This window comes from Carettochelys insculpta, chromosome 4 (genome assembly GCF_033958435.1).
Source record: "Carettochelys insculpta isolate YL-2023 chromosome 4, ASM3395843v1, whole genome shotgun sequence".
In the NCBI taxonomy this organism is placed as follows: domain Eukaryota; kingdom Metazoa; phylum Chordata; order Testudines; family Carettochelyidae; genus Carettochelys; species Carettochelys insculpta.
The window spans coordinates 2365311-2482453 of record NC_134140.1 but is presented as its reverse complement, the minus strand read 5'-3'; the positions used below and the strand labels follow the sequence as shown (position 1 = coordinate 2482453).

General features: G+C 52.2%; 3 protein-coding genes across 3 annotated transcripts; 2 read left to right on the top strand and 1 right to left on the bottom strand.

The window, feature by feature from the left end:
* Positions 1-5211: 5211 nt before the first annotated feature.
* Positions 5212-18165, top strand: LOC142012231 (C-type lectin domain family 4 member K-like). The gene is made up of 7 exons (XM_074992082.1): positions 5212-5363; positions 10414-10530; positions 13836-13943; positions 14787-14927; positions 16121-16272; positions 17419-17537; positions 18138-18165. The coding sequence occupies exons 1-7, from the start codon at positions 5303-5305 to the stop codon at positions 18163-18165; spliced, it is 726 nt and encodes a 241-aa protein (XP_074848183.1). The 5' UTR covers positions 5212-5302.
* Positions 18166-50267: 32102 nt separating this feature from the next.
* Positions 50268-56523, bottom strand: LOC142012230 (uncharacterized). The gene is made up of 5 exons (XM_074992081.1): positions 56336-56523; positions 55782-55849; positions 55085-55189; positions 52742-52908; positions 50268-50348 (listed from the first exon to the last, which is right to left on the bottom strand). Exons 1-5 carry the CDS (start codon positions 56521-56523, stop codon positions 50268-50270), a joined length of 609 nt encoding a protein of 202 aa, XP_074848182.1.
* A 20135-nt stretch (positions 56524-76658) lies between these two features.
* LOC142012229 (C-type lectin domain family 4 member K-like) lies at positions 76659-92943 on the top strand. The gene is made up of 7 exons (XM_074992080.1): positions 76659-76719; positions 78832-78948; positions 84532-84639; positions 85562-85702; positions 86629-86780; positions 89791-89909; positions 90790-92943. Exons 1-7 carry the CDS (start codon positions 76659-76661, stop codon positions 90950-90952), a joined length of 861 nt encoding a protein of 286 aa, XP_074848181.1. The 3' UTR covers positions 90953-92943.
* Positions 92944-117143: the final 24200 nt, after the last annotated feature.

The window sequence follows — 117143 nt, the reverse complement described above, 5'->3', positions numbered from 1 at the left end:
CTCTCGGCTCAGGCTGTGACAAGAGCCAAACAGGCCAGCTGTGGTGCTGCCTTTGTGCTATTGACATTGTCCCCTGGCTTGGAACCCACCCCCCCCAACCCACATCACAGAGCTGCTGGGTGCTCATGATATCTGGGGCACCTGCGATGGGCTGGTGTTGGACGACAGGACGCTGAGTTAGACGGATCTTTACTTAGACCAGGTGTGTCTGTTCATATGTTCGTCTGCTCTTACGGTGACTTCAGAGGGCGAGAGAGGAGTGTTTGAATGGTCCCTGGTTTTTCATCTCCGCAGATCACCTCGTCCCAGTCCTGTTAGAATAGGAGGCGATTCTGTAGTACACAATGGTGATGACACTTCCAGGGTGATTGGAAACAGGAGGGAGATTTGAGAGGGGCATTTAGAGCGGGAGCTGAGGGGGAGCTGGTTACTTTTGACATTCGTTAAAACTTTTATACTAAACTGTACCCCTAAGTACCACATTTAAGTAACGCCATATATAATCTAATTATCCATCGAAATGCAGGCAGAAGTCCAGCAGCAGAGGGGGCATATCCTGTTTATTGCATCCATTGTAGCGTGTATGGTTACCTGCCTCATGGCCAGGTGGCTTATGTGTGCATTCAGTGCAAGGAGCTTGTGGCCCTCAGAGACCGAGTGCTGGCTTTGGAGGCCAGGGTGGCTGAACTGCAGGAGCTGAGGGTGGCAGAGAAGTATGTTGTAAACCAAGTGGCTTGTAAAGGAAGAAATGGGGGGAAAGCCGATTGGCGCAGAGGAGCATGTGGAACGGACAGACTCCTCTTAGAGGTGAGTCTATTGATAGAAATTTTCTAGGTTTTAGTGAGGAGGAGAGGATGGAACAGGTTAAAATATGGGCCAGATGAGAAGAGAAACAATCTCATGAAAAAGAATCAGGAAAGGGCAGACAAATAAATAGTGACAAGCTTTTAAAGTGATTGTACACAAATGCTAGAAGTCTAAATAATAAGATGAGTGAACTAGAGTGCCTCGTATTAGAGGAGGATATTGATATAATAGGCATCACAGAAACTTGGTGGAATGAGGACAGTCAATGGGACACAATCATACCTGGGCATGAAATATATCGGAAGGGCAGAACAGGTGGGGGAGTGGCACTTTGTGTGAGAGAAGATATAGAATCAAATGAAATAAAAATCTTAAAAGAATCCAAAGAATCTTCATGGGTAGAAATTCCATGCTGGAAGAAGAATACAGCAGCAGGGATGTACTATCAGCCCCCTGACCAGGACAGGGATAGTGACTATGAAATGCTAAGGGAGATTAGGGAGGCTATCAAAATAAAAAGCTCAGTAATAATAGAGGATTTCGGTTATCCCCATATTGACCGGGTACATGTCACCTCAGAATAAGATTTGAGATAAAATTTCTTGACACCTTAAATGATTGCTTCGGGGAGCTGCTAGTACAAGAACCCACAAGGGGAGGGGCAATGCTTGATTTAGTTCTGAGTGGAGTGCAGGATCTGGTCCAAGAGGTAACTGTAACAGGACCACTGGGAAATAGTGACCATAATATAATAATATTTAAGGTTCCTGTGGTGGGAAGAACATCTCAGCAGTCCAACACTGTGGCAATTAATTTCGGAAAAGGGAACTGTGCAAATACTGCAGAAGGTTATACAACGGATGTTACAGCTATTTTGGCGTATTGGCAGAATGAACAGTGAACAAAAAATCAAGAGCCTGGAAATTGGCATAATGGACATTTCGAATAGGAGAGGCAGACCCCACAGAGAATGGGTAGATGATAGAGTAGATTGGTGCAGAGCTAGTCTACAGAAACGAAGCTGCTCCGTGCTGGACAGGGAAAGATGGAAGGAAATAGTGAGAGAGGCATCAGACACCAATGGGCGCTGAGCCCACGGTTGTTGATGATGATGATGATGAACTGTGCCAAAATGAAGAGGTTGGCTTTCGGGAAATTAAAAGGTACAGTGACTCAAGTATCGGAGAAGTAGCCGTGTGAGTCTGTGTCTTCGAAAACAACAACAAGTCCTGTGGCACCCTGTAGACTAACAGATATTTTGGAGCATAAGCTTTTGTGGGCCAAGACCCGCTTCATCAGATGCATCTAAGCGGGTCTTTGCCCATGAAAGCTGATGCTCTAAAATATGTGTTAGTCTATAAGGTGCCACAGGACTTCTTGTTGTTCTCGGAGTGACTGAAGTAAAATCCCTGAAAGCTGCATGGAAACTTTTCAAAGACACCATAATAGAGGCCCAATTTAAATGTATACTCCAAATTAAAAACCATAATAAAAGACCCAGGAAAGAGCTGCCATGGCTTAGCAACCATGTAAAAGAAACTGAGAGAGAGAAAAAGGCATCTTTTAAAAAGTGGAAGTCAAATCCTAGTGAGGAAAATAGAGAGGAGCATAAACACTGCCAAATTAAATGTAAAGATGTGATAAGAGAAGCCAAAAAGGAGTTTGAAGAACAGCTAGCCAAAAGCTCAAAAAGCAAGAACAAGAGGTTTTCAAGTGCATCAGAAGCAGGAAGCCTGCTAAACAACTAAGCAATCGAGATAGAAAAGGAGCACTCAAAGATGACAGTCATTGCTGAGAAACTCTGTGAATTCTTTGCTTCAGTCTTCATGACTGAGGGTGTGAGGGAGATTCCCAAACCCGAGCTGTCTTTTGTAGGTGACAAATCTGAGGAATTGTCCAAGAATGAGGTGTCATTAGAGGAGGGTTTGGAAATGATCGATAAACTTAACAGTAACTAGTCACCAGGACCAGATGGCATTCACCCACGAGTTCTGAAAGAACTCAGATGTCAACTTGTGGAACTGTTAACTTGCTTGTAACCTGTTCTTTGAATCAGTTTCTGTACCCAGTGACTGGAAGATCGCCAATGTAATGCCAGTATTTAAAAAGGGCTCTAGAGGCGATCTCAGCAATTACAGACCAGTAAGTCTAACTTTGGCACCTGGCAAATTAGTTGAAACCATAGTCAAGAATAAAATTGTCAGATGTATAGAAGAACATGATTTGTTGGGTGAAAGTCAACATGGTTTCTGTAAAGAGAAATCATGCTTTTCTGATGTATTAGAGTTCTTTGAAGGGATTAACAAATGTGGACAAAGGGGATCCAGTAGATAGTGTACTTGGATTTCCAGAAAGCCTTTGACGAGGTCCCTCACCAAAGACTCTTATGTAAATTAAGTTGTCGTGGGATAAGAGGGAAGGTTCTTTCATGGATTGAGAACGGGTTAAAAGGCAGGAAACAGAGGGTAGGAATAAATGGTACATTTTCAGAGTGGAGCGGGGTAATGAATGGTGTTCCCCAAGGGTCAGCCCTAGTACCATAAGTGATCTGGAGAAAGGGGTAAACTGTGAGGTGGCAAAGTTTGCAGACCATACTAAACTGCTCAAGATAAGAGCAGAGCAGACTGTAAAGAACTTCAAAAATATGTCACAAACCTGATTGAATTGGCAATAAAATGGCCAATGAAATGTATTGTGGATAAATGCAAAGTAATGCGCATTGGAAAAAATAAGCGCAACTGTATGTATGGTATGATGGGGGCTAATTTAGCTACAACACATCAGGAAACAGATCTTGGAGTCATTGTGGATAGTTCTCTGAAAACATCCAAGGAGTGTGCAGCAGCAGTCAAAAAAGCAAACAGGATGTTAGGAATCATTAAAAAAGGGACCGAGAATAAGATGAAGACTATCTTATTGCCCTTATATAAAACCATGATACTCCCACGTCTTGAGTACTGCGTGCAGATGTGGTCACCTCATTTCAAAAAAGATATCTTGGCATTAGAAGAGGTTCAGAAAAGGGCAACTAAAATGATTAGAGTTTGGAACAAGCCCCCTATGAGGAGAGATTAAAGAGCCTGGGACTTTTCATCTTAGAAAGGAGGAGACTAAGGGGGATATGATAGAGGTCTATAAAATTGAGCGGTGTGGAGAAAGTGAGCAAGGAAGAATTATTTACTTGTTCCCATAGTAGCAGAACCAGAGGACACCAAATGAAATGAATGGGCAGCAGGTTTAAAACAAATTAAAAGAAGATCTTCACACAGCGCAGTTAACCTGTGGAACTCCTCGCCAGAGGAGGCTGTGAAGGCCAGGATTATGACAGGGTTTAAAAAAGAGCTGGATAAATTCCTGTAGATTGGGTCCATTAATGGCTATTACAGGCTGGGTAGGAATAGTGTCCCTGGCCTCTGTTTGCCAGAGGCTGGAGATGGATGGCAGGAGCGATCGCTCGATTGTTACCTGTTGGTCTGCTCCCTCTGGGGCACCTGGCCTTGGCCACTGTTGGCAGGCGGGACGCTGGGCTGGATGGATCTTTGGTCTGACCCAGTGTGGCCGTTCCGGTGTTCTTAGCAGCTTCTCTCCAAGGGCTCAAGTTACTTGACAAATGAAGACTCCAAGGCAGGTTGGTATTATCACAAACAGGCACAGAGAGATTGAGCCTGGCTGAAAGTCCCCCCAGAGGTGAGTAAGAGCTGCAGGGTTCAGCCAGGCCCGCGGCCCAGAGCTCTGCATGATCGCCCCCGGCTTCAGCTTTAAATCCTTTCTGAAATGTTTGGTCACGGCTTCCAAATCTGCTCCCAGCAGGGCTCCCAGCCGCGTGCGCCTCGTCTCTCGTGCCCAAGCTGCCCTGCGCCGCTCTCCCAGGGCTTGGAAGGGAATAATTCCCACAGACGTTAACCCATTGCGTACCATCAGCTGGACAGGCCGGTAAGCCTGTGTGATGGGACAGATGCCGCACACTGGCCTGTGAGGGGTTAGTGGAGATCTAGGGTAGCCACGCAGAAAGCAGCCAATAGGAGAGGGGCTGCCTCTGCCTCCCCGCACTGCTTGGCCCCCACCTCTGGCTTGGGCTTCTGTCCCTGATGTATGGACCCCAGGTGCCTTGTCCAGCTGAGGACTCTGGTGTCACCCCTCCCATCCCAGCTCTGACATCAGCTTCTGGTCCTGGGCTCATTCCCTGGATGCTGCCCGCACCAGACCCAGCTGCAGCCCATTGGCAGAACTTTCACCTCCACCACTAGGCTGGAGGGCACATGGCCCCGCTGGCAATGGGGCTGCTCTCCCCGCTAGGCCACACGGCCCTGCCAGCTGTGTGTAATCTGTTCAGAAGTTCTCTGTGATGGGAGCATTTTCCCAAGAAACCCGCTTGCAGCACTTCCCATTTCTATTTCAGGCCAGGGCTGTGTCAGAGGGAAGTTCTACCCCAGCACCTGCTGAGGGGACCCAAGCGCCAGTGACTGAGGTCTCAGCTCTGTGCGAAGGCAGGAGAATGGCCAGGGAGAATATCTATGAGAACATGCAGGTGTCGGAAGCTGCTCCCCAGCCGAAAGGTAAGCACACACAGCTGCACCCACCGTGGACTCCAGCTGCCCTTTCCTGGGCTTTGCGGTGTTGGCAGGACTGTTCTGGACGGCACTCACGTCCCCACAGCTCAGCCGTGCACTGCATAGACAGCACCACGGGCCCTGGGCAAGGGTACTTGGTCCTTCTTTCCAGGGCATCCTCTGCCCTGCTGGTCCCCAATGGGAGAAAGGCACAGGGAGGAGAGCTGGGAGTCCCTGTGCAGCATCCCAGCCCCTGGTGGGCAGCACACTTTCATGGACTGGCTGTAAAACCATCCAGGCTCCCCCTCTGCAACCCACTGCCACGATCAGCCCCTCCGGAAGAGATTACTGGGGCCAAGTCCTCACAGCCCCCATCTCAGGGGGCCCAGCTCCCTTCCCATGCAACCATGGCACCACCTTTCCTCACCCTCTGCCCAGTCCCTGCAGTGGAGCTTGCTTGTAACCCTGAGCAGGGGCAGGGGAGGGTGATGCTGGCTGGGGTAGCAGAGATGGGTTTCCTCTGGGTTTGGGGTGGCAGAAGGGAACCTGCTTCTCTGAGGGCAAGGAGTAAATGGAGTTGGAAGCTCTGAGATAAGGACCAGGCTGTTTCCCTAAAGCCCCCAGCACATGGGGCCCCTCTCGGTGCTTCGGTTATGCAGGTGTCAGCTGGATAATGGCCTCCTCCAGGGGTGTGTTTCTCCCCCTTGGGGTCAGGGCCACGGGCCAGCTGTTCTGGTTGGAACACATGACACAGGCCCAGGAGGGTTCAGGAGAGACAGGCAGGTGGGGTGATGGAGGTGGAGGGTGAGGGTGAAGATGTGAAGGAGCCCAGCTGGGCTGTCTGCAGCCACAAAAGAAATCAGCAAGCAAAAAAAAAAAAATCCATGCTGGGTCTCCCCTCTCAGAATCTATTTAAGTAAAGGCTGAGAACTGGACACTCAGTACATTAGTGAGAGGCAGCTTCACCCATTGGCTGGTGTGAGACACGTCACCTCTGCAATGTAGGAGGTTTGTCAGGGTAGCTGAGTGTTGTCTGGTGATTCCAGGAACGCACCCCAAGCGGGGAGGGGAGTGGTACTAGCTAATGGCTGAGACCCAGATCTGAAAGGGAGGTGGGTGCACCAGGCTCAGATTTTCAGGGAGAAGAGAATCTGACAGGTTTGTGTCCCCAAGCAGCTGCTGTTCACCTCCGGGAGACCAAATCCAGAGCACACAGAGAACATTTACAATAATGATCAAAGGTCTAGAGAATGTGACCTATGAAGAAAGGCTGAAAGAATTGGGCTTGTTTAGTTTGGAAAAAAGAAGATTCGGGGGGACATGATAGCGGTTTTCAAGTATCTAAAAGCATGTCATGAGGAGGAGGGAGAAAACTTGTTCTTCTTGGCCTCTGAGGATAGAACAAGAGGCAACGGGCTTAAAGTGCAGCAAGGGAGGTTTAGGTTGGACATTAGGAAAAAGTTCGTAACTGTCAGAGTGGTCAAACAGTGGATCTCCATCGCTGGAGATATTTAAGGACAGGTTAGATAGATGTCTATCAGGGATGGTCTAGACAGTACTTGGTCCTGCCATGAGGGCAGGGGGCTGGACACGGTGACCTCTCAAGGTCCCTTCCGGTCCTAGCATTCTGATTCTATGAAATGAACAGGTGCTGTGGCAAAAATGACATCGCTGCATCCTGCGTGGAGATGTTTCAAAGACACCAGAATAGCAACTCAACTTGAATATGTACTCCAAATTAAAAAAATGCAGTAAGAGAACCAAAAAAGGCCACTGTGGCTAAACAACACAGTACAAGACTCCACGAGAGACAAAAAGGCATCCTTTTAAAAGTGGAAGTTTTAAATCCTACTGAGGAAAGGAGAAAGGAGCATAAACTTGGGCAAATAAAGTACAAAAATGCAGTTAAGAAAGCCAAAAAAGAAGCTGAAGAATACCCAGCCAAAGACTCAGAGAGTAATAGCAGTTTTTTTGAGGTACATCAGAAACTGGAAGCCCGCTAAACAAGCATTGTGACCAATGGATTGTTAAAATACCAAAGGAGCACTCAAGGGTGATAAGGTCTTTGCAAAGAAACCAAATTAATTATCTGCATCTCTCTTCACAGCTGAGGATGTGAGAGAGATTCCCAAACCTACGCCATTCTTTTCAGGCGACCAGTCTTGACTGACGTGTCAGTAAAGGAACTTTTGAAACAAATTGAAAAACTAAAGAGTAATAAGTCACCTGGACCGGATGGTATTCGCCCACAAGTTCAGAAGGTTCTCAAATGTGAAATTGCAGAACTATTCACTGTGGCTTTTAACCTATCATCTAAATCACCTTTTGTGACAAATGACTGCAGGATAGCTACTGTGATGCCAATTTTTAAGAAGGGCTCAAGAAGTGATCCTGGCCATTACAGGCCAGTAAGGCTGACTTCAGTACCAAGCACATTTGTTAAAACTATTGTACAGAATAGAATTGTCAGACACAGAGATGAACATAGTTTGTTGGGGAAAAGTCAATATGGTTTTTGTGATGGGAAAATCATTTGTTTCCAATATACTAGAACTCTTTGAGGTGGCCAACAAGCATGTGGACAAGGGGGATCCAGGGGATATAATGTTCACAGATATCCAGAATGCCTTTGACAAGATCCCTCACCAGAAGCTCTTAAGTAAGATAAGAGTGAAGCATAGAATACCAGGGCTGGAAGAGACCTCAGCAGGTCATCGAGTCCAGGCCCTGCCCAAAGCAGGGCCAACCCTAATTAAATCATTGCAGCCAGGGCTTTGCCAAGCAAGGACTTAAAACCCTCTGGAGATGGAGATTCCGCTCCCTGTCTCGGCAACACATTCCAGTGCTTCACTGCCCTCCCAGTGAAACAGGTTTCCTAATACGCAATCTAGACCTCCCTCACTGCAACTTGAGACCAGCGCGTCTTGTTCTGCCATCCATCAGTACTGAGAACAGCCTCTCTCCATCCTCCTTAGAGCCCCTCTTGAGGAAGCTGAAGGCTGCTATCAAATTGCCCCTCACTCTTCTCTTCTGCAAACTAAACAAGCCCAAATCCTTCAGCCTCTCCTCCTAGGTCATGTGCTCCAGCCCCTTAACCATTTTCTTTGCCCTCCTCTGGACCTGCTCCAGCACATCCACATCCTTTCTGTACTGGGGGGCCCAGAACTGGACACAATACTCCAGATGTGGCCTCACCAGTGCTGAATAGAGGGGAACAACAACTTCTCTAGATCTGCTGGAAATGCTCCCCCCAGTGCACCCTAGTATACCATTAGCCTTCTCATGGGATAAGAGGGAAGATCCTCTTGTAAACTGGCAAATGACAGGAAACAAAGAGTAGGGATAAATGGTCAGTTCAGAATGGCAAGAGGTAACTAGTGGTGTCCTCCAGGGGTCTGTACTGGGACCAGTCCTGTTCAACCTGTTTATAAATGGTCTGGAAAAAGGGATAAACGGCAAGTTGGCAACATTTGTAGAGGATGCAAAACTGTTCCAGTTAGTTAAGTCCCAAGCAGACGGCAGAGAATACCAAACAGATCTCACAAAGCTGGGTGACTGGGGAACAAAATGGCTACTACTTTGCACTTGTCAGCATTGAACAGAGGAAATTCAGTACTGATAAATGCAAAGCAAACCCAGTGGGAAATATAATCCCAACTATACAGAGAAAATGATGGGGTCTAAAGCAGCTGATGCCACTCAAGCAAGAGGTTCTGCGCCCACCATGGATAGTTCTCTGACAACATCTGCTCTGCATGCAGTGATGCTCAAAAACAAATGGAATATGGGGAATCATTAGGAAGTGGGTAAATAGTAAGGCAGAAAATATATTGTCTTTGTAGAAATCCCTAGTACACCAACATCTTGAAAAGTGTGTGCAGATGCGGTTACTCCAGCTCAACAAATCTACTGGAATTGGAAAAGTTCAGAAGGGGCAAGAAAAATGATTAGGGGTCTGGAATAACTTCCACATGAACCGAGATTAAGGCGACTGGGGCATTTCATCTTGGAAAAGGGACAGGCATGGGGTGGTAAGATAGAGAGCTATCAAATCATGACTGGTGTGGAGACACTAGACAAGAAATTGTTCCTTACTCCTTATCATACAAAGCTAGGGGTCACCGAATGAAATTAATAGCGTGTGGGGGGGTCACGGGATATGGGGGTCCCCAGGCTCTGCACCCCATCTGCAATCAGGTGTGACTCTCATTCTGCAGGGAGGACAGGAGGGTTATTAGGAGGCAGGGACACAGCACAGAACAGACTTGTCAACCCAGGAACCAGAAGCCGTCAGTACAAACCATCCTGGGGAGAGGAGGGCCAGATGGGAGGTCAGAGACAGGGCCCTGGCTCTTCACCCTTCCCCTCCAGTGAGCCGAGACTGCCCCACTCAACAACTGCCCAGTTCAAATCCCAACCAGCAGGGACCTCCTGCTGCCTCTCTTCTGCTTCACAGGCAAAGAATGCCAACAAGTTGCCCAGATTACGAAGGGCGCAGCCACAGAGCAGGCGTGAGAAGTCATCACACCTGAAATTTGCATCACCGATTATGCATTGAGCCCATGCCTAGGGAAACCGAGGCACACACACGGCATTTACTCTAGCACAGTAGGAAACACATGGAACATAAGAAAGGGAATGAGCCCCCCACAAACCCCACTTGGTCGCAGCGGCAGAGAATGCTGTGAAGGCCAAGGCTACAAGGCACTTCGAGGAACAGCTAGATTCAATTCATGGAGGATGGGTCCGTCAAGGGCTGTTAGCCAGTACGGGCAGCAACGGTGTCCCTGGCCTCTGTCAGAAACTGGGATGGGCGACTGAGGAAGGAAGACTTGATGGGTTCCTGGTCTGTTCACTCCCTCTGGGGCAGCTGACATGGGCCACTGTTGGAAGACAGGACACTGGGGTAACTGCAGCTTTGGCCTGACACCACGTGGCCATTGCATGCCCTTATGCACTGTGCAGCTGGGCAGTTATTAGATCTGAGGATGTGGATAACCTCAGTGAGTGGACTTTAAGCTGTAACTTCCCATGGGTGTCTATCTTCTCCTCCTAGGAAATCCTCCCAAGGCAGCGGTTCCTCGGTGGCAGAGGAAGGAAAATCTCACCCGTGCTGCTCTTCTGCTTCTGCTTCTGGCCCTGACTGCCTCCCTCCTAGCTGTGACGCTTCTGTGTAAGTTCAGCTACGGGCCAATGTTTGCCAGCGTCCGTACAGGCCAGCTGGCTCGGCTGAGGAGGGGCACCCCCAAATTCTCAGCAGCGTGTTGACTGAGTACCCAGTCTGTCCCTCTGACTAAATCTCCTGCTCCCGGGAGTTCGAATGGAGTCGTAAGATCTTCCCTGGCGGGTTTGATATCAATCAGCACAAACTCTGTCACTCTCACGGTGGCCAGGCACTGGCCCAGGTCACCCAGGGAGGCTGTGGGATCTGGCACTAGAGGTTTCTGAGAACAGGTTGGACAACCACCTGTCCGGGATGGTCTGAGTGTGCTTCACCCTGCCTGAGAACCACCTCAGTGACTCCAGAGCAGGTGTGGCAGCCCCACCAGCTCGAGCTGCGCTCTGAGGGGCAAGTGTGGTGCTTTCCTGACCACGTGCCACCAGCATGAACCTCGGCCCAGGTGTCAGCTGGCACAATTGAAACGCCCGCCCTACGGAGGAGGCCGGCCCAGTGCTGCGGCTGCTCACCTGGGTGCGGAGAGCTGGGTTTAATTCCCTGCCCTGCCACCTGCTAACACGCATCAGAACAGGGGCGTTTGAGCAGGGAGCTCTAGGAAGAGAAGCGGGGGCCAGGCCCTGCTCCTGGGGGCACTGCGTGGGGTCTTGTAAGTTTGGTTGCAGACACGGGTGCAGGCAGCGCGCTGGGAGAGACACAGAGCCTCTGATTACAGCGGGCTGTGGGGCCGCGTCCCTGCTCAGAGGGCATATAAAGCAGCTCAGCAGTGGCACAGCAACTGATGAAGAGCTGGAAATGGGAGTGTGACTGAGGGGAGCTTGGGGAGGAGGTGCGTGGGGCAGATTTTCTTCTGAGTGGAGTTTTTATTTTCCTTGGCGGGCGCTTAGGTGGTAAGGTGACAGACACAGGGGCACCAGTGCTAGTGAGCCAAGGGAGGGATGAGACGATGAAGGTGGGCGGATGTGGAAGCTGTGGGAGGTACATGAGACCTGGAGCGGGTATCTGAAAAGAGCTGGGTTCGCGGGAAGTGCCACCTGGTTGAGCTGATGGAACAGACGAGCCGAGGGCTGGAGCTGCCGGTGGAAACTACAGGGAGTTTCAAACACAGTGGAATATAGAGGGGGAGGGAAGGTGGAAGGAGGCTGATGGGAAAACTGGAGCCTGGCAGATGCACGCTTGGTGGGAGAGGTCAACACGGAAGCTGCCCGGGGAGGAAATGGGCCAGTGGAAGCATGTGCCTGAGAAGCAAGTGAAGGTGGGAGGCAGCTGTGATAAAAGTGATAGACCCTGGCTTGCAGCCGGCTACATCAGCCTCGTGGAAGGGAGATATGTTGGCAGCTGGGTGTGTGCGTTTATTTTCCCCAGAGACTGAGGCTTATCCAGGGTCATGCAGCAGCAGCAGGCTGAACCAGCACCGGCTGCCTGCCAAGTTAGCACCTGTGGCTACTTTAGGCCTGTGGAACCCCAAAAGGGTTCCCGTCCAGTGAGCGGGGGGAAGGAGCTAGAGGACGGATGAGGACTGTGGAGGGAGGACTCCCAGGAAGAGAGGGCTGCAACGACCTGAGGAAGCTACTGGGAAGCATCTGGTGGAAGTGGCCCAGGGAGGCAGTTTGCTGTACCAGGAGGGAAGCCCTTCCGGCTGCAGCTGCCTATGGTCCCTGGGCCAGAACCCAGGACGTGTGGTAGGGGTCTGGGTTCCCCGCACCCCCCCATGCCCCAGGGCAGCCCTAGAGGGCAGGAGGAGATGGGGCACCACTAAGTGGGTCTCCTCCACTTATGAGTGCATTTTGGACCACACCAGTGATGAGAGTGGCTCAGTGATACCGTGACCCAGGCTTCTGCGCAAACAGGATGCAGAGCAGGGACCCAGCGAACCTCTGAGGCTGCACTTAAACTGCTGCGTAGTGCAGGACCTGATGAGGACAAGCTTGGGGCTTTGCCACACAAGGTCAGACTAGGGGCAGCCCTCAAAAGCGGGAACAGCCCTGGCTGACCAGGTGTCATCACAGGCAGAATGGAAGCAGTGGGGAAGAAGCTGCAATAAATCAATTAAGAGTGGGCTGTCCCTGCTTCAGGCTGCCCCAGGTCTTGTAAAAAGCCTTCCCGCAGCAGGGAGGTGGGGAGGGTGATTAGACTGGGCAGAGAGTGGCCGAGGAGAACGCAGAGAGAGGGTGAGGAGCTCCTGCCAGGGGTGTTTGGGCTCTCTGCCCCTGGTAACCTCAGGGCTTGGCTGGGAGGGACCAGCCAGTCAGAGCAGGGGGCTCCTACCCACTGCCCTTTGGCCCAAGGGACCAAAGCCAGGACCCCAGTGAGGGCAAGCAGGCCCCATACCCCATACCCCAGGGCTGTGGGCTGAGCAGAGATATGGGGCCCAGGAGTGACTGACCCTGCTACACAGCACAGAAGAGAACAGCGGCTGGTCTTGTAGGAAGTGGAGCAGAAACAACTGAGATGTTCTAAATGCTGCTGCATGGAGCCTGGAGAACTAATAGAGGAACTGGAACTACTGGTGCAGGAAGTGAAACCAGAGACTGGGGAACAACGGGAATGCGGTGGACTCGTCACCACGACAGGAGCGCACATACTCAAGGGCAGGCGCTGTTCAGAAAAGTAAAGCTGGCGCGGCAGCCTGAACGCTGGGCTGGTGAAAATCCAGGCCTGGGACCCAGCGCCAGAGTTCAGGTCCCGGATGATTTTGCAGGCCCAGTTCTGCCCCAGGCTGCAGCCAGCCCACTGCAGGTCACAAGGTAGAAGAGAATTGGGAAGAAGTGGCCGGGTGGACTGGGGTACGGGGCTGGAGCTCTGGGGAACCAAGTTAATTCCCAGGTCTGCAGCAAATTTCCTGTGGGACCTTGGACATGTCTCTGTGCCTCAGTTCCCCCTGGGGATAACAACTCTTTATTCTCCCACCGAGCGTCTAGTTCCAGCGTGAGCTGCTGGGAACAGGGCTGTTCCCCGTGCGCCCTCCTTGGGCGGGAAGCTTTCAAAGGGGGAACTAAAAGCCAGCAGCAAGCCTGGGCTCTGGGGCACAGTGCTGCTCTGGGCGTGCTGGGGCTCCGGCTGCAGTTCAGCTGGGTTGCTGAGCAGCGTTCCCTATAAGCTGAGCGCTTGGGCAGCTTCCCGGGAGAGTGTCAGATGCTGCCCCAGTGAAGAGCAGAGCGCCCACAGTCACCCCCAGCCGGCAGCCTGTGTTTCTGCTGGTGGTGCACATGCCTGGGTGCACAGAACAACGTTTATTCCACCCATGGATGGACGCAGTCAGCAGGAGCCCTGGCGCTGACCGGCGGGCGTGTGATTTGCAGATTGCCGAGGACGGAGCAAGCTCCAGGCGGTTGAAGAAGCGGTGCTGGAACTGAAAGTCTCTCTGCAGCCTGACAATGCCTCGGATGCGTCAGCGATGGGATCGGACAGTAAGTCACAGGACTGGGGGCTTATGTCACTTGTTCCCCGTGCAGCCTGCTCTCTCCCCAGCCCCTCCACGCCCCCTGTGCAGCTGCTCTCCCACTCAGGGACTGGCAGAGTCCTGCTTTCCTAGGCACCAGCGACTACAGCCCTGCTGGCGCTGCTGAGTCCAACTCCACCCCCGGCTGGGGCTGGGGCTGGGGCTGGGGCTGGGACGCCCCAAACTCCCCACCCCACCAGCTCTCACCCACCCGCTACTTCTCTCATCACCTCACATTCTTCCACCTCCTCTTAGGGTCCAGGAGGCACTTAGAGCTGATCAGTGGAACCAGCTGGCCCCACTAATTAGATGCCAGGCCCTTCATTTTCAGGTGCAGGGAAGGCTCAGCAGCGGAACCCTGCAAATCCGGGGTTGTCTGCTGTGTATCCTTGGGGATCCAGAGTTGCAGAGGTCAGTGCGGATATCCACAGCTCATAGGCATGCAGACAGACACAACTCTTGGACCAGCCGGGGCTCTGCACACCAGAGCAGGGCGCCTCGGGGCAGGGGCAGGGTTGGGGCTGCAGATGGTGGAACTCCTCTGGCTGCAGGTGCTCAGGGCTTCTCCGGGCAGGGGAGGGTGCAGGCGGAAGGGGTGGAGCCAGTATTTATCCTTCCCAAAGGGGGATGCTCCTCCTGCTGCCCCTGCCCAAGTAATTTAAAAGGGCTCTGGGCTCCCAGGTAGCCGGGGCCCTCACCCTCACCCTTTACAATTGCCTAGGCCCCCAGGTAATTGCCCCCTTTACCTCCCCTTCCCCATTGGTGACCCTGGTTCTGCATCTCCGCTGAACTTGCCTTGCTTTGCCCCTAGGTCTGGAGCTGCTGGGTGAAGTTCAGGCTGGAGTCCGGATGCTGCGAGAGCAGCTGGGTAACGCCAGTGCAGCCAACAGAGCACTCCAGGTCTGTCTGGACACGGTCACAGCACCACCAGCCGCAGTGCAGGATTGCTGCAGTGAGTCACAGCTCCAGTGCCGGCTGGTGCCTGTTTCTGCCGGTGCTGAGGGTGCGCGAGCGCTCAGGCTCCAAGGCTGCCGGTGCAGCACCTCCCCCAGCCCCGAGTTCTCCTCCATTAGGAATAGGGTGACCATATTTCTCTAGCCCAAATAAGAGACACCTTGGGGGACTGGGATTGGGGCTGCTGCCCCTGTGGGGTCCTTCCCGGCTGCCTTAAGCCTTGGGGCACCAGGAACAGGGCTACCGCCCCTGCGTCAGACCTCCTGGGTTGCCCCTGCCTCGGGGCGCCGGGAAGGGGCAGCAGTCATTCCGGTGCTCCTCCCAGCCCCCCTGAGCCGTGGAGAGCCAGGGACCGGGCAGCAGCCACAGCCCAACGGCGGGGCGCCCTGCCGGCTCCCCCTCCGGCCAGCAGCTGCGCCTGCACAGTTGGTGGGGGGAACGGTCAGCTCCGCAGGGGCCCTGAATATGGGGCGATTAGCCCCTTTGTTAACATGAATTGGGACACCTTCCTGGCGCCTGAACTATGGGGCTGAGCTGGCCAAAATGGGATGCTCACCCTAATGAGAAACCGCCTGTGCCCACGCTGTGGGGATCCGCGTGGAGTTAAATTACCCCCCAGCCTCATCACCCTGATGGGAGCACCCCGCTGCCAGCTCTGGGGAGAGGCTCCCGGCCAGGCAGGGCGCAGGCAGAGCCATTGGCCTTTCAGCCTGTGGGGCGTCACTTCCAGACCCATGGCGGAGCCAGCGCCCCCTGCTGGGTGTTGGGGGGACACCGACGGGCAATAGACCCGAGACCTCGGCCAGCCACGACCTTTGACAATGTTGATGCAGAGGCTGGGGATGTCCCACCTTGGGCTGCAAAACCCCCCTCCCCTCCCGCCTGAATTCCCCCTGCCAGCTCAGCTGAGCAGCGCGTCTCCCTTTCCCATGACAGCCGGGCCGCTCTGCACTGGGACCAGCCCCAGGGCCAGCCCAGACGCAGCTGCATTTGGGTGCTGGGGGAGTGGCCCTGGGCTGTCTGCTTCCGCAGCACTCTCTGGGATCCGTCCTGCGGCCCCTGCAGTTATTCACTGTCCTGCTGGAGAAGTTCCCTGGGCTTGGGGCCGCTGAGGGGCAGGGGAAGGGCAGCACTAGATCTCTGAGCTCCCCACGTGCAGCCCGGGCGTCTGACCCCAGTCTCTGCTCCCAGGGGACGTGTGGGGAAAGCTCTCCGCAGGCTGGAGGTTTCACGGTGGGAACCTGTATTACTTCTCTCAAGAGGGAAAGTCGTGGGACGAGGCCGAGCAGTTCTGTGTGTCTCAGGGCTCGCACCTGACCTCCATCTCCTCCCAGGGGGAGCAGGTGAGTGCAGGGACCTCCCAGGGGCTTGGACAATGGGTCAGGGCCTTGTTTAGTGCCAGGCACAGGCGGCAGCCAAGGGAGCAAACCTGCAACGTGCCTTGTGGCAAACTCTCGGCGAGGAGCCCAGCCTTGGAGCCTGCCGCAGGGGACTCGCCCCGGGGTTAAAGCAGAGAGGGACCGGGGCTCAGAGCTGGGACGGCATTCCCAGAGTCTGGGTGCAGCGCAGGGGGATTCCGGGTCTGGCGCGTTTCCGATTCTCTCAACTTCCAGCGCAGCATCACCTGCAAACCCACGGACCCTTCCCAGCCGGGTCCCCCTTGGCTCCCACCGTCCAGGCAGTGGCAGGTAAAGCAGTGGGCCAATGAGGCCTGTGCCAGGGACTCTGGAAAAGTTGGTGCCACAAAATACCCATCCTGGGGCAGCGGAGCACTGGCAGAGCCCCTGGACAGGGGAGTAGTGCAGGGGACGGGTCAGCACCCAGCCCCCTGGCAGCCCAGGTACTGGGGCAGCTCATCTCCCAACCTGGGCCTCAGGGCTGGGGGTCTTACTGCAGTGGGGCGGGTCTTTCAGGGAAGGGTCTTTGCTTCTCTCTTTGCTTCTCGTTTTTCTGGTCCCTGGCTGATTTTCTGTGGGTCTGTGGCCCCAGCCCAGAAAAGGTTCCCCGCCCCACCCCCAGCCTCAACCTCAGGGGCCAGGCCCCTCTCAGATAACCTCTCCCCACGCGAGCCCTCGGCGACACTGCCTGGGGAGGAAAATCCCACCTCCCGCGGGGCCGGACTCCGCGCCCAGGTCTCTGCTCCGCGCTTGGCCTCCTGCGAAGCTGGGCGCTGGTGGGAGCCCTGCGGTGCGCGTGGGTAACTGCCCAGCCCAGCTCCGAGGAGGCTGTACTGGGAGTGCGCTGCGATATGTCGCAGCGGTTGGCCCCAGCAGGTACAGCCCCAGCCCAGACATGCTCCAGGACTCCCGCAGGGTCTCCCAGCCAGTCACTGCCAGCGATGGGGTAGGATGCTGTGTCTCCCACTGCCCATTGCCCTGCGCACACCACCAGGCACCCTTCCCTTTCCCAGCACCTGCTCAGTCCCGGCAGCGGCGGCCGCCTGCAGCCTCTCGCGGGTGAGCTGGACAAGCTGCCATCTGTGTGTGCAGGAGTTTCTCTCCAATGGGTCTAAGAGAGAAGACTGCTGGATCGGACTCACCGACCAGGGGACAGAAGGCCGCTGGCGCTGGGTGGATGGCACAGAATACAGCGCAGAAGCCAGCGGGGGGTGAGTGCAGCTTGTGAGGGTTTGTGATTATGTCTGACTAGGGTTGTCACAAGCTCTGTCAGCAGCATCTGTACGGTCCCTTGTGTCCGTGCAGCACCCAGCACTGCGGGCCCGATCCTGAGGGAGGTCCCTGGGTGCTGCCGCAACAGACATGAATCCTCTCTACTAATGTTAGAGCGGGAATCTAAACCGTGTGTTTAGGGCCCAAGGAGTCCCAGGGCCAGCACCTCCCTGGGTAAGTCCTGTGACGGGTTCTTGTCCCTGTGGTGCATTCTGGGAGCCGTGGGAAACCACTGAGCTGCTCTAACCACTGAGCAGCACTACCACTGGGTGACACCTTTTCATCCTTGGAGAAACAGCCGGCCAGCCCAGCCCCTGCGATCACCCAACACGACAGCAGATGGTGCCACACACCCAAACTGAGCTACCTGAGCCAGCTTACCTACACCGCTCAAATACCAACAGCAGCCAGCCCCCCAGCCAGGCACACCCCCCGCCCCCCACCACAAGCGTATTAAACCCACAACAATACCATCCTCACGTCACAAGGACCTCTACCGCATAAGCTCATGGAGTCTGCTTTTGCTCTTTATCTTGCAGGAGCAACAGCCCCTGCTCATGCAGCTGAGATTCCCCAGCACTGAACTTTAAATTTACCGGTTTAAATTAAAGCAAAAACAAAAGCTGAGGCTGAGATGGAAACAGGAAAGTCTGAGTAAAGGGTCAAAAACAAGGGTTGTGTCATGGCAAGGGCTTGCTACACATGACCTAACCAGGAAGAAGAGGTAGATGAGGCTTTTTTTAAAAACAAACTAGCAGATACATCCAAAGCACAGGACTTTGTGGTCATGGGAGACCTCAGCTACCCAGATATCTTCTGGGGGAAAGCATACAGCAATGCAAAGATTACGCAACAAATTCTTGGTATGGATGGGAGACCATTTTTATTTGAGAAGGTGGAGAAATGTACTAGGTGAGAGGTGGTTCTAGATTTGATTTTGGCAAATAGGGAGGAACTGGCTGAGAATTGAAAGTGGAAGGTAGCTTGGGTGAATGTGATCGTGAAAGATGGCAGAGATTCCGGAAGACTGGAAGAGAGCATATATAGAGCAAATAACTAAGGAATCCATTTGCAAGTAGCTGGAAGATAACCAGGTGATAAGCAGTGCTTTTTCTAGAATAAAGTGTGCTGGAACTCAAGTCCTGCTGGCAGCCCCAACTGCAGGACCCCAGCCTGGGATGTGGGGGAGGGGGAATCTCCTGTCTGGGGAAGCAAAAGGTCCCAGAATGCCCTTCTAGTGCATTGCAGCAGAAAAAAAGCCCTGGTGATCAGTAACATTCAACATGGATCTGTAAAGAACAAATCATGTCAGATCAACCTACTAGCTTTCTTTGACAGAATAACAAGGCTTGTGGATGAGGGGAAAGCTGTAGATGTGGTATACCTAGATTTTTAGTAAAGCATTTAATACGGTCTTGCATGATCTTCTTATAAATAAACTAGGGAAATACAACCTAGATGGGGCTATTCGAAAGTGGGTGCACAGCTGGCTGGATAACCATTCCCAGGGAGTAGTTCACGGTCACGCTGGAAGGGCAAAACCAAAGGCGTTCTGTAGGAATCGGTTTTCGGACTGGTTCTGTTCAATATCTTCATCAATGATTTCAAGTTATGGCACAGAGTATCCAGATAACATTTGCAGATGATACCAAGCTGGCAGGGGTTGCAAGTGCTTTGGAGGATCAAATTAAAATTCAAAATGGCCTGGACAAACTAGAGAAATAATCAGAGGTGAATAGGATGAAATTCAGTAAGAACATATGCCAGGTGCTCTGCTTTGGCAGGAGCAGTTTCATGCTCACAGAATGGGAAGTGATTGTCTAGGAAGGAGTACTGCAGAAAGGGATCTAGGGGTCATCATAGATCACAAGCTAAATATGAGTAACTCTGCCATGAAGTCTCTAGGACTTCCATGCTAGTCCCAAGCCTGGATGAAGGAGGAGGGTTGGTCAGATGAGTGATGATGCACTGATCGTAAAACAACAATCCTAATGAAATCTGATGCCCAGATAAGCAAGGTCCGCGATACCAATCGAGCGATCGGGGTTGGGTCAATAAGTTGGCTACTGAGTGAAAATTACAACTAACTCATGTACTGTCAACTGGAACTTGGACTGTCTGAACGCTGTGGGTGACTGCAAAGTTAGAGCTGCTTTGAAAGGGGATGGAGTGATACTGATGCGATATACGTGGACTTGTGGAGATGCATTGGGAGGGATGCGCGGTTGCCGAGTCATTTGGTCAGGGAATGAAACGAAGCATGAGGCAGGAGTTGGATTCCTTCTTAGCAAAAGAGCTAGAGGAGCCTTGTTAGGATACCAACCAGCAGTGCAAGAATGATGGTAGTGAGATCTGAAGCAAACCGTTCAAGATCTCAGTTATTCAGGTGCACGCACCCATGTCAGACAGTACAGAGGAAGAGATCGAGCTATTTTATAAAGACTTGACAAAGACCCTGGAGGAGATACCAAAGAGCGATGTGTTGATCATAGGAGGAGACTGGAATGTGGAAATTGGAACAGATAACAAAGGTTGGGAGAGAGTCATGGGAAGATTTGGATATGGAGAAAGAAATTAAAAAGGTGAGAAACTATACTAGAGTTTGCTATGGAGTATGCAATGGTGATCTGCAACACGAGATTCCAACAAAAGGACTGTAGGAAGTGGACATGGTGATTGAAAGACAGGAAGTCGAAGAACATGATAAGAAGATGGGTAACATCAGTGCCGGACTTTCCAAAGAGTGGATATAGACTTGCACTGCAGTCTAGTGATCGCGAACATCAAGATGAAACTGAAGAGAAAGTACAAGACACAGTTTAAGAAAAGAAGAAACTTGGCAACTCTAGGTGGGGAAGAAACAGGGAATGCATACAGAGCAGCGCTCAAAGAGAAGATTAGGAATGTGGGCTAGCCATGGTGATAGAAGAGAAAATTGAGCAGACTGTTCCAGAAGAGAAGATGGTGGATTACACAAGAGACGCTGAAGTTGGTTCAAGAGAAGAGCATTGAAGATCAGAAGAGATGTTTCCGAGAGGATGGAAAAGCAATATAGAATCAAATGTAATGAGGTAAGGAAAGCAGCCAGAATGAATAATGTGAAACGGTTAGAGGAGCAGTGTGAAGATACAGGGAGGTATTTCAGTGAGTGTAAGACCAGGGAGGTGTATAAGAAGATTAGGAATTGTTGGAATTCACCCTACAGGAATATTACTAGGCAGTGGCAGCAGAAGCAGATGGTGATCAAAGACAAGAACAATGAAGTGCTCATGAACAAGGAGAAGGTTGTGCAGCGATGGACGAAATATTGCACCAATCTGTACAAAGCACAGTTGGACCTGAGTGTCTCAAAGAGACTGATCGAAGAACTGAAAGAGATGTCACCGTTGAGAGTGAGACTGATATTTTGAAGGAGGAAGTAGAAAGAGCAGTGAAACGACTAAAAAACAAGAGCCCTGGAAATAAGATCACGGGAGAGATGATTAAATATGGCAGAGAAAGTATGATTCAGGAAATACACCGACAATGTATTATAGCATGGAAAGAAGGGAAGGCACCCAAGGAATGGACACAATCCCTGCTAGTGACAATACACAAGAAAGGAAGTGCAAGAACTACAGGAATGATTGCTGTAACAAGTCATCTAGACAAGGTTCTGATGATGATGCTGACGGAGAGACTGAGATCACAGGTAGAAGAACATCTAGTGGATGAGCAAGCGGGAGTCAGGAAGAATAGAAGTACTATATAATATGTATTGGAACTAAGATTGGTAGAGGCAAAAGCTTGACAAAAGAACAAGAACATCTACAATTTCTTCTTTTTTTTTTCGGAAGGCATTTGACAGTATAGCTCAGAAAGTGATTTGGGCCGTGTTGGAGTCGTACGGAGTGGACAGCAGACTGATACAGTTGTTGAAGACTATCAAGGACAATGTGGAGGCAGCAGTGAGAATGTGCAGAGTTGAGAAGTTTGGCTTAGAACTACTAGAGGTTTGAGAGAAGGAGAACTGATATCGCTGAGTATCTTCATCCCACATCTAGAGAGAGCGATGGACAAGGTCAAGGAAGAGGTAGAAGGAAATCGGTGCATGGGATGAGAAGTAACATCTTGACATTTGCAGATGAGAGAGTTATCATCGAGGAAGATGAAGAGAAACTAGTAAAAATGGTGAAGGTGCTAAATGAGGAAGGTAAGCGGTACAGACTCATTATGAACACCAATAAAACAAAAACAAAGGTATTTGGAGATAAGGAAATAGGAGGGAAAATCAGCGTAAATGGGATTGAACCAGAAAAAGCCGAGAAGTTCACATATCTGGGGAGCAACATGACACATAATCTAGACTGTAAGAAGGAAATAGCAACTAGAATAGTGAAAGCAAGAGTGAGTTTGAAGGTGATGTATAAGATCTGGAAAAGCAAATTGATTAGCTTAGGAATGAAGCTGAGCATCTTAAAAACGTGCGTGTTCAGTGGTATGTTGTACAGATGGAAGACATGGGTGATAATGAAAAATTCTAAGAGGATTTTGGTGTTCTAAATGAGTTTTTTATAGAAAGATCCTGAGAACAGGATGGATGCACAAGGTCACCAATAAGGAATTATATAGGGAGATACAGCCAAAGGAGAACCGACTGCAGAAGCTATAGAACAGAAGTTACAGCTATTCGGGCATATCTGCAGAATGAACCATGCATGAAAAATCAAGACACTGATATTTGGCATAATGGGTGGTTTGAATAGGAAAGGGAGACCCCACAGAGAATGGGTAGATGATAGCGTAGATTGGTGCAAAGCTAGTCTACAGAAACTCCGCACTGGACAGGAAAAAATGGAAGGGAATAGTGAGGGAGGCATCGGACACCAACAGGCCCTGAGCCCATGGTTGTTGATGTTGATGATGATGCTGATGATAAATATGAGTCAACCATGTGACACGAGTAAAACAAGCAAACACCATTCTGGGATTCGTTAACAGGAGTGTTGTAAGTGAGACACAAAGGTAATTCTTCTGCTCTGTTTTGTTCTGTGCTAGCAACAGTTGGAGTGCTGGGCACAGTTCTGGGCACCAAATTTCAGGAAAGACGTGGAGAAATTCAAGAAGTCAAGAAAAGAGCAACAAAATGAAGGAAGGTCTAGAAAACGTGACGTGTGAGGGAAGATTGAAAGAACTGGGTTTGTGCAGTGTGGAGAAGAGAAGACTGAGAGAGGACATGATAGCAGCTTTCAAGTACCTAAATGGGTGTTTCAGGAATGAGGGAGAACCATTATGTTCCTTGACCTCTAGGAACAGGACAAGGAGCAATGAGCTTAAACTGCAGCAAGGGAGGTGTAGGTTGGACATTAGGAAAAAGTTCCTACCTGTCAGGGTGGTCAAACACTGGAATAAATTGCCTGGGGAGGTTGTGGAATCTCCATTGCTGGAGACATTTAAGAACAGGTTAGGTAGACACCTTTCAGCGACAGACGTGCTGAGGGGACAGAGTAGAGTAGGCAGTTGCCCCAGGGCTCAGCTTTCCAAGGGGCCCAGAGGTCCCCTTTGAAGTGCTGTAGCAGCACTGCTCTGGATGTGCGTGGCTGGGAGGGAACAGGGGGAGGGCCAGCACCAGGTCCACGTGGCCCTGAGGGCCAAATGCCCTTGGCCCTACCCCTCCCACCTTTGCCTCTGCCCCTTCTGGGGCATGGAGCCCCCTCCTCACCACAGCAGCTCTTGGCACTGCTGGTCAGGGATGGTCTAGATCAGGGGTCTGCAGCCTGTGGCTCCAAACCCACGTGCAGCTCTTTATGGACTACTTTGTGGCTCCTGACATGACAATTGCAAACTTAAACCTTCCTATTTTCCATAAACAGTGAACATCTAAAAGCCCCAAAATGCACAACTCATCTCAAAATGGCAAAGGAGACGTGATCTCGACATGTTGGATAACTCCCCTCACCACCCTCCAGAGAGAGAAGGTTCGGGAGTGACAAACACACACGTAAAGTGCGAGGAAATAGAATACGTAAAACGTGTTTGAACGTCATGCACTAAACATATATCACGTTACAAATTATTGTGTGTGTGCTCTTCTTAAAATAGGCGTTACAAAAAGTATGGGTTGACGTTATATTGTCTCGTAGGCTGCGTCGACGCTACAAGATAAAATCAACTTTAAAGGAGTTAGCTTGGTATTAAAATGTTACTGTCTTCAGTGTGAATACCATTAGCTTGATTTATTGAGCCCTAATACCGATAACAAAATGTCGATATTACCAGATAGGTATAGTGTCAATTCTGAATTTCAAATAAAGGCTAGTGTGGAAGCGCCATGTCTTTAATTCAAATTTTTTAGCCTCCAGAAGTGCCCTGTATGTATCCCACAAAGCTACGTGGTGACCCTCCGTGTATGGCTCCTTCCTTCTCTGCTGCTCTCCATCCAGGTACACAGGAAGAAGGTCATAGGAAGCCTGCGAAGTTTTGATTGAATTAGAATTGAATTCAGCAGCAGCCAGGCCTGCAAATATAAAGGGTGCCCATAATGAAAAAAATTCATTTGTCCAGCGCATCACATTCCATCACTACCAATTGCAAGAGGAGCCATCTCCTGCAATCATGAGCACTCAGGGCAGTGATCTGCCTAGTACTTCTCAGCTCACAAAAGAGCCCCAGTGTGGACCCATCAGGAGATTCTGGATCTTCTTGCGATTTGGGGAGACCAGTTGGTGGCAAAGAGACTTCAGGCGGCCAAGAGAAACATGGCAATCTCTAAGCAGATGATGTGCGAGATAACTGCCAGAGATTAACGCTGGGTGAAGGTGAAAGAACTCCACCAGGCCTAGCAAAAAGTCCAGAAAGCCAACCAGCAGTCTGGGGCGGCTCCACAGACCTGTCACTATTATCAATAGCTGCACATGCTTATGGGGAAGCAACGAGGGGTCCTGTGGCACCTTATAGACTAACAGAAATGTGTGAGCATGAGCTTTCGTGGGCAAAGACCCACTTCGTCAGATGCACGTCGTGGAAATTTGCAGAGGCAAGTATAAATAGGCAGGTCAGAGCAAGGCTGGAAATAACAAGGTTAACTCAGTCAGGGAGGGTGAGGCCTACTACCAGCAGTTGATCTGAAGGTGTGAACACTAAGGCTACGTCTACACGTGCACCCAACTTCGAAATAGCTTATTTCGATGTTGCGACATCGAAATAGACTATTTCGATGAATAACGTCTACACGTCCTCCAGGGCTGGCAACGTCGATGTTCAACTTCGACGTTGCTCAGCCCAACATCGAAATAGGCACAGCGAGGGAACGTCTACACGCCAAAGTAGCACACATCGAAATAAGGGAGCCAGGCACAGCTGCAGACAGGGTCACGGGGCGGACTCAACAGCAAGCCGCTCCCTTAAAGGGCCCCTCCCAGACACACTTTCATTAAACAGTGAAAGATACACAGAGCCAACAACTAGTTGCAGACCCTGTATATGCAGCACGGACCCCCAGCTGCAGCAGCAGCAGCCAGAAGCCCTGGGCTAAGGGCTGCTGCCCACGGTGACCACAGAGCCCCGCAAGGGCTGGAGAGAGAATATCTCTCAACCCCCCAGCTGATGGCCGCCACGGAGGACCCCGCTATTTCGATGTTGCGGGACGCGGATCGTCTACACGTCCCTACTTCGATGTTGAACGTCGAAGTAGGGCGCTATTCCCATCCGCTCATGGGGTTAGCGACTTCGACGTCTCGCCGCCTAACGTCGATTTCAACTTCGAAATAGCGCCCAACACGTGTAGACGTGACGGGCGCTATTTCGAAGTTACTGCCGCTACTTCGAAGTAGCGTGCACGTGTAGACGCAGCCTAAGAGAGGAGAAACTGCTTTTGTATTTAGCTAACCATTCACAATCTTTGTTTAATCCTGAGCTGAGGGTGTCAAATTTGCAGGTGAAATGCACCTCAGCAGTTTCTCTTTGGAGTCTAGTTTTAAAATTTCTTTGCTGTAGGACAGCTACTTTTAAATCTGCTACTGTGTGTCCTGGGAGATTGAAGTGCCCTCCTACAGGCTTTTGTCCATTGCCATTTCAGATATCCGACTTGTGTGCATTTATTCTTTTCCATAGGGACTGTCCAGTTTGTCCGATGTATATAGCAGAGGGGCACTGCTGGCACATGATGGCATATATTACATTGGTAGATGTGCAGATGAATGAGCCTGTGATGGTGTGACTGACCTGGTTAGGTCCTGTGATGGTGTTGCTGGTATGGATATGTGAGCAGAGCTGGCACCAAGGTTTGTTGCATGGGTAGGTTCCTGAGTTAGAGTGACTGTGGTCTGGTGTATAGTTGCTGGTTAGGATTTGCTTCAGGTTGGCAGGTTGTCTGTGGGCAAGGACTGGTCTGCCTCCCAAGGCCTGTGAAAGTGGGGCATCATTGTCCAGGATGGGTTGTAAATCACTGATGATGCGCTGTAGAGGTTTTAGCTGAGGACTGTAGGTGATGGCTAGTGGTGTTCTGTTGGTTTCTCTCTTGGGCTTGTCCTGTAGTAGGAGTCTTCTGGCTACACGTCTGGCTCTGTTGATCTGTTTTGTCACTTCCTCGGGCGGGTATTGCGGTTTCAAGAATGCTTGGTAGAGATCCTGTAGATGTTTGTCTCTGTCGGAGGGGTTGGAGCAAATGCAGTTATATCTTAGTGCTTGGCTGTAGACAATGGATCGTGTGGTGTGTCTGGGATGGAAGCTGGAGGCATGAAGGTAGGTGTAGCGGTCGGTGGGTTTACGGTAGAGGGTGGTGTTTATGCGGCCATCGCGTATTTGCACCGTGGTGTCCAGGAGGTGGATTTCCTGTGTCGACTGTTCCAGGCTGAGGTTGATGGTGTGGTGGAGGTTGTTAAAATCCTGGTGGAATTCCTCCAGAGTGGCCTTTCCATGGGTCCAGATGATGAAGATGTCATCGATACAGCGTAGGCAGGGACGAGGTGTGAGTGGTAGTGTTCGAGTGATCCCTTCTCTGTTGCCCATTTCCAGCCTCTGACAAGCAGAGGCCAGGGACACCGTCCCCACGCATCCTGGCCAAGAGCCGCTGAGGGACCTGTCCCCCATGAATATGTCTTGTCCCTTTTTTGAAGCCTGCTAAAATCCTGGTCTTCACATACTCCTCTCGTGCTGCATGAAGAAGAACTTCCTTTTGTTGGGTTTCAACCTGCTACCCATTAATTTTCTTTCGTGACCACTGGTTAGGGACAAATAACATTTCCTTTGTCACTTTGTCCACATCTGTCGTGATTTTATAGACCTCTATCATATTCCCCCTTAGTCTCCTCTCTTCTAAGCCTTTTTCATCTCTCTTCATATGGCACCTGTTCCAAACCCCTCATCATTTCTGTTGCCCTGTCCTAAACCTTTTCCATTGCCAATATATTTTTATTTGTGATAAGGGGACCACATTTGTACGCAGTGTTCAAGATGGGGACGTATCAGGGATTTATATAGAGGCAGTAAGATGTTCTCTATCCACTTCTTAATGATTCCTAATTCTGTTTGCTTTTTTGACTGCTGCAGCACATTGATTGGATGTTTTCAGAGAGCTGTCCACAGTAATTCCAAAATCTCCCTCTTGAGGTTATGGCTAAATTAGTCCCCATCATGGTGTATGGATAGTTGGGATTTTTTTTTTCAATGTGCATTACTTCACATTTATCAAAACTAAACTCATCTGCCAGTTTGTTACCCAGTCACCTAGTTTTGTGAGACCCTTTTGAAGCTCTACACCACAGCTGTGTCTACACTTGCATTCCTCTTTCACAAGAGGCATGCAAATGAAGGAAATTGAAAATGCAAATCAGGCACCGATTTACATATTTGGAGCCTCCTTTGTATATTATCTTTTCGAAAGGGCTTCTTTTGAAAAGAACAAAGCGGTGCAGAAGGGGCATTTTCGAACATAAACCCCGTGTTCGAAAGAACCCTTATTCCTTAAAAAAAAAAAAAAAGAACAGGAATAATGGTGCTTTTGAAAATGGGGTTTATTTTCGAAAGAACCCCATCAACACTGCTTTTTTTTTCTTTCGAAAGAATCTCATCCAAGAAAAGATTATGAAAATGACGCATGAGCTATGCAAATCAGTGTTTCATTTGCATTTTTGATTTCCCTCATTTGCATTCCTCTTTCGAAAGAGGAGTGTAGCGTACATGTAGCTGATCTGGTTTGGACTGGACTATCTTAAGCATGGGCAGGGAGAAGTTAATGAATGAACCCTCTGCCATCTCTTTCCCTTCCTGGGTTCCCATCTCGGGCAGTGCCTGCGATGCGCTGAGCCAGGTGCTTGGGTTCTGGGCACCGAGGTCTGAGTTGTTGCTGCTCAGCATTTGGAGCCACAAACTGTCCTGCTGAGGAATACCAGGGGGAAGTCAGATGAGCAGCCGGAGGGAGGATCACTTTGCTGCGTCGTTGCCGGGTGTCCTGGTGCCCTGCTAACGACAGAGTCCGTGCAGCAGAACCGGGCTCAGACAGTGGCCGTGGTTCTCTGGGGAGACACTAACGCTCTGATCCGCAGGTTCTGGGCGCCCGGACAGCCAGACAACTGGGACAGGGCGACAGGAGGAAGAGAGGACTGTGCTCACATCCGCACCAGTGACCTGAAGTGGAATGATGACAGCTGCAGTCAGCGATACAGATGGATTTGCAAACAGGCCCCTGGCCCGGCTGGGCTGTGACACGTGGGTCTCAGGACCTCAGAAATTCCCTGCCGTGGAGCATGTTTTCTAGCCAGCTGCTGCTAAGAAGCCCTGTGCACTGGAGGGGTCGCGTGGGACCTGCATTGAAGGGGGAACCCCAAGAAGACACCTGGATGCTCCCAGGGCGTGTGTGGCAAAGCAGTAGCTCCAGCAGGCTCAGGGAGGGGGCAGGGAGCTCCCAGCTCCCACCAGGGAGGTGCTAGAGAAGGGCAAGACATGCCTTCTCCCAGGAGACTCTGGTCAGCTCCTGCTCCCAGACAGGACCCGGGGACGCACATTAACTGGAGTTCTTGGCTTTCGGGGGCAGCTGGGAGGTCTCTGCTCCAAGAAGCAGCCTTTTATGCAAATGGGTTTAATCTGATCTCGGCTGGGTCCTCCAGCAAGAGTGGCAAAGTGATGTGACTCGGTGCTCATTTGTGAGAGCCGACAGCTCCGTCACACCCGCCCTTGCGCTGCCCCCGCTGTGCACAGCGCTAAGAGCTTGTCATCAGCCCCTTCGCGTTCCTCCTCCTTAACCCGGCATGCTTGGGGTGGGCTCGTGCGGGGTGGGGATGCTGGGCGGGTTGGGTTGGGTTGGTTGGTTCCAGCGCGTGGGGTATGTTGTGTCACGTCATTTCTATTTTCCGGGAGCTTTGTCCTGCCGTTCTAGTTCTAGCTTAGCACAGACGCCTGCCCCTGTGCTGTCCAGCGCCGATGGCTCTGAAGGTTGTATGTGTCCGGGTCTGTCAGTAAATCAGTGCTTGGATCACAGAGTCGTTGTTTCAGGATCACCCAATAATCATTATTCCTTTGCCTTCACCGTAGGGTCTATTGTTTTAGACCTTTTTAACTCGGCTGTAGAAGAACCGATGGACTCATGTACAGGTACATAACGTGTGTGTCAGGTTGTGCATGTATGGGGAGGAGCCTCCCGCCCGCACCTCTTCCGAGGGGCTACACCCCATACTGGCTGCTCACCTGCAGTGCCCAGCAGCTTGGTCCGCAGTCCAGTCCCAACGCTGGGGCAGTGCAGCCCTATGGCCCTGAAAGTAACACCCTCACGCAGGGCAGTCAGGCACCCCACCCATGGCCTCGTCGCTCCCTGCCAGGCCCAGCAGCCTGGTCACTCGTAGAACAGTTCACGATCCACTTTCCTTGGGTCACAGGGGCCCTCCCTCTCCAATGGACCCCAGCCCAGGGCCCTGTCGGTGGTGGGAGCTGCTCCCGCCCACCAGCTCAGCAGGGAATCGCTCTGCAGCACGTCGAGCTCACCTGGCTGCCTCCTGGCTTCCTGCCCTGAGCCACTTCCTACCCCCGTCTGGCTGCATAACACTGCTCGGGCTCTGGCTGCTGCTCCTCTGAGCACTGATCAGTGCAGGACTTTTCCTTTCTAGGGCACTGAGCTGTCTGATATCAGCAGTGACCAAATGTTGTTCCCATCCTAGAGCTCTGTGGCGTCCTACGTGCACTGAGTTAGCGGCTCTCAGACCCATTTCCAGTGGACAGTTGTCACCATCACAATCAAACCATCACTATAGTTAAAGCTAATTGTCCCCATGTCAGCGTCTTTGTGTCTGTAGTTTATTTGCTGCACTTTGGCAGGTAGGAGGATTGGGTTTTTTATACTTGCGTTATCCTGATCATCTACTCTGACTTTCTGCCCATTGCAGGCCACAGAATGCCACCCACCCTTTCCTGTAACAGACCTGAACCTCTGGCTGATTAAATGACTGTAGTAGGACAGTTTCTGGGCACAGCTAGAGAAATCCATCCACAGCACCTTTGCTTAAAATTCAGTCAACTTACAGCTCCAGGCTGGGATTTCCTTCTCACTAGGGCAAATCCAACCAGCCACCAGAGCACCTCTGCCAGCCCCACTGGCCAGCCAGAAGCCACACAAGCAAACCCACAGGCTTCCCAGCTGATCTACCAGCCCAGACTAACAACCCCCAAATTCAGGTGAGAGGCTCTTAAGCCTGTTTCACCAACACCACACAGATTCTTCCAGCCCCCAAAGGGCTCAGCCCCAGACCCCGGTCAATATATACTTGGATCGTCCCAAACAGCCACACTCACCAACCCTTTACATCTAATATCTAAAGATTTATTAATTAAAAAAAAGAGAAAGAACAGGGTTGGAGAGCAGAATGGGTAGGCAATACCTTGCACACATCAGTCATGACTACTGATGCAGTCAGCGATGTTATTTGCTGATTCCTGAAAGTCTCTGAAAGTTCATTTCAGGTCACATAGATTCAGTCATTGAAGTGTTGTAGATCCGGCCTCTGGGGTCCACATGCTGGACATGGACCCTTGGAGACCAAAAGACAAAGGATCCAGGATGGACACTGCTAAGTAGACAGCATGGCTGTCTTGTGTTTTCTCTCCAGTTCTCCCCGCATTTCAGGGACAAAACCCTTTCTTCTTCCCAGACTGCCATTGGATGGACCCCAGGAGACAAATCCTTTGCTTCATACCAGGTCACTTGACCATTGGTTCTGCATCCCATTGACTTGTCCCAAGCAACTAACATGTGGATTCGGTGTCTGAGCACCTGGTTTCCATGCTATTGTTCAGCCCAATGTCCTGGCTGGGGCTGAATTCACATCTGAGTCTGTGCTCACGAAAGGTCATGCTCAAAACTTTTCTGTTAGTCTATAAGGTGCCACAGGACCCTTCGTTGCTGTTACATCTCCCATTGTGAAGCTCAGCACTGAAACATTTTCTAATACATCCACATAGCAAAAATCTGTAACTTTACCTACATACATGATACAGACATATAAGTAGCATATACAGATTCAGGGCCTCATTAGCCACCTCACACAACCCTTAGCACAACATCTGGGGCCAAAAGCCACACTGAGCATGAAGATGACTTCCAGACCCAAACTAAAAGTCTAGCCACCTCCATTGATATCCTCAAAGACTTCAAGTTACAGAAAATGCACCTTTGCTCTACTTTAAGCCTCTCTTGACCCATGTCCGGGGGCAGAGAAAGGCAAACCACCCCCAGCGTCCTCTGAGCTGGGGAAATCCCTTCCTAACTACCATGAGCAGTTTGATCCTGATGGTGTGGGCAAGATGCACCAGCCAGGCACCTGGGTGAGCGTTCTCGGTAGCTATTCACAGCCCTACCCCTCTAGTGCCCATTGGGTGTGGTGGCTGCTACCACGTACGGATTGGCTGTGTGCTGCTGTAGGCAGACTCATCATCCCATCCCCTCCTTTAACTGGTCACACTTCTGCAGGTCCAGCTTGGCACGCGTGGACAATTGCGTCTCTCTGCTCCGTAACCAGACACCTTTACGCCTGTGGCCCATGTTTCCCTGGCCTTTTTTATCCTTGTTGCCCAGCCACATTCCTATCCCCTCTCTCCCCGTGATGACTAGGATGATGACAGGGTTTAAAAGAGAGGTGGATAAATTCATGGGGGTTGGGTCCATTAATGGCTGTCAGCCAGGATGGGCGCGGAATGGTGTCCCTAGCCCCTGTCAGAAGCTGGAGCTGGAAAGCAGGAGAGGGATTATTTCCTCTTCAGTTCACTCCCTCTGGAGCACCTGGTATTGGCCGCTGTTGACAGACAGCACACTGGGCTGGATGGACTTTTGGTCTGACTCATTGTGGTCATTCTTATGTTCTTATTTTAGAAAGAACAAAAAAAAATCAAGAGAAAATCATCTGAATGAACAACTAACGTCCTTCTGATAGGATGGGAAGAAACCCTACAACTAAGTATAAAAATGAAAAATTAAGTACAATCCCAAAACAAAACATCTCTATAACAGCCGAAAGAAAGATGGTTAGTGGGGTTCTTTTTTTACAAAAGCAGAAAGGACAATCTTGTTCAAAGAAGGGCTGTGCTTCCTTGAAGCTTAAAAATATTTTTATGAAATAGAAATGCAAAACAAATCAGATACGGACAAATACTTTTAAATTTTGTGGTTTTATAAATGTGTTGTTTTTACAGGAAGGTACTGGAATTAAAAATAAAAAAGCATTTGAGAGGTTTTCTTTAATGGGAAGATTGTTTGTGCATCCTTTGATCGCAAATCTGCTTACTAGTAGTGGAACCCCTTTTCTCTCCTCCTTGGGTTACTTGGGCGCAGGCAGCACTCAGTTGTGTGTCTATGTGCCTGCTAGGTTCAATATTAAATGTGATCCTGAGTGTCCCAGTGGTGATATTGGATAGTTGGGAATCCCCTTGCCACCCCGATTTCTAAAGCTCTGTAAAATGGCTGTCCCCTGTACACACTTAATGGTGTGCCTTTGCAAACTGCCAGGAAACGTATTTCAGTTATAATCTGGATTTAACTCCCAAACAGTGTATATAGTATATGTCTAATAGACCATAAAAGAATCAACTGACACCTTTACTTAACAACTTCAGGAGACAGGGTTACCCTCATCCCTCACTATACGAGCACAATTGGGTCCCAGCTTTCTTCTCATCGGCGAAAACTCGTAAGAGGGACACTAAATTCCCATTAAAATACATGTAAAAGTCTCTGATTGGTTCCTAGTGCTCCCAACTCAGCAAAGCAGTTGGCAGCAGGTGGTGCTGCTTTGGAAAGGTGAGTGAACCTTGGGGGGTGGGCGGGGGTTGCAGAGGGTTAAAGGCTGGGGTCTGTTTGGGGCCATGAGAAGGAGGGAGGGTTAAAAGCTGATGGCAACTTCAGTGGAGGAGGTGGCAGCTTGCTCCTCCAGGCTGCAGCAGCGGTACCTGTGGGGGTGTGGTGGCGGGGGGTGGTTCGGGGACTGGGCCAGGGTGCTGGGAGCAGGCAGGGCTGGCGTGTGTGCAGGGAGCTGTGGGCTGGGGAAGTGTTGGGACGAGGCCTGGTGCGGAGGGAGAGAGTGCACAGGAAGCTGCCACGGTGTTAGCGGATGGCCAAGGATGTTTGGTGAGGTGCCAGCTATGCCCGTTTTATACCATCCGTGACTTTAACCACTAGGACTCACTGTCCCTTCACGGTGGGCAGCCAACACTGACTGACAGGTGCCCCAATGGCAGCACTAAGAGCCTTTCCACACCCGTGACTTTAACTGCTAGAGCTCAGAGCCCCTTCGCGGCGGGCAGTCAGGATTGACTGACAGGCGCCCCAAGAGTTTGCCCCGTGGAGGCGGCACAACTCAACGCTAGGCTCTTAGTACTCTCACCTAATGGCCAGGCTTTATAGCCAAAACGGCTGAGGTTCTTTAATTGTGTTGGCTGCTTTACAGTAACCCAGAGAAACAAGTCAGGCTTGTGCACAAACGGTTACCAACATTTATTAAACTAGATTCTAATCATGTGGTTACAAAATTGCTAGTGCCCACTTATTTAAATGCATAGATGTTACACACACACACAAGTTACAAAACTGAAGCCACGATCCCAAAGAAAGAAGACAAAGTATAGAGCTCTATTTCAAAATATGTGTACACTAAAGATAGGAGATCAGGTGTGGGTGCTTCTTACCCTCCTTGCATCTCTCGATTCCAGCAGTGCCAAGCCAGGATCGGTCACTCAATTCCGCGGAAAGACGAATAAGGGACAAGGCTTAGGGACCCTTTTAGCTGCAGAAGCCTTGGGAGGCTGTCACTTATCTGACCAGCAGATAGATAGTGAAAAGCACTCAAAAATCATGGTGCTGTAGGTCCCATACTTATACCTCTGTACTCCTTTATTCTCTTTCTCCTTTCTTATGCCAAATTGGGGCTGGTCTGTCTGGGCGACGCCAGCTCTCGCAAGAGTAGCTTACACTTGCAAGGGAGAGAAACAATAAGTTTCGACTACTGGTCATTCCTTTTATTAGGGTAAATATCTTTCCCGTCTGAAATGTCAGTGTGTGTGCATCATGTCATCAGTAGGGGCTAAGAGCCATGTCACAGCTCCTCTGCCTGCTGGGAGCCTAATCGTTGTATATGTTCCCAGAGGCACATTGTAGCAGCACACCTGTGCTTTCTCGCAGCTTCAAAGGCTGTGCTGGAATTTACGTTAAGTGCCCTGTTGTTTTGGCTCCCTTGTTTTCCCAGCAATGCTGGTCTGAGAGGGGGCTGGCTGTCTGGCTACACACGGGGGGAATGTTGGGAGCAGGCTGGACTGGGGCTTCAGATCTCCCAGCCCCCCAGCCAGGGACCCTGCGGCTGGAGCAGAGCCGTCTGTGGGTCTCCCCGCCCTTTGCTTCTGGCTCTGAGCCCCTGCCATTTTACAGGAGTGGCCCCACGCAGCTGCTAAAAATGCAGGCAGCTGGCAAAGACTCACGTGCAAATATCTTACTTCCCCTATATCTTGAATCTCTTACTTCCCCTGTATAAAACTATGGTACGCCCAGATCTCGAGTGCTGCGTGCAGATGTGGTCTCCTCACCTCAGAAAAGATGTATCGGCGTTAGAAAAGGTTCAGAAATGGGCAACTAAAATGATGAGGGTGTTAAAATGCGTCCCATATGAGGAGAGGCTAGAGAGACTGGGACTTTTCAGTCTAGAAAAGAGGCGATTGAGGGGTGATATGATAGAGGTATATAAAATCATGAATGGCGTGGAGAAAGTGAATACAGAAAAGTTATTTACTTGTTCCCATAATATAAGAACTAGAGGACACCAAATGAGATTAATGGGTAGCAGGTTCAAAACTAATAAAAGAAAATTTTTCTTCACACAGCGCACAGTCAACCTGTGGAACTCCTTGCCAGAGGACGCTGTGAAGGCCAGGACTCTAACAGAATTTAAAAAAGAGCTCGATAAATGTTTGGAGGTTAGGTCCCTAGATGGCTATTAGCAAGGGGTAAGGTATGGTGCCCAGCCTTTTGTCGAAGGCTGGAGATGGATGGCAGGAGAGAAATCACTTGATCATTGTCTTTGGTTTACCCACTCCGGGGCACCAGGCATTGGCTACTGTCGGCAGACAGGATACTGGGTTAGATGGACCTTTGGTCTGACCCAGCATGGCCGTTCTTATGTTCTTATGAGTGAGTGCGGGGAGGGGTGGGGCAAGGAGGAGGAGGATGGGGTTAGTGGGGGGCTGAGGGTGCCTGGCTCTGGTAAGGGGGATGGGGTAAGAGCAGGGGGCTGGTGGTACCTGGTTTTGTGGAAGGGGAGGGGCTCAAGTGGGTGGCCGGCTGGCTTACAGGACTCACAGGGCTTGGGTAGCTGGCCCTGGCATGGCAGGGCTCAGGCAGCTTGGGCTGGCAGGCAGGCGGCTGGCCCCAGCAACATGGGGCTCAGGAGGCTTGGGCTGGCAGCTGGCCTGGGCAGTGTGGGGCTTGGGCGGGGGCCTCAGGCCACTGGCCTGTGGCTGGGGCGGGCAGCTGGCTCTGACAGCTGACAGGTGGGCAGGTGGCTGGGACCGGTGATGCGGGGCTTGAGCAGGTGGGTCTGGAAGTGTTGGTCTGAGGAGGGAGGGCAGCTGGTATGTGCAGCTCTGGAGGCTGGCATGGGGCGCCAGCAGCTGACCAACTGGGGCTGCACCAGCCACCCCCAAGGGGCCAAGAAAAACTGTCTGGGCTTATTTTTAATTTTAAATAATATGTTTATATTGTTTGTGTTTATCAAATTATAAATTGAAATTTTTGTGCCGGGGGGGTTGGACAATGGTAAAGACAGGGTGGGGGGTGTGAGGGGTTCTCAAAAATCAAAAGGGGGGGTGTGATGCCCAAAAGTTTGTGCTCTAGAGCCAGACTGCCACACACAGCAACAGCCAGAGGCTCCCACATACACAGAGGGGCCTACGTTCCCCCCCACCAAAAAAACCCAAACCAAACCAAAATCTTAATGTCCACACAAAGGAACCAGGACAAGGAAGAAAACAGCTTAATTTACAATTCAGTATATACACACACACACACCCATTATCACTTTCTGTTGCTGATTGGGATAACATTCACAGAAGGGTAAAGTATAGGCCCAGGAGAGTAAGCACAATTGAGACATCTAGACTGAGGTGAACACCACCAGGTGGAACATTTGAGCTTATGCTTAGAGGACACAGTCTGTTGGTTTCACAGGTGTTTTGAAAGCTTTCAGCACAACCCCTCCACAGGGTACTGTTGGGATGGACACTTCACTGCTGACTCCAACCACATCATATGTTAACCTCTGCGGTTGCTGAGACCTCCTTAAGGGCTGTGCCATTCCTTCTTCCTCCTCTACAGGAGGTGTTGACCCAACGTCTTCAGATTCACCATCTACTGCAGAGTCACCCAGTACAGAAAAATCAATATTCGTAACCGTGTCTTCCTCTACACCAGAAGACCCCAGAGGGTTCTAGTCCGTATCTGTGCCCTCTCCAGGGACTTCTCCCACAGGAAAGAATGGAGCAGCGGCAGGGTTTAAAGACAGTGCGCCGTCTGCACGGATTTTACGTTTGAGAGAAAGCCCCAAGGCGGTTGAGGAGCTCCTTATACCGTTCCCAGATTAATGGAACGAACGGTTGGGGACGTGAATCTCCGATTGCCACACACAGCAACAGTCAGAGGTTCCCACATACAGAGGGGCCGACATTAGGATCGATGCTGGAGAGTGGAAGCCTCTGCACAGCGTCGCTTGCTTTCTCCGACCAAGATTCATGCCGAAACAACCTGAGAGTTTTGGCACAAGTCACATAACAACAACTATACTATTATGAACGCACTGTAAACATCAATATCCCTCCCGCCCAAATGCTATTCAAAACCTTTGTATTTTTGATACACACATAATATTCAACATTTTAGAAGGAAAAATATCACTAGCGTCAATTTTTGTTTTCACCGAACACCAAGTCACATTGTGCAGAACGTATGAAGGAAAAGGTTCCAAACCCCCACTAATTTTTGTTGCCCTTTTCTGAACCTTTTCCAATGCCAAGATATGTTTTTGGAGATGAGGCGACCACACCTGTGTGTAGCATTCCAGATGTGGCGTACCATGAGTTTATACCAAAGAAATATGCTATTCCTTGTCTTATCTCTATCCCTTTTTAAATGATTGCTAACATTCTGTGTGACCTCTGAGCCCTTAACGAGGGGTGGGGTTACTCAGGCAGGGCAGGGCCTTTTAAAGTCTGCCCCTAAGCAACCAGAAGAGCGAAGGAACAGGAGCAGCTAACAGGGATGTTTTGTGAGGGAGTTTAGAAGGGGAGTGTGAGGGGGCACTAGCAACACTTAAATCAGTCAACTTGAATTTAAAGCCAATAACAACCTAACTTAATCCAGATGACCCACTTCAGGTTTAATAAGACAATGCAGGCAGAAGCCCAGCAACAGGGAGGGGCCTATCCAGTTTATTGCACCCAATGCAGCAGGTATGATTACCTGCCCTCTGGGTGGGCGGCCTATGTGTGCATCCGGTGCAAGGAGCTCCTGGCCCTCAGAGACCATGTAGATGCTTTGGAGGCCAGTGTGGTGGAATGGGAGGAGCTGAGAGAGACAGAGATACATAAATGAGACTTTTTCGGACATAGTAGAATGGTTCCCACCTCCAGTCTGACAGCCTCAGTGCTGTTGAGGAGGACAAAAGTCTCAGGGAAGGAGAACATCTACCTAGAGCAAAGGGAAATGGTCCCGTAGCCAGGACCCTCCATCCAGATGACGTCAGAGTATCCTTCCGCACTGAGGATACCTCTCCAGGGGAGGCAACTCCGGTTATTAGGAAGAGATGGGTTTTAGTTATGGGCTATCCAATCATGAGGAACATAGATAGCTGGGTTTGTGGTAACTGGGAGAATCACATGGTGGCTTGCTCACCTGGTGCGAGGGTTGCAGATCTCTTGGGACATCTAGACAGACTTACGTGTAGTGCTGGGGAGGAGTCAGTGGTCCTGGTACATGCTGGTACCAATGACATAGGGAAGGATAGGAGGGAGGTCCTGGAGGCCGAGTTTAGGCTGCTAGGTAGGAGATTGAAGTCCAGGACCTTGATGGTGGCGTTCTGTGAAATGCTTCTGGTTCCACACGCAGGGCCAGTTAGCCTGGCAGAACTGCTGGGTCTTACTGCGGAGATGAGACAATAGTGTAGGAGGGAAGGGGAACTTTTGGGAAAGGGGGAGCCTACACTATCATACCGGGATATAAATTATATCGGAAAGACAGAACAGGTCGTGCGGGTGGCGGAGTGGTACTATATGTGAAGGATAATATAGAATCAAATGAAGTAAAAATCCTAAAGGAATCAAAATGTTCCATAGAATCATTATGGATAACAATTCATTCCTCTAATATGAATATGGCATTAGGAATATATTACCGACCACCTAACCAGGACAGTGATAGTGATGCTGAAATGATGAGGGAGATTAGAGAGGCTATCAAAATAAAAAACACAGTAATAATAGGAGATTTCAATTATCCCCATATTGATTGGGTGCATGTCACCTCAGGACGGGATTCAGAGATTAAATTTCTTGATGCCTTAAATGACTGCTTCTTGGAGCAGCTAGTACAGGAACCCACAAGGGGAGAGTCGATTCTCGATCTAGTCTTGACTGGAACGCAGGATCTGGTCCAAGAGGTAACTGTTACTGGACCGCTTGGAAATAGTGACCACAATATAATAACTTTTAATATTCCTGTGTTGGGAAGAACACCGCAGCGGTCAAACACTCTGGCATTTAATTTCAAAAAGGGGAATTACACTAAAATGAGGAAGCTAGTTAAACAGAAACTAAAAGGTAGAGTAATTAAACTAAAATCCCTGGAAGCTGCATGGAAACTGTTTAAAGACACCATACTAGAGGCCCAACTTAAATGTATACCCCAAATAAAAAAACACAGTAAGAGACCTAACAAAGAACCACCATGGCTAAACAGCCATGTTAAAAAGGCAGTGAGAGAGAAAAGGGCAGCTTTTAAAAAGTGGAAGTCAAATCCTAGTGAGGAAAATAGAAAGGAACATAAACACTCCCAAATTAACTGTCATAATGTAGTAAGAAAAGCCAAAAAAGAGTTTGAGGAACAGCTAGCCAAAAATTCAAAAAACAATAGTAAAATGTTTTTTAAATACATTAGAAGCAGGAAGCCTGCTAAAAAAGCAGTGGGGCCCTTGGATGATAAAGATATAAAAGGAGCGATCAAGGAAGACAGTGCCATTGCGGAGCGATTAAATGATTTCTTTGCTTCAGTCTTCACGGCTGAAGATGTTACAGAGGTTCCTAAATCTGAGCCAGCCTTTTTAGGCGACAAATCTGAGGAACTCACTCAGATTGAAGTGACATTAGAGGAGGTTTTGGAATTAATTGATAAGCTGAATAGTAACAAGTCCCCAGGACCAGATGGCATTCACCCAAGGGTTCTGAAAGAACTCAAATGTGAAATTGCGGAGTTATTAACAGTGGTTTGTAACCTATCCTTTAAATCCACTTTGGTACCAAATGACTGGAAGACGGCCAATATAACACCAATATTTAAAAAAGGCTCTAGAGGAGATCCTGGCAATTATAGACCGATAAGTTTAACATCAGTACCAGGCAAATTAGTAGAAACACTAGTAAAGAGTAAAATTGCAAGGCACATAGAAGAGCACGAATTGTTGGGCAAAAGTCAGCATGGTTTCTGCAGAGGGAAGTCGTGTCTGTCTAATCTATTAGAATTCTTTGAAGGGGTTAATAAACATGCGGACAAGGGGCACCCAGTGGACATAATATACCTAGATTTCCAGAAAGCCTTTGACACGGTCCCACACCAAAGGCTTTTATGTAAATTAGGTGGTCATGGGATAGGAGGAAAGGTCCTTTCATGGATCGGGAATTGGTTAAAAGACAGAAAACAAAGGGTGGGAATAAATGGTAAATTTTCACAATGGAGGGGGGTAACTAGTGGTGTTCCCCAGGGCTCAGTCCTGGGACCGATCCTGTTCAACTTGTTCATCAATGATCTGGAAAATGAGGTAAGCAGTGAGGTGGCAAAGTTTGCAGATGACACCAAGTTGTTCAGGACAGTCAAAAGCAAAAGGGATTGTGAAGAACTACAAAAAGATCTCGGCAAACTGAGTGATTGGGCAGCAAAATGGCAAATGAAATCTAATGTGGGTAAGTGTAAGGTAATGCATGTTGGAAAAAATAACCCAAATTACACGTACTACATGATGGGGTCAAATTTAGCTACGACAGATCAGGAAAGGGATCTTGGAGTTATAGTGGATAGTTCTCTGAAGACATCCACGCAGTGTGCAGCGGCAGTTAGTAAGGCAAATAGGATGTTAGGAATTATTAAAAAAGGGATCGATAATAAGACAAAAGATATCATACTTCCCCTATATAAAACTATGGTACGCCCACATCTCGAGTACTGCGTGCAGATGTGGTCTCCTCACCTCAAAAAAGATATATTGGCATTAGAAAAGGTTCAGAAAAGGGCGACTAAGATGATTAGGGGCTTGGAAAGGGTCCCATATGGGGAGAGGCTAGAGAGACTGGGACTTTTCAGTTTGGAAAAGAGGCGATTGAGGGGCGATATGATAGAGGTATATAAAATCATGAATGGTGTGGAGAAAGTGAATATAGAAAAATTATTTACCTTTTCCCATAATACAAGAACTAGGGGACACCAAATGAAATTGATGGGTAGTGGGTTCAAAACTAATAAAAGGAAATTTTTCTTCACACAGCGCACAGTCAACCTGTGGAACTCCTTGCCCGAGGCGGCTGTGAAGGCCAGGACTCTATTAGGGTTTAAAAAAGAGCTTGATAAATTTTTGCAGGTCAGGTCCATAAATGGCTATTAGCCAGGGATAAAGTATGGTGCCCTAGCCTTCATAACAAGGGCAGGAGATGGATGGCAGGAGATAAATCACTTGTCTTCTGTTCTCCTTCTCTGGGGCGCCTGGCATTGGCCACCGTCGGCAGATGGGATGCTGGGCTTGATGGACCTTTGGTCTGACCCAGTATGGCCATTCTTATGTTCTTATGTTCTTATGTTACACAGAAAGGCTGGGCTCCACCTGCACCGAAATGGAACCAGATTGCTGGCACTTAAAATTGAAAAGGTTGTAGAGCAGTTTTTAAACTGAGGGGTGTGAGAAAGCTGACAGGTGCAGAGGTTCGGATGGTGGCATCCCTTAGGGCAGGATCTCTTATTGGAGGGGCTCTATGTCCTCACAAAGAGGAGAGGATGAAACATGATAAAACACCCGTAATATCTGATGATGAACTCTCAAGTAAAGCTGATGCTCCAAAATATCCATTAGTCTATAAGGTGCCGCAGAACTTTTTGTTGTCTTTGAAGTAAAATAGAGTCCCTTCAATTACATCATGGAATGGCAGGCAGCTAATGAGAGACAAGTTTTTAAAGTGCTTATATACAAAGGCTAGAAGTCTAAAAAATAAGATGGGTGGCCTACAGTGCCTTGTATTAAATGAAGATATCGATATAAATAGGTATCACAGAAACTTGGTGGAATGAGGATAATCAATGGGACATAGCAATACCAGGGTACAAGTTTTATTGGAAGGACAGGACAGGTCGTGCTGGATGGCGGGGTGGCACTATACGTTAAATAAAGTGTAGAATCAAATTAAGTAAAAATCATAAGTGAACCAAACTGCACCATAGAAGCTCTCTGGCTAGTAAGCCCATGCTTGAATAATAAGAATATAATGGAAGGGAGATATTACCACCCACCTGACCAGGAAGGTGGTAGTGACTTTGAAATGGTCAGGGAGATTAGAGAGGCTATCAAAATAAAAAACCCAATACTAATGGAGGATTTCAACTATCCCCATATAAGCTGTGTCTACATGTGCACGCTACTTCAAAGTAGTGGCACTAACTTCGAAATAGCGCCCGTCGCAGCGACACGCGTCAGGCGCTATTTCGAAGTTAACTTCGACGTTAGGCGGCGAGACGTCGAAGTCGCTAACCTCATGAGGGGATGGGAATAGCGCCCTACTTCGACGTTCAACGTCGAAGTAGGGACCGTGTAGACGATCTGCGTCCCGCAACATCGAAATTGCCGGGTCCTCCATGGCGGCCATCAGCTGGGGGGTTGAGAGATGCTCTCTCTCCAGCCCCTGCGGGGCTCTATGGTCACCGTGGGCAGCAGCCCTTAGCCCAGGGCTTCTGGCTGCTGCTGCGGCAGCTGGGGATCCATGCTGCAGGCACAGGGTCTGCAACCAGTTGTCGACTCTGTGGATCTTGTGTTGTTTCGTGCAACTGTGTCTGGGAGGGGCCCTTTAAGGGAGCGGCTTGCTGTTGAGTCCGCCCTGTGACCCTGTCTGCAGCTGTGCCTGGCACCCTTATTTCGATGTGTGCTACTTTGGCGTGTAGACGTACCCTCGCAGCGCCTATTTCGATGTGGTGCCACGCAACGTCGAAGTTGAACATCGACGTTGCCAGCCCTGGAGGACGTGTAGACGTTATTCATCGAAATAGCCTATTTCGATGTTGCTACATCGAAATAAGCTATTTCGATGTTGGCTTCACGTGTAGACGTAGCCATAGACTGGTACATGTCACCTCAGGATGGCAAGCTGAGATAAAGTTTCTTGATATCTTAAATGTCTGCTTATTGGAGCAGCTAGTCCTGGAACCCACAGGAGGAGAGGCAATTCTTGATTTAGTCCTAAGTGGAACACAGGAACTGATCCAAGAGGTGCGTGTGTCTGTTTCAGATGACTGGAGGATAGCTAATGTGATGCCAGTCTTTAAAAAGGGCTCCAGAGGTGATCCTGGTAACTGCAGGCCAGTCAGTCAGTCTGACTTCAGCACCAGGCAAACTGCTTGAAACTCTAGTAAAGAGCAGAATTGTCAGACACATTGATGAACATAATTTGTTGGGGAGGCATCAATACGACTTTTGAAAGGGGCAATCATGCCTCACCAATCTATTAGAATTTTTTGAAAGGGTCAACAAGCATGGGGACAAGGGGGATCCTGTGGATATAGTGTATTTAGATTTTCAGAAAGGCTTTGACAAGGTCCCTCACCAAAGGCTCTTAAGCAAAGTTAACCGTCCTGGGATAAGAGGGAAGGTCCTCTCTTGGATTGGTAACTGGTTAAAAGATCAGAAACCAAGAGTAGGAATAAATGGTCAGTTTTCAGAACGGGGAGAGGTAACTAGAGGTGGGACCGGGCCTATTCAACATATTTATACGTGATCTGGAGAAAGGGATAAAAGGTGAGGTGGCAACATTTGCAGAGGACACAAAACTGCTCCAGATAGTTAAGTTTCAAGCCAACTGTGAGGAGCTATAAAAGGATCTTAATAAATCGGATGATTGGGCAACAAAATGGCAGATGAAATTCAGTGTTGATAAATGCAAAGTAAAGCACATTGGAACCTATAATCCCAACTACACATATAAAATGATGGGGTCTGACTTAGCTGTTACCACTCAAGAAAGATCTTAGAGTCCTTGTGAATAGTTCTCTGAAAACATCCGCTCAGTGTGCAGTGGCAGTCAAAAAAGCTAACAAAATGTTGGGAATCATTAAGAAAGGAATCGATAATAAGACAGAAAATGTCATATTACCTTTCTATAAATCCATGGCACGTCCACATCTGGAATACAGTGTGCAAGTGTGGTCGCTCTCTCTCAAAAAAGATGCATTGGAATTGCAAAAGGTTCAGAAAAGGGCAACAAAAATGACTAAGGGTATGGAACATCTGCCATAGGAGAAGAGATGAATAAGAGTGGGACTTCTTAGCTTGGGAAAAAGGACCATTAAGGGTGGATATGATAGAGCTACATAAAATCATGACTGGTGTGGAGAAAGTAAAGAAGGAATTGTTACTTACTCCTTCTCACAGCACAAGAGCTAGGGGTCACCAAATGAAATTAATAAGCAACAGGTTTAAAACAAACAGCAGGAAATATTTTTTCACACAATGCACAGTTAACCTGTGGAACTCCTTGCTGGAGAATGTTGTGAAGACCAAGACCACAGCAGAGTTTAAAAAATAACTAGATAAATTTACAGGGGACAGGTCCATCAGTGGCTATTAGTGAGGATGTGCATGGAGGATGTCCCTAGCCTCCATCTGCCAGATACTGGAGATGGGTGACAGGGAATTGATCACGCTATGATTACCTGTTCTGTTAATTCCCTCTGGGGCACCTGGCATTGGCCACTGTCGGAAGACAGGATACTGGGCTTGGTGGACCTATGGTCTGACCCAGTATGGCCGTTCTTATGTTCTGTTTGCTTTTTAGACTGCTGCTGCTGCACATTGGGTGGATGTTTTCAGAGAACTATCCACAATGACTCCAAAGAGCTCTCTCTTGAGTAGTTACAGCGAAATGAGTCCCCATCATTTTATATGCGCAGTTGGGATTATTTTTTCCAAAGTGCATTACTTTGCATTTATGAACATTAAATTTCATTTTCTATTTTGTGGCCCAATCATTTAGCTTTCTGAGATACTTTGAAAGTCTTTGCAATCTGTTTTGTTTTTAACTACCTTGAGCAGTTTTGTAAACTCTGCAAATTTTACCACCTCACTGTTTATGCCTTTCTCCAGATCATTTATAATAGGATTGGTCTCAGTATGGACCCTTAGAGGACACCATTAGTGTAGGGAACGTGGCAGCAGGAATGCAACATTACTGAGGCTGGGAGGAATGTGTCTCTCAGAGATTATTTGCATGAGAATGCAAAGGTGTGCATGTGTGATACCTTTCAGGCAAAGCCTCATGGGTAGCAAGTAAGCCATGAGATTTGGTCTATTGTAAACACGTAGTTGTAGAATCACAATTTAAGCTGACACTCAGTGTGGGAGTTGTGGGATCTCACCAATGCTCTGGGTTGTTGTGGGGGACAGGGCAGTCGCCATAGCTGCATAAGACATTGATTACACAGGGCTCCCTGGTTTAAGGGACTGTAAAGTAGGTTCTGTGGGAGAGATATGGTTGTTAGTGGTGTTTGGAATGGCTGTATATTGACAGCAGCAGGGAAGTTGAGAGAACTCACCCATGAAAGGGAAAAATACTGCTGGAACCTTTTGGGTGTCTGCAGACTGCATTTGAAAGGCCCTGGTGAACAATCAGTCAAAGGGGGTCATAAGTTGTACTTCAGAGGAAAGGAGGATAAACATGAGCACGGTGTTGGCTTTCTAATACACAGTGACATTGTGAATGCTGTCATTGGATGCTGACCAGTCTCCAACAGATTCATCAACATCCGTCTGAAAGTATCCCCTTTCAACATCACCATCCTTCAGGCTTATGCGCCGACATCCGATTACGATGATGGTGAAGTAGAAGAGTTTTACGATCAGCTACAGGACGTCCTGGAGCAAACACCAAAAAAGGACATACGTATTGTACAAGGAGACTGGAATGCAAAAGTTGGAGCGGATGCATATAGTAACTGGAAAGGAACGCGTGGGCCATACTGCAACACTGAAACCAACGACAGAGGCCTTAGACTTCTGGAGTTTGCCAGATATAATGACTTCGTGCTGGCTAATACATTCGGCCCTCACAAGGCGTCCAGACGATGGACTTGGCACAGCCCCAGTGGAGACCATCACAGTCAGATTGATTACGTCTTGGTCAAGAAGCACTTCCGAACAAGCGCTAACATTGCAAAGACACGCAGTTTTCTGGGAGTGGGTGTTGGACGTGAAGATGATCTAGTGATGATGTCATTCTGCCTACACTTGCAGAAGATCTTAAAATCAAGGCACACAAGAATTAAGTTTGACCTTGAAAAGCTCAAAGATCCTGAGGTGGCAGAAGCCTTCTAAGTAAAAATAGGAGGGAGACTCACACCACTGCTCATCCTTGGTGCTGAAGAAGCAGATGAGGACATAATGGCCTACACCTTTCACACAGCAGTAGTAGAAACAGCTACTGAGATTCTTGGCAAACACCGCCCAAAGAGGAAACCTTGGGTTACTGCTGATCTGCTTGACCTCTGTGACAAACAGCAAGAACTGAAAAAGAAGAAAGGTGAAGCTGGTGGGACTGAGAAATACAGAGAAGTCAACAAGACCATCAGAAAAGGCATGAAGGCAGCAAAACAGAATTGGGTAGAAGACCAGTGCAAGGAAATAGAAGACAGCCTTAACAAAAACAACAGCAAGAAGGCATACCAGACAGTAAGAGAGCTGACGAACGTTAGACAACCTAGAGTTTCCATAGTCCAGAACAAGGCAGGGAACTGCCTCACTGAAGAAAAAGAGATCCTTGGCAGGTGGACAGAATACTGTTCTGAGCTGTACAATGACAAGGTCGATGGAGACCCAGAAATACTGAAATGTCCATATGCTACCGCAGAGGACAGCCTCCCAATCCTTCGGGAAGAAGTAGAGGCAGCAGTGCGATCATTGAAGAAAGGAAAGTCAGCTGGAGTGGACAATATCCCAGCAGAACTGATACAAGCCGGGGGAGAAGCCGTGATCAGTGCCCTTACCAACATATGCAATAAGATCTGGCAGACGGGAAAATGGCCTACGTCATGGATCCAGTCGCTAGTGATCGCACTTCCCAAAAAGGGGAACCTCCAACAGTGCCGAAACTATCGTACGATAAGCCTCATTAGCCACCCAAGTAGAGTCTTACTGCAAGTAATATTGAACAGGTTGAAGCCCCAGGCTGAGATGATTATTGCTGAGGAACAAGCCGGCTTTAGGGTGGGCGGAGTACCACCGAACAAATATTCAACCTGAGAATTCTCTGCGAGAAATATCTGCAGCACCAACAGCACCTGTACCATGTTTTTGTGGACTTCAAAAAGGCCTTTGACAAAATTTGGCAGGCAGCATTATGGGCCACCATGAGAAAGTACAACATCAGCCCCAACCTTGTCCGAGTTGTTGAACACCTGTATGACAATGCCACCAGCGCAGTTTTCCACAACGGTACCATTGGAAGCTGGTTCAGAACGACAGTGGGCATCCGTCAGGGTTGTCTGCTCTCCCCCACGCTTTTCAGCATCTTTCTGGTGTGCATCATGATTGATGCCTTGGAAGACCATGAAGGAACGGTCAGCACAGGGGGTAGAATAATCACCAACCTTCACTTCGCTGACGATATAGACGGATTAGCTGGAGGAGAAGAGGAACTTGCCAGCTTGGTAGAATGGCTGGATACCGCCTCGAAAGCCTATGGAATGGAGATAAATGCAGAAAAGACAAAACTGATGACCAATAACACCAATGGCATCGGTAGGGATATAATGGTGAATGGACAAGCTCTTCAATGTGTGTCCAGCTTCAAGTACTTAGGTGCAATCGTGTCAGATGAGGGGTCCAGACCAGAAGTCCTCTCCAGAATAGCACAAACAACAGCAGTGCTTGCAAAACTTAGACCCATCTGGAGGGACAAGAACATCAGTCTGAGATCAAAAGTAAGATTGATGCGCTCACTGGTCATCTCAGTGTTCTTGTACACTTGCGAAACGTGGACCCTTACAGCAGAACTGCAGAAAAAGATCCAAAGCATGGAGGTGAGATGCTATAGGAGGCTTTTGGGCATCTGTTACATTGAGCATGTCACGAACGAAGAAGTACGACATAGGATCAGGCATGTCAGAGGCCCACATGACGACCTGCTCACTGTGGTGCAGAAGCACAAGCTCAGATGGTACGGCCACGTCATCAGATCATCAGGCCTTTCAAAGACCATCTTGCAAGGCACAGTACCTGGTGGTAGCAGGAAAGGCAGGCAAAAGAAGAGATGGGAAGGTAACATCAAAGAGTGGACAACCTGAATGTGAGCGAGTTACAGAGAGCTGCACAGGACAGGATGAGGTGGAGTGAGTTGATCAGGAAGTCATCTGCGGTGCCCCAACGACCCTCAGAAGGGGTTATGGGATAGAGATAGAGATGAGAGATGATCAAAGCAGGAGAGAAGGGGTACTAGTTGAGCCAGTTTGCTGAGGGCCTTGGCCCTATAGCTATAAGCCTGGCTTGCCTAGCCCTCCCCACCTGTTGAAAGATAGAGCTGGATATTGTGATGTTCATGAAACCCCACTGGAAATATTAAGAGCTGAAATCACAAACTAGCAGCTGAGGCCACGTAGAGCTGAAATCACAGGGTTCACTCTCAGGGCAATCCCCAGCAGTGTGATCAGTAAGGGAGTGATGATGGCAACTGGCGGGTGGCCGGTAGGAGCAGCGGTGGACCAGTGGACAGCTGGTAGGAGCAGCGGCGGATGACGGCAACTGGCGGGCGGCCGGTAGGAACAGCGGCGGATCGGCAGGCGGCTGGTAGGAGCAGCGGCGGACAACGGCAACTGGCGGGCGGCTGGTAGGAGCAGCGGCGGACAACGGCAACTGGTGGGCGGCTGGTAGGAGCAGCGGCGGACAACAGCAACTGGTGGGCGGCTGGTAGGAGCAGCGGCGGACGACCACGACTGGCAGGTGGCTGGTAGGAGGAGCGGCAGACGACAGCAACCGTCCGGCGGGTGGCCTGTAGGAGCGAGTGGTGGATGACGGCGACCGGTGGGCAGCTGGTAGGAGCAGCGGCCAGCAGGTGGCAGCAAGGGGAGGCGGCAGACAAGTGGACGGCTAGTACTGCCCTGGTGATGTATCTGCGGGCTCTGGGTTTGGGACTGCACCGCAGAAGGTTCACCCTGTAACTGTGTGTGGGGTAAAGGGCCAAGAGCCCCAGCAAGAGACTTGGTTCTACTGCATATGGGGCTGGTATCTTGGTAAAGGGGTTTGTCTCTTCTTTGCTTAGATACACTGCATCTGTCACTGTAACCCTGAGGTAGGTTATGTCCATTAAACAAGCTGTTTCTATCTTAGACTCTGTGCTTGCGAGGGGGGGAGAACCACCTTACAAGCACCCAGCAAGTGGGGTAAAATTGTCCCAGGCCACTGGGTGGGGGCTCGAGCCGGTTGGTTGTATCCTTGACAGGAAGCCCCCCAGGAGTTGAACCTGGCCCTTTTGGCAAGCACCTGCCATTAATAGAAGGGTTACGTTAGTTAACTCTCCCCATTCTGAAAACTTGTGATTTATCCCTACCCTTTGTTTCCTGTCTTTCCTATCAATCCATGAGAGGACCTGCCCTCTGATCCCATGACAGCTTACTTTACTTGGTGAGGGACCTTGTCAAAGGCCTTCTGGAAATCTGAGTACACTATATCCACTGGATCCCCCTTGTCCATGTGCTTGTTGGCCCCCTCAAAGAACTCTAGGAGATTATTAAGGCATGATTTTCCTTCACACAACCATGCTGACTTCCCCCCACAACAAATTATGTTCATCTGTGTGTCTAACACTTTTATTCTTTATTAGTTATTACTGTTTCAACTAAGTTGCCCGGCACTGACTTGACACTTGCCTGTCTGTAATTGCCAGGATCACCTGTAGAGCATACTGGTATCACTTTTGGAGTCACAGAGGAGATGCAGACCCAGAGTTCTGCTGCGATCCATCGGTCAGAGCTCAGAGTGGAGGGCTGGCTTGCAAGTCCCCCACAGGCTGGGGGATCAGAGAGGGACGTCTGGCCCAGGCCCATCTACACACTGCCCTGTCTTTCCTCTCACCACGCTGCTGGCTTCATAACTCCAGGCTGAAGGCCACGCCTTGGCCAGCCCCTGTGCCAGGTGCAGGGCATAAGGCTCTGTTTTGGGAGCAGAAGCTGCCAGAGTCGCATGGGGGGGTGCACAGAGCCCTGCGTGCATATAAATTGTGTATCTGCACCTGCCGGGGTGACCTGTGAACATCTGCAGCTGCACTCGTGGCAGCGGATACCTGTGGGGATAAAGTGGATAACCACAAGTCTGCAGGGTTCGATACAACATTTGCATCCACAGAAGCAAGCGGTGGTGGTCTGTGGATTTGCAGGGCTCGAGGGAGGCAGTCCGTGCCTCAAGCTGGCACCCCACTGGTGGCAGGTGGAAGTGAGCTGGGAGCTCCCTGGCCCCTCCCGGAGGCTGCTGCAGCTAGCGCTTTGCCACACGCCCTGGGAGCCACTGGGAGGATTTCTGGCTGGGCATCCAGGCGTCCTCCTGGGGGCTCCCCCTGAATGCAGGTCCCACACGATGCCCCCAATGCACAGGGCTCCTCAGCAGCAACTGCCCGGAAAACATGCGCCGTAGCTTGGCAATTAGGGCTCTTTGGGAGATGCTGGAGCCTGTATGTCACAGCCCAGCCTGTCCCTGGACCTGCTTACAAATCCACCTGGCAGGCAGAGTGCAGTTGGCATCATTCCACAGATAATGCTTGTTGAAGCAGCAACGAAGGGTCCTGTGGCACCTTATAGACTAACAGAAAAGTTTTGAGCGTGAGCTTTTGTGAGCACAGACTCACTTATCAGACGCTGGGCTTGGAAATCTGCAGGGCCAGGTATAAATAAGCCAGAGCAAGGGTGGGGATAACAAGGTTAGCTCAGTCAGCAAGGGTGAGGCTTACTACCAGCAGTTGATCTGGAGGTGTGAACACCAAGGGAGGGGAAGCTGCTTCTGTATTTAGCCAGCCATTCGCAGTCTTTGTTTAAGCCAGAGCTGAGGGCGTCAAATTTGCAGATGAATTGTAGCTCAGAAATTTCTCTTTGGAATCTGGTCGTGAAATTTCTTTGCTGTAGGATAGCTACTTTTAAGTCTGCTACTGTGTGGCCTGGGAGATTGAAGTGCTCTCCTACGGGTTTTTGTATATTGCCATTTCTGATATCTGATTTGTGTGCGTTTATTCTTTTACGTAGAGACTGTCCAGTTTGTCCGATGTATATAGCAGAGGGGCATTGCTGGTATATGATGGCATAAATTATATTGGTAGATGTGCAGCTGAATGAACCCACGATGGTGTGGCTGATCTGGTTAGGTCCTGTAATGGTGTTGCTGGTGTAGATATGTGGGCAGAGCTGGCAACGAGGTTTGTTGCATGGATGGGTCCCTGAGTTAGAGTGACTGTGGTGCGGTGTATAGTTGCTGGTTAGGCTTTGCTTCAGGTTGGCAGGTTGTCTGTGGACAAGGACTGATCTGCCTCCCAGGGCCTGTGAAGGTGGGGGATCATTGTCCAGGATGGGTTGTAAATCCCTGATGATGCGCTGTAGAGGTTTTAGCTGAGGGGACTGTAGGTGATGGCTAGTGGTGTTCTGTTGGCTTCTCTCTTGGGCTTGTCCTGTAGTAAGAGGCTTCGTAGCACATGTCTGGCTCTGTTGATCTGTTTTTTCACTCAAAACTTTTCTGTTAGTCCATAAGGTGCCACAGGACCCTTCGCTGCTGTTACAGATCAAGACTAACACGGCTACCCCTCCGATGCTCGTTGAAGTGCATCTCAACACAGTCTTCTCTGCCGCCAATCCGTTGGCCCTAGTTGTCTGGCTGTTCGGGCTCCCAGAACCTGCGAATCAGAGTGTTAACGTCTCCCTGGAGAACCACAGCTAATATCTGAGCCCGGTTCTGCTGCACAGACTCTGTCATTAGCAGGGGACCAGGACACCCGGCAACGACACAGCAAAGTGATCCACCCCCTGGCTTCTCCCCGCACTCCACCGTGGCATTGGTGGTGTTGGCAGGGGAAACGTTGTTATATTCTGTACTCATAGAAACATTGTTTTGTAAATGAATGCGCAACTGATGTTCCCATGAGGTTCAATATTGTATTTAGCGTTGTTAGTGAATCCTCCTTAATTTTCTCATGAAATTCAGCATTGTTTTATTACTGAAATCCTGTTCATGTTCTATACGACTGAATAACTCTACCTCCCTGTAACTTACATTCTGTTAATAATCTATTGGTACTTTACCGCCTGATTAATAGGGAATTGCCAGAGCGGAATGTCATGAGCAGCAGGAATTCAGTTTGAACTGGAGGAGTGGATAAGGGAATGATGAGAAACTCTTCCCTGGCTTGTTAGGAGGGGGGATGAACAAAGGAGGAGAGAGGTATAAGTATTGCTCATCTCTTGTTGCAAGGCGCGCGGGCTTTGAGGAGAAATCCCCCTGCGCCTTACTTGGCATGCCAAATAAAGATTCTTCTTCCACTCTCGGTGTGTTATTGGGCCAGCGTTGCACACCGGGCACGAACTGCCACTGTGCCGCCTTGAGAAGGAGGCAACAGTGGCCGTGCTAACGAAGGGCTCCTGATGGCAGGAACAGCAACTGCCCTGCCCCCAACAGGCCAGCACAGAGCCAAAGACAGTCTGTGGCTCCAAATGGTGAGCAGGGACAACTCAGGCCTCAGTGCCCAGAACCACAGCGCCCAGCTCAGCGCGTCCCAGGCACAGCCCGAGATGGGAGTGTGGCAAGGGAAGGAGAGGGCAGCGGGTTCATTCATTAACTTCTCCCAGCCCCTGGCTCTGGGCATCACCCACAGCCCACTGCAGTCAGTGCACCGACGCCAGCCGGCTCCACCCTGGCCCTGGTCCCTGCAGCCTCCCCTTCCCTGGCTGGGCAGGGGAGATAGGAAGGAAGGTCAGTGTAGACGAAGTCAAACTAGAGAAGGTCACATATCCAGGGGGCACCACAATGTGTGATCGAGACTGTAAAAGGGGGAAATAGCGACGAGAATAGTGAAAGCATGAGAGAGTTCGAAGGTGATGGATATGATCTGGAAAAGCAAAGCCTTGGAGCCTGAGCGCTCGTGCGCCCTCAGCACTGGCAGAAACAGGCACCAGCCGGCACTGGAGCTGTGACTCACTGCAGCAATCCTGCACTGCGGCTCGTGGTGCTGACACTGTGTCCAGACGGACCTGGAGTTCTCTGTTGGCTGCACTGGCGTTACCCAGCTGCTCTTGCAGCATCCGGACTCCAGCCTGAACTTCACCCAGCAGCTCCAGACCTCGGAGCAAGGCAGAGCGAGTTCAGCGGAGATGCAGAACGTGGGATTCCCAGCATGTGTAGCAGAGCAGCCCCTGCAGGCCCCTTTGCGCCAGGCGCTGTACAAGCAGAAGGGGACAGTCCCTGCTCTCAGCAGCTCACCCTGGAAATGGACGCTCATTGGGAGAAACGAGCCATTTTGCTGCCTGGGAACTGAGGTGTCAGGAGATGTGCCCACGGGCTTGAAACCAGGTGACCCAAGTCCCTGGCCAGCTCCCTATCCACACGGCCATTCTCAGCCTTGACCCACAGCCAAAACCAAGCAGGTCATAAGGAAATGTGCAGTATCCCTCTTCCCAGCTCCCTCCTGCCTCCTGGAAGCTGTGTGGGTCGCCTGCAGCGTGTGGACAAACTGGGGCTCCAGGAGTGTCCAGGGATCTGTGTCCTGGCCCTGAGATCCAGGCCTGGATTTTGAACACCCCAGGGCAGGCCAGTTCAGTGTAGGATGGAAATTTCAGAAGCGGGTTGTGGCATTCTGCTAAAGACCCCCATTCGAATTCTAAGGGCTGGAGTAGGCCGATACTCCCACAGTTCAGAAACCCAGTTAGCATGAGTGGAAGGTCGCCCCTCTTGGCCCCCCCATCTCACTCACAAGACCCAGGGAAGGTCATCCCAACTCCGCCAGGGCCTTGGAGTTTGGAGGGAGGGATGGCTGCCCCACACCACGTTCCCAGAAGAGGCCCTGCATGTGAGCCAGGATACAGCACCAGCCCATGAGCTGGCCCAGGCTGATCCTCAAACCAAACGTGCAAGTGCTCTGTGCTGCTACTGTCTTTTGTTTTCATCTTCTACATAACGCACGCTAGATGCGCCTGTGTGAAGGCACCATCGTGACTCCCATTGACCCGTCATTAATCCAGTTAGACACATACCTGTCATTAAATGTCTGTGTTGTTAAGGAAACCACCAGTACTGGAGATAAGGGGTTCTGGAAGCTCTGGGCGGGGACAGTTTGTGACCTGTACAGACTATTGGTTTATGGTTCTCATTTCATCTTACTGCTAGACCCCATCCAGGCTTGGAGAACCCCCATGACCTTCTTTCTCCCCGCCCAGCAGCATCCTATATAGTCAATCGTAACCTATTTTCTGGCAGGGTTCACTGCACCTAACAAGCCAAGTGACACCCCACCAGCTGTGTGTACTACACCCTCCTGCTCCCGTCATACACAGGGTCCAGGCTTTCTTCCAACATCAGCACTAGGGTTTGGCTCGGGCCAATCTCCTGCTCCTGTGCTGCATGAAAATCCCACCCTCGGATCATCGGCCTGACGCTCAATCGCGTGCAGGCGAGTTACTGGTATGGGCCAGCCGGGGGGGCTCTGGTCCCGTCAGTCAGAGTCTGGCCGTGCAAGACGGTGGTGGGCAGTGAACCCAGTTGTGTGAGACACCCAGAGCCCAGGGACGTGTGAACCAGTGTGATCCCCTCAGGCAGGGGCTGGGCTGCCCCCCAGCCCTGTGCGCTCTCAGCCCACCTGGGCTGCTGTGTGTGGGGCACAGCGACGGAGCTGTGGCTGCCTGTCACCGACGCGCAGCGTGGCCGGGGTGTCAAGAGACAAAAGCAGGGCCAGGCGCCTGCGTGAGCCGAGCGGGGGTCAGACGCACCCAGGCCCTGCACCAAAACCTGCTGAGGGCTGAGGGACTTGCGCTTGCCTGGCTCTGCTCCTTCCTAGCCAGGGCCCCGGTGCTGCTGCTGCATGGCCCATGGTGCTAGTGCCAGTGCGGGAACCAAGCAGAGCTCACTTGTCTGGCTGCCTGGGCCGGGAGAGTCACCCCAGCTGCAGTGCAAACCAGGGCTCCCGCTAGCCTGTTCCGTCCATGGGGGGATAAATGGTTTTGTTTGCACCAAGGCCTGTGTGATGTGCACCACCAGTGGAAACCTTTGCTGCTGGCTGTGGGCTCTGCTAACCAGCTGGGCAGCACTTGAACCTCTCCTGGCGGGCGCCCGAGTGCCCAGCTCACAGGGCACACAGGTGTAGACGCACCTCCCTTCCCAGCAGGACAGTGGCGCTCTCGCTCCAGGGCAGTGTGAGGCTCAATGCATCGCAGAGCGCCAGGCGCTCAGGGCCTGCAGTGATGGGGCTGCAGATGTCCCCGGGCTCCAGAAGGCGGCAAGCCCAGAGCCACCTCCCCACTCACTGGCCAGCTCCTTTGAGGTGTCCCCGGTGGCGTTGGGCTGCAGGGAGAGTCGGATTTTGTGAACCGCTTCCTCTGTCTCTCGCAGGGTTCTCTGGCCCTGGACATCTGGGAGGTCTGTGCCCGTTGGATCAGAGACCGAATGGAGAAGCGCATTGTTAGCAGCGAGAGCGAACAGGCTCTCGCAGGGCCGGGGAGGGTTTGTTCTTTGGGCGATACGAGATTTTTACTGGCCGTGCAACACAAGCACCAGGCTTGAAAAAGCTGCTGATCGGCCTCTCTGCCCTGCGGGGGGACATTTCCCTGGTCCCCCCCGCCCGCTAGTGCAGGTGGCGCTGTTCCTTTGGTGGGTGCAGCCACTGCCTTGGCAAAGAGCTGCCTGTGCAGAGAAGCCTGGCTTGGTCAGCGGCTCGCGACTTCACTAGCCCTGTGCCCCCGAACGCCGGCCCTTGCACGCAGGGCCTTCCACGTGCCTCTGCCCCGGCTGCAAAGCCGCCATCTGGCCCTGTGTGTCTTTGGACCCGTTCCAAGAACACCCATAGGTGTGAGCATTAGAAACTGGCTGCCTGGGCAGGGATCCCCCACTTGGATGGATGCTGCAGGGAGCTGGGTCCCCCCACGCGTCAGACCAGTGTTAGCCCGTTTTGTTTGTACTGCACAGCAAGGACCGGGAGGTAAACACGCACCCGGGTGCGCTTACACCAGAGGGCCACGGCAACGAGGGCGCCCACAGCCACGCTCAGAGCCACGAGCAGGGCGAAGGAGGCCCTGCAAGGTGGCGCAGCACTGTCTCAGCGGGTTTGGCTTGCGAGGAAAAAGCAGAACAGGTACCTGGAAGCTGACGCCCACGTGAGCTCTGCCCCGCCTGGCCTCCCCTCACTGCTGAGAAAACGGCCCGGGGGAGAGACGGGTAACCCCCATCGCACCCGTGGAGCTGTGGCTGAGGCCAGGGCCCGGGGCACTTGGAGGAGGGTCGGCAGGTAGACAGAGATCTGCAGTTCCATAAAGGATTAAAAACCCTCCGGGAGCATCACCCAGCCAGTAGCTGCCCAGGCTTCGGCAGAAATGGCCCCGGGCAGCTCTTCCCAGGGCTGCCCCACTGGGGCTCTTGCACCTTTCTCTGAAGCATTTGGAGCTGGCCACCACCAGAGGCAGGCCCCTGCGCTAGCAGGACGGCGGCTGTGCTCTGGGAAGCCAGCGTCTGTACCCCTGGGAGGGCAGAGCCACTGCAGCCGAGCCGAGCTGAGAACTGACCCCATGTCACCCCTAAAGCCACTCAGCTGGCGGAAAGTTCCATTTGGCTCAGCTGATGGAGTTGGGGTTTCAGTGGGAGGCGGGAGCACAGGTTGCTCGCCCCCTGGAGCGAACCCCTCTCGTCCACTGCCCATGCTGCTGCCTCGGGGGGTCAGGTTGACCAAGAGCAGGCCTGAGCCGTGGGCCATCTCCCAGGCCAGCCAGTGCCCAGGGCTGGGAGCCCGGAGAACCAGGGCAAGTTGGCACAAAGGATTCAGTGTGTTGTGCTGACCTGGAGGCTGGAGAGGCGGTTTTCCAGGACCCAAATTCATATAAGTAGCATCGTCCTCTGTTCTCTGCCCTTCCCTGGAAGCTGAACAGTTCAGAAATGACAACCAGCCCTGTGCACCTTAGGGACCAACAAATGGCTCAGATCATGAGCCATCCATAGATGGCTATTAGCAAGGGGTAAGGTGTGGTGCCCCTAGCCTTTTGTCAAAGGCGGGAGATGGATGGCAGGAGACAAATCGCTTGATCATTGTCTTCGGTTCACCTCCTCTGGGGCACCAGGCATTGGCTACTCTCGGCAGACAGGATACTGGGCTCCATGGACCTTTGGTCTGACCCAGTATGGCCGTTCTTATGTTCTTATGTTGTGTGGGTAAAACTCACTTCTACAGACGAATGTGACTGCGCCTCTGAGGCTGATAACTGGTTTCCTTTAAGCAGGCCTTCGCAGTGTCTGGCTCAAGCGTCTGAAGTACCCAGAAACGGAACTGGCCAGAGAGCTCTCTAATCGGTAGGACAAAAACCCTCAGGCCACAGGTTTATGGCTGAGCTTACACGCAGCTTTTGAATGAATTACCAGACTGATCAGCCACGCTGTGTGTGGGGCAAATCCCACTGACCCGTATGTGTGGTAATATGAATAATCTCATTGACGCAGGACATTCCCCCTCTAAAGCACTGGTCCGCGCCATGTGAACAGGGGCCAAGAGCTGTCCCCGGCGAGAGCTCTGTGGGGCCCTACGTGTGGTGCTCAGCCCCATTCCCAGGGGACAGGTCTCCGCCTCACAATGAATCCAGCCCCATAATTGGTGCTATTTGTCCCCTCCTGGGCGGCATCAGTGCTGGGGTGCACTCTCCACTGGCCCTTACAGCCTTGGTGCCCTGCAGGCTGCTTGGGAGCAGTGACAGTGAGCGGGGTTGTGTGTGTGTCAGATTTGTATTTGCAGCCATATGCCCATTGGCCTCTGGTGCCCACATGTCCTGTTTTAAGGGGACAGTCCCATATTTTAGCCATCCTGCAGCTGTCCCCACTTTTTCTTAAAAGCTGGCCAATTGGCCTGTATTTTCTGTCTCCCCCCTTCTGCACTGGCAGGTCCTGCTGCTGGTCGGAGCCCTGCTCGCCAGTCGTGAGTGGAGAGTTCAGCGACCAGCTCTGGGGGTGTAAGGCTGGTGGCAGGGCAAAGCTATCACATGTGGGGCTGGGCACACCCTGGCTGGTCAGTCAGCACAGACCCCCCCCTCCTGCATGTGCCATCTTTCAGCCAGTAGGGCCCTGTCTCCCGTCCTGCGCCTGGCCAGCACTGGCTGCTCACCACAGGCTGTGGAGGCTGGTGAGTTGTGGACAGGTGTCAGGTGAGCAGCCTGTTTTGTTGCCTCTGCTGCTCATCCATCAGCCCTTTAAGTGTTTCCCTTCTCGCTGTCCTCCCCCCTGTCTGGGCCTCCCTCACCCCCTGCTCTGCTGCCCCTCCACATCCACCCCCTCCCTCCAGCGGGGTGTGGGGCACCAGCCCCGGTCAGAGCATTTGGCTCACAAGCAGCCAGGCTGGCAGGTTCCTTCCTCCCCCACACACTGACTCTGGCTGGGCGAGCTGGCTGAAAAGCTCAAGGCTGTCTGGCTCAGGGCACTGGCCAGGCGGTGCCAAACTAAGTGTGTGTCAAAGCCCCACACAACGCTGGCATGAGGGAGCCTCTCTCTAAGCTAAGCTGTAGAGTGGCAGGGGAAAGGGATTTGCAGCCTGTTCGCACCCCAATCCTGCTGTCTCCTCAGCAATTCACAGCGCCACAGCTCAGCACCCTCTGCAGCCAACCTTCTGCCCTGGGTCCTGCTCCTCAGTGAGCCCAGGGCTGCTTCATCCTCTATCTACACTCCCCCTGCAACCCCCTGACCCCATGCTGCTGAGCCGTCACACTGGCTGGGTTTGCCAATTCCCTTGCAGGCGGGTTCCCTGTGCCCTGGGGCACAGTGCATCACGGGGGTTTCACACATCCTGCTCGTGCAGTAGCAGAGGACAGGAGGTGGCTAGCCGCAGCTTGAAGGTGTTATCTGCTTTTTGACACTGTGAGAGCAGGAAGTGACAAGACACTTTGAGCCCCGGGAGCTGGTGGATGGGGTGGGGAAGAGATGAGCTCTTTAGAGGCATCCCCATTCTATGAACCATGACAGACACCTGGGGAATTGGTCCTGTAACCCTGCATAACCTGCCCCTCCACATATGGCCTCAGGAAAACACAGACCCATGAACCAAGAGAGGTGGAGCCACATTGTGGGGCTGAATTCTGGGGCTGCAGGTGGTTTTACATGAGGATTAGAGGTGTTTTCTTGCAGCACTGGAGAAGGACTAGTTAGCAAACTCTGGTCTAGCCCATTCCAAGGTTACACCACTCCACACTGGGAACTCACATCTAACTTGCTACCCTCCTTGACCTCTCGGCTCACACACCCCACTACTCGGTGGGAGAAGCACTAGTGATTCCAGCGGTGGATCTGATGAGTTGCCAGCATTACATGAGAACTGGGGTGGCAGGGGGAGAGCCAGAGGTGGGGGAGGACATCTATTTAGAGGGGGGCTAGGAGGGCCTGGTCCTCAAGGAGGGCTTTCAGGTAGAGCCGGGGTTTGGGGGATGGGCTGTGGTGAATACAGAAAGACGACAACTACAAGTGTCAAGTATCAGAGGGGTAGCCGTGTTAGTCTGGATCTGTAGCAGCAACGAAGGGTCCTGTGGCACCTTATAGACTAACAGAAAAGTTTAGAGCGTGAGCTTTCATGAGTTAACTCACTTCTTCAGATGCTGGTCCTGGAAATCTGCAAGGCCAGGAATAAATAGGCCAGAGCAAGGCTGGGGATAATGAGGTTAGCTCAGTCAGGAAGGCTGAGTTGTATTGTCATCAGCAGATCTGGAGGTGTGAACTCCAAGAGAGGGGAAGCTGCTTTTGTATTTAGCCAGCCATTCACAGTCTTTGTTTAATCCTGAGCTGAGGGTATTGAATTTGCAGATGAATTGTAGCTCAGCAATTTCTCTTTGGAGTCTGTTCTTGAAATTTCTTTGCTGCAGGATAGCTACTTTTAAATCTGCTACTGTGTGTCCTGGGAGATTGAAGTGCTCTCCTACGGGTTTTTGTATATTGCCATTTCTGATGTCTGATTTGTGTGCATTTATTCTTTTACGTAGAGACTGTCCAGTTTGTCCAATGTATATGGCAGAGGCGCATAAAGTGCCACAGGACCCTTCGTTGCTGCTACAGATCCAGACTATTATGCCATCATGTGCCAGCAATGCCCCTCTGCCATATACATCGGACAAACTGGACAGTCTCTACGTAAAAGAATAAATGCACACAAATCAGACATCAGAAATGGCAATATACAAAAACCCGTAGGAGAGCACTTCAATCTCCCAGGACACACAGTAGCAGATTTAAAAGTAGCTATCCTGCAGCAAAGAAATTTCAAGAACAGACTCCAAAGAGAAATTGCTGAGCTACAATTCATCTGCAAATTCAATACCCTCAGCTCAGGATTAAACAAAGACTGTGAATGGCTGGCTAAATACAAAAGCAGCTTCCCCTCTCTTGGAGTTCACACCTCCAGATCTGCTGATGACAATACAACTCAGCCTTCCTGACTGAGCTAACCTCATTATCCCCAGCCTTGCTCTGGCCTATTTATTCCTGGCCTTGCAGATTTCCAGGACCAGCATCTGAAGAAGTGAGTTAACTCACGAAAGCTCATGCCCTAAACTTTTCTGTTAGTCTATAAGGTGCCACAGGACCCTTCGTTGCTGCTACATTCTCCCCCTTTTACTCACAATGAGGGGATGGGCAATAAGCCATCTGCTCCCATTGACCACGGATGCCATTCCCGGCCAATGAGAGCTGCGAGTGCAGCTGTGGAAATGCAAGTAAATTAAGGACCTGACAGCCCTATGGGGTATCCTGGCAACTGGCATCCAGCCGGCAGGTTGCTTATTACCCATCCCGCACTATGAGAAGTGCCTTAGTCCGCAGCTGGCCCTCTTGGAAGGAGGGAGAGTGCACGTGGAGGAAGGTATCACCTGGTGAAGATTAGCTTGGCGGAACGTTGCCCAACTACGGCACCAGGAGGTTTCTGTGAATGCCCTTCCACCCTCAGCCGCAGCGAGAACCAGCCCTGTCAGCAAAGGAAATGAGAATTTCCTGTAAACACGCCCAGCCTGGCGTTAACCTCGTGGAGATACGCATCTCGCCTGTTCAGCCAAAGGTCTCTGCATTATTCCTGGGAGCAGCACGATCTGGGAGGTGGTTTATCTGCAGGCTGCGTTGCGGGCAGTGAGTATCAGATTTCACACCCACTTCCCTCCACTGCACATCTGGGTTCAGCCCAAAGCTCCTAATTTGGAATTAAAGCCCTTTTCTGCCGGCGGCTCAGCCACTGCCCTGCTCTGGAGCTGTGGGTGGCCCTGCCTCCCCCTCGCTGATCCAGCAGGCCCCTTTCCACCAGCAGCCCTGCCCCTCCGCCAGCCTGCCTCGTGTGGGGCCTGACCCAAACAGGGGCTGAAACCCATCATTGGGTGGAGCCGCCAGCACAACGGTGGGGCTGAGACCACCTCCCCCCACGAGCCATTGCGCCCTGGGCCATCGCGCACCTGGGAGGGGACAGGAAGCCCAGGCCAGGAGCCAGGCAGGGCTGTCCCAGTGGCGAGGCTGCAGCAGTGGCAGAACCACAGAGCGTGCTCAGAGGTGCAAAGGGCTGGGGAAGTAGAGGCTCTGTTAGGTGTAATGGTGACACCTCCTCCTGCCTCTCTGCTGAACTCCCTGCTGGCTCAACCTTAGGGCAAGGTGAGTGAGGTGGTTGCCTTGGGCCCTGCACCTGCAGGGACCCATGTTTGAATTGACTATAGCATCCTCCACCCACGAGCTGGGACCCACTGGGCTGGGCCTGTTCCCGGCTGGAGCACAAGCCTGAGCTCTGGCTTTTCAGGACCCCATCTCCCCACAGGTACCAGTCTCCCCTGCCTGCTACTGGCACCACCACTGGCAGTAGACAGCAGCTGGAGAGAGGTGCCAGACAGGAATCAGGCAGCGGAGGTGACCCAGTGCTGTCTTAGCATGTACAAGCACACACACAGCTGCATAGGAGCACCCCAGTATTGGGTGGCCCATATTAACAGCCTCATATTTTGCATATGCCTAAAAAGGGACTTGTGTTAACCCGTCAGCTGCCCCCAGGGAAAGTGAGAGCTCCCAACGCTCACAGCCGCCCAAGTGAGTTATCTCTGCCTCTCGCTCAGACAGCATTATGATCCCAATAGCTTCCTTCACCATACAAATTTTGACAGGGTTATGACCCCCCGCCCCGCCCCTTTCCCAGTCATGTCTGAGCTTGGTACCGTTGGCCATTTTGAAAGAATTTTTTAAATGGATTTTTCAATGGGTGGGCATGTGGCGGGCTTGTCTTCAGAGACATTGGGATGTTGCTTTGAGAGACAGAAAGGAGTTTTAAAACCCAAAGGTTTTGTTTAGGCTGGGCAAGAAATGAATTAAAGAAAGTGTGTTTGTCAAGACTGATCCCCACTCTGACACTCTGAGTGCAGAAAGTGGGCCCCACAGGAAACCTTAAAAATCCCTCACCACTATAAACTTCTGCTTAAAAGCTTCCCGAGGTCACAGATACCCTGACCCTGGGAGGTAGCTGCCACCACCCAAATGAAAAAAAAGTCCCCTTTAACCCAGGCAGACACACTTGAGATGTCTCCCTGTGGAGTAACCCCAGGCTCTTAACGCTCCCTTAGGAGAGGGCCTGAAAACAAAGAGGAAGAAATTAAGCTGCATTCGCATAGCTGACCTTTCAGTTTTAGGCATGGCTATATGCAGACGCTTCCCTAGGACACAGGAGTCAAATCATTGCCTTGAAAAAGGGTGATTAACAGAACAAAAGATAAGTGTACAAATAAAGGGGTAAAGCATACTTGGTTTCTAGGGCTACGTCTACACGTGCACCCAACTTCGAAATAGCTTATTTCGATGTTGCGACATCGAAATAGACTATTTCGATGAATAACGTCTACACGTCCTCCAGGGCTGGCAACGTCGATGTTCAACTTCGACGTTGCTCAGCCCAACATCGAAATAGGCACAGCGAGGGAACGTCTACATGCCAAAGTAGCACACATCGAAATAAGGGAGCCAGGCACAGCTGCAGACAGGGTCACGGGGCGGACTCAACAGCAAGTCGCTCCCTTAAAGGGCCCCTCCCAGACACACTTTCATTAAACAGTGCAAGATACACAGAGCCAACAACTAGTTGCAGACCCTGTATATGCAGCACGGACCCCCAGCTGCAGCAGCAGCAGCCAGAAGCCCTGGGCTAAGGGCTGCTGCCCACGGTGACCACAGAGCCCCGCAAGGGCTGGAGAGAGAGTATCTCTCAACCCCCCAGCTGATGGCCGCCATGGAGGACCCCGCTATTTCGATGTTGCGGGACGCGGATCGTCTACACGTCCCTACTTCGATGTTGAACATCGAAGTAGGGCGCTATTCCCATCCCCTCATGGGGTTAGCGACTTCAACGTCTCGCCGCCTAACGTCGATTTCAACTTCGAAATAGCGCCCGACGCGTGTAGACGTGACGGGCGCTATTTCGAAGTTAGTGCCGCTACTTCGAAGTAGCGTGCACGTGTAGACGCAGCTTAGGTGTTACAGAGCAACTTAAGAAAAAAAGGAGGTTAAAGCACAGAGAATCACTTCCCTGGGATGCAGTTTAGAAGTTACAGTGTACAGCCTTTGTGTGGACATCAGACAACCTGAGAAGTCCCACATCAAACCCAACATTTAAAAAAACCCAAAAACCTGTGATCATGTCTGACTAAACATTTCCTTGCTACTTACATGTCTATATACCCAGATGGTGGTGCGGCTGGAATATTTACGAGATTCATTAAACCTGTTTAGGATTAAAATATCTCCGTCTCTTTCCTCTGGCCAGACAAAAGAAGACCTCCCTCAGCAGGTAACTGCTTCAGTTCAAAAAATCCCACTCTTTTGCCATTGGCTCACCTGGCTGCCTGCCAACAGAGAACCCACTCTGTGGGTTTAACCCCTAACAGGCATTCATTCATGACAGAGTTCATTAAGGAGAAAGAAAAAGTTTAAATTTAATCAATGGGTTAAGTTTAGAGGAGAAAAGGAAGGGAAAGCACCAATAGAGAGAGGAGTTTGTGGTAAAAAGAAGTTTTCTTGGTCTTAAAATGAAAAGGCAAATGACACAAAAGAGAAGTTTATGAAATTAAGCAAATCTTGTTAGTGAAGGGCTTGAATTTAAAAAAATGAAATAAAGTAGAAGAGAAGAATGGAACGGAAGCTCTTAGAGGACAGACCAAAGTGAAAGGGAGATTAGCTGGAGAATCCAGTGAGAGGGAGAAAAATTTTAATTAGGGTCATTGAGAGCGGGGTTTAAAGAAAAAGTTCTTTAAAAGAATTGAAATCACTAGGAAAGGCAGGTGACCTAAATGAAAGCGGTGGGTACAAAGGAAGGCTTGTGGAGGACAACAGAGTGAAAGAACGCACCTGGTAGGCAGCTTAGCTACAGAACGCACCAAGAGGGAGACCCTCTGGGAGCAGGCAGACACTTTCAGACCTTCCCTTGAAACTCATCTTGAAACTTCCCCTGTCTTCAAACACGCTACGATGACTAAATACTACTAACAGAAACGCCGTCCGTACATCTGTCTGTCTGTCCCACAGCACTCATGTAGAATGTGCTCAGCCTCCCCTTGCCCCAGTTTCTGCCCCAACCCCTATGGCCGATGCTGGTTCCCCAGCCTCTCCCCACAGCTCCGTTCACCCCGCACCATAGCCTCCACTGCCACTGACACCGAGGGAGCGCGGTGACCAACGAATGGTGCCCTGCCCAGCAGAGTGCCCACTGGGCCTTTCCACAGAGCCGCCGTGGTAAGTCTTACCCGGCCGATGAGATCAGTGCCAGGTACCCTCCACCCCCAGAGAGATTCCCTCCACTGCCAGCACGCTGTGGGGACCAGACTGGCCGCCAGGAGCTCACCGGCTGCCCCCGTTGCCTGATGCACGGCCTGTGGGAGGAGGCAGACGGGGCGACTGGTGCCTGTGGGAGGAGGGGGACGGGGCGACTGGTGCCTGTGAGAGGAGGGGGACGGGGGCGACTGGTGCCTGTGAGAGGAGGGGGACGGGGGCGACTGGTGCCTGTGGGAGGAGGGGGATGGGGGTGACTGGTGCCTGTGGGAGGAGGGGGAAGGGGGCGACTGGTGCCTGTGGGAGGAGGGGGACGAGGGTGACTGGTGCCTGTGGGAGGAGGGGGATGGGGTGACTGGTGCCTGTGGGAGGAGGGGGACGGGGGCGACTGGTGCCTGTGAGAGGAGGGGGATGGGGGCGACTGGTGCCTGTGGGAGGAGGGGGACAGGGGCGACTGGTGCCTGTGGGAGGAGGGGGATGGGGTGACTGGTGCCTGTGGGAGGAGGGGGATGGGGGCGACTGGTGCCTGTGGGAGGAGGGGGACGGGGGCGACTGGTGCCGGTGGGAGGAGGGGGACGGGGGTGACTGGTGCCTGTGGGAGGAGGGGGAAGGGGGTGACTGGTACCTGTGGGAGGAGGGGGATGGGGGTGACTGGTGCCTGTGAGAGGAGGGGGATGGGGCGACTGGTGCCTGTGGGAGGAGGGGGATGGGGCGACTGGTGCCTGTGGGAGGAGGGGGATGGGGGTGACTGGTGCCTGTGGGAGGAGGGGGATGGGGCAACTGGTGCCGGTGGGAGGAGGGGGACGCGGGCGACTGGTGCCTGTGAGAGGAGGGGGATGGGGGCGACTGGTGCCTGTGGGAGGAGGGGGATGGGGGCGACTGGTGCCTGTGGGAGGAGGGGGATGGGGTGACTGGTGCAGGTGGGAGGAGGGGGATGGGGGCGACTGGTGCCTGTGAGAGGAGGGGGACGGGGGCGACTGGTGCCTGTGGGAGGAGGGGGACGGGGCGACTGGTTCCGGTGGGAGGAGGGGGATGGGGTGACTGGTGCCGGTGGGAGGAGGGGGATGGGAGTGACTGGTGCCTGTGGGAGGAGGGGGATGGGAGTGACTGGTGCCTGTGGGAGGAGGGGGATGGGGTGACTGGTGCCGGTGGGAGGAGGGGGATGGGAGTGACTGGTGCCTGTGGGAGGAGGGGGATGGGAGTGACTGGTGCCTGTGGGAGGAGGGGGATGGGAGTGACTGATGCCTGTGGGAGGAGGGGGATGGGGTGACTGGTGCTGGTGGGAGGAGGGGGAAGGGGGCGACTGGTGCCTGTGGGAGGAGGGGGACGGGGTGACTGGTGCCTGTGGGAGGAGGGGGATGGGGCGACTGGTGCCGGTGGGAGGAGGGGGATGGGGTGACTGGTGCCGGTGGGAGGAGGGGGATGGGGGCGACTGGTGCCGGTGGGAGGAGGGGGATGGGGTGACTGGTGCCTGTGGGAGGAGGGGGAAGGGGGCGACTGGTGCCGGTGGGAGGAGGGGGATGGGGTGACTGGTGCCGGTGGGAGGAGGGGGATGGGGGCGACTGGTGCCTGTGGGAGGAGGGGGAAGGGGGCGACTGGTGCCTGTGGGAGGAGGGGGATGGGGTGACTGGTGCCTGTGGGAGGAGGGGGACGGGGTGACTGGTGCCTGTGGGAGGAGGGGGATGGGGCGACTGGTTCCGGTGCGAGGAGGGGGATGGGGCGACTGGTGCCTGTGGGAGGAGGGGGATGGGGTGACTGGTGCCTGTGGGAGGAGGGGGATGGGGGCGACTGGTGCCTGTGGGAGGAGGGGGACGGGGGCGACTGGTGCCGGTGGGAGGAGGGGGAAGGGGGTGACTGGTACCTGTGGGAGGAGGGGGATGGGGGTGACTGGTGCCTGTGAGAGGAGGGGGATGGGGCGACTGGTGCCTGTGAGAGGAGGGGGATGGGGCGACTGGTGCCTGTGGGAGGAGGGGGATGGGGCGACTGGTGCCTGTGGGTGGAGGGGGACGGGGGCGACTGGTGCCGGTGGGAGGAGGGGGACGCGGGCGACTGGTGCCTGTGAGAGGAGGGGGACGGGGGCGACTGGTGCCTGTGGGAGGAGGGGGATGGGGGCGACTGGTGCCTGTGGGAGGAGGGGGATGGGGTGACTGGTGCAGGTGGGAGGAGGGGGATGGGGGCGACTGGTGCCTGTGAGAGGAGGGGGATGGGGGCGACTGGTGCCTGTGGGAGGAGGGGGACGGGGGCGACTGGTGCCTGTGGGAGGAGGGGGATGGGGTGACTGGTGCCTGTGGGAGGAGGGGGATGGGGGCGACTGGTGCCTGTGGGAGGAGGGGGACGGGGGCGACTGGTGCCGGTGGGAGGAGGGGGACGGGGGCGACTGGTGCCTGTGGGAGGAGGGGGACGGGGGTGACTGGTGCCTGTGGGAGGAGGGGGAAGGGGGTGACTGGTACCTGTGGGAGGAGGGGGATGGGGCGACTGGTGCCTGTGGGAGGAGGGGGATGGGGCGACTGGTGCCTGTGGGAGGAGGGGGATGGGGGTGACTGGTGCCTGTGGGAGGAGGGGGATGGGGCAACTGGTGCCGGTGGGAGGAGGGGGACGCGGGCGACTGGTGCCTGTGAGAGGAGGGGGATGGGGGCGACTGGTGCCTGTGGGAGGAGGGGGATGGGGGCGACTGGTGCCTGTGGGAGGAGGGGGATGGGGTGACTGGTGCAGGTGGGAGGAGGGGGATGGGGGCGACTGGTGCCTGTGAGAGGAGGGGGACGGGGGCGACTGGTGCCTGTGGGAGGAGGGGGACGGGGGCGACTGGTGCCTGTGAGAGGAGGGGGACGGGGGCGATTGGTGCCTGTGAGAGGAGGGGGACGGGGGCGACTGGTGCCGGTGGGAGGAGGGGGATGGGGGTGACTGGTGCCGGTGGGAGGAGGGTGATGGGGTGACTGGTGCCGGTGGGAGGAGTGGGATGGGAGTGACTGGTGCCTGTGGGAGGAGGGGGATGGGGTGACTGGTGCCGGTGGGAGGAGGGGGATGGGAGTGACTGGTGCCTGTGGGAGAAGGGGGATGGGGTGACTGGTGCCTGTGGGAGGAGGGGGATGGGAGTGACTGATGCCTGTGGGAGGAGGGGGATGGGGCGCCTGGTGCCTGTGAGAGGAGGGGGATGGGGGCGACTGGTGCCGGTGGGAGGAGGGGGAAGGGGGCGACTGGTGCCTGTGGGAGGAGGGGGATGGGGTGACTGGTGCCTGTGGGAGGAGGGGGACGGGGTGACTGGTGCCTGTGGGAGGAGGGGGATGGGGCGACTGGTTCCGGTGGGAGGAGGGGGATGGGGCGACTGGTGCCGGTGGGAGGAGGGGGATGGGAGTGACTGGTGCCTGTGGGAGGAGGGGGATGGGAGTGACTGGTGCCTGTGGGAGGAGGGGGATGGGGTGACTGGTGCCGGTGGGAGGAGGGGGATGGGAGTGACTGGTGCCTGTGGGAGGAGGGGGATGGGAGTGACTGGTGCCTGTGGGAGGAGGGGGATGGGGTGACTGGTGCCGGTGGGAGGAGGGGGATGGGAGTGACTGGTGCCTGTGGGAGGAGGGGGATGGGAGTGACTGGTGCCTGTGGGAGGAGGGGGATGGGGTGACTGGTGCCGGTGGGAGGAGGGGGAAGGGGGCGACTGGTGCCTGTGGGAGGAGGGGGACGGGGTGACTGGTGCCTGTGGGAGGAGGGGGATGGGGCGACTGGTGCCGGTGGGAGGAGGGGGATGGGGTGACTGGTGCCGGTGGGAGGAGGGGGATGGGGGCGACTGGTGCCTGTGGGAGGAGGGGGAAGGGGGCGACTGGTGCCGGTGGGAGGAGGGGGATGGGGTGACTGGTGCCTGTGGGAGGAGGGGGAAGGGGGCGACTGGTGCCGGTGGGAGGAGGGGGATGGGGTGACTGGTGCCGGTGGGAGGAGGGGGATGGGGGCGACTGGTGCCTGTGGGAGGAGGGGGAAGGGGGCGACTGGTGCCTGTGGGAGGAGGGGGATGGGGTGACTGGTGCCTGTGGGAGGAGGGGGACGGGGCGACTGGTGCCTGTGGGAGGAGGGGGATGGGGCGACTGGTTCCGGTGGGAGGAGGGGGATGGGGGTGACTGGTGCCTGTGAGAGGAGGGGGATGGGGGCGACTGGTGCCTGTGAGAGGAGGGGGATGGGGGCGACTGGTGCCTGTGGGAGGAGGGGGACGGGGGCGACTGGTGCCTGTGAGAGGAGGGGGTCGGGGGCGATTGGTGCCTGTGAGAGGAGGGGGACGGGGGCGACTGGTCCGGACGGGGGCGACTGGTGCCGGTGGGAGGAGGGGGATGGGGGTGACTGGTGCCGGTGGGAGGAGGGGGATGGGGTGACTGGTGCCGGTGGGAGGAGTGGGATGGGAGTGACTGGTGCCTGTGGGAGGAGGGGGATGGGGTGACTGGTGCCGGTGGGAGGAGGGGGATGGGAGTGACTGGTGCCTGTGGGAGAAGGGGGATGGGGTGACTGGTGCCTGTGGGAGGAGGGGGATGGGAGTGACTGATGCCTGTGGGAGGAGGGGGATGGGGCGACTGGTGCCTGTGAGAGGAGGGGGATGGGGGCGACTGGTGCCGGTGGGAGGAGGGGGAAGGGGGCGACTGGTGCCTGTGGGAGGAGGGGGACGGGGTGACTGGTGCCTGTGGGAGGAGGGGGATGGGGTGACTGGTGCCTGTGGGAGGAGGGGGACGGGGTGACTGGTGCCTGTGGGAGGAGGGGGATGGGGCGACTGGTGCCGGTGGGAGGAGGGGGATGGGGTGACTGGTGCCGGTGGGAGGAGGGGGATGGGAGTGACTGGTGCCGGTGGGAGGAGGGGGATGGGAGTGACTGGTGCCTGTGGGAGGAGGGGGATGGGAGTGACTGGTGCCTGTGGGAGGAGGGGGATGGGGTGACTGGTGCCGGTGGGAGGAGGGGGATGGGAGTGACTGGTGCCTGTGGGAGGAGGGGGATGGGAGTGACTGGTGCCTGTGGGAGGAGGGGGATGGGGTGACTGGTGCCTGTGGGAGGAGGGGGATGGGAGTGACTGATGCCTGTGGGAGGAGGGGGATGGGGTGACTGGTGCCGGTGGGAGGAGGGGGAAAGGGGCGACTGGTGCCTGTGGGAGGAGGGGGACGGGGTGACTGGTGCCTGTGGGAGGAGGGGGATGGGGCGACTGGTGCCGGTGGGAGGAGGGGGATGGGGTGACTGGTGCCGGTGGGAGGAGGGGGATGGGGGCGACTGGTGCCTGTGGGAGGAGGGGGAAGGGGGCGACTGGTGCCGGTGGGAGGAGGGGGATGGGGTGACTGGTGCCTGTGGGAGGAGGGGGGAGGGGGCGACTGGTGCCGGTGGGAGGAGGGGGATGGGGTGACTGGTGCCGGTGGGAGGAGGGGGATGGGGGCGACTGGTGCCTGTGGGAGGAGGGGGAAGGGGGCGACTGGTGCCTGTGGGAGGAGGGGGATGGGGTGACTGGTGCCTGTGGGAGGAGGGGGACGGGGTGACTGGTGCCTGTGGGAGGAGGGGGATGGGGCGACTGGTTCCGGTGGGAGGAGGGGGATAGGGGCGACTGGTGCCTGTGGGAGGAGGGGGACGGGGGCGACTGGTGCCTGTGAGAGGAGGGGGACGGGGTGACTGGTGCCTGTGGGAGGAGGGGGACGGGGCGACTGGTTCCGGTGGGAGGAGGGGGATGGGGTGACTGGTGCCGGTGGGAGGAGGGGGATGGGAGTGACTGGTGCCTGTGGGAGGAGGGGGATGGGAGTGACTGGTGCCTGTGGGAGGAGGGGGATGGGGTGACTGGTGCCGGTGGGAGGAGGGGGATGGGAGTGACTGGTGCCTGTGGGAGGAGGGGGATGGGAGTGACTGGTGCCTGTGGGAGGAGGGGGATGGGAGTGACTGATGCCTGTGGGAGGAGGGGGATGGGGTGACTGGTGCTGGTGGGAGGAGGGGGAAGGGGGCGACTGGTGCCTGTGGGAGGAGGGGGACGGGGTGACTGGTGCCTGTGGGAGGAGGGGGATGGGGCGACTGGTGCCGGTGGGAGGAGGGGGATGGGGTGACTGGTGCCGGTGGGAGGAGGGGGATGGGGGCGACTGGTGCCGGTGGGAGGAGGGGGATGGGGTGACTGGTGCCTGTGGGAGGAGGGGGAAGGGGGCGACTGGTGCCGGTGGGAGGAGGGGGATGGGGTGACTGGTGCCGGTGGGAGGAGGGGGATGGGGGCGACTGGTGCCTGTGGGAGGAGGGGGAAGGGGGCGACTGGTGCCTGTGGGAGGAGGGGGATGGGGTGACTGGTGCCTGTGGGAGGAGGGGGACGGGGTGACTGGTGCCTGTGGGAGGAGGGGGATGGGGCGACTGGTTCCGGTGGGAGGAGGGGGATGGGGCGACTGGTGCCTGTGGGAGGAGGGGGATGGGGTGACTGGTGCCTGTGGGAGGAGGGGGATGGGGGCGACTGGTGCCTGTGGGAGGAGGGGGACGGGGGCGACTGGTGCCGGTGGGAGGAGGGGGACGGGGGTGACTGGTGCCTGTGGGAGGAGGGGGAAGGGGGTGACTGGTACCTGTGGGAGGAGGGGGATGGGGGTGACTGGTGCCTGTGAGAGGAGGGGGATGGGGCGACTGGTGCCTGTGAGAGGAGGGGGATGGGGCGACTGGTGCCTGTGGGAGGAGGGGGATGGGGCGACTGGTGCCTGTGGGTGGAGGGGGACGGGGGCGACTGGTGCCGGTGGGAGGAGGGGGACGCGGGCGACTGGTGCCTGTGAGAGGAGGGGGACGGGGGCGACTGGTGCCTGTGGGAGGAGGGGGATGGGGGCGACTGGTGCCTGTGGGAGGAGGGGGATGGGGTGACTGGTGCAGGTGGGAGGAGGGGGATGGGGGCGACTGGTGCCTGTGAGAGGAGGGGGATGGGGGCGACTGGTGCCTGTGGGAGGAGGGGGACGGGGGCGACTGGTGCCGGTGGGAGGAGGGGGATGGGGGCGACTGGTGCCGGTGGGAGGAGGGGGATGGGGTGACTGGTGCCGGTGGGAGGAGTGGGATGGGAGTGACTGGTGCCTGTGGGAGGAGGGGGATGGGGTGACTGGTGCCGGTGGGAGGAGGGGGATGGGAGTGACTGGTGCCTGTGGGAGAAGGGGGATGGGGTGACTGGTGCCTGTGGGAGGAGGGGGATGGGAGTGACTGATGCCTGTGGGAGGAGGGGGATGGGGCGACTGGTGCCTGTGAGAGGAGGGGGATGGGGGCGACTGGTGCCGGTGGGAGGAGGGGGAAGGGGGCGACTGGTGCCTGTGGGAGGAGGGGGACGGGGTGACTGGTGCCTGTGGGAGGAGGGGGATGGGGTGACTGGTGCCTGTGGGAGGAGGGGGATGGGGCGACTGGTTCCGGTGGGAGGAGGGGGATGGGGCGACTGGTGCCGGTGGGAGGAGGGGGATGGGGTGACTGGTGCCGGTGGGAGGAGGGGGATGGGAGTGACTGGTGCCTGTGGGAGGAGGGGGATGGGAGTGACTGGTGCCTGTGGGAGGAGGGGGATGGGGTGACTGGTGCCTGTGGGAGGAGGGGGATGGGAGTGACTGGTGCCTGTGGGAGGAGGGGGATGGGAGTGACTGGTGCCTGTGGGAGGAGGGGGATGGGGTGACTGGTGCCTGTGGGAGGAGGGGGATGGGAGTGACTGATGCCTGTGGGAGGAGGGGGATGGGGTGACTGGTGCCGGTGGGAGGAGGGGGAAGGGGGCGACTGGTGCCTGTGGGAGGAGGGGGACGGGGTGACTGGTGCCTGTGGGAGGAGGGGGATGGGGCGACTGGTGCCGGTGGGAGGAGGGGGATGGGGTGACTGGTGCCGGTGGGAGGAGGGGGATGGGGGCGACTGGTGCCTGTGGGAGGAGGGGGAAGGGGGTGACTGGTGCCGGTGGGAGGAGGGGGAAGGGGGCGACTGGTGCCGGTGGGAGGAGGGGGATGGGGTGACTGGTGCCGGTGGGAGGAGGGGGATGGGGGCAACTGGTGCCTGTGGGAGGAGGGGGAAGGGGGCGACTGGTGCCTGTGGGAGGAGGGGGATGGGGTGACTGGTGCCTGTGGGAGGAGGGGGACGGGGTGACTGGTGCCTGTGGGAGGAGGGGGATGGGGCGACTGGTGCCTGTGGGAGGAGGGGGACGGGGGCGAGTGGTGCCTGTGGGAGGAGGGGGATGGGGCGACTGGTGCCGGTGGGAGGAGGGGGATGGGGCGACTGGTGCCTGTGGGAGGAGCGGGACTGGGGCGACTGGTGCCTGTGGGAGGAGGGGGATGGGGCGACTGGTGCCTGTGGGAGGAGGGAGACGGGGGCGACTGGTGCCTGTGGGAGGAGGGGGGATGGGGCGACTGGTGCCTGTGGGAGGAGGGGGACGGGGCGACTGGTGCCCGTGGGAGGAGGGGGACGGGGGCGACTGGTGCCCGTGGGAGGAGGGGGGATGGGGCGACTGGTGCCTGTGGGAGGAGGGGGACGGGGCGACTGGTGCCCGTGGGAGGAGGGGGACGGGGGCGACTGGTGCCTGTGGGAGGAGTGGGGTAGGTGTGACTGGTTCCCTTATGAAGGAGGAGAGAGGGGTGGGGTGACTAGTACCTGACTAACAGAGCAACATGGCTACCCCTCTGATACTTTGGTCCCAATCTGGGCACAACAGATACCTTCAGGTCAGTGGCATTGCTTTGGGCATCCGCATAGCCCCACAGTGTGCTAACATTTTTATGGCTGACTTAGAACAACGATTCCTCGGCTCTCGTCCTGTGGCCCCTCCTTTACTTTGCTGCATCGATGGCATCTCTATCTTTTGGACACACAGCAAAGAGATGTTGGAAGACTTCCACAGAGATTTTAACAACCTGCATCTTACCCTCAGTCTCAGCCTTGAGAATTCCACATGGGAGATCCATTTCCTGGACACCACCATACAAATCACTGATGGCCATGTCGACACCACTCTCTACTGGAAACCCACTGACTGCTACACTTACCTATCTGCCTCCAGCTTCCATCCAGCACACACCATATGATCCATCGTTTACAGTCAAGCCCTAAGATACAATCGCATCTGCTCTGATCCTACTGGCAGAGACCAAAAAATACAAGGCATTCGTAAAACTCAATTACCCACTGGGAGAAGTAAAAAAATGGAGTGACAGGACCAGACAAAAACCCAGAAACCAACTACTCCAAGATAGGCCCAAGAAGGTCAATAACAGAACACCACTTCTCATCACCCTATAACCCCCATCTCAAGCCCCTGCAGTGCATCATTAAAAACCTGCAATCTAGTCCAGAGCATGATGCTACGCTCTGGAAGGCCCTAGGTGTAAGGTCTCTTCTCTTCTTTAGACAACCTCCTAACCTAAGGAAAATCCCAAGAATCCCCAAATTCAGATGAGAGGCTCTCAAGCATGTTTCACCACCACCACACGGAATCTTCCAGACCCCAAAGGGCCCAGCCCAAGTTCCTGTTCAATATATACCTGGATCTCACCCAAGCAATACACTCACCAATCCTTTCTGTCTAAGTACATAAAGATTTATTAATAAAAAAGAAGGAACGGGGTTGGAGAGAAGAATCGTTAAAGCAACACTTTACCTACATCGGTCAGAACTACTGATGCAGCCAGCGATGTTATTTGCTGATTCTTGAGAGTCTCTGAAAGTTCATTTCAGGTCACATAGATTCAGTCATTGGAGCGTTGTAGATCCAGCCCGCTGGGGTCCACATGCTGGGCATGGACCCTTGGAGTCCACAAGACAAAGGATCCAAGATGGACACTGCTAAATCCACATCATCCCTCTGAGGGACGGGCCCCCAGTCCAGACAGGCTTAACTCATGAAGACTGAAGAACAAAGGAAATACCTGCCAGGGCCCATCTTACAGCTCTTCATACGCAGAGGGAAAATTCCATCTTGTCCACTGGCCTTGGCCCACCACCTGACCTGCTGGGTCACTGTGCTGAGTTCCCATTCGTTGCAGTCCCAGTAGGAAAACACACCATCCCAAAATGGGTGTTGGCTGTCTGGGCACGTGCTCAATCTATTGTCCTGGCTGGGTGTTAGCTGATGGCCGGGTAATGAGTGGTCTGTGAGCCTTATCACACCCAAGTCTTTAACAGCTAGGACCGGCAGTCCTTCGCAGCCGGCAGCCAGTGTGGCTGACGGATGCCCCAGAGAGCCACCCAAGTCTTTAACTGCTAGGACAGACTGTCTCTTCGCAGCGGGCAGCCAGGGAGGCTGACGGGTGCCCCAAGAGTCTGCTCCGTGGAGGCAGCACGACTCAGCGCTCAGCTTTTACTGCATCTTACCACTGACCAGGCTGATACAGCCAAACTGGCTAAGGGTCTTTGGTTGTGTTCGGCCAAGTTACAGTAACTAGAGGGAGTCAGCCTGGAGTTTAAATGGTTACTATTTATTAAAAGACAGAAATAAAATCTTAATGGTTACAAGGCTATTGCTCTATCTTCTTAATTACTAGTAGGATGATACATAGGACATGCCAATTAGATTACAAGTGAAAAGTTACCCATTTGAGGACCAGACGCCTCAGCCTAAAGAGCTCTTACTATTAAACGTGCACAAAAGTACATTGCAGGTATACTTCTCACCCCTGCATCCTTCAACTCCTGGTGTAGCCAACGTCGTTCACTGAATCCCTCGGGAAGAACAATGCGAGGAGGGCGTCCCCTGGGTCCTTGGGAGGCAAAGATCTTACCCGACTGGTAGGTGTAGGTAACTGGAGCTCAGTTAAAGTGGTCTGCTGGGCTCTTCTTTATACCCCTTGGGTCATGCACATTCTTCCTTATCTACAGGTATCAGTTGTGCTGGTTCATCTTTGTGACGCCAGTTTTCACAAGGCAGTTGCAATTTAATTTACACTTGTAAGATAGAGATAGCTAAATCATTAAAACAGGACATTTTTTTCGTAGGGGCAGGAGATTCCTCTTCAGGGACAAAAATGTGGGCATATCAATTATCAGTACCAGCCAAGGGCAGTTTGAGGCCCTGTGCTCAATAGCTAGCCTGTTAGCCCCTTTATCTGTGTTCTTCAGTCCAGGGCCATGCTGGCACAGCACATTTGTGGTTTGAAGCATCAAAAGACTGGGCTTGAGATAAGCGCATGTGTGCTTTCAAACATTCTACGACTGTGCTATTTCTCTGTGATTTGTGCTCAGAGGCACCTAAAAGGGGCAAGATGGAGCAGAGCAGGGGGATCCTGTCTGGCTACACTGGGGTGGAGCTCCACCTCCCACTGTGAGCCTCAGCACTGAGACATTTCTCATGCAGCTGCAGAGCTGAAATCAATCACTTTACCTACATACATGATACAGACACGCAAGGAGCACACACAGATTCAGGGCATCCTCAGCTTTCCTTAGGCACCTTCCACGGCACCCCTAGCACAACATCTGTGGCCAATAGCCACCCTGGGCATATAAAATGGCTTCCAGACCTAATATAGAAGTCCAGCCACGTGACAGCCAGAGCACAGGCTGGCTCAGCAGCCCTGCTTGCAAGCTTCGCGCCCACCTGCAAGCAGCAGCTGCTCAATGCATAGCACGGGCACAGCAGCTGTGTTTGCTCTTCTCCCTGTCCCTGTGCCAGCGGCTTCCAGCCGTGCTCCTGCCCTCACCCAGCCCCTGCTCTCCGTTGCCTTCAGACTCCTGCCTGTGCTGCCCAGCCTGCCTCCTGGCACTGCTCGTTTGTCCACCTCTGCTTCTGTCCCTGTCACATGGACCCCGGGTCCCTCATCTGGCTGAGGACCCAGTGTCACTCCCCACTCCAGCTCTGGCATTGGCTTCTGGTCCTGGGCTCGTTCCCTGGCTGCTACCCACACTGGACCCAGCTCCAAACCATCAGCAGAACTCACACATCCACCACTAGGGCTGAGGGCACGTGGCCCCACTGGCGAGTGACCTACTCTCACCCTAGGCCACACACCCTGCCACCTGTTACGAGTTCAGGACTTCTCTGTGATGGGAGCATTTTCCCAAGAAACCCGCTTGCAGCACTTCCCATTTCTATTTCAGGCCAGGGCTGTGTCAGAGGGAAGTTCTACCCCAGCAGCTGCTGACGGGACCCAAGTGCCAGTGACTGAGGTCTCAGCTCTGTGCGAAGGCAGGAGAATGGCCAGGGAGAATATCTATGAGAACATGCAGGTGTCGGAAGCTGCTCCCCAGCCGAAAGGTAAGCACACAAAGCTGCACCCACCGTGGACTCCAGCTGCCCTTTCCTGGGCTTTGCGGTGTTGGCAGGACTGTTCTGGACGGCACTCACGTCTCCACAGCTCTGCCGTGCACTGCGTAGACAGCACCACGGGCCCTGGGCAAGGGTACTTGGTCCTTCTTTCCAGGGCATCCTCTGCCCTGCTGGTCCCCAACGGGAGAAAGGCACAGGGAGGAGAGCTGGGAGTCCCTGTGCAGCATCCCAGCCCCTGGTGGGCAGCACACTTTCATGGACTGGCTGTAAAACCATCCAGGCTCCCCCTCTGCAACCCACTGCCACAATCAGCCCCTCACGGAAGAGATTACTGGGGCCAAGTCCTCACAGCCCCCATCTCAGGGGGCCCAGCTCCCTTCCCATGCAACCATGGCACCACCTTTCCTTACCCTCTGCCCAGTCCCTGCAGTGGAGCTTGCTTCTAACCCTGAGCAGCGGCAGGGGAGGGTGATGCTGGCTGGGGTAGCAGAGGTGGGTTTCCTCTGGGTTTGGGGTCACAGAAGGGAACCTGCTTCTCTGAGGGCAAGGAGTAAATGGAGTTGGAAGCTCTGAGATAAGGACCAGGCTGTTTCCCTAAAGCCCCCAGCACATGGGGCCCCTCTCGGTGCTTCGGTTATGCAGGTGTCAGCTGGATAACGGCCTCCTCCAGGGGTGTGTTTCTCCCCCTTGGGGTCAGGGCCACGGGCCAGCTGTTCTGGTTGGAACAAATGAAACAGGCCCAGGAGGGTTCAGGAGAGACAGGCAGGTGGGGTGATGGAGGTGGAGGGTGTGGTTGAGGATGTAAGGGAGCCCAGCTGGGCTGTCTGCAGCCACACAGGAAAACAAAAGGCAAAACATCATCCATGCTGGGTGACAGAAAAGCTCCACTCAGAATCTGTTTCAGTAAAGGCGGAGAACTGGAAACACAGGACATAAGCGAGAGGCAGCTTCACTCTTGGTGGTTATAACTCTTGTAGGGGCATTCCTGAACTGGGGGTGCCTGAGGAGGAGCAGAATTTCAGTGTTACTGGTGCACTGCCTAAGTTTCTCCCCGGACTGGTTTAATCAGGCGGGGGACAAAGCAGGTGTCAGGCCCACAACGTCAGCAATGTCAGAGGATTTTCTGGTCGTCTGAGTGTTGTCTGGTGGTTCCAGGAAACATCTCCCAAAGGAGAGCAAAACTAGTTAATGCCTGAGGCCCAGAACAGACAGAAAAGAGAACTGGACAGCCCTGCATCTCCACACAGCTGCTGTCCTCCCCTCGGAGACCAAATCCCCACCACATGGAGCCCATTTACTTCTGTCTACACATGAATCCTAAGTCAAGTTCAGATCTAGTCTTGTTTCTTTAGCGTGCAGAGAAGACATGATCCAGGGGCTTTGCTCTTTGATTTGCTTCTTGGCTCCCTTGCTATGAGGAGCCCAGCATCCTGGGGTTGGGCTCATAGACAGGGATGACGTAGACAGGCACTTCTGAGATGCTGGTGATGCCAGCCCCACTTTTCAAGTGATCCATGAGTTCTCGCCCGTGACCAGCCGAGTCGAGGGACACAATCCCCAACCGCGCTGACTAGTGGCCATCGATGGACCAATCCTCTGTGATTTTATCTAGCTCTTCTTTGAAGCCCATTATAGTCTTGCCCACTGCAACATCCTCTGGCGAGGAGTTCCATAGGTTAATGGTGCACAGTGTGAAGAAATACTTCCTTTTGTTTGTTTTCACTTGCAGTTGATAATATTTCCCTCCTGTCACTTCCTCATTGTTTTGATTTTTCATAACTTGTTTCGGATCCTTTTCTCTTTAACAATGCTCACTTGGGCATGGATGTCACAAGCCCTGAACTTCCTCCTCAGGAAATGCTTACAGGGGAGAAATCCTGCTCCTGGGTCTCCGGCACAGAACGCCTGCTGGCATGGGAGTGACCCCTCACTGGGGGAGGGCCCGTTTTCAGATCTGAGCTCCAGTCCATTCTCACCTTTGTGGCCCAATTCAGTCTCACAGAATGCGGCTGAGCACTGATTAGACCCGAGGGCAGGAGTTACTTCAGTCAGTAGCATTTGAGCTGTAAGATTCCCTCGATGTGCTTCTTCTCTTTCAAGGACATCCTCCCAAGAGGTCGGTTCCTTGGCGGTACAGGACAAGATTCATCACCATTGCTGTTGTTCTGCTCCTGATTCTGGGCCTGGCCACCTCCCTCCTAGCTGTGACGCTTCTTTGTAAGTTGAACTACAGCCCAATGTTTGCCAACGTCCGTACAGGCCAGCTGGCTCGGCTGAGGAGGGGCACCCCCAAATTCTCAGCAGCATATTGACTGAGTACCCAGTCTGTCCCTCTGACTAAATCTCCTGCTCCCGGGAGTTCGAATGGAGTCATAAGATCTTCCCTGGCGGGTTTGATATCAATCAGCATAAACTCTGTCACTCTCACGATGGCCAAGCACTGGCCCAGGTCACCCAGGGAGGCTGTGGGATCTGGCACTAGAGGTTTCTGAGAGCAGGTTGGACAACCCCCTGTCCGGGATGGTCTGGGTGTGCTTCACCCTGCCTGAGAACCACCTCAGTGACTCCAGAGCAGGTGTGGCAGCCCCACCAGCTCGAGCTGCGTTCTGAGGGGCAAGTGTGGTGCTTTCCTGACCATGTGCCACCAGCATGAACCTCGGCCCAGGTGTCAGCTGGCACAATTGAAACGCCCGCCCTACGGAGGAGCCTGGCCCAGTGCTGCGGCTGCTCACCTGGGTGCGGAGAGCTGGGTTTAATTCCCTGCCCTGCCACCTGCTAACACGCATCAGAACAGGGGCGTTTGAGCAGGGAGCTCTAGGAAGAGAAGCGGGGGCCAGGCCCTGCTCCTGGGGGCACTGCGTGGGGTCTTGCAAGCCTGTGCCAAACAGCTGGACATGGGAGTTTCATGTGAGGGGAGTTTGGGGTAGGAGCCATGTGGTGCTGGTTTTGTTTTGTGGAGGATTTTCTCCCTTGACAGGCAGTTAGAAGGGAAGGCTTGAAAGACGGAGGCAGCAGAGATGACAGAGGAACAATGTTGATAGGTCCAGGGGGGCTCTGGCCTTCCCCCAAAACTTGAACCCCTAAATTTCATCCTTGAAATCTGCTGACAGCGCCTGCCTAAGCCCCCGGGGCAGCTCTGAACTGCCACAGAAGCTGGGCTGCTCCCAGCTTTGCCTCTGGAGCAGGGACTTTTTGTATGAGCAGAGGGAGGCAGGGTGAGTAAGATAAGAAAAGGGCTAATTAAAGTAATTGCAGGGTCATTAGATGGCCAGGAAAACATTGCCAGGTTCTCCACGTAACAGATCGGAAACAAAGGCTCAGATGAGGGGGTGGTTGCCCTGCAGTGTTATGGAAAAGGTTAAAACAGCCCTGGGAGAGGGTGTCCTGGGACCCAGTTGGGAGAGGGCTTGTGGCAGCCAATCAGCGCCTAGGAAGTTGTATAAAAGAGACAGCTGGGCAGGCTGAGCCCACTCCTGCTGAACTCTGGAGGGAGAGGGAGCTGGCACCCACGCACGCACGCACACACGCACGCACCATGGACAGAGCAGTGCTGGGGAAGGCCTAGGTGAGCCAGGGGAGCTCTGGCCTGTGTTAGCTCAGGCTGAGGCTTAGCGACAGGGCCTGAGGGGTACTAGGGCATCAGGGAGGCAGCCAGGGCAGGTGAAGGCAGCAGGTCCAAAACCCCTTGCTGGTGATGTGGCCATTTCTGGCTGCAATGTGCCCCTGAGGTAAAGGGCTGGCTGATCACTGGCAGTGGGTCCCGGAGGCAATGTGTGTATAAGGGGTGCAGCAGTTCCCTGTGGTGAGGACCCCAGCGTCCTGGGGCACAGCCACAGGGCAGTACCCTGTGGGTATGTCTCCACGGTAAGGTACTGAGGTGGGTCTGACACAAGGCAGTGGAGAATGGATGGTAGTTAAGAGTGGGTGAGACGCCAGCCGGAAGAGGGTGAGCCGATGGCTGTGGAGAGCTAATTCCTGAGCGAGCAGCAGGAGATGCCTCAGTGGTGATTCACACATGGCTACAGGTAGGAATAAATGGGGAGAGTGAGAGAGGTAACTGGTGGTGTGCTCCTGGGGGCTGTACTGGGAGCTGGCCTGTTCTGTGTGTCTATAAAGGACCTGGAAGGGGGCAAACAGAGAGGGGCCGAATGTGCAGATGGTACAAAATTACTCAAAATAGTGAAGTGCAAAGCTGCCAGAAAGCGTTCCAAAGGGATCTCGCAGAGCTGGGTGAACGGCAGCACAAGCGAGGTGGGATTCAGTGCTCATAAATGCAAAGTACAGCACATGGCAAACTAGAATCCCCACTGCACGTGCAAACTGATGGGGTCTAAATTAGCTGTTCCTCTTCAAGAAAGAGATCTTGGACTCATTGTGGCTACTTGCCTGAACTCCTCTGCTCAATGGGCAGTGACAGTCTAAAAAGCTCACACAGTATGGGGGCTGGTTAGGAAAGGAATGGGTAATAACACAGACAATATCATGTTGCCTCTATGTAAATTCATGGCGCCCCCTAATCTTGCGTACTGCCTGTGGATCTGGCCGCACCATCCAAAAAAATAATTGGATTTTGGTGACAGTGCAGAGCAGAGCAATGGAAATGATTCGGGGTAAGGAACAGCTGCCGTCTGAGCAGAGATTAAAAAGACTGGGACTTACAGCTCGGGAAAGAGAGGACTAAGGCGGGGAATATGGGAGAGGTCTGTAAAACATAAATGATGTGGACACACTGAACAGGGAAAGGTTATTCACCTCTTCATTCAGTGGCATCTGGTGGGAGGGACACTTGGGGGCCCAGCGGCATGGCCAGCCCCTTGTGTGCCTCCTCCCTGACCCACCCCTAGGCCAGGGAGGGCCCACTATTTTACACACACACACACACACACACACACACACACACACACACACACACACACACACACACACACACACCAAGCCTCTGCCACTGCTCCGCCTCAGCCCTGCCTCTTTCTGACCCTGCTACACCCCCACTCTGCCCCCCCCAGCACCTCTTCCCTCTGCCCCTTCCCAATGACATGGCTTGGCAGGAAGTGGAACAATCTGGCCCCAGCCTGCTCCACTCCCCACATGCCCAGCTACTGATGTACGCACAGTTTGCCCACCTGCCAAATCTGGAAGGCTGCCCCGAGTGGTAGCGAGCCAGGGGAGGGACGAGACGGTGAAGGTGAGCAGATGTGGAAGCTGTGGGAGCTACGTGATCCTGGAGCCGGTACCTGTAAAGAGCTGGGTTCACAGGAAGTGCCACCTGGTCGAGCTGATGGAACAGACGAGCCGAGGGCTGGAGCTGCCGGTGGAAACTACAGGGAGTTTCAAAGGGGGCTGAGCAGAGAGTGAGAGAAAGTGGGAGGAGACTGAGGGGAAAACTTGAGCCTGGTGGATGCACGCTCGGTGAGAGACGTCAACAGGGAAGCAGCTGGGGGAGGAAGTCGGCCAGTGGAAGCAGATGCCTGAGAACAGGGCTGAGGCAAAGCCCAAAGAGTGATGGAGACACAGAGCTCAGGAGCGGGTTTGCTGAGCTGGAAAATGAAAAGGGTGTGGCAGGGAGCAGCACAGAACAGCAGCTAGTCCTGTAAGGAGAGGATGTACCGCTGCCCTCAAGCAGTCTTGAACCCTGCACCCCAGGAGCTTTGTGTAGGAGCCTCCATAGCTTGAGCTCGAAGCCCACTGCCTCTTAGCTTAGGCCGTAGACAAGGCTTTTTCTGTGAAGTGGTCTGGGTGCCTCTACATGGGCCAGTGAGCCACACATTGGTGTGCGCGTTACAGATGGACATAGGCAGAGCTTGGAGCGGCAGGAGGAGAGAGGATGACTCGCAGGCGATTGCCAGGGAACCCAAAGGCAAGAGGATGTGCCTGCAGAAGGAACAGCTGATGGCCTCAGAACAGCTCCAGCACCGGAAGAGGCAGGTCTACGTGATCGGTGACCCGCTACTAAGAAGAACGGACAGGTCTGGCACCAAAGGTGACCGGGAGATCGGAAGGGTAAGCTGTCTGCCAGGGCTGAGACCGGAAGTGGACGTGATGGTGAAGAGGATCCTAATGGGCACATCCTTCCAGTGGGAGCAAATGGTAGAGCTACAGCCTTGCTGGAACACTTGAAGGGAGACTAGGTCAGGCTGGGGAAGACACGTAGGGAAGTGGAGGCTCAGGTGATCTCCCATGGGATTCTGTCTGTCCCTCGAGAAGAATGAAGCTGAGACATGACTGTGATGCTCAACAGGTGGCTGAGGCAGTGGTAGTACAACGAGGTCTCTGGACGTTCCACCAGTGGGAGGCATTCACGGGCAGAGGACAGTTCTGCTGGGGCAGATTCCACTGTGGAGGGAGGGAAATAGACTCTGGGATGGAGGTTGAAACAGCTGATTAAAGGGATTTGAAGGAGATGGTTGGAGAAAACCAGGTAATTTCCACTGTTGAGCCTAATACTGAATGAATGGAAAACGAAGTAAGCACAGACACAGCCATGGGGAATGGAACAGCAGAGAATGGACATTAAGAGGAAAGACGGTGCCCTTGTCAATGGCAGTAACACTCCGGTACTGCATACGGGCAGTGTAGTGACTGTAGCTGATCGGGTGACGAACCTGGATGAAATGGAGCAGAAACAACTGAGATGTCTGAGTGCCCCTGCATGCAACCTGGAGAACTAATTAAACTAACCTGGAAATACTGGTGCAGGAAGTGAAACCAGATGTTAAGGGGATAATGGAAATGCTGTAGATAGTAGCCACAACTGGAGTACAGGTACCAAAGGGCAAATGCTCAGTAGGTAAGACAGAAAGAAAGGCGAAGCTGGTGTGGTAGCATTGCATGCTGACAGGGAAGGGACGCTTACAGGCATTAGGAGAGATGGACTGGATAAGACAGAGTGTTTGGGTCAAAATCAGTTTGGGGAAGAAAGTGACCGGAGGCTAAAGTCAAGTCTCCAGAGGACCATCTGTAGCTTGGACGGGTCATTTAGTTCTTTGTTTGGAGCTTCTCTTTGTCGCAAAATTAGCCCCTCGCAGGTAGAACCCGTTGCTCCCATGCTGGTCTAGATGTTCATAGGAAAGTTTATCAGATGTGGACTGACACCTCCCCAGGCGCCTCGTCGATAAAATGCTTCTATTGAACTTGACTCGTCCCGTCACAATATGTTAGTGAAGCTCCTGTTGGTGTATCCCAGAAGCAAACATTTGAGATAGACATGCCGGTCCAATACGGGCCCCTTCCCATACCAAACTGAAGCATGCTTTGGCAGGACCACAGGCGGCAAATGAGAAGCTTTCATAGACTCCGCGCCTGACACACTTGTACAAGATTTATCGTCAACATGTAACAGTGGTTGCAACAGAGGCCCACATGATCCCACCTTAATCAGCTAATGCACAGCTCCAGCGCAAAATTGATGCAGGAAGGGGTGACTGAAATACCACCGAGTGCATCCCAGGGGCATCCCGTTCTTGGGTTTCTTTTATAATTTCAGGTTCTGACCCAATGTTGAACTTATCTCTGTATAACAGAAACAGCTCATCAGTCACGTTTAACAAGCCAGTCTGAATCCCTTTGCAAAGCCAAGGCAAAACTTGGTTCGAACAGCCGCAGATTGGCTCTGCGCTTGGACCTTGCACCGCATGCAGAGCTGACTGACCCCTAGGCTGTGGTAAGATCTGCCCAGGGAGCCTGTCTTACTGGGGGCAGCCCTGGACTGTGGCAGGTTTGCCTGTTACTCTGGGGTACGCTCATTTATTTGGGCCAGCCGCAGTTCAGTCCGTCGCTGACCGGCAGATGTGTGATTTGCAGATTCCCGAGGACAGAGCAAGCTCCGGGCGGTTGAAGAAGCGATGCAGAAGCTGAAAGTCTCTCTGCTGCCTGACAACACCTCGGATGCGACACTGCCGGGATCAGACAGTAAGTCACAGGACTGGGGGCCCAGGCATCAGGTCAGCTCCCTCCCTGTGCCTGCCTCCCTGTGCCTTGTAGGTACAGTGGGTGCATCGTCCTACTCCGCTCCAGAGGTGCTCTGCCAGATGGTCCCGTCTCCCTGTCCAATGAGCTGCCGCTCTGCCCATTCCTCCACCAATGACGGCTCTGTTCCCGTGTGTGGCTGGCTGCTCCACGCTCCTTCCTACCTCTGCCCCTCAGCGGTGCCTGGCTGTATCCATCCCCTGCTCCTAACCAGGGTGCCTAGTGGTCAGCATCTTCTGTCTGCTCACTAGTTTTCACCGTGGCCCCTGCATTGCCAGGGTTGCATTTGCAGGAAAGGGCGACGCAGCTCACAAAACAGGCAGGGCTGAATTCAGATGCTGCCGGAAGCTGGATGTCAGTGGAGCTGCTGTCGTACGGCTCATTTTGGCCCCTCTGACCTCTGAGCAATTCCTACGCGGCTGCAGCGACTGGGTAACTGCCACAGAGACAGTGATGGAGGCAGAACACCTTCCTGTGGCCAGTGTCACAGCTGACTGGCACGGGGCTGTTCATGCACACATGATTCTGTGTAACTGATCCACAGACACCTGACCCATTGCAGGTCACAAGGTAGAAGAGGCTGGGGTATGGGGCTGGAACTCCAGGGAGCTGACTCAATTCCTAGGTCTGCAGCAAACTTCCTGTAGGTCCTTGGGTAGATCTTTCTGACCCTCACTTCCCCCATGAGACAAAAATACTTCTGCCACCAAGCATCTATTTCCAGGGTGAGCTGCTGAGAGCAGGGACTGTCCCCTCCTATCTGTACAGCACCTGGCGCAAAGGGGGCTGCAGGGCCTGCTCTGCAACATGTGCTGGTAATCCCACGTCCTGCATCTCGGCTGAACTCGCCCTGCCTTGCCTCTAGGTCTGGAGCTGCTGGGTGAAGTTCAGGCTGGAGTCCGGATGCTGCGAGAGCAGCTGGGTAACGCCAGTGCAGCCAACAGAGAACTCCAGGTCCGTCTGGACACGGTCACAGCACCACCAGCCGCAGTGCAGGATTGCTGCAGTGAGTCACAGCTCCAGTGCTGCCTGGTGCCTGTTTCTGCCGGTGCTGAGGGTGCGCGAGCGCTCAGGCTCCAAGGCTGCCGGTGCAGCACCTCCCCCAGCCCCGAGTTCTCCATTAGGAACCGCCTGTGGCTGCGCATGTGCCCACACTGTGGGGATCCGCGTGGAGTTAAATTACCCCCCGGCCTCGTCACCCTGATGGGAGCACCCCGCTGCCAGCTCTGGGGAGAGGCTCTCGGCCAGGTAGGGCGCAGGCAGAGCCTTTGGCCTTTCAGCCTGTGGGGCGTCACTTCCAGACCCATGGCAGAGCCAGCGCCCCCTGCTGGGTGTTGGGGGACACTGACGAATGTAACCCCTTGTTGATACAGTATCAAGGGACATCCCCCCTAGGGGTACTACGTCCTCTGCACACACCTGAATCCCCCCCGTCAGCTCAGCTGAGCAGTGAGTCGTCCCTGTCCCATTACAGCTGTGCTGCTCTGCACTGGGATAAGTGCCCTTTGCCCTGCCGAGGTGCAGCTGCATTTCCATGCTGGGGGAGTGACCCTGGGCTGTCTGCTTTCCGTGCTGCTCTCTGGGATCCTTCCTACGGCCATCAGAATTAATCTCTGAGCTGCTGCAAAATTGGAAATGAGAAATTCCCTGGGCTTGGGACAGGTGAAGGCACTAGAAGCTCTGAGCTCCCTGCATGTGTCTCTGTGACTGTAGCCCAGGTGTGTGACCAGCGTTCCCTGTAAGCTGAGCACCCCTTCAGGAGAGATTCAGGTGCCGTTCAGCTGATTAGCACGGTGCCCACAGCCAGCAGCCTGTGTTTCTATTGGTGGTGCACATTTGCACAGGCCTTGGTGCCCTCAACAAAATTTATTTTGCCCGTGGATGGAAAAAATTAGAGGGACCTTTGTGTCTGACCCCAGTCTCTGCTCCCAGGGGACATGTGGGGAAAGCTCTCCGCAGGCTGGAGGTTTCATGATGGGAGCTTGTATTCCTTCTCACAAGAGGAAAAGTCGTGGGCTGATGCTGAGCAGTTCTGTGTGTCTCAGGGCTCGCACCTGACCTCCATCTTCTCCCAGGGAGAGCAGGTGAGTGCAGAGACCTCCCAGGGGCTTGGACAATGGGTCAGGGTTTTAGAGGGCTTATCCCTTCACCCTCCCGGTTCCTGGCACTGCTCATGTGAGCAGAGAGCAGCACTACTCAAAGTCCAGAGATGCAAACAACTCGATATTCATTGGGATTAGTGTCCAGCAAACATGAATCCAGTTTTCTTTCCTTTTTCACTTGTTCCCTTTTCCCCCCTTACCTCCTGGTTTCCCCAGTATGTACAGTAATGATTTCAGCTATACCTTACCCCATCATTCTACTGAACTTTAACTAACCAACCCTAACCTATTGCAACCTAATTGTACCCAGATATATCCCACCCCGGTAACTGGTTTATACAATCACAGAACAATAGAGCTGGAAGAGACCTAAAAAAGCCATCAAGTCCAGCCCCCTGCTCTAAGCAGGACCAAACCCATCAGATCAGCCCAGCCAGGGCTTTGTCGAGGGGAGACTTAAACACCTCCAGGGATGGAGGCTCCACTACTCCCCTGGGCAGACCATTCCAATGCTTCACCAGCCTCCTAGTGGAAAAGTTGTTCCTGATGTTCAACCTGGACCTTTCCAACCGCAACTTGAGACCATTGTTCTGTGTTCTGCCATCCGTGACCACTGCGAACAGCCTCTTTGGAACCTCCCTCCCATAAGTTGAAGGCTGTTATCAAGTCCCCGCTCAGTCTCCTCTTCTGCAGACTAAACTGTCCCAATTCCCTCAACCTTTCTTCCTAAGTCATATGCTCCAGCCCCTAATTATTTTAGTCGCCCTCCACTGGCCCCTCTCCGGTGTCCACATCCTTCCTATAAATGAGGGCCCAGAACTGGACACAGTACTCCAGATGCAGCCTCACCAAAGCCGAATAAAGAGGAATAATCACTTCTCTGGATCTACTGGCAACGCTCCTCTTGATGCAGCCTAATATGCCATTAGCTTTCCTGGCTACAACGGCACCCTGTCGATTCATGTCCAGCTTCTCGTCCACTACAACTCCCAGGTCCTTTTCTGCAAAATTACCACCGAGCCAATCGAACCCCAGCCTGTAACAATGCTTGGGATTCTTCCGGCCCAAGTGCAGGACTCTGCACTTCTCCTTACTGAACCTCATCAGATTTCTTATAGCCCAGTCTTCCAATTTGTCTAAGTCAGTCTGGACCCTGTCCCTACCCTCCAGCGTATCTGCCTCTCCCCCAAGCTTAGTGTCATCCACAAACTTGCTGAGGGTGCAATTCAACCCCTCATCCAGGTCATTGATAAATATGTTGAACAGAACAGGACCCAGAACCGAACCTTGGGGCACTCCACTAGAAACTGACCGCCATCGCGACATCGAGCCATTGATCACTACCTGCTGGGCCTGACCTTCTAGTCAGCTTTCAATCCATCTTACCAACCATTTATCCAATCCACCTTCCTTTAACTTGCTGACAAGAATATCGTGGGAGACCGTATCAAAAGCTTTGCTAAAGTCAAGATAAATCACATCCATTGATTTTCCCCCATCCACAGAGCCAGTTATCTCCTCGTAGAAACTAATCAGATTGGTCAGGCATGACTTGCCCTCCATGAATCCATGCTGCCTATTCCTGATCACTCGCCCCTCCAAGTGCCTCAAATGACTTCCTTGAGGAGCCCCTCCGTGATTTGTCCAGGGACTGGAAATATACCCAACCAAATTAATTATGCAGCAGACAGACTCAATCAAAGAGCCAGACAAAGGCCATAGCGACACACAATAGAGGCGTGGGGAGCACAGTGACGTAACAATCAAGGTTTCACAACCCCACCTATTGAGAAGTGCAGGACAGAAGCTCTCCACCTCTGCTTTCTTTAAATCCTCCCTTTCCCTGGAGGCGAGAGAGTAGATCATCCCTCAGAAGAGCCTCATTTCAATGCCTCAGAGGGGTAGTCCTGTTAGTCTCTAACTTCAAAAGCAATGAGCAGTCCTGGGGCACCTTAGAGACAAACACGTGTGTGAGGTCCTGAGCATTCAGGGGTGAAACCCACTTCATCAGGTGAGTGGAGTGGAAATTACAGAATCCAGGGTATATACGCAGTAACAATGTGCACAAGTCAATACCTCTCACCAGGCCATTGACAGTGCATTTGGCAAGGCCGATTCCCTTCCCAGCTCTGCGCAGATCATGGGAAACAGCCGGCAAGTCCCTCAGGCCCCTCGGCATTGCTGGCTCCTCAGCTCCCATTGGCCAGGAATCTCAGCCAATCAGAGCTCAGGAGGTGGTGCCTGTGGGTAGGGGCAGCGTGCAGTGCCCCCTAGGAGCTGAGGGGACAGGACACTGTTTTCTGCCACATGGAGCTTATACTCACTCCTCCTCCTTCCCCTGAACGCCTGTCTCTGCCCCAAGCACCTTCCTGCACCCAAACACCCTGCTGCACTCTGCTGCCCCAGCCCTGAGCCCTCACCCAACTTCTGTGCCGTACTCTGCACCCCAATTCCCTGCCCCAGCCCTGAGCCCTCTTCTGCACGCCGAATCCCTCGGTCCAGGCCTGAAGCTCCCTCCTGCGTTCCAACCCCTCGTGCCTGGCTCCTCCCCAGCATCTGCATCCCCTGCTTGAGCCTTCATTCGCTCCCGAACCTCAACCCCCCAACCCTCTGCTGAAGCTTGGAGCTCCCTGCCGTACCCTGAGCCCCTCTCTTCTGGCTCCACCTTGGAGTCTGCACCCCCAGGTAGAGCCCTGACCCCATCCCACACTCAGCCCCCTGAAAATGAATGAGAGAAGGTCGGGGGAGAGAGCATTGGAAGGAAGGTGAGAGATGGAGCGAGTGGGGGAGCAGAGTCTGGAGGGAGGGACAGGACAGGGCAGGGCAGGGCAGGGCAAGGAAAGGGTGTTTGCTTTCTGTGGTTAGGGCGTTAGCAACTCTACCACCGGAGGGCTGGGGCAGGTGGGGAACGAGGCAGGACACACAGGCAGCGGCGGCTGCCGCCTGCAGCCTCTCGCGGGTGAGCTGGACGTGCTGCTCTGTGTGTGCGCAGGATTTTCTCTCCAAGGGGGCTGACCGAAAACCCCACTGGATCGGACTCACCGACCAGGGGACAGAAGGCCGCTGGCGCTGGGTGGATGGCACAGAATACAGCGCAGAAGCCAGCAGGCGGTGAGTGCAGCTTGTGAGACGTGATTATGTCTGACATGGTTCAACACAAGCTCCTTCAGCAGCGTCTGTATGGTGCCTCGTGTCCGTGCGGCACCCAGCACAGGGGGCCCGATCCTGGGAGAGGCCCCCGGGCGCTGCCACAACAGACATGAATCCTCTCCGGAATGTGTACAAATGCCCCTTTGCCTAGAGCCGGAGCCCAGACACTGAGTGAGTTCAGCGCCCTGTGAGACCCAGGGCCAGGGACTCCCTGGAGATCTCACCCATGGTTGGATGAGCCACACTGATTTACACCAGCTGAGGATCTGGCCCCAGGTCAGCTCCACCTGGCCTGGTTAGCCTGGTGTGAGCAGCAGGATCCAGCGTTCTCCCTGGGTCTGCTCTGCACTCCCTGTCGGGGAGGCTGCAGGGAGCGGGGCCAGGGTGGAGCCGGCTGGCGTCGGTGCACTGACCGCAGTGCGCTGTGGGTGACGCCCAGAGCCAGGGGCTGGGAGAAGTTAATGAATGAACCCGCTGCCCTCTCCCGCCCTTGCCACACTCCCATCTCGGGCTGTGCCTGGGACGCGCTGAGCTGGGCGCTGTGGTTCTGGGCACTGAGGCCTGAGTTGTCCCTGTTCAGGATTTGGAGCCACAGACCGTCTTTGGCTCTGTGCTGGCCTGTCGGGGGCAGGGCAGTTGCTGTCCCTGCTGTCAGGAGCCCTTCGTTAGCACGGCCACGAATGCCACGGTGGAGTGCGGGGAGCAGCCAGGGGGGTGGATCACTTTGCTGCGTCATTGCTGGGTGTCCTGGTCCCCTGCTAATGACAGAGTCTGTGCAGCAGAACCGGGCTCAGATATTAGCCATCGTTCTCCAGGGAGACCTTAACACTCTGATCCGCAGGTTCTGGGAGCCCGAACAGCCAGACAACTGGGACCAAGGGATCGGCGGCAGAGAAGACTGTGTTGAGATACGCTTCAACAAGCAGTATCTGTGGAACGATGCCAACTGCACTCTGCCTACCAGGTGGATTTGTAAGCAGGTCCAGAGACAGGCTGGGCTGTGACATACAGGCTCCAGCATCTCCCAAAGAGCCCTAATTGCCAAGCTACGGCGCGTGTTTTCCGGGCGGTTGCTGCTGAGAAGCCCTGTGCACTGGGGCGTCGTGTGGGACCTGCATTCGGGGGAACCCCCAGAAATCCTCCCAGTGGCTCCCAGGGCGTGTGGCAAAGCACTAGCTGCAGCAACCTCCGGGAGGGGCCAGGGAGCTCCCAGCTCACTTCCACCTGCCACCAGGGGGGTGCCAGCTTGAGGCACGGACTGCCTCCCTCGAGCCCTGCGAATCCACAGACCACCACCGCTCGCTTCTGTGGATGCAAATGTTGTATCGAACCCTGCAGACTTGTGGTTATCCACTTTATCCCCACAGGTATCCGCTGCCGCGAGTGCAGCTGCAGATGTTCACAGGTCACCCCGGCAGGTGCAGATACACAATTTATATGCACACAGGGCTCTGTGCACCCCCCATGCGACTCTGGCAGCTCCTGCTCCCAGAACAGAGCCTTATGCCCTGCGCCTGGCACAGGGGCTGGCCAAGGCGTGGCCTTCAGCCCGGAGTTATGAAGCCAGCAGTGTGGTGAGAGGAAAGACAGGGCAGTGTGTAGATGGGCCTGGGCCAGACGTCCCTCTCTGATCCCCCAGCCTGTGGGGGACTTGCAAGCCAGCCCTCCACTCTGAGCTCTGACCGATGGATCGCAGCAGAGCTCTGGGTCTGCCTCCCCTCTGGCCTTGGGGAGGGCAGAGCCAGAGTCCCACCAAGCATTTCTGCGGCACAGAGGTGCCCAGACATTTCAGCCTCTGTCTCAGTCCATCCCCTGCACCCTGGCTCTGCCGCATGGTGTTGAGGTGCCACCCAGCCCAGAGGAACCCTTGGGCATGGCCATAATGGGCTGTCAGCTCAGCGAGGGCTTCTTGTCTCCCCCTCCTTTCCCCTCCCGTGTGCACCACCGTGGGCCAGCATGAAGGTTGGATCACAACCACTAAGACCCGTTTCCTGACAGGTGGGGTCGGCACTCGGACCTGCACAGGGCTGTGCCGGGCGCTCTCTGGGCTCCTTGGGCGGGACAGACACAGAGGAGCGTTCGTAGCAGCCAGGGAGCCAGAGGGCTGCACCTATCTGAGCCATAACCCCTTTGTGTAGAGCTCTGCCCTGGCTTCTCCCACGCTTGTGGGCAAATGGAGGTGTGAGAGGTGATGGGAGGGTCCGGTAGGGCCTGGGTAGGACACATCTGCTCCCCAGTGCTGGGGGCGGGGCAGAGCTCTGGGTCCTGAACCGTGCAGCTTGCAGAGCTGCTCAGCAGGGACACCTCTCACCATCTCACTGCCCCAATCTGTGCTGGAGCCTCCTCTGATTGGCTGCCTACTCCCCGGCCCCACCTGCTGTGGAAGAGCAGCCAATCAGAGCTGCAGCAGAGGCCAGATGGGCTGTCCCCCTCCCTCAGTGCTCAGCAGTCAATGTGCTTTGGGTGGGGGATCAGTGGGATGCTTGGGGGCACAGCGCAGAGCTGGGGAGCTGCAGTGTCACCTGCTGCTGGGCTCAGGGGAGAAGCTGGGGCACCCACAGCAGCTGCGTATGCAAATTACTGTCATCTGCTCTCACCTGGCTCCTTTACCATGAGGGGAAAGTCATGCAACTCCCTCACTGTGCCAGAGCTGCAAGTGCTGTAACCCCCTGTCCCCGCCCCCGCCCCGGCACTGCCCCCACCCCACACACAGCACGGGCTGCAACCTCATCTTTCCTTCTCTTGTTTGAACCCACGCCATTGGGAGCTGGACACACCTTCGGGGCTCTGAACCTGTGCCTTTGTTTCAGGCTCGCCTGTGCTCATTTTCTTCCATCGCAGGTTTTATTCTATGGGCGCTTTGTCCTGGTTTTCCTTTCTGGCCACAGCAGAGGCACCTGTCCTCATGCCTCAGTGTGGCTGGCTCTGTAGCTTGTACAGTTCTGGTTCTGCTAGGAAATAAAGTGTTTGGGCCCTGCAGTTACTATTTCAGAGTGAGCCAATAAATGATGCTTTGCTGATTTGCACTTGTACTTTTATTTTTTTGCACCATTTGTTCAGATGTAAGGAAGGTGATGGAGTTGTTTAGAGATTATGTAAAGGTCACATTGCAGATGCTATGGCAGGTACATTTAAAAATGTGCTTGGTCCACAGTGGAGAGAAATTGAGGATCAGCTGGGAGATGGGTTTCTGCAGGTGTTTGACTTGTACCATTCCTCCTTCAGTGCACAAGGTATCATCACACTGCTGTGCCTTCCGTCCCCACAGGAAGAGTCCCCCACAAAGTGATGCCAATATTTAAAAAGCGCTCTAGAGGTGATCCTGGCAATTACAGACACGTAAGTCTGTACAGTCAGTACCAGGCAAATTAGTTGAAACCATAGTAAAGAATAAAATTGTCAGACACATAGGTGAACATAATTTGGAGGAAAATTCAACATGGTTTCTCTAAAGGGAAATCATGTCTTACTACATAACATAAGAACATAAGAATGGCCATACTGGGTCAGACCAAAGGTCCATCAAGCCCAGCATCCCATCTGCCGACGGTGGCCAATGCCAGGTGCCCCAGAGAAGGAGAACAGAAGACAAGTGATTTATCTCCTGCCATCCATCTCCTGCCCTTGTTATGAAGGCTAGGGCACCATACTTTATCCCTGGCTAATAGCCATTTATGGACCTGACCTGCAAAAATTTATCAAGCTCTTTTTTAAACCCTAATAGAGTCCTGGCCTTCACAGCCTCCTCGGGCAAGGAGTTCCACAGGTTGACTGTGCGCTGTGTGAAGAAAAATTTCCTTTTATTAGTTTTGAACCTACTACCCATCAATTTCATTTGGTGTCCCCTAGTTCTTGTATTATGGGAAAAGGTAAATAATTTTTCTATATTCACTTTCTCCACACCATTCATGATTTTATATACCTCTATCATATCGCCCCTCAATCGCCTCTTTTCCAAACTGAAAAGTCCCAGTCTCTCTAGCCTCTCCCCATATGGGACCCTTTCCAAGCCCCTAATCATCTTAGTCGCCCTTTTCTGAACCTTTTCTAATGCCAATATATCTTTTTTGAGGTGAGGAGACCACATCTGCACGCAGTACTCGAGATGTGGGCGTACCATAGTTTTATATAGGGGAAGTATGATATCTTTTGTCTTATTATCGATCCCTTTTTTAATAATTCCTAACATCCTATTTGCCTTACTAACTGCCGCTGCACACTGCGTGGATGTCTTCAGAGAACTATCCACTATAACTCCACGATCCCTTTCCTGATCTGTCGTAGCTAAATTTGACCCCATCATGTAGTACGTGTAATTTGGGTTATTTTTTCCAACATGCATTACCTTACACTTACCCACATTAAATTTCATTTGCCATTTTGCTGCCCAATCACTCAGTTTGCTGAGATCTTTTTGTAGTTCTTCACAATCCCTTTTGCTTTTGACTGTCCTGAACAACTTGGTGTCATCTGCAAACTTTGCCACCTCACTGCTTACCTCATTTTCTAGATCATTGATGAACAAGTTGAACAGGATCGGTCCCAGGACTGAGCCCTGGGGAACACCACTAGTTACCCCCCTCCATTGTGAAAATTTACCATTTATTCCAACCCTTTGTTTTCTGTCTTTTAACCAATTCCCGATCCATGAAAGGACCTTTCCTCCTATCCCATGACCACCTAATTTACATAAAAGCCTTTGGTGTGGGACCGTGTCAAAGGCTTTCTGGAAATCTAGGTATATTATGTCCACTGGGTGCCCCTTGTCCGCATGTTTATTAACCCCTTCAAAGAATTCTAATAGATTAGACAGACACGACTTCCCTCTGCAGAAACCATGCTGACTTTTGCCCAACAATTCGTGCTCTTCTATGTGCCTTGCAATTTTACTCTTTACTAGTGTTTCTACTAATTTACCTGGTACTGATGTTAAACTTATCGGTCTATAATTGCCAGGATCTCCTCTAGAGCCTTTTTTAAATATTGGTGTTATATTGGCCGTCTTCCAGTCATTTGGTACCAAAGTGGATTTAAAGGATAGGTTACAAACCACTGTTAGTAACTCCGCAATTTCACATTTGAGTTCTTTCAGAACCCTTGGGTGAATGCCATCTGGTCCTGGAGACTTGTTACTATTCAGCTTATCAATTAATTCCAAAACCTCCTCTAATGTCACTTCAATCTGAGTGAGTTCCTCAGATTTGTCGCCTAAAAAGGCTGGCTCAGATTTAGGAACCTCTGTAACATCTTCAGCCGTGAAGACTGAAGCAAAGAAATCATTTAATCGCTCCGCAATGGCACTGTCTTCCTTGATCGCTCCTTTTATATCTTTATCATCCAAGGGCCCCACTGCTTTTTTAGCAGGCTTCCTGCTTCTAATGTATTTAAAAAACATTTTACTATTGTTTTTTGAATTTTTGGCTAGCTGTTCCTCAAACTCTTTTTTGGCTTTTCTCACTACATTATGACAGTTAATTTGGGAGTGTTTATGTTCCTTTCTATTTTCCTCACTAGGAGTTGACTTCCACTTTTTAAAAGCTGCCCTTTTCTCTCTCACTGCCTTTTTAACATGGCTGTTTAGCCATGGTGGTTCTTTGTTAGGTCTCTTACTGTGTTTTTTTATTTGGGGTATACATTTAAGTTGGGCCTCTAGTATGGTGTCTTTAAACAGTTTCCATGCAGCTTCCAGGGATTTTAGTTTAATTACTCTACCTTTTAGTTTCTGTTTAACTAGCTTCCTCATTTTAGTGTAATTCCCCTTTTTGAAATTAAATGCCGGAGTGTTTGACCGCTGCGGTGTTCTTCCCAACACAGGAATATTAAAAGTTATTATATTGTGGTCACTATTTCCAAGCGGTCCAGTAACAGTTACCTCTTGGACCAGATCCTGCGTTCCAGTCAAGACTAGATCGAGAATCGACTCTCCCCTTGTGGGTTCCTGTACTAGCTGCTCCAAGAAGCAGTCATTTAAGGCATCAAGAAATTTTATCTCTGAATCCCGTCCTGAGGTGACATGCACCCAGTCAATATGGGGATAATTGAAATCTCCTATTATTACTGTGTTTTTTATTTTGATAGCCTCTCTAATCTCCCTCATCATTTCAGCATCACTATCACTGTCCTGGTTAGGTGGTCGGTAATATATTCCTAATGCCATATTCATATTAGAGGAATGAATTGTTATCCATAATGATTCTATGGAACATTTTGATTCCTTTAGGATTTTTACTTCATTTGATTCTATATTATCCTTCACATATAGTACCACTCCGCCACCCGCACGACCTGTTCTGTCTTTCCGATATAATTTATATCCCGGTATGATAGTGTCCCACTGATTGTCCTCATTCCACCATGTTTCTGAGATGCCTATTATGTCAACTTCCTCCTTTGATATGAGGTACTCCAGTTCACCCATCTTATTAGACAGACTCCTAGCATTAGTGTAAAAGCATGTTAGAAAACTACCACTATTTATATGTCCGCCTTTCACAGACGCGTTGGATTTTTTTATGCACGATTGTTTCACATCTGATCTTGCCCATATATTATTTCCCACGTTCCCTATCTGACTAACTTCTAGGGAATCCCTGTCTATGGAGCCTCGTGTAAGAGAAGTCTCCGTCCGATCCAGGTGCTCCCCCGCACCAATCGGCTTTCCCCCACCTCTTAGTTTAAAAACTGCTCTATGACCTTTTTAATGTTTAATGCCAGCAGTCTGGATCCACCTTGATTTAGGTGGAGCCCATCCTTCCTGTATAGGCTCCCCCTACCCCAAAAGTGTCCCCAGTTCCTAATAAATCTAAACCCCTCTTCCCTACACCATCGTCTCATCCACACATTGAGACTCTGAAGTTCTGCCTGTCTATCTGGCCCTGCGCGTGGAACTGGAAGCATTTCAGAGAATGCCACCAAAGATGTTCTGGATTTCAGTCTCTTTCCTAGTAACCTAAATTTGGCCTCCAGAACATCTCTTCTACCCTTCCCTATGTCATTGGTACCAACATGTACCACGACGACCGGCTCCTCCCCAGCACTGCCCATAAGTCTGTCTAGATGCCTCGAGAGATCCGCAACCTTCGCACCAGGCAGGCAAGTCACCATACGGTTCTCCCGGTCATCACAAACCCAACTGTCTATATTTCTAATGATCGAATCCCCCACTACTAAAACCTGCTTCTTCCTAACAGCTGGCGCTCCCTCCCCCGGAGAAGTATCCTCGGCACGAGAGGATACAACATCACCCTCTGGAAGGAGGGTCCCAACTATGGGATGGTTTCCCTCTGCTCCCCTTGACTGCTCTCCTTCCCTGAGCCTTTCATCCTCCGTAACAGCCTCAGGACTGTCAGATTGGAGGTGGGACAGCCCTACTATGTCCCGGAAAGTCTCATCCACAAACACCTCTGCCTTCCTTAGCTCCTCCAGTTCAGCCACCCTGGCCTCCAAAGCACGCACTCGGTCTCTGAGGGCCAGGAGCTCCTTGCATCGAGCGCACACATACGCCACCCGCCCACAGGGTAGGTAGTCATACATACTGCACTCGACACAATAAACAGGATAGCCCCCACTCTGCTGCTGGGCTTCTGCCTCCATTTCCTACTCTAGTTATATATGAGGGGTTAATTAAATGTTTCAGATAGAGGTTGTTATAAAGGATTTAGTTTAAGGGCAACAGAAGTCACTGGCTCCCTCCAAGCTCCCTCTCCAAACTCCCTCCTGTTAACACGCCCCCTGGTCGCAAAGCTCCCTGGTCGCTTACTAGCAGGGTTTAAGTGCTCGGCCTCCCTGATAGCTCCTCCCTCTGCCCACAGCTCAGCCAATCAGCACACGGTGTTTCAATTCAAACCTAATCAGCTTCCAACTGCCTGCCTGCCTGCCTGCCTGAGCACACGGCCTTTCAAACAAACAAACACTCAGCTCAGCACTCCAAACAAACAAACTCCAAACAAACAAACACACAAGCCCAAAACCTCCAAATATAAGCAGCCACTTACCCCAAGCTGCTTTAGTTTGCTCCTTCCTTCTCCTCCTCCAGGAGAGCCTCTCCAAACTCCCTCCTGTTAGCACACCCCCTGTTCGCGAGCACCCGGTCGCAAAAAATATACATGCATTCCAAACACCACTAACAACCATATCTCTCCCACAGAACCTACTTTACAGTCCCTTAAACCAGGGAGCCCTGTGTAATCAATGTCTTATGCAGCTATGGCGACTGCCCTGTCCCCCACAACAACCCAGAGCATTGGTGAGATCCCACAACTCCCACACTGAGTGTCAGCTTAAATTGTGATTTTACAACTACGTGTTTACAATAGACCAAATCTCATGGCTTACTTGCTACCCATGAGGCTTTGCCTGAAAGGTATCACACATGCACACCTTTGCATTCTCATGCAAATAATCTCTGAGAGACACATTCCTCCCAGCCTCAGTAATGTTGCATTCCTGCTGCCACGTTCCCTACACTAATGGTGTCCTCTAAGGGTCCATACTGAGACCAATCCTATTATAAATGATCTGGAGAAAGGCATAAACAGTGAGGTGGTAAAATTTGCAGAGTTTACAAAACTGCTCAAGGTAGTTAAAAACAAAGCAGATTGCAAAGACTTTCAAAGTATCTCAGAAAGCTAAATGATTGGGCCACAAAATAGAAAATGAAATTTAATGTTCATAAATGCAAAGTAATGCACTTTGGAAAAAATAATCCCAACTGCGCATATAAAATGATGGGGACTCATTTTGCTGTAACTACTCAAGAGAGAGCTCTTTGGAGTCATTGTGGATAGTTCTCTGAAAACATCCACCCAATGTGCAGCAGCAGCAGTCTAAAAAGCAAACAGAACATAAGAACGGCCATACTGGGTCAGACCATAGGTTCACCAAGCCCAGTATCCTGTCTTCTGACAGTGGCCAATGCCAGGTGCCCCAGAGGGAATTAACAGAACAGGTAATCATAGCGTGATCAATTCCCTGTCACCCATCTCCAGTATCTGGCAGATGGAGGCTAGGGACATCCTCCATGCACATCCTCACTAATAGCCACTGATGGACCTGTCCCCTGTAAATTTATCTAGTTATTTTTAAAACTCTGCTGTGGTCTTGGTCTTCACAACATTCTCCAGCAAGGAGTTCCACAGGTTAACTGTGCATTGTGTGAAAAAATATTTCCTGCTGTTTGTTTTAAACCTGTTGCTTATTAATTTCATTTGGTGACCCCTAGCTCTTGTGCTGTGAGAAGGAGTAAGTAACAATTCCTTCTTTACTTTCTCCACACCAGTCATGATTTTATGTAGCTCTATCATATCCACCCTTAATGGTCCTTTTTCCCAAGCTAAGAAGTCCCACTCTTATTCATCTCTTCTCCTATGGCAGATGTTCCATACCCTTAGTCATTTTTGTTGCCCTTTTCTGAACCTTTTGCAATTCCAATGCATCTTTTTTGAGGGAGAGCGACCACACTTGCACACTGTATTCCAGATGTGGACGTGCCATGGATTTATAGAAAGGTAATATGACATTTTCTGTCTTATTATCGATTCCTTTCTTAATGATTCCCAACATTTTGTTAGCTTTTTTGACTGCCACTGCACACTGAGCGGATGTTTTCAGAGAACTATTCACAAGGACTCTAAGATCTTTCTTGAGTGGTAACAGCTAAGTCAGACCCCATCATTTTATATGTGTAGTTGGGATTATAGGTTCCAATGTGCTTTACTTTGCATTTATCAACACTGAATTTCATCTGCCATTTTGTTGCCCAATCATCCGATTTATTAAGATCCTTTTATAGCTCCTCACAGTTGGCTTGAAACTTAACTATCTGGAGCAGTTTTGTGTCCTCTGCAAATGTTGCCACCTCACCTTTTATGCCTTTCTCCAGATCACGTATAAATATGTTGAATAGGCCCGGTCCCACCTCTAGTTACCTCTCCCCGTTCTGAAAACTGACCATTTATTCCTACTCTTGGTTTCTGATCTTTTAACCAGTTACCAATCCAAGAGAGGACCTTCCCTCTTATCCCAGGACGGTTAACTTTGCTTAAGAGCCTTTGGTGAGGGACCTTGTCAAAGCCTTTCTGAAAATCTAAATACACTATATCCACAGGATCCCCCTTGTCCCCATGCTTGTTGACCCTTTCAAAAAATTCTAATAGATTGGTGAGGCATGATTGCCCCTTTCAAAAGTCGTATTGATGCTTCCCCAACAAATTATGTTCATCAATGTGTCTGACAATTCTGCTCTTTACTAGAGTTTCAAGCAGTTTGCCTGGTGCTGAAGTCAGACTGACTGACTGGCCTGCAGTTACCAGGATCACCTCTGGAGCCCTTTTTAAAGACTGGCATCACATTAGCTATCCTCCAGTCATCTGAAACAGACACACGCACCTCTTGGATCAGTTCCTGTGTTCCACTTAGGACTAAATCAAGAATTGCCTCTCCTCCTGTGGGTTCCAGGACTAGCTGCTCCAATAAGCAGACATTTAAGATATCAAGAAACTTTATCTCAGCTTGCCATCCTGAGGTGACATGTACCAGTCTATGGCTACGTCTACACGTGAAGCCAACATCGAAATAGGCTATTTCGATGAATAACGTCTACACGTCCTCCAGGGCTGGCAACATCGATGTTCAACTTCGACGTTGCGTGGCACCACATCGAAATAGGCACTGCGAGGGTACGTCTACACGCCAAAGTAGCACACATCGAAATAAGGGTGCCAGGCACAGCTGCAGACAGGGTCACAGGGCGGACTCAACAGCAAGCCGCTCCCTTAAAGGGCCCCTCCCAGACACAGTTGCACGAAACAACACAAGATCCACAGAGTCGACAACTGGTTGCAGACCCTGTGCCTGCAGCATGGATCCCCAGCTGCCGCAGCAGCAGCCAGAAGCCCTGGGCTAAGGGCTGCTGCCCACGGTGACCATAGAGCCCCGCAGGGGCTGGAGAGAGAGCATCTCTCAACCCCCCAGCTGATGGCCGCCATGGAGGACCCGGCAATTTCGATGTTGCGGGACGCAGATCGTCTACACGGTCCCTACTTCGACGTTGAACGTCGAAGTAGGGCGCTATTCCCATCCCCTCATGAGGTTAGCGACTTCGACGTCTCGCCGCCTAACGTCGAAGTTAACTTCGAAATAGCGCCTGACGCGTGTCGCTGCGACGGGCGCTATTTCGAAGTTAGTGCCACTACTTTGAAGTAGCGTGCACGTGTAGACACAGCTTATATGGGGATAGTTGAAATCCTCCATTAGTATTGGGTTTTTTATTTTGATAGCCTCTCTAATCTCCCTGACCATTTCAAAGTCACTACCACCTTCCTGGTCAGGTGGGTGGTAATATCTCCCTTCCATTATATTCTTATTATTCAAGCATGGGCTTACTAGCCAGAGAGCTTCTATGGTGCAGTTTGGTTCACTTATGATTTTTACTTAATTTGACTCTACACTTTATTTAACGTATAGTGCCACCCCACCATCCAGCACGACCTGTCCTGTCCTTCCAATAAAACTTGTACCCTGGTATTGCTATGTCCCATTGATTATCCTCATTCCACCAAGTTTCTGTGATACCTATTTATATCGATATCTTCATTTAATACAAGGCACTGTAGGCCACCCATCTTATTTTTTAGACTTCTAGCCTTTGTATATAAGCACTTTAAAAACTTGTCTCTCATTAGCTGCCTGCCATTCCATGATGTAATTGAAGGGACTCTATTTTACTTCAAAGACAACAAAAAGTTCTGCGGCACCTTATAGACTAATGGATATTTTGGAGCATCAGCTTTACTTGAGAGTTCATCATCAGATATTACGGGTGTTTTATCATGTTTCATCCTCTCCTCTTTGTGAGGACATAGAGCCCCTCCAATAAGAGATCCTGCTCTAAGGGATGCCACCATCCGAACCTCTGCACCTGTCAGCTTTCTCACACCCCTCAGTTTAAAAACTGCTCTACAACCTTTTCAACTTTAAGTGCCAGCAATCTGGTTCCATTTCGGTGCAGGTGGAGCCCAGCCTTTCTGTGTAGGCTCCCCCTTTCCCAAAAGTTCCCCTTCCCTCCTACACTATTGTCTCATCTCCGCAGTAAGACCCAGCAGTTCTGCCAGGCTAACTGGCCCTGCGTGTGGAACCAGAAGCATTTCACAGAACGCCACCATCAAGGTCCTGGACTTCAATCTCCTACCTAGCAGCCTAAACTCGGCCTCCAGGACCTCCCTCCTATCCTTCCCTATGTCATTGGTACCAGCATGTACCAGGACCACTGACTCCTCCCCAGCACTACACGTAAGTCTGTCTAGATGTCCCAAGAGATCTGCAACCCTCGCACCAGGTGAGCAAGCCACCATGTGATTCTCCCAGTTACCACAAACCCAGCTATCTATGTTCCTCATGATTGGATAGCCCATAACTAAAACCCATCTCTTCCTAATAACCGGAGTTGCCTCCCCTGGAGAGGTATCCTCAGTGCGGAAGGATACTCTGACGTCATCTGGATGGAGGGTCCTGGCTACGGGACCATTTCCCTTTGCTCTAGGTAGATGTTCTCCTTCCCTGAGACTTTTGTCCTCCTCAACAGCACTGAGGCTGTCAGACTGGAGGTGGGAACCATTCTACTATGTCCGAAAAAGTCTCATTTATGTATCTCTGTCTCTCTCAGCTCCTCCCATTCCACCACACTGGCCTCCAAAGCATCTACATGGTCTCTGAGGGCCAGGAGCTCCTTGCACCGGATGCACACATAGGCCGCCCACCCAGAGGGCAGGTAATCATACCTGCTGCATTGGGTGCAATAAACTGGATAGGCCCCTCCCTGTTGCTGGGCTTCTGCCTGCATTGTCTTATTAAACCTGAAGTGGGTCATCTGGATTAAGTTAGGTTGTTATTGGCTTTAAATTCAAGTTGACTGATTTAAGTGTTGCTAGTGCCCCCTCACACTCCCCTTCTAAACTCCCTCACAAAACATCCCTGTTAGCTGCTCCTGTTCCTTCGCTCTTCTGGTTGCTTAGGGGCAGACTTTAAAAGGCCCTGCCCTGCCTGAGTAACCCCACCCCTCGTTAAGGGCTCAGAGGTCACACAGAATGTTAGCAATCATTTAAAAAGGGATAGAGATAAGACAAGGAATAGCATATTTCTTTGGTATAAACTCATGGTACGCCACATCTGGAATGCTACGTCCAGGTGTGGTCGCCTCATCTCCAAAAACATATCTTGGCATTGGAAAAGGTTCAGAAAAGGGCAACAAAAATTAGTGGGGGTTTGGAACCTTTTCCTTCATACGTTCTGCACAATGTGACTTGGTGTTCGGTGAAAACAAAAATTGACGCTAGTGATATTTTTCCTTCTAAAATGTTGAATATTATGTGTGTATCAAAAATACAAAGGTTTTGAATAGCATTTGGGCGGGAGGGATATTGATGTTTACAGTGCGTTCATAATAGTACAGTTGTTGTTATGTGACTTGTGCCAAAACTCTCAGGTTGTTTCGGCATGAATCTTGGTCGGAGAAAGCAAGCGACGCTGTGCAGAGGCTTCCACTCTCCAGCATCGATCCTAGTGTCGGCCCCTCTGTATGTGGGAACCTCTGACTGTTGCTGTGTGTGGCAATCGGAGATTCACGTCCCCAACCGTTCGTTCCATTAATCTGGGAACGGTATAAGGAGCTCCTCAACCGCCTTGGGGCTTTCTCTCAAACTGGCAAAATCCGTGCAGACGGCACACGGTCTTTAAACCCTGCCGCTGCTCCATTCTTTCCTGTGGGAGAAGTCCCTGGAGAGGGCACAGATATGGACTAGAACCCTCTGGGGTCTTCTGGTGTAGAGGAAGACACGGTTACGAATATTGATTTTTCTGTACTGGGTGACTCTGCAGTAGATGGTGAATCTGAAGACGTTGGGTCAACACCTCCTGTAGAGGAGGAAGAAGGAATGGCACAGCCCTTAAGGAGGTCTCAGCAACCGCAGAGGTTAACATATGATGTGGTTGGAGTCAGCAGTGAAGTGTCCATCCCAACAGTACCCTGTGGAGGGGTTGTGCTGAAAGCTTTCAAAACACCTGTGAAACCAACAGACTGTGTCCTCTAAGCATAAGCTCAAATGTTCCACCTGGTGGTGTTCACCTCAGTCTAGATGTCTCAATTGTGCTTACTCTCCTGGGCCTATACTTTACCCTTCTGTGAATGTTATCCCAATCAGCAACAGAAAGTGATAATGGGTGTGTGTGTGTGTATATACTGAATTGTAAATTAAGCTGTTTTCTTCCTTGTCCTGGTTCCTTTGTGTGGACATTAAGATTTTGGTTTGGTTTGGGTTTTTTTGGTGGGGGGGAACGTAGGCCCCTCTGTGTATGTGGGAGCCTCTGGCTGTTGCTGTGTGTGGCAGTCTGGCTCTAGAGCACAAACTTTTGGGCATCACACCCCCCCTTTTGATTTTTGAGAACCCCTCACACCCCCCACCCTGTCTTTTCCATTGTCCAACCCCCCCAGCACAAAAATTTCAATTTATAATTTGATAAACACAAACAATATAAACATATTATTTAAAATTAAAAATAAGCCCAGACAGTTTTTCTTGGCCCCTTGGGGGTGGCTGGTGCAGCCCCAGTTGGTCAGCTGCTGGCGCCCCATGCCAGCCTCCAGAGCTGCACATACCAGCTGCCCTCCCTCCTCAGACCAACACTTCCAGACCCACCTGCTCAAGACCCGCATCACCGGTCCCAGCCACCTGCCCACCTGTCAGCTGTCAGAGCCAGCTGCCCGCCCCAGCCACAGGCCAGTGGCCTGAAGCCCCCGCCCAAGCCCCACACTGCCCAGGCCAGCTGCCAGCCCAAGCCTCCTGAGCCCCATGTTGCTGGGGCCAGTCGCCTGCCTGCCAGCCCAAGCTGCCTGAGGCCTGCCATGCCAGGGCCAGCTACCCAAGCCCTGTGAGTCCTGTAAGCCAGCCGGCCACCCACTTGAGCCCCTCCCCTTCCACAAAACCAGGTACCACCAGCCCCCTGCTCTTACCCCATCCCCCTTACCAGAGCCAGGCACCCTCAGCCCCCAACTAACCCCATCCTCCTCCTCCTTCCCCCACCCCTCCCCGCACTCACTCATAAGAACATAAGAATGGCCATGCTGGGTCAGACCAAAGGTCCATCTAACCCAGTATCCTGTCTGCCGACAGTAGCCAATGCCTGGTGCCCCGGAGTGGGTAAACCAAAGACAATGATCAAGTGATTTCTCTCCTGCCATCCATCTCCAGCCTTCGACAAAAGGCTGGGCACCATACCTTACCCCTTGCTAATAGCCATCTAGGGACCTAACCTCCAAACATTTATCGAGCTCTTTTTTAAATTCTGTTAGAGTCCTGGCCTTCACAGCGTCCTCTGGCAAGGAGTTCCACAGGTTGACTGTGCGCTGTGTGAAGAAAAATTTTCTTTTATTAGTTTTGAACCTGCTACCCATTAATCTCATTTGGTGTCCTCTAGTTCTTATATTATGGGAACAAGTAAATAACTTTTCTGTATTCACTTTCTCCACACCATTCATGATTTTATATACCTCTATCATATCACCCCTCAATCGCCTCTTTTCTAGACTGAAAAGTCCCAGTCTCTCTAGCCTCTCCTCATATGGGACGCATTTTAACACCCTCATCATTTTAGTTGCCCATTTCTGAACCTTTTCTAACGCCAATACATCTTTTCTGAGGTGAGGAGACCACATCTGCACGCAGCGCTCGAGATGTGGGCGTACCATAGTTTTATACAGGGGAAGTAAGAGATTCAAGATATAGGGGAAGTAAGATATTTGCACGTGAGTCTTTGCCAGCTGCCTGCATTTTTAGCAGCTGCGTGGGGCCACTCCTGTAAAATGGCAGGGGCTCAGAGCCAGAAGCAAAGGGCGGGGAGACCCACAGCCGGCTCTGCTCCAGCCGCAGGGTCCCTGGCTGGGGGGCTGGGAGATCTGAAGCCCCAGTCCAGCCTGCTCCCAACATTCCCCCCGTGTGTAGCCAGACAGCCAGCCCCCTCTCAGACCAGCATTGCTGGGAAAACAAGGGAGCCAAAACAACAGGGCACTTAACGTAAATTCCAGCACAGCCTTTGAAGCTGCGAGAAAGCACAGGTGTGCTGCTACAATGTGCCTCTGGGAACATATACAACGATTAGGCTCCCAGCAGGCAGAGGAGCTGTGACATGGCTCTTAGCCCCTACTGATGACATGATGCACACACACTGACATTTCAGACGGGAAAGATATTTACCCTAATAAAAGGAATGACCAGTAGTCGAAACTTATTGTTTCTCTCCCTTGCAAGTGTAAGCTACTCTTGCGAGAGCTGGCGTCACCCAGACAGACCAGCCCCAATTTGGCATAAGAAAGGAGAAAGAGAATAAAGGAGTACAGAGGTATAAGTATGGGACCTACAGCACCATGATTTTTGAGTGCTTTTCACTATCTATCTGCTGGTCAGATAAGTGACAGCCTCCCAAGGCTTCTGCAGCTAAAAGGGTCCCTAAGCCTTGTCCCTTATTCGTCTTTCCGCGGAATTGAGTGACCGATCCTGGCTTGGCACCGCTGGAATCGAGAGATGCAAGGAGGGTAAGAAGCACCCACACCTGATCTCCTATCTTTAGTGTACACATATTTTGAAATAGAGCTCTATACTTTGTCTTCTTTCTTTGGGATCGTGGCTTCAGTTTTGTAACTTGTGTGTGTGTGTAACATCTATGCATTTAAATAAGTGGGCACTAGCAATTTTGTAACCACATGATTAGAATCTAGTTTAATAAATGTTGGTAACCGTTTGTGCACAAGCCTGACTTGTTTCTCTGGGTTACTGTAAAGCAGCCAACACAATTAAAGAACCTCAGCCGTTTTGGCTATAAAGCCTGGCCATTAGGTGAGAGTACTAAGAGCCTAGCGTTGAGTTGTGCCGCCTCCACGGGGCAAACTCTTGGGGCGCCTGTCAGTCAATCCTGACTGCCCGCCGCGAAGGGGCTCTGAGCTCTAGCAGTTAAAGTCACGGGTGTGGAAAGGCTCTTAGTGCTGCCATTGGGGCACCTGTCAGTCAGTGTTGGCTGCCCACCGTGAAGGGACAGTGAGTCCTAGTGGTTAAAGTCACGGATGGTATAAAACGGGCATAGCTGGCACCTCACCAAACATCCTTGGCCATCCGCTAACACCGTGGCAGCTTCCTGTGCACTCTCTCCCTCCGCACCAGGCCTCGTCCCAACACTTCCCCAGCCCACAGCTCCCTGCACACACCCCAGCCCTGCCTGCTCCCAGCACCCTGGCCCAGTCCCCGAACCACCCCCCGCCACCACACCCCCACAGGTACCGCTGCTGCAGCCTGGAGGAGCAAGCTGCCACCTCCTCCACTGAAGTTGCCATCAGCTTTTAACCCTCCCTCCTTCTCATGGCCCCAAACAGACCCCAGCCTTTAACCCTCTGCAACCCCCGCCCACCCCCCAAGGTTCACTCACCTTTCCAAAGCAGCACCACCTGCTGCCAACTGCTTTGCTGAGTTGGGAGCACTAGGAACCAATCAGAGACTTTTACATGTATTTTAATGGGAATTTAGTGTCCCTCTTACGAGTTTTCGCCGATGAGAAGAAAGCTGGGACCCAATTGTGCTCGTATAGTGAGGGATGAGGGTAACCCTGTCTCCTGAAGTTGTTAAGTAAAGGTGTCAGTTGATTCTTTTATGGTCTATTAGACATATACTATATACACTGTTTGGGAGTTAAATCCAGATTATAACTGAAATACGTTTCCTGGCAGTTTGCAAAGGCACACCATTAAGTGTGTACAGGCGACAGCCATTTTACAGAGCTTTAGAAATCGGGGTGGCAAGGGGATTCCCAACTATCCAATATCACCACTGGGACACTCAGGATCACATTTAATATTGAACCTAGCAGGCACATAGACACACAACTGAGTGCTGCCTACGCCCAAGTAAACCAAGGAGGAGAGAAAAGGGGTTCCACTACTAGTAAGCAGATTTGCGATCAAAGGATGCACAAACAATCTTCCCATTAAAGAAAACCTCTCAAATGCTTTTTTATTTTTAATTCCAGTACCTTCCTGTAAAAACAACACATTTATAAAACCACAAAATTTAAAAGTATTTGTCCGTATCTGATTTGTTTTGCATTTCTATTTCATAAAAATATTTTTAAGCTTCAAGGAAGCACAGCCCTTCTTTGAACAAGATTGTCCTTTCTGCTTTTGTAAAAAAAGAACCCCACTAACCATCTTTCTTTCGGCTGTTATAGAGATGTTTTGTTTTGGGATTGTACTTAATTTTTCATTTTTATACTTAGTTGTAGGGTTTCTTCCCATCCTATCAGAAGGACGTTAGTTGTTCATTCAGATGATTTTCTCTTGATTTTTTTTTGTTCTTTCTAAAATAAGAACATAAGAATGACCACAATGAGTCAGACCAAAAGTCCATCCAGCCCAGTGTGCTGTCTGTCAACAGCGGCCAATACCAGGTGCTCCAGAGGGAGTGAACTGAAGAGGAAATAATCCCTCTCCTGCTTTCCAGCTCCAGCTTCTGACAGGGGCTAGGGACACCATTCCGCGCCCATCCTGGCTGACAGCCATTAATGGACCCAACCCCCATGAATTTATCCACCTCTCTTTTAAACCCTGTCATCATCCTAGTCATCATGGGGAGAGAGGGGATAGGAATGTGGCTGGGCAACAAGGATAAAAAAGGCCAGGGAAACATGGGCCGCAGACGTAAAGGTGTCTGGTTACGGAGCAGAGAGACGCAATTGTCCACGCGTGCCAAGCTGGACCTGCAGAAGTGTGACCAGTTAAAGGAGGGGATGGGATGATGAGTCTGCCTACAGCAGCACACAGCCAATCCGTACATGGTAGCAGCCACCACACCCAATGGGCACTAGAGGGGTAGGGCTGTGAATAGCTACCGAGAACGCTCACCCAGGTGCCTGGCTGGTGCATCTTGCCCACACCATCAGGATCAAACTGCTCATGACAGGTAGGAAGGGATTTCCCCAGCTCAGAGGATGCTGGTGGTGGTTTGCCTTTCTCTGCCCCCGGACATGGGTCAAGAGAGGCTTAAAGTAGAGCAAAGGTGCATTTTCTGTAACTTGAAGTCTTTGAGGATATCAATGGAGGTGGCTAGACTTTTAGTTTGGGTCTGGAAGTCATCTTAATGCTCAGTGTGGCTTTTGGCCCCAGATGTTGTGCTAAGGGTTGTGTGAGGTGGCTAATGAGGCCCTGAATCTGTATATGCTACTTATATGTCTGTATCATGTATGTAGGTAAAGTTACAGATTTTTGCTATGTGGATGTATTAGAAAATGTTTCAGTGCTGAGCTTCACAATGGGAGATGTAACAGCAACGAAGGGTCCTGTGGCACCTTATAGACTAACAGAAAAGTTTTGAGCATGACCTTTCGTGAGCACAGACTCAGATGTGAATTCAGCCCCAGCCAGGACATTGGGCTGAACAATAGCATGGAAACCAGGTGCTCAGACACCGAATCCACATGTTAGTTGCTTGGGACAAGTCAATGGGACGCAGCCCAATGGTCAAGTGACCTGGTATGAAGCAAAGGATTTGTCTCCTGGGGTCCATCCAATGGCAGTCTGGGAAGAAGAAAGGGTTTTGTCCCTGAAATGCGGGGAGAACTGGAGAGAAAACACAAGACAGCCGTGCTGTCTACTTAGCAGTGTCCATCCTGGATCCTTTGTCTTTTGGTCTCCAAGGGTCCATGTCCAGCATGTGGACCCCAGAGGCCGGATCTACAACACTTCAATGACTGAATCTATGTGACCTGAAATGAACTTTCAGAGACTTTCAGGAATCAGCAAATAACATCGCTGGCTGCATCAGTAGTCATGACTGATGTGTGCAAGGTATTGCCTACCCATTCTGCTCTCCAACCCTGTTCTTTCTTTTTTTTTTAATTAATAAATCTTTAGATATTAGATATAAAGGGTTGGTGAGCGTGGCTGTTTGGGACGATCCAAGTATATATTGACCGGGGTCTGGGGCTGAGCCCTTTGGGGGCTGGCAGAATCTGTGTGGTATTGGTGAAACAGGCTTAAGAGCCTCTCACCTGAATTTGGGGGTTGTTAGTCTGGGCTGGTAGATCAGCTGGGAAGCCTGTGGGTTTGCTTGTGTGGCTTCTGGCTGGCCAGTGGGGCTGGCAGAGGTGCTGTGGTGGCTGGTTGGATTTGCCCTAGTGAGAAGGAAATCCCAGCCTGGAGATGTGAGTTGACTGAATTTTAAGCAAAGGTGCTGTGGATGGATTTCTCTAGCTGTGCCCAGAAACTGTCCTACTACAGTCATTTAATCAGCCAGAGGTTCAGGTCTGTTACAGGAGCGGGTGGGTGACATTCTGTGGCCTGCAATGGGCAGAAAGTCAGAGTAGATGATCAGGATAACGCAAGTATAAAAAACCCAATCCTCCTACCTGCCAAAGTGCAGCAAATAAACTACAGACACAAAGACGCTGACACGGGGACAATTAGCTTTAACTGTAGTGATGGTTTGATTGTGATGGTGACAACTGTCCACTGGAAATGGGTCTGAGAGCCAGTAACTCAGTGCACGTAGGACGCCACAGAGCTCTAGGATGGGAACAACATTTGGTCACTGCTGATATCAGACAGCTCAGTGCCCTAGAAAGGAAATGTCCTGCACTGATCAGCGGTCAGAGGAGCAGCAGCCAGAGCCTGAGCAGTGTTATGCAGCCAGATGGGGGTAGGACGTGGCTCAGGGCAGGGAGCCAGGAGGCAGCCAGGTGAGCTCGACGTGCTGCAGAGCGATTCCCTGCTGAGCTGGTGGGCGGGAGAAGCTCCCACCACCGACAGGGCGCTGGGCTGGGGTCCATTGGAGAGGGAGGGCCCCTGTGACCCAAGGAAAGTGGATCGTGAACTGTTCTACGAGTGACCAGGCTGCTGGGCCTGGCGGGGAGCGACGAGGCCATGGGTGGGGTGCCTGACTGCCCTGCGTGAGGGTGTTACTTTCAGGGCCATAGGGCTGCACTGCCCCAGCGTTGGGACTGGACTGCGGACCAAGCTGCTGGGCACTGCAGGTGAGCAGCCAGTATGGGGTGTAGCCCCTCGGAAGAGGTGCGGGCGGGAGGCTCCTCCCCATACATGCACAACCTGACACACACGTTATGTACCTGTACATGAGTCCATCGGTTCTTCTACAGCCGAGTTAAAAAGGTCTAAAACAATAGACCCTACGGTGAAGGCAAAGGAATAATGATTATTGGGTGATCCTGAAACAACGACTCTGTGATCCAAGCACTGATTTACTGACAGACCCGGACACATACAACCTTCAGAGCCATCGGCGCTGGACAGCACAGGGGCAGGCGTCTGTGCTAAGCTAGAACTAGAACGGCAGGACAAAGCTCCCGGAAAATAGAAATGACGTGACACAACATACCCCACGCGCTGGAACCAACCAACCCAACCCATCCCGCCCAGCATCCCCACCCCGCACGAGCCCACCCCAAGCATGCCGGGTTAAGGAGGAGGAACGCGAAGGGGCTGATGACAAGCTCTTAGCGCTGTGCACAGCGGGGGCAGCGCGAGGGCGGGTGTGACGGAGCTGTCGGCTCTCACAAATGAGCACCGAGTCACATCACTTTGCCACTCTTGCTGGAGGACCCAGCCGAGATCAGATTAAACCCATTTGCATAAAAGGCTGCTTCTTGGAGCAGAGACCTCCCAGCTGCCCCCGAAAGCCAAGAACTCCAGTTAATGTGCATCCCCGGGTCCTGTCTGGGAGCAGGAGCTGACCAGAGTCTCCTGGGAGAAGGCATGTCTTGCCCTTCTCTAGCACCTCCCTGGTGGGAGCTGGGAGCTCCCTGCCCCCTCCCTGAGCCTGCTGGAGCTACTGCTTTGCCACACATGCCCTGGGAGCATCCAGGTGTCTTCTTGGGGTTCCCCCTTCAATGCAGGTCCCACGCGACCCCTCCAGTGCACAGGGCTTCTTAGCAGCAGCTGGCTAGAAAACATGCTCCACGGCAGGGAATTTCTGAGGTCCTGAGACCCACGTGTCACAGCCCAGCCGGGCCAGGGGCCTGTTTGCAAATCCATCTGTATCGCTGACTGCAGCTGTCATCATTCCACTTCAGGTCACTGGTGCGGATGTGAGCACAGTCCTCTCTTCCTCCTGTCGCCCTGTCCCAGTTGTCTGGCTGTCCGGGCGCCCAGAACCTGCGGATCAGAGCGTTAGTGTCTCCCCAGAGAACCACGGCCACTGTCTGAGCCCGGTTCTGCTGCACGGACTCTGTCGTTAGCAGGGCACCAGGACACCCGGCAACGACGCAGCAAAGTGATCCTCCCTCCGGCTGCTCATCTGACTTCCCCCTGGTATTCCTCAGCAGGACAGTTTGTGGCTCCAAATGCTGAGCAGCAACAACTCAGACCTGGGTGCCCAGAACCCAAGCACCCGGCTCAGCGCATCGCAGGCACTGCCCGAGATGGGAACCCAGGAAGGGAAAGAGATGGCAGAGGGTTCATTCATTAACTTCTCCCTGCCCATGCTTAAGATAGTCCAGTCCAAACCAGATCAGCTACATGTACGCTACACTCCTCTTTCGAAAGAGGAATGCAAATGAGGGAAATCAAAAATGCAAATGAAACACTGATTTGCATAGCTCATGCGTCATTTTCATAATCTTTTCTTGGATGAGATTCTTTCGAAAGAAAAAAAAAGCAGTGTTGATGGGGTTCTTTCGAAAATAAACCCCATTTTCAAAAGCACCATTATTCCTGTTCTTTTTTTTTTTTTAAGGAATAAGGGTTCTTTCGAACACGGGGTTTATGTTCGAAAATGCCCCTTCTGCACCGCTTTGTTCTTTTCAAAAGAAGCCCTTTCGAAAAGATAATATACAAAGGAGGCTCCAAATATGTAAATTGGTGCCTGATTTGCATTTTCAATTTCCTTCATTTGCATGCCTCTTGTGAAAGAGGAATGCAAGTGTAGACACAGCTGTGGTGTAGAGCTTCAAAAGGGTCTCACAAAACTAGGTGACTGGGTAACAAACTGGCAGATGAGTTTAGTTTTGATAAATGTGAAGTAATGCACATTGAAAAAAAAAATCCCAACTATCCATACACCATGATGGGGACTAATTTAGCCATAACCTCAAGAGGGAGATTTTGGAATTACTGTGGACAGCTCTCTGAAAACATCCAATCAATGTGCTGCAGCAGTCAAAAAAGCAAACAGAATTAGGAATCATTAAGAAGTGGATAGAGAACATCTTACTGCCTCTATATAAATCCCTGGTACGTCCCCATCTTGAACACTGCGTACAAATGTGGTCCCCTTATCACAAATAAAAATATATTGGCAATGGAAAAGGTTTAGGACAGGGCAACAGAAATGATGAGGGGTTTGGAACAGGTGCCATATGAAGAGAGATGAAAAAGGCTTAGAAGAGAGGAGACTAAGGGGGAATATGATAGAGGTCTATAAAATCACGACAGATGTGGACAAAGTGACAAAGGAAATGTTATTTGTCCCTAACCAGTGGTCACGAAAGAAAATTAATGGGTAGCAGGTTGAAACCCAACAAAAGGAAGTTCTTCTTCATGCAGCACCAGAGGAGTATGTGAAGACGAGGATTTTAGCAGGCTTCAAAAAAGGGACAAGACATATTCATGGGGGACAGGTCCCTCAGCGGCTCTTGGCCAGGATGCGTAGGGATGGTGTCCCTGGCCTCTGCTTGTCAGAGGCTGGAAATGGGCAACAGAGAAGGGATCACTCGAACACTACCACTCACACCTCGTCCCTGCCTATGCTGTATCGATGACATCTTCATCATCTGGACCCATGGAAAGGCCACTCTGGAGGAATTCCACCAGGATTTTAACAACCTCCACCACACCATCAACCTCAGCCTGGAACAGTCGACACAGGAGATCCACCTCCTGGACACCACGATGCAAATACGCGATGGCCGCATAAACACCACCCTCTACCGTAAACCCACCGACCGCTACACCTACCTTCATGCCTCCAGCTTCCATCCCAGACACACCACACGATCCATTGTCTACAGCCAAGCACTAAGATATAACCGCATTTGCTCCAACCCCTCCGACAGAGACAAACATCTACAGGATCTCTACCAAGCATTCTTGAAACCGCAATACCCGCCCGAGGAAGTGACAAAACAGATCAACAGAGCCAGACGTGTAGCCAGAAGACTCCTACTACAGGACAAGCCCAAGAGAGAAACCAACAGAACACCACTAGCCATCACCTACAGTCCTCAGCTAAAACCTGTACAGCGCATCATCAGTGATTTACAACCCATCCTGGACAATGATCCCCCACTTTCACAGGCCTTGGGAGGCAGACCAGTCCTTGCCCACAGACAACCTGTCAACCTGAAGCAAATCCTAACCAGCAACTATACACCAGACCACAGTCACTCTAACTCAGGAACCTACCCCATGCAACAAACCTTGGTGCCAGCTCTGCTCACATATCCATACCAGCAACACCATCACAGGACCTAACCAGGTCAGTCACACCATCACAGGCTCATTCATCTGCACATCTACCAATGTAATATATGCCATCATGTGCCAGCAGTGCCCCTCTGCTATATACATCGGACAAACTGGACAGTCCCTATGGAAAAGAATAAATGCACACAAGTTGGATATCTGAAATGGCAATGGACAAAAGCCTGTAGGAGGGCACTTCAATCTCCCAGGACACACAGTAGCAGATTTAAAAGTAGCTATCCTACAGCAAAGAAATTTTAAAACTAGACTCCAAAGAGAAACTGCTGAGGTGCATTTCACCTGCAAATTTGACACCCTCAGCTCAGGATTAAACAAAGATTGTGAATGGTTAGCTAAATACAAAAGCAGTTTCTCCTCTCTTAGTGTTCACACCTTCAGATCAACTGCTGGTAGTAGGCCTCACCCTCCCTGACTGAGTTAACCTTGTTATCTCCAGCCTTGCTCTGACCTGCCTATTTATACTTGCCTCTGCAAATTTCCACGACGTGCATCTGACGAAGTGGGTCTTTGCCCACGAAAGCTCATGCTCACACATTTCTGTTAGTCTATAAGGTGCCACAGGACCCCTCGTTGCTTCCCCATAAGCATGTGCAGCTATTGATAATAGTGACAGGTCTGTGGAGCTGCCCCAGACTGCTGGTTGGCTTTCTGGACTTTTTGCTAGGCCTGGTGGAGTTCTTTCACCTTCACCCAGCATTAATCTCCGGCAGTTATCTCGCACAACATCTGCTTAGAGATTGCCATGTTTCTCTTGGCCGCCTGAAGTCTCTTTGCCACCAACTGGTCTCCCCAAATCGCAAGAAGATCCAGAATCTCCTGATGGGTCCACACTGGGGCTCTTTTGTGAGCTGAGAAGTACTAGGCAGATCACTGCCCTGAGTGCTCATGATTGCAGGAGATGGCTCCTCTTGCAATTGGTAGTGATGGAATGTGATGCGCTGGACAAATGAATTTTTTCCATTATGGGCACCCTTTATATTTGCAGGCCTGGCTGCTGCTGCATTCAATTCTAATTCAATCAAAACTTTGCAGGCTTCCTATGACCTTCTTCCTGTGTACCTGGATGGAGAGCAGCAGAGAAGGAAGGAGCCATACACGGAGGGTCACCACGTAGCTTTGTGGGATACATACAGGGCACTTCTGGAGGCTAAAAAATTTGAATTAAAGACATGGAGCTTCCACACTAGCCTTTATTTGAAATTCAGAATTGACACTATACCTATCCGGTAATATCGACATTTTGTTATCGGTTTTAGGGCTCAATAAATCAAGCTAATGGTATTCACACTGAAGACAGTAACATTTTAATACCAAGCTAACTCCTTTAAAGTTGATTTTATCTTGTAGCGTCGACGCAGCCTACGAGACAATATAACGTCAACCCATACTTTTTGTAACGCCTATTTTAAGAAGAGCACACACACAATAATTTGTAACGTGATATATGTTTAGTGCATGAAGTTCAAACACGTTTTACGTATTCTATTTCCTCGCACTTTACGTGTGTGTTTGTCACTCCCGAACCTTCTCTCTCTGGAGGGTGGTGAGGGGAGTTATCCAACATGTCGAGATCACGTCTCCTTTGCCATTTTGAGATGAGTTGTGCATTTTGGGGCTTTTAGATGTTCACTGTTTATGGAAAATAGGAGGGTTTAAATTTGCAATTGTCACGTCAGGAGCCACAAAGAAGTCCATAAAGAGCTGCACGTGGTTTTGGAGCCACAGGCTGCAGACCCCTGATCTAGACCATCCCTGACCAGCAGTGCCAAGAGCTGCTGTGGTGAGGAGGGGGCTCCATGCCCCAGAAGGGGCAGAGGCAAAGGTGGGAGAGGTAGGGCCAAGGGCATTTGGCCCTCGGGGCCACGTGGACCTGGTGCTGGCCCTCCCCCTGTTCCCTCCCAGCCACGCACATCCAGAGCAGTGCTGCTACAGCACTTCAAAGGGGACCTCTGGGCCCCTTGGAAAGCTGAGCCATGGGGCAACTGCCTACTCTGCTCTGTCCCCTCAGCACGTCTGTCGCTGAAAGGTGTCTACCTAACCTGTTCTTAAATGTCTCCAGCAATGGAGATTCCACAGCCTCCCCAGGCAATTTATTCCAGTGTTTGACCACCCTGACAGGTAGGAACTTTTTCCTAATGTCCAACCTACACCTCCCTTGCTGCAGTTTAAGCTCATTGCTCCTTGTCCTGTTCCTAGAGGTCAAGGAACATAATGGTTCTCCCTCATTCCTGAAACACCCATTTAGGTACTTGAAAGCTGCTATCATGTCCTCTCTCAGTCTTCTCTTCTCCACACTGCACAAACCCAGTTCTTTCAATCTTCCCTCACACGTCACGTTTTCTAGACCTTCCTTCATTTTGTTGCTCTTTTCTTGACTTCTTGAATTTCTCCACGTCTTTCCTGAAATTTGGTGCCCAGAACTGTGCCCAGCACTCCAACTGTTGCTAGCACAGAACAAAACAGAGCAGAAGAATTACCTTTGTGTCTCACTTACAACACTCCTGTTAACGAATCCCAGAATGGTGTTTGCTTGTTTTACTCTAGTGTCACATGGTTGACTCACATTTATCATCATCATCATCAACATCAACAACCATGGGCTCAGGGCCCATTGGTGTCCGATGCCTCCCTCACTATTCCCTTCCATTTTTTCCTGTCCAGTGCGGAGT

Coding starts and splice junctions, on each gene's coding strand:
- LOC142012230 (XM_074992081.1), bottom strand. CDS start 56,523: ATGGCCCACGGCTCAGGCCTGCTCTTGGTCAACCTGACCCCCCGAGGC. Junction 55,190..55,781: donor CGTTGCCGTGGCCCTCTGGT/GTAAGCGCACCC, acceptor CAGACCTCCCAG/ATGTCCAGGGCCAGAGAACC. Junction 52,909..55,084: donor CACCTCAAAGGAGCTGGCCA/GTGAGTGGGGAG, acceptor CCTTGCTCCGAG/GTCTGGAGCTGCTGGGTGAA.
- LOC142012229 (XM_074992080.1), top strand. CDS start 76,659: ATGGCCAGGGAGAATATCTATGAGAACATGCAGGTGTCGGAAGCTGCT. Junction 85,703..86,628: donor CGCAGTGCAGGATTGCTGCA/GTGAGTCACAGC, acceptor CTCTGCTCCCAG/GGGACATGTGGGGAAAGCTC. Junction 89,910..90,789: donor AGCGCAGAAGCCAGCAGGCG/GTGAGTGCAGCT, acceptor TCTGATCCGCAG/GTTCTGGGAGCCCGAACAGC.
- LOC142012231 (XM_074992082.1), top strand. CDS start 5,303: ATGGCCAGGGAGAATATCTATGAGAACATGCAGGTGTCGGAAGCTGCT. Junction 5,364..10,413: donor AGCTGCTCCCCAGCCGAAAG/GTAAGCACACAC, acceptor TTCTCCTCCTAG/GAAATCCTCCCAAGGCAGCG. Junction 14,928..16,120: donor CGCAGTGCAGGATTGCTGCA/GTGAGTCACAGC, acceptor CTCTGCTCCCAG/GGGACGTGTGGGGAAAGCTC.